Below are 144,179 nucleotides of genomic sequence, written 5' to 3' on the forward strand. Positions count from 1 at the left end.
TACTGAAGGTTAATTCTCCAACCCAACCCCACATACACACATTTTTCAGCATAACATTTTTGAAGGTTGAAGATATATTCCTTCATTTCTTCAAAAGTGTAAGGAAATGGTGGTAAAGACATGAGGTTGCAGACACAATAGAAAGGTAAGTCAAAAATTAGGTGCATGCAATGTCCCTATGTAATTCAGTCACTGAATAAAAAACTTAGATTGACTACTTTACAACTCTTTGTAGACCATACATAAAATACAGATGAATACAGTTGCTACAAGTTCATGAGAAAGTTGTCCTTGGGGTCCACACTAAAGCCCATGCAATGCTGACATTTTAGAAGCTAAATTCTTTTTAGTAGACCCACAAGAGACTCATCTGAGACAGAATTTTCCTATTTATCATGAGGTCTTGTTGTATCATGGTATCAATTATTTTAAATGAACTATTCCTAGAGATACCACCTCACACCAGTCAGAATGGCTAAAATTAACAAGTCAGGAAATGACAGATGCTGGTGAGGATGCGGAGAATGGGGAACCCTCCTACACTGTTGGTGGGAATGCAAGCTGGTGCAGCCACTTGGAAAACAGTATGGAGGTTCCTCAAAAAGTTGAAAATAGAGCTACCCTATGACCCAGCAATCACACTATTGGGTATTTACCCTAAAGATACAAATATAATGATCCAAAGGGGCACGTACACCTAATGTTTATAGCAGCAATGTCCACCATAGCCAAACTATGGAAGGAGCCTAGATGTCTATCGACAGATGAATGGATAAAGAAGATGTGGTATATATATACAATGGAATACTATGCAGTCATCAAAAGAAATGAAATCTTACCATTTGCAATGATGTGGATGGAATGAGAAGGTATTATGCTGAGCAAAATAAGTCAATCAGAGAAAGACAATTATCATATGATCTCCCTGATATGAAGAATTTGAGAGGCAACATGGGGGGTTTGGGGGATAGGGAAGGAAAAAGTGAAACAAGATGGGATCGGGAGGGAGACAAGCCGTAAGAGACTCTTAATCTCACAAAACAAACTGAGGGTTGCTGGGGGGAGGCGGGTAGGGAGAGGGTGGCTGGGTTATGGACATTGGGGAGGGTATGTGCTTTGGTGAGTGCTGTGAAGTGTGTAAACCTGGAGATTCACAGACCTGTACCCCTGGGGCTAATAATATTGTATGTTAATAAAATATTAAAAATAAAAGAAAAAATTAAAAACAAAACAAACTATTCCTGGTCTAGATTTTAAATGAACTTAGTATTTTCCAATGGATTTGCCTTCCATTTGCCTCCTCCTCCCACATTCTCATTTCATTATTTTCTTATGTTTTGAAACCAAATTGTATTTTTTTTAAAGATTTTATTTATTTACTTGAGAGAGAGCAAGCAAGAGAGAGAACACAAGGTGACGGGGGTGGGGCAGAGGGAAAGGGAAAAGCAGACTCCCCGCTGAGCAGAGAGCCCAATGCAGGACTTGATCCCAGGACCCCAAGATCATGTCCTGAGCCAAAGGCAGACTCTTAACCTACTGAGCCATGCAGGTGCCCCTGAAACATAACTGTATTTTAAATAACCAGTAGTGATAGCAAAGTAAATACCAGCTTGATACTAGTACTTTATGAGAGTCTGGTGCCAGTTGAGACATAAGCATCACGCTTCTACACCATCATTTAGCTCCAAAAATAAAGAAAGAAAACCCCACCGACAGCTCTGAGTGGTGTGCAGGGCATTTACAACACTATTTCCTAAGACTGGGCATTCTGGAAAAGCCCAAGATCTCCACTGCGCCAATGGAGAAATTCACGGGGTATCTTAGCTGTACGAGTAAATGTATATGTCTTCCTTCTCTCAGTACCTGAAAAAAAGGAATCTAAATGGATGCGTTTCTGGAAGTCAGTGCGCTAGGGACCACCACAATACCCTCATGATGGAACTCCAGCAGAAGACAGACCATAGAGTTGAAGTTTACCACACTTTTCTGGAGCTGGAGCTCCATGGGGTTCTAGGTTTCTGACCAAAGCACCCTGACCATCCTTCCGTCCACAGCCACATGCTATCTAGAGGAGGAAAGCATGCACCCGCAAGCAGGGCCAATGCCCCTGAGGCACTTTACCTTGTTCTGCTCACATACATACTGTATCCTCAGAGTGTCCATGGCTCGGATCATGGCTTGCATGGCAGTGAATATGTTTTGGTAAACCAGCTTCGTGAACCCCTTTCTATCTTCATCGCTATAACCGGACCCATGGATGATTCTCATTTGCTTGATAAAGGTGCTTTTGCCACTTTCACCAGTTCCTGGTAAGACAACACAAGGGGGAAAACACAGTCAGTGGTCTTTGAAAGGAGCACGCTGAAAAAGAAAGACCCTCCTGGCCATGTTGGTCTATATTATGAAGAATAGGTTGATTGGGTGAACATGAACTTGGAAAGGGCCTGCCAGTAGTATAGTAGTAGTATCCTAGACACCAGGCAGAGGGGTCCCTATCTTCTACTCTGTGCTTTAGAAGGCCTGATGTATCTCTCACTCTCCCTCTCTTACTCTAACACACACACATGCACACACACACACACACACACAATTTACTACAGGTACATGAGTGTCTCTGTGCCTTGGAGTAATTCTAACCATCATCTCTTGTAACTAACACCATCTTAGCCCCAGGGAACTGCTTCCCCACATCCCTTGTCCTGAGCTCCTTCTGACCATAGGCAACTATGTCCAAATGTTTGAGGGTTTCATCACTGCCAGTACAGCAATGGCGGTGATGGAGGCTGCCTCAGAGCTCAGGGAGCATTTGAGCAAGAGGACAGAAGTCTGATTCACCTGCTCATTCCTGTCTTTTGGATACATGAACACAAGTGATCCTTGGCACAGTCAATCACCATCCCCAGTTTTGCCAACTGTCTGTATTCTTGTTCCTTCTCTCATTTCACTTTGTAGTTCAGGAGCAACTCCAAAGTCACAATCCCTGCACATGGCACCTGAGGAACAGTTTACGCATCAAACCATTCCTACTACTCTAAATTGGTAGGGATGTCCAGATATGATGTGTGAAATATGATGCCAGGACTTCATGTTAGTATCAGACCAAGCTATTACATGAAAAGACAATGAGAGTTGTAGTTTAATGAAAGAGATTGATATGATGCAACTGAAGTATTTTCTAACATTTTCTGTGATAATTTATTGTACCTAAAATGAATATAATGTGGGGCGCCTGGGTGGCTCAGTGGGTTAAATCCTCTGCCTTCGGCTCGGGTCATGATCCCACGGTCCTGGGATCGAGCCCCACATTGGGCTCTCTGCCCAGCAGGGAGCCTGCTTCCCTTCCTCTCTATCTGCCTGCCTCTCTGCCTACCTGTGATTTCTGTCAGATAAATAAATAAAATCTTAAAAAAAAATGAATATAATGTTACATGTCAATTATATCTCAATAAAAAAAAGAAAATTTATTGTACGAGATCCCATTACCATGTTTGCTTTCTCGCTCCTCCTGCAAACTCACAACCACAAGTTATGTTCTATTTGGGGTCCATTTTCGAATCTCAATATTGCTTTAAGGATTTTGTAACAATTCAGGTTGGTGTGCCCCAAGCAGGGGCCAATTCCAGATTGAAATTAATGAGAACCTAACTCACAACTAAAATGATCTGAGATAAATTCTAGCTTTGAATAGATGAGTTGTACAATAGCCAATATATTTAACAAAGCTATTGCCAAAAAGTTGTCTCAGTATTTCTGTAAAAAAAAAAAAAAACACAACTTACATGAATATCTTAATTAAAATATACTTGTTGATTTTTCTATAAGGGCAGCAAAAAATTGTGGAATAAAAAATGGTTAATTAGGGACGCCTGGGTGGCTCAGTGGGTTAAGCTGCTGCCTTCGGCTCAGGTCATGATCCCAGGGTCCTGGGATCGAGTCCCACATCGGGCTCCTTGCTCGGCAGGGAACCTGCTTCTCTCGCTGCCTCTGCCTGCCTCTCTGCCTGCTTGTGTGTACTTGCTTGCTCTCTCCCTCTCTCTGGCAAATAAACAAAATCTTTAAAAAAGAAAATGGTTAATTAAAAAATCTTTACTATTCACCCATATCTCATTGACCCCACAGAATACCCAGACAGTGCCATGATAGATAAATTCAATAATCTCTGCTACTTTGCTAACCCTAAGTCACATAAAAACCATAGTTGTACACATCTTTTTTGACATTTTAGTTATGAAGACATGTTCATCATGGTAAGACGATAGAACATATTGATAGCAGTTCGTTAACTTGATTATAATCTGTAACCATCTGGACTTATAGGATGTGGGTCTCTGTGTGGACTCTACAGGGGCCTTGCGAACATCAGGATATAGGGCCTATCACAAGAGCCCTGAGAAGCGCTTAGGAGACTTGCTCAATTTCTCCCCATGGATAGTTGAGATACACCTGTTTGTGTTTGATAAGAATTTTCCTTACAAGAAAAATGTTCTTTTAGATTAACCCTTTCAAAACACAAACCTGCTTTTCTATCTTCCCAACCTCACTCAGAAACCTCAACAGATACCCTCCCAGCCTGCTCAGGAAGAAAGACAAACCTCCTCACTATGGCCACCATAGCTGTGCGGTCTGCCCCCTCTGTCTTCACCGGCCTCCTCTCACATGGGCTTCCTTCCATCCTCTGCTTTCTGGCACACTGGCTTCTTGCAGAGCTTCCCTTCTCACCGCTTTGGCTCATGCTCTGCATGTTCCTGGAATGGTCTTCCTTTGTCCCGCTCACCTTGGCTCTTGGCCTGGCCTCCCTCATGAAGTCAGGTTCCCCAACTGGAAGTTCTCATGGTACCAGTTGTAGGACATGTCCTGGCTGCACTTTTGCCCATTAAAATCATTCTCCACTTGACACACATCTTCCCTGCCAGCCCCCGAGCTCCATAACGGGAGAGGGCGGCCATGTTTGTTTTTACTCACACTGTCTCCCCTTGTGCCAGGATAATGTCTGACAATGGGCACATGCTTAATAAACTTTTAAATTACTTTAAATTGTGGTAAAATAGACATATGATTTACCATCTTCATCATTTTTAAGTGTTCAGATCCTAAGTGTTAGTACATTATAGAGATTATACATTGTATAATCTCCAGAATTCTTCCTCTTGCACATGCATTAAACAACTCCCCCTGACTCCCTGCTCCAGCTCCTGGAGACCACCATTCTACTTTCTCTCTCTATGCATGTGACTACTTTAGATACCTCATAAAAGCAGGGTCATATCAGTATCTGTCTTTTCGTGTCCGGCTTATTTCACTTAGCATAATGTCCTCAAGGTTTGTTCAAGATGTTGCATGTGGCTAGATTTCCTTCCTCTTAATGACCTGAGTAATATAGCAGTATTTTTTGAGTATATAATAGTAATTAAGAATATACCCAATCTCAATTACCTGGATACTACAGGTATGGGCCACAGGGTAGGTTATCCTCTCTCAACCTGAGCTCTGTGAGTGGCATGACTTCAACCACAGCAGGAACCTCCACAAAAAGTGGCCAAGCAGGAGGCTTACCCTGATTCTCTGTGACCCTTTCTGGGTTACTCCTCTTTCCCAATATTAGCAACTATTTGGGTAGTCACTGTGTGGCTGCTATTTTATACAAACGAAGTCTTATCTTCTCGCAACCAGCCTGCGAGGTTTGTACTGTCACCTTTGTTTTACAGATAAAAACAAACAAACAAACAAACAAACAAACCTGGGGCTCACCAGGTTGATTTCCATCGACAGATGAATGGATAAAGAAGATGTGATACACACACACACACACACACACACACACACACACAGGAATATTACTCAGCCATCAAAAAGAATGAAATCTTGCCATTTGCAATGATGTGGATGGAACTAGAAGGTATTATGCTAAGTGAAATAAGAGAAAGACAAATACCATATGATTTCACTTTTATGTGGAATTTAAGAAACAAAACAGATGAACACAGGGGAAGGGAAGGAAAAATAAAATAAGATGAAAATTGAGAGGGAAGCAAACCTTAAAAGATGTCTAACTCTAGGAAACAAACTGAAGGCTGCCAGAAGGGAGGTAGGTGGGTGGGAAGGGCTAACTGGGTGATGGACATTAAGGAGGACACTTGATGTAATGACACTGGGTGTTATATGCAACTGATCAATCACTAAATTCTACCTCTGGAGCTAAAAAAAGGAAGGAAGGAAGGAAGGAAGGAAGGGAGGGAGGGAGAAAGAAGGAGAGGAGAGAGAAAAGGAGAGAAAGAAAGGAAGAAAAAATGAAAGAAAAAGAAAAAGGAAACTTTGGGCTCTAATTGGTTAAGTGGTCTCTGCAAAAGCATACCATTAGCAAGAGAAAGACAGGGCTTTATTTGATCAGACTAATGACAGACTCTTGTCAGGGAAAAAAAGTCAGGGTCATGACCAATACAACTCAGCTCTACTGGTCTAGGGAAGACAACTGTGAGGTTCACAGCCACACACTGAACCCAAGCCCCAGCATAGCCGCCATCTTGCAAACACACGCTGCCAGGCTCAAGGAAGAACCTTCCGATAAGTGAATGTTCTCACAAGCAGCCTCAATGCTACCTCACTTCACCTCCAGAGGCAGAAAAGGTGGGTGCTGTCTTCCTACGTCAGAGATGGGGGAACTGGCTGTGAGTCAGCAAACAAGGTGAGGTTGGGGCCAATGGAGAACTTGGGGCTAGAAGACAGGCTGCTGATGCCTCAGCCTTCAGGTTCACCAAAAGCATCACCTCCCCTGAAGGAACTGTTTTCCCTTCCATCCCCTCAACAGTCAGGCCAGGCTCCTTAGAGCTCTCTAAGCGCATGGGGCACCCCGGTGCCATCCCATAATTTCTTGTTCGCAGATCTCTCACTGCTGAGTCCAGCAAGGGTAAAGCTTGAGAGTCACACATTTGGGTACCATGAATATTGCCTGCGACATAGTTAGCTGCCTGTCAACGGATGGCGAAATGTGAGAAACCAGTTTCTTTTAGAGGTCTTGTATCATGGTCAATCACATAAATACAAAATATGAATTGTCTAGAGGACTGCAGTGACGTCAGATGCCCCTGAAGCTACCATTTCATGACAGCTCTTGGCTACCCAAATCACATACAATAACGTGAGGACCTATGGGGACTGTATACTGGCTAAACTTGGGCCCAAGTCCCAGATTACATTACATCTCTGCTCTTACAGGATCCTGGGGTCCCTGAATCTCCTTTTGTCTATAACGCTGCCATGCATTCTTCTCTTCCATGCCAGCAGGGTTGACCCATGGTCCAGTGCTCCCTTATCCCAAGCAAATACTAATCCTTCTGCATTTTCAGACACCATGAAGCTGACGCCAAAGGAGAGATTATGTAACTATCTCAAGACAAGCTGTGATTTTGGCCCTGAGACCAGAAAGATGACTCAAGACTCAGCCCAAAGTTCTACCAAGGTAGAGAACCTTTTTAGTTATAAAAGACATTCACCTACAAGAGCTTAAAGCCAACCCCATCACCAGTCTCAAACATAGAAACAGTTTTTAAAAGTCATTGATTTTTCCTTTTGGACAGGGAACATTTCAAAAAGAAAATGTTAAAAATGATTTTAAATGTTCATTTTAAAAAGATATAAACTTATGTGATAAATACCAGTATTTTTAAATACCAGGATTTTAAAAAATATTCTTCAGTTCTATATTGCGGTTATTTGGAAAATAAGAAACCAAACATGAAGCAAGAAAGGCCAGGTTAAAGGCAAAAAGAGAGGCTGAAAGACATGTTCCACTGGCAGCTGAGGTCCAGAGAACAGAGTCTCAGGGTGGCAGGTCCACAGCCTCTCACGTAAGCCACAACCCAACCCAGCTAGAACCTTCTTTGTCCAAAAGGGAAAATGAAAATTAGAGAGTTACATCGTTTATTTAATCTTTGCCCAAGGTCGTTCAGCTTGGAAGTGTTGGGTCTTGGGTCTAAATTCAGGTCTGTGTTGGTATGTGTCTTTCCCATGATAACACCATATGCTAGTTTTACACTGAGCGTTTCTCCAAATAAATGGTCAAGTCCCACCTTCATATCGTTTTAAGCACAAGCACAGTCTTGGTCTGGTACTGACACTGCAACACTCGGGGCTTTATCTCGAATCCTTCAGAGCTCTGCTCTAAGTGAGATGTTTCCAGCAGCAGATGAGGGCCACAGAGGGGAGAGAGGTGGGGGGTCTCTGTGACAGCTGGGACTGGGACCAACCAGAGGAACCAAGAACCAAGGAACCAAGAAACTCAAGCCAAGGATCTGAGCTGACTTTCCTCATTTGTTCTCAGCAGAAACTCAACACTTATACACGGAGTGCACCTGTTCGTTCTGTTCAAGTAAACGATCTAAAGGATATGATTTTTAGAATGAAAATTACTGGTGACCGGAGGATTAGGTGACTTAGCTTTTACCTCCCATTTAATCATGTTTTAGGTTTTGGGTCTGAAGCTTTGTTTCTTGTGTCTTTATGAGGACTTTCTCTGGGGTTCCCCCACAAAATCACCATGCTACAGCAGATAGTGAGGACAACGGGAGCCCTCACCCTGAGTGCAGCTTTTTATTTTATAGGGAGGGGGAAAGCCTTCAGTTGGAAGGTGAACTTTGGTGTCGGGCTACCAAGGGATTCAATGGGAAGTGACAAGGGAGAGTGGAAGAGGGGCAGAGGTGGGGGGAGCGGAGGAGACCACGGACTGGAAGGACTTTCACTTCTGGACCCAATGCTGTTAAAACACCAGGTGGGTAAAGGAATAAAACTAATTCCACTTCTAGATTCTGTTCCAAATATTAATAAAGGAAATGGCTCTTTTCCCTATTTAGTTTTTACTTGTTTTCATATTTGGAAGGAAAAAAAAAACCAAAAACAACCAACCATGGTTATAAGTACTTTTAAACTTGCATTATGTTTGAGGTCGCCATCATCCTACTACAAGTGTCCTCTGTAATGAAATCAGCGGATTACGTCTCAGTAAGGCCCTGTGGCCAGTAACAGAATCCCCCCAGAGGTTCCAGGACCCATTCTCTTGTTCTCTGGCTCAAACTGCGCCTCAAGTAAGGCTCACATACTCCCCTGAGTCTCTCACTGTTAAGCTCTGCCTGCGCTCTCTGCCTTTCCCCAGCCCCTTAAATAGGAGTTATTTCCTTTCCCAGAATAGCCACTCAGAGTGGTTAAACTGAACAGACATAGCTTGCTACTGTAGCACGCTTGGCACACACCATATGCGTTCATTCTATTTCATATAATTTATGTTCTATTTCAAGTTAAAACTCACCCCTATAGGCTTTTTGCTTTCTGTGGGTGAGGCTATATGTACCTTCGACCTTGCGGGGCTGCAGGCTATCCTACAAGACCCCTGCCGCTGGCATTTACTTCATCACAATCTCCCAAAAGCCCATCATCTGCATATCCATCTTGTGATTTTTTTTTTACCCATACTCATATACCACCTATATGATTTTTTATTATTTAGAAGAAATTTTTACTCAAATAAGTTTGTTATGAAAGGAAACATGAATATTGTAAGTGAAAAACCAGTGCCATTTGCCATGATTAATCTAATTAAAAGTATTATAACAAAATAAGCCTACAGCAATATTCCAACTAAAAACATCCTGCCTAGCCGTGATCCAGGTATCACATTTTGGTAAATGATACACACCAATTATTATCTTCTTTATATGAAATTTGTTTTACTTAAAGGAAACTCCCCCTCTTTTTCCTCTAGAGACTTCTAGAATCCTACCCATGAACCTCATCCAAATACAAAAACAAAAACAACCCCCACCCCTCCCCGCAAAACACCCGAGGGTTAAAACTCATGTTACTGAAAAGGGGCCAACAAAATGCCTCAGCACTAAATTCTAAACTCTGAGATTTGAGTAAGCAATGTGAGACTCAACTTTCAGCTTAATTTTTAAATACAGAAAAGCTCATGGGGAAAAGAAAAAAAAGTTGCTTTTTAGGAGCCAAGAGGGAACAGAGGCCAAAGCAAAATAAATCCTTTGCAAGTGAAGACCAAGGACATCTGAACAGTAAGCCAATTGTCCTGGAGTTCACCTACAATCTTTTGTAAAGACAGCCTCCCCAGGAGCCAAAGCAAGGAGCTGATAAAGCCTTCTTAGATGGGCAGAGCCGTCTCCAATATTCTGGGATGTTTTCTGAAATCATCTGTGAGAAGCCATTGTTTTTTAGCTCAGCTTTACAGAAGATAAAAACAGAACAAAATAGAAATCAAAACATTTGAATGGAGACACAATTCTGGAGGTTGGTATAAATGGTCTGAGACCTACGGGCAGACGAGGGTGTGGACCTACAGAGGTGATGGGCAGGTGGGCTCTGTAGGGCCTTACTGCCCTTATTTCTCTGCTATCTCTGGAGTCTTAAACACAGCACGCAGTAGGAACCTAAGGAACCCATATTTGTGAAGGGTTATCTGTTGACTAAGACAAACAGGATGATCATGATTTTCAAAAAGCAATAGGAAGTAGGTTTGTCTGGCTAAGAGAAGGTTCAGGACCTGGATGGGTCTGTTGAGTAGACAAAGCCCCCCCTCCCCCCCAAAAGGAGCAGGTGCCCTGCAGCTTGCCCTTCCTGGTGAGGATACCAGGGACCCGGGGCCAGCCAGGCAGGGAGGCTGAGGTTCTATAGCATGGTTTTCTGGTAGTGGGATAGATGAGTTAAAAAATTCTTTACATAAAATTGTTAGGCAGGAGCAGCAAGGAGGGCTGCCCAGGGAGAGTGTCTCAACTTGGGGCTTTCTGGCTCCTATAACTCACAGCTGACCTTGGGAAGCAGCCACCCCACATAGTAGGAGTTTCTGCACCTGTGAGAGTTACAGCCCTGGTGCTTGTTGTTCTCAAGATACCGATGGATGACCACATCTGGCTGACATTGGGGAACATTCCAAAGGATTTCTCACTGTGACATTGGAATGAATGTTTGTGTTCCACCAAAATTCATCTGTTGAAAACCTAATGCCCATGGTGATGGTCTTAAAGGGGCCTTTGGGAGGTGATTAGGTCATGAGGATAAAGCCCTCATGAATGGGATTCATGCCTTAATCAGAGAGACCCCAGAGAGCTCCCTCACCCCTTCCACCATGTGAGGACATAAGGGGAAGTCTGGAAGCTTGAACTGAGTGCTCACCAGAATCAGACCACGAGGATACCCTGATCTCTGACTTGTTGCAAGAACCTAGGAATATCCACTTTAACCACAACTCCAGGAATTTTAACACACCTAGGCCACAAACACTTTAGAAAGCACTTTCCCAGGGCTTTTTCGAAGGCGCCATCCACTAACACAATCTACCTGGGACAGGAATGCTCAAGATTTTATATCCTATTTGATTTACTTGGTGGGTTTTTATACCAAACTGCAATTTAATTTCTGCATAAATAAAATATCCCCCACGGGGAGCTTTGTTTTTCAATTTCTAGAGGGAAAACACTTTTAGCGTGCCATAAAGATGCACTTATTCAAGTCAATCCTGTCTCCTTCTGCCCAGCCCCCATGTCACCATCACAACCATGTCACCTTCTCCAGCTTCTGTGCTTGCAAACAGAGGAGGTGCTAGTTTTCACCATAAAAGGAGAAGTAGCAATGTTCCACGAATAGAGAACTGGAAACAACTAAAGACAGGGTTCATGGCCGCTCTCTCAACAGAAGAGGGGAATACAGGGCTTTTGAAACAAAAAGGGGAAGCTGAAAGAAATTAAGTGAGGAGGTTCAGTAAATAATTTGAGATTTAAAAAAGTGACAATGAAACAATGGGGGAATTCAAAGATGCCTTGTATTTTATAGTCTTTCTGTTTCACATTAACCTGCAAAATCATCTTTATTGACTCAACAAGAAGAGCAGGATTCCTAACAATTCCAATGGCAATTCGTGCCATTTTCCATCATCTTTGATCCTCATTTTGTTGAAGAAGATATTTAAGTTCAAACATGACTTCTGAGTTCTTATATCAAGGCAAAGCCAAAAGTCATGCTAACAATGTTAAGCACAAAGAATTTCTGAGTAATTGTTTTTCTGATTTTTAAAAACCATGTACTTCTCACAGTTGTCATAAGTATATTTCAAAGTTCAAGGAAATGGGACAAGGCTAATTTTTACTCTAAATTGAGTTATTTACCTACACGACCAAATTTCTCTAATTTGTTCTAAATGTGGTATTCTGGGCGCCTGGGTGGCTTAGTCATTAAGCGTCTGCCTTTGACATACAAATGGCTAACAGACACATGAAAAAATGTTCATCATCATTAGCCATCAGGGAAGTTCAAATCAAAACCACATTGAGATACCACCTTACACCAGTCAGAACGGCCAAAATCAACAAGACAGTAAACAACGTGTGCTGGAGAGGATGTGGAGAAAGGGGAACCCTCTTACACTGCTGGTGGGAATGCAAGTTGTTGCAGCCACTTTGGAAAACAGTGTGAGGATTCCTCAAAAAGTTAAAAATAGAGCTTCCCTATGACCCTGCAATTGCACTGAGTATTTACCCCGAAGATATAGATGTAGTGAAAAGAAGGGCCATATGTACCCCAATGTTCATAGCAGCAATGGCCACAGTCACCAAACTGTGGAAAGAGCCAAGATGCCCTTCAACAGACGAATGGATAAAGAAGATATGGCCCATATATACAAAGGAATATCATGCCTCCATCAAAAAGTATGAATACCCAACTTTTGTATCAACATGGACGGGACTGGAAGAGATTATGCTGAGTGAAGTAAGTCAAGCAGAGAGTCAATTATCATAAGGTTTCACTTACTTGTGGAGCATAAGGAATAAAATGGAGGACATGAGGAGATGGAGGGGAGAATTGAGATGGGGGAAATCGGAGGGGGAGACGAACCATGAGAGACTGTGGACTCTAAGAAACAAACAGGATTTTGGAGGGGAGAGGGTGGTGAGTTGGGTGAGCCTGGTGGTGGGTATTAAGGAGAGCACATATTGCATGGAGCACTCGGTGTGGAGCATAAACAATGAATTTTGGAACACTGGAAAAAAAGAAAAAGCATCTGCCTTCGGTTCAGGTCATGATTCCAGGGTCCTGGGATCGAGCCCCACATCGGGCTCTCTGCTCATCGGAAAGCCTGCTTCTCCCTCTCCCACTTCCCCAGCCTGAATACCCTCTTGCTGTCTGCCAAATAAATAAATAAAATCTTTTTTAAGAAATGGTATTCTTTAAAAATGTGATAAAATTTGTTTGCCTTGGTATTAACTGCTTTATGTCAGGAAACAGTTGTCACTGATTACATGTCATTGATCTCTTGTAGGTAGTCCCATGATTCAGAGGTTTTCATTACTTACAAACATTATTACTGACCCTTCCATAAAGACTTACACAATTTCATTCATTCTGTGGCAACAGGTCAAATGTGACACATTACACAGAATCCAGAAAAGTAACAGTTTACAGAAGTAACAGTATACAGAAGCTTAAGAATCAAATGCTCATTAGTGACAAAATTCTCTTTTGGCAAAGGCCCTAAACACCAATTATTTTTCTCTAAAAATGGAAAACTATTCAAATAAACTCTATGGCTGACAGGTAAAATATTAGCAATTTCATTAGAAGTACAACTCATCTCACTTGGAAAGGAGGGTCACGAGATCGCTTTCTGCTCTATGATTCTGACTCATCATTGGTTTCCTTTCCAAAAAGACAAATTGTAAGCAACTTCATAAATAGTTTTAGAGTCTTCTACTGTTCACCACTCCTCCTGAAAAGTAACATTTTCCCCTCTTCTTACAGAAACATTCACCAAGAAGTCATAACACCAGGGCACAGATAAGACTTTGGCCTCTCAACTTTTGAAAGACTTTGGCCTCTCAACTTTTTTCCTTTTTCAAGTTTTTATTTCCATTCCAATTAATTAACATACAGTGTAGTGTTAGTTTCCTGTGTAGAATTTAGTGATTAGACACTTTTTTTTTTTTTTTTTTTTTTTTTACAGTAGGCTCCATGCCCAGGGTGTAACCCAATGCAGGGTTTGGACTCACCACACTGAGATCAAGACTTGACCTGAGATCAAGAGTCAGAGGCATAATTGACTGAGCCATCCATGTGCCCCTGGTTCTTCTATACAATATCCAGTGCCCGGGGTGCCTAGGAGGCTCAGTCAGTTAAACGTCTACCTTGGGCTTAGGTCATGATCTCAGAGTCCTGGGATTGAGATCTTGCATCAGGTTCTCTGCTGGGCGAGAAGCCTGCTTCTCCCTCTCCCACTCCTCCTGCTTGTGTTCCCTTTCTCACTGTGTCTTTCTCTGTTAAATAAATAAATAAGATCTTAAAAAAAAAAAAAAAAAAAACGACAACAACAATACCCAGTGCCCATCACAAGTGCACTCCCGAATCCCCATCACCCAGTGAAACCACCGTCCCACTAGGAGTATCATCAATCTGTTCTCCATGATTAACAATCTGTTTTCTGGTTTGCCTTTCTTCCCCTACTGCAAGTTCATATGTTTGGTTTCTTAAATTCCACTTGTGAGTGAAATCATATACTATTTGTCTATGAGGAATGACTGAACACTCAAACAGCTAACACTACCTTGAGACTCAAGTGAAAACTTGTTCTTGCACAAGTCACCATCGTCTAAAGTCAAACTTTTGCGCATACTGAGAAAGAGGGGAAGGAGCACAGCGAAGACAAAAATTACTTAGAAGAAATAAAGCAGCTCTTAAAAGAGAATGGATTTAAAATCCTTGAGCCCTACTAAGAGCAGGCAAGGAGACAAGGTAACCATTTTGAAACACTAAAGCATCTTGCTAAAACACCAGCAACTCCCTGATCCACTCTTCTTTCCATCCCCTCCCAGCCCAAAGATACATTTAAATGAAAATAAATTGTTATTTAAATGAAAGTGCAGTTACATGTAGGGTCACGTTAAGAATGAAAACTATAGCAGCATTATTTGCAAAAGCCAAGATATGGAAGCAGCCCAGTGTCCATTGATTGGTGAATGGATAAAGATGTGTATGCATGTATACATTTTGTATATATACATATACACATAATGGAATATTACTTAGCTATAAAAATGAATGAAATCTTGCCATTTGCAACAACATGGACGGAGCTAGAGAGTATAATGCTAAGTGAAATAAGTCAGAAAGACAAACATCCTATGATTTCACTCGTGTGGAAGTTAAGAAACAAAACAAATAAGCAAAGGGGAAAAATGCAAGAGAAATAGTCAAAGCAAGAAACAGACTCGAAATTATAGTGAACAAACTGATGGTTACTAGAGGGGTGTGGGGGGGATGGGTTACATAAGTGATGGGGATTCAGGAGTGCACCTGCTGTGATGGGCACAGGCTGTTATTTGGAACTGTTGAACTACTGTATTATACACCTGAATCTAATATAATGCTCTATGTTACCTGAAATTACAAAAGACAACCTTGAGTAAATAAAAAATAAATTAAAAAACACAAGAATTCCAAAACTGTAGGGCTTTAAAAGTATAGTACACTACTACTATGTTGGATGAAAGAAGTTAAAAAATTGTTCTCTTTTAGTCCTTCTCACCATTCTGGCAAAATATGGTATTAGTTTTACTCAGACTTAAGTAGACATGCAAAAAAGTATACAGTAGTGTTCAGCCCACCATGGTGATCAAAATATGTGAATTTACCTATGAAAGGTCTAAGAACAAAAGGGTTAAATCACAGCAGTATATTGGCACACCAATATCATCAACCACTTATAACTCAGGCCATGTCATTTTGCCTTCCTTCCTCTCTCTCCCGCAGCGGTCTGCTCCCATGTCCAACTCCTCCTCATGCTGCACCAGCATCACTTTTTCCATGAATCCCCAGAATTCCCAGGTAGAAATGCTCACTCTTCTTCCTGTTATAACTATCTGTTTACCTTCCACTACTGCTGCATTTATCACAATATGTGTATGTTTACATGTATTCAGTAGTCTGTAATTTCCCTTAGATCAGGAACTCTCCTACCTTTGGAGCCCAGGACCTCAGACAACATCTGCCATAGAGTAGATACTCAATAATGGTCTGAATATTTGCAGTTTTCTAGTATCCTGTTCCTTAACATTCCTCATCTGATCACCACACAGTCTTGGAATCATTCCTACCATTCAATTCAGAAGGACCTCTCCCAACATACATGAAACACCCCATCCTGCTGTAATTCTCCTCTCAACCCCCAAATCAACAAACAAGTTTGTACCCACTCAACTCCCAAGTTCTCATCAAACTATCTTTATTATTGCTTCATTCTCTGAAAAAAAATTTTTTTTCCTCTCTGGTGCACAACTGTGACCCAAGGAAGATCACAGTCCAATTCAGGATGTGCTTAGAGTCATTTTGATCATTATATTTGAGCACGTTGTCAGTATGTAGGCTCAGCACTAGTTCTAGAGCTATGTCTCCATGCAAGCCGGGAAGCCAACTCCTTGGTTACCTTTCCTTTAGGCCAAGATCCCTCTGAGCCTCAGTTTCCCCAAAACTATTAGCTCCCGAATGGTTAAGAGCAAACATTAAGGTAATAATTTTTCAATGTGTGTCTTACTAATACCCAAAAAAGTTACTTAAATATGTATATAATTTCCAAGGGACAATCTAACGATTCATAACTAATAACAATCCCCAGCCCCACTCATCAAGCTCTGCATCGGGAAACAGGTTTTTAAAACTATCTAGACTTCTCTTTCCAGGGTGGATTAAAATGACCAGAATGACCATATCTTCTAGTTACCCAGGACCCATCCCTAGGTCATACTTGTCATCCTGAGGTAATTATTCATAGCATCCTTTTTCATTCTCAAATGTGTCCTGGCTTGGACAATGAAGTATACGATCACCCTTAGCATAACTGTCATACTGAGACACTAGACAGCACCCTCTGCCATTACAACTCTATTTCACTACTTAGCCCAAGGTAAGAAAATCCGTCACCAACCAGCTTTTCCTTTTCATAAACCTCCACTCTAATAGCAACAACAAGAAAACCCAGCTTTCCAGTAAAACAAACTTGTTTCTCATATTGGAAGGATATACTTTTGGCCTTTGCTATAAAATCAGGTCAACAATGTTAACCAACTAGATGTCTTGTTACACAGTGGGAAAATGGATGCAAAAGAGGTCATTTCCACTCAACAAAATCCATATGTGAGATAGTGATTATCTCTATGAATTATATACATTTTTTCTATTAGTTATATCTGTTTCCAGTGACTTACTTATAGAGGAAAAGAAAAAAAAAGCTTTCTACCAAAAGCCAATTTGATATCTCTTCCAAGGCTGTACTTAAACATATGAAAGAAATTGTTACTTTCTTTTCCTGTTCTATCAACACTAAGTTGCCTTTGCTGTGATAATAACAAGGCTTAGTACTCTAAGGTGAGGGGAAGGAATAAAGAATCATTTGGGGATTATTTTCATTTTACCCCAAGGATACAGACAAGCTCTTGAGGTCTTGATTTTGGAATGATGAAGGAGGCACTATGGCAAAATAACTATAACCAGGTGCTCATTTGGGGTTATTTTATTTTTCCCTGGAAATAAAGGTCCTATCTTCCTGAAATCCTAGATTTTTATTTATTTATATTTATTTTATTTATGTATTTATTTTTAAGAATATTTTTAAGCATGGAGCCCAATGCAAGGCTTGAACTCATAACCCTGAGATCAGGACCCAAGCCAAGATCAAGGGTTGGATGCTCAACCAACTGAGCCACCCACGTATCCTGGGAATTCTAAATTTTTAATGTACTAGTCAACTGTGTGACCTTAGACCAATTACTTAAACTGTCTGAACCTCGTTTTGTTCATCGGTTAATGAGGGAGAATAATACCATTTCTGTCATCATTGGTTCTAAGAATTAAAGTCACTTTAATTCTAGAAAACAACTTTCAAATGTTAATTATTATGATATGTGGTGCTAACCCTGGAAGGAGAAAGAGGATATAGATGGTTTAGAAGACTGAATGCGTCTGCAGGACAAATTTAGAAACAAAAATCATACCCTTTCAGACCAGGATGTTGGTGCTATTTCTAATAATGGAGACGTTAGGGAAGTAGTGCCTGTATTCATTTCCTAGGTTGCTATAACCAAGTACCACAGACTGGGTGACTTAGAACTATACAGATTTGTTCTTTCACAAAGGCTTCAGAGGGAAAATCTCTTCCCTGCTTCTCTCCTGGCTTCTGGTGGTTGTTGACAACCCTTGATGCTTCTTGGTCTGTGGCAGCTTAACTCCAATCTACGCCATTATCTTCACTTGGCCATCAGTCCTCTGGGTGTCTGTGTCCAAATTTCACTCATCTTATAAGGACACCAGTCATAATGGATTCAGGGACCACCCTAATCTGGTATGACTACATCTTGACTTGATTGCATCTGCCAAGACAGTATTTCCAAATAAACTCACATTCACAGATTCCAGATTCATCATGAATTGGGGGCACTCAGGGTCAACTCAGCTACCTGGTTGAGAAAGGTCATCACAGACTCAATACCCCAAGAAACTTGATATAATCATTATTGGTAGAGTTTTACTGAAATTTAAAGGATATTAGGGGATTCCTCCACATTTTCTAAACATAGTCAACCTTTTATATTTCCAAGATGAAAGGGAAAAGGGCTTTTCATTGCTTCCACTTGTCTTAATTACCATTTGGACTGTTGCTGGGATACTCAAGAATTTTCTCCTCACAGTTTTGCGCTGACACTTGTATTTTATGTATTTTATGTGAAACAACCTTCTTCACTAAATTTACTTTATTAGGAGTAAATGCGGGTGAGCAATTAAGATTCAGCATCAATGTGGCAACATCACTTTAATTTCATTAGCAATAACCCCAGAAGTTAGATTCAGTGGACCGATCCCCTTATTTGGCCAAACCATTATTCAACTTTTTAACTTTCTATTTCAAAGTCTTTTGATAAGGCATACATTTTCTAGCTGAACACAAACTCTCCCACATTCTATCCCTAGTCCCCACTGTCTTATACCAGGTCCCATCACACATTTATTGTACCTGCTGGAGCCCTGGAAGCCAGAGTTTGCCAGCCCTGAAGTCCATTATCTCTTAGAACCCATGGTCCTGAAAATGGCCCTCCCCACCCCAGCTACACCCTTCACTTTACTCCATTTCACCCCAAATCCCCTCACTTGGCAATTATGGGGCTAACCATTTTTTCTTGTTATTCAGTTGTTTTGTAATTATTCTCAGTCCAGCTTTTTCTCCCCCACAACGAGATTAAAAATAGCTTTGTATTTTGTATCCTCCCACAGCACCTAGCCTAACAATCTGCACAGAACAGACATTCAAATGCATGCTGGCTAAAAACCAAAGGGCCAGCAAGACAACATCCTGCCATTATCCCCATCTTCCAAGGCTTGACAGAGTGCCACCCTTAGAGCTAGACAGAGAAGCTTCCACATGTAGAAGGCCTTGTCCTGAACCTCATCCATCCCTTGCTGCCCAATGGAACACTGAGGCCATAGGACCAAGGGGTCATGCCCACTTAGAGTCCATGTTCTCTCCCCAGCTTCAGAGCCATTCTCCAGGCACTTAAGACCCTGGAATTCCACTGGCCTTGGGCCCACTTCCATGGCCTATGTGGGCCCTTCCTCAATCCAGCCTCTTGTCCATGAGTATGCCACTAGAATGTACATCCCTAGTCTTGAAGGGTAGCCAAGGGACATATGTTTTCAGTGGGTGTGGACAAAGGTTGGATGTGCTGGCATGAGAGCAATGCAAACCTTCTGCACTGTCGGTATGGGTGGTATGTGGTATGTGGTGAGGGGATGCCAGCTTGACATCCAACTTCCATTTGTACCCTTGCCTGGGTCCAGCAAGTGTTAAGTGGTCCAATGGGCACTCAGGGTTAAAGAGGTAAATATTAATGGCAAAACTCTCTTATCTCTCACTTTTACATAGGATGTACTCTCCAGCCTCAGTATTATTTTGATATAGATCTACCCATTAGAGAAATAATGGACTTTTAGTTATTTGCTGAAAGAATGATTGATTTAAAAGAATACTTGTTTTCAACCAGGGCTTCTATGAACTGAAGAAAATTCAAAAGCATGTAAGGATGGTAGATACTATTGGCTAAATAAGATTCTTCTGAGTTAGCCAGTATTTCTGGACCAGCCCCATTACACAAGAAAATTGGGAATGGTGTCACATGGTCACATTCAAATCAATATCCATTCTGAAATAACCATAACTGCAGAGCATATCTAGGTTCCAAACACATGATTATAAAATACATTCCAGTTAGGCACTGCAGTGTGAAATCAATTTGACAGTACTAATGAAAAACGCATCTAAAATATCTTTGAAGTAGCCATTAAATCACACTTTATATATTCCCCTATGATCCAACCATTATCTATACTTTGAAATCCAAACAGAATCTAATAGGAGATGGAAATGAGATGGCCTTTGCAGAATTTCACTGAAGTCAGGTTGTCCACAGGAGAAACGAGATTAGTTATAGGCTACAGTGTGCATATTACAACAGTCATTTCCATATTTTCTCTCATACACTGGAAAATTAGTTACAGCAAGCCTCAAGCTCAGACTTGAGATTTTCCCTTACTGGTCATGACATTGTGAGCTAATTCCTGCTTTAAATCCTCTATGGGAATGAAAACTCAGCTCTGATTTTCCTGATGAAAACAGTATTTTGAAGCCACCTGGTCAGTCTTTGGCTGTCCCTGCCTCCATTCCAACATATATGGATGCCTGTTTCTCCATTATAGACTTACGGGAAAAAATGTCAACCTTTTTGGCAGATTAGCTAAGTATTTTCATTCAACTCTGTGCAGAACTGACTTGCCCACAAACCAACAACAACCCAAACCAAGAATGCTTGGCTAATGCTCTCTCACACAATTTGATGTACATTCTCCAGCTGTTTTTTTTTTCCTTCTTCTCCCTTCTCCTTTCTCAGATTCTGGATCTTCTTGGGTTCTCGGAGGATATAATCTTTCATTTATCCACTAATTTTTTATCATAAAAACATTGTCCTGCAGATAAGCAGGGCTTTTAACATTCTTTATTGTGATTGTGACATCTGGTCGACCACCAGCTGACAAACTCATCCTCTGTCTACCTTATCCTGCCCCTTTCCCGTATGAAGTACATCTCTAACAGATACAACACTAAGAGTCTAGGCATACACATACACTCATCCACCCATCCTTTCACGTGACTTCAAGTCACCGGGCCATCAGATGCTGAAGCTGCCTAAGGACTAAAGCTGAGCCCGCTTTACATGGAAACCCGCCCTGCTCCTGAAGTCTGGTCAGTTTCAGCCCACAGGAGGAAATATAGAGAGAAAAGTACATGAAAGGCACTGTTTTCCTACTAGATCTTTGGGAACCAATCTTTTAAAAGGGGGGTTAGTAGTGTGTCCTTTGTTTTTCTTAGAGGAAAGTCATTTTCATTCTTCTTGGCTTACCTGGTGGAAAATATATGTAGTGGTTTTAGAATGATATTATTTGCAATACAGCCTTAATATAAAAAGTTTCAACATGGGCAGCCAATTATTTCCAAGAACTTTTAAGACAAAATAGAATCTATAATATTCATATTCTGGGGGATTATTATTTATTGTTGTTATTGTTTTGGGGGGGCTTGGTTTGTTTTGGTGGGGAATTAAGGTGAACAGTGAGGAAAAGGTAGAGGCCTTGGCAGACTGAGAGATGAGTAAATCTAAGAAAAAGTTTTAGACATGAAAATAAAGGCAGGAAAGATGCTCTGAGAAGTTTGAGGATTTTAAAGCCTTGGTCTGGGGCATAAACAAAGCATTTGTTGATGAACTTCACTATCTGGAGCTGGAAACTGACAAGGTCTTCTTGGTCCCATACTCTGAGGGATGTTACACGTTTCACCAGCTGATAAATACAATGATCTTTTTCCTTATGGTATACTATTTACAATAATTACTTTCTGTCCCTTTATGAATTCCAACATCACCTCACCAAGCATACGTTCTGATATAATAAAGAAATCAAATGCTACAAAAGATCCAGTTCCTCCAGTAAGCAGAGGTAATCTCTTCAGAATCATCTACCAGTGTAGCCCTGGTTAGCTTTGATAACTCAGAGAAACAGGAGCTAATTTAAAAATCACCACCATTTTACCTAAGTTTTGCATTTTAATATGCCTCAGACATTTTGTGTTTTTATAACCAAATTTAATTAGTCCTGTTAAGCACCAGAATTAAAATGCCTAGAACAATCTGATTCTCACCTACTTTCTATCTAGCATCAAGCAACGAAAAACTTGCCCGACAAGAGAATGCAGTAGTATCAGCTGATGGGTAAAACAAAGGGTAACTCAAGCCAGGGTTTTCTAAAGGTTGCCATCTACTGTGTCAATATGAGAATCCAGAAAGGACCACTGCCATTTACCTAGTGGTGACATGACCTGCTGGAAAAGTATGTCCCATAAGACTTACCAAATCCCCAACTAGCTTTACGGACACCAACAATCCTCATACATCATTCAGAGGAAATTCGTAACTGTTAATTATTAACGAAAGGGTGAAACCTCAATTTATTAGTCTTGTTCTTTGTCTCTCCTCCTCCAACCCAACTCTTGGAAAGGGCAAGGCTCCTTTTCACTGTACCTCTGCTTAAGAATATGCATGAGACAGGGAGAAAGTGAGGAAAGGTTTGTTTACCTACAAACTGTGTGCCAGCCACCACATGCATCATTCTTATAAATGGCATATCAATAAATAGTATTGTGACTAGATCTTAACCATCTGGAAAAAAAAGTCACATCTGCATGGTACATCAAAATAAATCCCAGATGAATTTAAGACGTATGTGCAAAACAATCTCAATGAGCAACATACTTCAAGAAAGTAAAGGTGAATAGGGAAATTCAGTTGCATTGGGGAAATTCAGATTATTTCAATATAAGCAACATGTAAAACACACCATTAAAAAGAAGTTGAAAAAAACAAAGGTCTAGCTAGGAAAATCTGCTCCAACATAACAGAATTCAAATTTTTCATGTACAGAGCTATTTCAAATCAATGTTTAAGAGATGGTATCAATAGGGAAAGTATAAAAAGGCAATTTGCAAAAAGAAAATGAAAGTAGGCATATGAAAAAATATTTCTTCACTATAATAAAAGAGTACAAATTAAAACCACGAGATCCTGTATTTTGTCTATTACAAGGGCTATTCGTCCGTCTATTAGGAATGTCAGAAAGCACACAATTTCAATTCATTTCTGCACCACCTGTGTGCAGCCATGTGATGGACAGGACAGCTTGCATCATCATTCAAAATGTGGTATTATGTCATCCAGAGATTCAAATTATAAATATGTAACCTAAAGAAATTGTGGGACAGGTAGCAAAGATAAAGGTAATAGGACAGTGATTACAATGTTGTACATAATATCCAAAAATTAATCTAAAAAAGCATACAGTGGTAGGAGATGAAATCAATCAGTCACGGTGATGTTACCCAAAGCAACTATCATACAGCCAAAAAAGTCAATGCAGATGCGTACTTACTGACACAGAATGATGTTCCTAGCATGGTAAGTGAGAAAGTAACACATAAAACCTACCTTGCCAGAAGGGAGTATAGTAAAGGTTAGGAGAGCTCCCTGGGCTCAAATTCTAGGTCTGCCACTCACTTGGGGCCTACCCTTGAACCTCATTGCCTCAGGAAAATGGGAATGATAATAATACATGCACTTAGAGCAGTGTTTATTCCATAATTAACACCACCAAGTGTGTTATCTTCATGCAAAAACAATCTGGATTATTTTTATGCTTACATGCATGCACACATACACACACTTTTCAAGTGGAATAATAGTCACCAATAGCAACGGGGGCCATCACTGCGTAGTAGGAATACAATGTTTTTTATCACTCATGCATAAAAAAACAAAATTCCATTCCCGTTTGATTATGAGAGTATCGCCTATGTTAGTTGTCCAAGTGTAAACCTAAGAGTTTTTGCTAAATTTTTTTTTAAGTATAACAGTTTACTGTCCTGAAGGGCAGGGATACAGGGGCCTGGGTGGCTCAGTGGGTTAAGCCTCTGCCTTTTGCTCAGGTCATGATCCTAGGGTCCTGAGATCAAGCCCTGCATTGGGCTCTCTGCTCAGCAGGGAGCCTGAGTCCTCCTCTCCCTCTGCCTGCCTCTCTGCCTACTTGTGATCTCTGTCAAATAAATAAATAAAATCTTAAAAAAAAAAAAATGAAGAGCGGAGATACAGTTGTTTTTTTTCCTCCCTATTCTCAGTGCGAGGGCTTCATATCCTGTAGGCTATTCTAATACTAAAGTTATCCGTTTTATATGAATTTTAAAATGATATTAACTATTAATAAAAATTTCAGATCCCCAAGATAATTGTGTCAAAACATTCTCTGATAAGACTCTGAGCTGCAAGACTTACATTTTTAAAATGAAGACTCGAGCTGCATTAGATTTCTTCCTAAACCTGCAGGAAAATGTGGGCATCCCACTCTAAATTGTTCACAGACGTGGAGCTTATTACCCTGTCCTGGAAGCCAAACTGGGATCTCATTTCTACTTTGACAATTAAAGATAAAATCTTGTACTTGAATTACATGTTTTTGTGGGTGATTTTTCCGCAGAAGTGATGTTTTTTATCCATCTGACTAGCAAAAATTAAAGCCAGATCATAACGAAATGTTGGTGAATGTACACGGGAGTTGAAATTTGCATGCATTGCTGCTCGGAACAGTAAATTAGTACAGATGCTTTCAAGAGACTCTGGAAATAATGATCAAAAATAAAACTATCGAGTCCCGCATCGGGCTCCCGGCTCCACGGGGAATCTGCTTCTCTCTCTGACCTTCTCCTCGTTCATGCTCTCTCTCACTGTCTCTCTCTCTCTCAAATAAATAAATAATCTTTAAAAAAAAATAAAACTATTCCCTAATCTAGATTGTTTTTAAAAATTTTTATTTGAGAGAGTGAGTGAGTGAGCAAGAGAGAGCCCGAGCAGGGGGAGGGGCAGAGAGAGAAGCAGATGTCCTGCCAAGCAGGGCTCAATCCCAGGACTCCGGGAGCATGACCCAAGTTGAAGGCAGATGCTTAACTGACTGAGCCACCCAGGCAACCCTAGACTGCTCTTTGGATACTATGAAATTATTTCATTTTCTTAGATGTGATCATCTTATTGTGGTTACATAAGAGAATGACCTCGTTATTAGAAGATCAATGAGGGAATATTTAAGAACATGTAATCCAAACTTTAAAAGATACAGTTAAAAAAGACCCTTGACACACCCATATATGCATACAGGTATGTGTCTATATGTGGGTCTACATGTTTATCTGTATATAAAAATGCTATCGACTGAATGTTTGTGTCTCCCCGAAAATGCCTAAGTTGAAACCTAATCCCCAGGATGATGGTATTAGGAGATGGGTCCTTTGGGAAATGCTTAGCCCTTGTAAAAGAGATTGCAGGAAAATCTATTTCCCCTTCTGCTATGTGAGGACACAGCAAAAAGACAGCTGTCTATGAACTATCAAGTGGGCTTCTGCCAGACACAGAACCTGCTAGCACTAGATATTGTCCTCCCAGGGGCGCCTGGGTGGCTCAGTTGGTTAAGTGCCTGCCTTCAGCTCAGGTCATGAGCCCAGAGTCCTTGTCCCTCTCCCTCTGCTGCTCCCTCCCCACCCCTGCTTGTGCCCTCTCACTCTTGTGCTCTCAAATAAACAAAATTTTTTTTTAAAAAATCTTAAAAGAAAGATATTGCACTTCCCAGCCTCCAGAACTAAGAGGAATACATTTCTACTATTCTTAAACCATCTAGCCCATGGTATTCTGTTATAGTAGATTGAAAACACACAGACACACACACATAGACACACAGAGGGAGAGGAGGAGTGGGTAGGAGGGAGAGAAAGGGAGATGGGGAAAGGGGGAGGAGAAGGAGAGAAAGCTTCTATGATAAAATTAAATAATTTACGTAAAATGAAAGCAGTTAAGTACTGTATGCTCTTTTGAGTTTTTCACAGATGTGAAATTTTCAGAACCGAAGAGTTGGAGAAAAAAACATGGCCTATCTTCATGTGTACAAGGCAGCATGCACTACTCCACTGTTTGTAATTGTGAAGAACTGAACATTACCCAAATGTCCAACAAATGCATATTTGTTGGATGAAATGCTTTACAGGAATAACAAGGAGTGCACTGAATCTAGCGTATAGCTATAGATAGATCTGATCAGGGCTGAATCAAAGTTAAATAAAAGCAGGTTGCCAAAAGAGACTTACATACTATGTATTTAAAGGTTTTATAATATACACAAAATGTGTTGTCTCGTGGTTGCAAAGATATAAAACTATGAAGAATGGATTCGGAGAAGTCACGGTAGATACATGAAAATGGACTCTAATTTTTATTTATGGGGGATCATGAGGAAAGAGGGGCCATGACAGGGCTTACAGGTAATATTGATGAAAGCAATCCAATTCTGAGCACAACACCTGGGGAAGTATTTTTAGTCCGTCTTTGTTTTGTTTTTGCTTAGTGGACAAAATATTTTAGAAAGGAGTAAAATGGACTCATCATACAACTCAATCATTTCAGGCCACCATCAAGTCATCACAAAGGCATCTCCATTTGTATGTTAACAAATCCTAGAGAACCAAGCCTTCCTCCTCCTGACAACCCAGGCCAGTCACAAGTGTGTGCTCTGAGTTCTCCTGCTTCTCTCTCCTAACGAATTCCAGTTTGGCAAATCAGAAGCTTCCTTAGAAATTAATCTGCCAATAACTAATATGTCACACACATGCCATGCATCGTTCTTCTTTTTCATTATGGTAACCAAGCAGGCTCTTCAGGACAAGGACCCTCTTGAAAGCTTTTCTTTGACGTGGGTTATGGTTAATGTAAAAATAAACCAGTGGGTAGGGATGTCCCTCCACTGCAGCCCTGCTGTGTGCCTGCTGGCAAGGGATCATGCAATAGATACATATACCAAGTAATTGAATGGATAAGTGAATACGAAAGAAAGGAGACAGGAGAGAGAAATAGAGAGAAAATAGAAAGATAAAGAAGCAAATGATTCGGTGGGACCATGGTGAATTAGCAAAGCCAGCCACATTTCCCAAATTTATTAAGCCCAAAAGCAAGTCTGTCCCGCCGAGAAAATAACCAGAACATGGTGCCTATCAACAGAATCACTGAGAAGTCAAAGAAGACCATCATGTTATTCCCAGTGTCTTTATGTTCTAGGGCAAGTGCGGACATTTTGCTCAGTGCTTCTCTCTGTAATTGCTCAAACAATATTTCATTAAGTACAAAATTCTGGTTAACAGAGAATGGGAATGGCCACATTAGGGAATCTTTTTTTTTGCCAGGAGTTGAAATTGCCTTTTCAATGACTGATGAAAATGTGATGGAAAAACAAGAGCTGGCCTGGATAAAAGGCCCAAAGTAGTAAGCAAAGTCTAAAACCATTCCTTCTCCAGTGGTACAAGGGTACAGTAGTTAATGGACGAATTTCATGGGAGAAAATGGCACCCTAAAAGGTTAAGTCATCCTTTAACTTCCATCACTAACCTAGACAATCCCTGATCAAGAACAAAGAGGAAAGAAAACAACAACTACTACAACAACACCACTTTCCAAGAGAGGGTATCATCTGTAAACTTTTTTTATATTTGCAACTCATAATCCAATTTTTGAGGGAGGAATCAGAAGGAACCTTAGGGATTATTTTCCCCAACGCCCACATTTTGCCCATGAGCTCGGAAAGCCAAAAGTCTCCTTACATTTTAGACGCGCAACCCAGAACCCTATCTCTTCATTTCCCATTTTCTGCCTGGTACCACTTCTTTTTTTCCTTCACATTCTCCATCCTTTGAAATCTGCCTCAGTTTCCCAGTGTTCTGAGGCTTCTCTTAGGAAACTAAATTTTAAAAAATTATTAAGACAATAAGGTTATTTGCATACAGATTTGATAGTCTATAATATGTTGTTAATATTCTTAGATGGGATAATGGCATTTCATGTAGAAGAATATTCTTAAGACGTATTAGAGGTCCCATGCCATAAAAGTCTGCAACTTTCAAGTGCTTCAGCAAAACAGAATAGGTAAACAATCATGGCAACATGGGTACAATTACTGAGCTCAGGTGGAAGAGAAAGAGTTCAATATATAATGGCTTCAATTCTTCATTTTTAAAATGTCTCATAATAAAAATGAGGAAATGAAGGTATGTTTTGTTTTTAAAAATCATTGTTTTAAAGCATTTCAAATTTTGAGTCATAGATTCCCTACAGCTATGGGGTTCCTCCAACTACCCTGTAAGCTATAAGATACCTCACTGCAAGAGGGAAGGATAGCCAAGGGTCATTGGTGATCTAGAGAGGGAGGGATTCTTTCTAGTTATGGAGGAGACACGAGGGATCAATGTGCAGACACTCAACAGTGTTGGATGACCATTACGTCTAGTAGGAAGACATGGCGTGGGCAGAGGAAAATGAGATTGGAAAGCTCAGGGAGCTGTTTCATTCAGACTATGGAGATGGGTCTAGACAACAACAGAGTCTGGAGAGGAGAGAGCGAGGCCTCGATAACAGAGACCATTTTCCTTGTTCTTTTCAACATAACTTTTAACCCAAGTAGTACCCTTCTCATTTAGGTACGACATGACAGGCAGAATCTTGGAGTCTGAAACACTCAATATCAAGGTGCATGTACCATATTGGAATGTTACATGGACTTTTTTCCATATCTAAGACTAGGGATTTTTGTATTTCAAACTCAGCCATAGTTTTTTGAGCACGTAGTGATTGTTATTCTGGCAAGAGTTCACTGTGATTCTTTTTTCTTCTAAACATAATACTGTTTAAACTATGTCTTAGTGCTAAAATCTGTCTTCTTTCTCACTTTTGCCACTGTTTTTCCAAATTAAATAGCAAAGTCTTGGTGGGGAATGGTTGTCACAGAACTATTAGACATAGCAATACCTCCAGCTTCCTCACTTCTTGAAATAATATAACATACAAATCCTCTTATTTTCCTCTTCTTCCTATAATAAGTCTTGAGTGGCAGCAAAGTAATCTTTAAAACAAATCTAATCCTAGACACAACATCAGTATACACTATGCGGCAGTAACTGAGAATATGGGATTTTTTTCAGGCATTGTAAAACAGGTTCAGCATTAGGAAATATAATGATCTATTATTATTATTGGATTAACCCCTCAATCAATTTAAACACTGTTTGATAAAATTCAGTACCTGTGCCTGATTTTAGTAAAGTGGGAATAAAAAGCAACTTTATTAACTTTATAAAATATATTAGGTATTATCCCTAATGGAAATACATATTAAAGCATTCCTACCACAGTCAGGAGAGAAATGTATCTGCCATTGCTGCTGACATTCTATGTTGTATTGGAGGTCCTAGCCAAAGAAATAAGACAAGGAAAAGAAATACACGGTATCAATACTGGATAGAAAGAGCTCAAGACTGCTATTTGATTAGAAAATTCTAGAGAGAACTTCCAGCAAAATGGTGGACTGTGTTGATGCACATGGGTGCTTTTCTATTACAAATTCTGGATAGGATATAAGGAGAAAAATTTTAAATCTGAAGTCAAGCTTGGATGACAGAGAAATCATTCAGGACTAGGAGACCCAGAACCCAGAAGTCTTGTATACTACTCCTCCCACAAGACTAGGGTCAGCGGAGGATGTTGGAGGCTAGAGCCTGCCTTCTATACAAAGTCAGAAGCAGCCTATTAAAAAAGACAAACAAACAAACAAACGAACAAAACCAACAACAGAAAATAGATTTTCCATAAAGACACTCATTGCTTTTGTTTATAGTTGTATTTTAAAGAAGCAACTTCAAATCACCCATCTCAGTGTTGACTCTCCCCTAGGAAGTATGACAGTGAAAATAGCAACACAGCCCCTGAACACCTAAGTAGATAAGGCAGAGTATCTCCTCCATCTAATGTTACCTGACTCTGTTCTTACTCCTCCCTTTGAACCTGATTAAAGTTTGTTGCTCTAACCACATCTACATGAATCAGAAGACATATCTTCTCTGGATTCTTAGTTATGATTTCACAAATTTCTCTGAGCCTAAACTCTTATTATGTATGAATAATAAATGCACTTGTTTCTTTATTCCTATCAATTAACCATTTAAAGTCCAATTACTCAGAATGGAATCTATCTGCTCTCGAGAAGCTTACTGTTAACAGAAGAGATGACAAGTCACCAGAAACATAACATGAAATTCAATGCAAAGACTACCAAGAGAGCGAGACAAAGGACTGGTCAGGGCTGGAACAAAGGACAGAGTACCCCTTCTTGGCCAGAGGGCAAAATGAAAAAGGGCAGGGAATCTGAATCCTGACAGATGAGTAGCACTCTGATGAGTGAAAATGGAAGAGTGTGTTCCACAGAACGGTATGGGCTTATTATAAAAATACATTTAAGAAAGTGTATGTCATCTGCAAAGAGAAAGAGTTTGACTTCTTCTTTGCCAATCTGAATACACTTTATTTCTTTTTGTTGTCTGATTGCTGTTGCTAGGACTTTCAGTACTATTTTAAACAACAGTGGTGAGAGTGGGCATCCTTGTTATGTTCCTAATCTTAAGGGAAAGGCTTTCAGCTTTTCCCCATTGAGAATGATATTTGCTGTGGGCTTTTCATAGATGGTTTTTATGAAATTGAGGAATGTTCCTTTTATCCCTACACTCTGAAGAGTTTTAATCAGGAAAGGATGCTGTATTTGGTCAAAGCTTTTTCTCCATCAGTTGAGAGGACCATGTGGTTCTTGCCCCTTCTCTTATTTATGTGTTCTACCACATTGATTGATTTGCAAATGCTGAGCCACCCTTGCATCCCAGGGATAAATCCCACCTAGTTGGGATGGATAATCCTTTTTCTTTTTTAGATTTTATTTATTTACTTGACAGAGAGATCACAAGTAGGCAGAGAGGCAGGCAGAGAGAGAGGGGGGAAGCAGGTTCCCTGCTGAGCAGAGAGCCCGATATGGGGCTTGATCCCAGGACCCTGGGATCATGACCTGAGCCGAAGGCAGAGGCTTTAATCCACTGAGCCACTCAGGCGCCCCATGGATAATCCTTTTAACTTACTGTTGGATCCTATTAACTAGGATCTTGAGAATTTTGGCATCCAAATTCATCAGGGATATTGGTCTGTAATTCTCCTTTTTGATGGGGTCTTTGCCTGGTTTTGGGTTCAAGGTAATGCTGGCCTCATAGGATGAGTTTCGAAGTTTTCCTTCTGTCTCTATTTTTTTAAATAGCTTCAGAAGAAAAGGTATTATTTCTTCTTTGAATGTTTGGTAGAATTCCCCCAGGGACTCCATCAGGCTCCGGACTCTTGTTTTTAGGAGATTTTTTTTTTTAATTATTTATTTATTTGACAGACAGAGATCACAAGTAGGCAGAGAGGCAGGCAGAGAGAGAGGAAGGGAAGCAGGCTCCCTGCTGGGCAGAGAGCCCGATGCGGGGCTCGATCCCAGGACCCTGGAATCATGACCTGAGCTGAAGGCAGAGGCTTTAACCCACTGAGCCACCCAAGTGCCCCTCCACATTGCTTAATTTATTGGCATATAGTTGTTGGTAATAATTTCTAATAATTAGTCCTAGTTCCTTGGTGTTAGTTGTTATCTCTCCCCTTTCATTCATAATTTTATTAATTTGGGTCCTTTCCCTTTTTCTTTTGGATAAGTCTGGCCAGTGGTTTATTGATCTCATTAATTCTTTCAAAGAATCAGCTTCTAGTTTTGTTCATTGCACTACTGAGTATTTACCCCCAAAGATATGGCTGTAGTGGAAAGAAGGGCCATATGAACCCCAATGTTCATAGCAGCAATGTCCACAATAGCCAGACTGTGGAAGAAGCTGAGATGCCCTTCAACAGATGAATGGATAAATATGTGGTCCATATATACAAGGGAATATTACTCAGCCATCAGAAAGGATGAATACCCATCTTTTACATCAACATGGATGGAACTGGAGGGCATTATGCTGAGTGAAATAAGTCAATTAGAGAAAGACAATTATCATATGGTTTCACTTATTTGTGGAACATATGGAATAGCATGGAGGACATTAGGAGAAAGAAGGGAAAAATGAAGGGGGGGATCAGAAGGGGAGACGAGTCATGAAAGACTATAGACACTGGGAATCAAACTGAAGGTTCTAGAGGGGTGGGGGGTGTGGGGATGGGCAAACCCAGTGATGGGTGTTAAGGAGGGGATGTATTGCATGGAGCATTGGGTGTTATATGCAAACGATGAATCATGGAACACTACATCAAAAACTGATGATGTACTGTATGGTGACTAATATAACATAATAAAAAAAATTTGTTTAAAAAATTTATGTCATGGAGTGATGGTGACCATGTATGTGCAGGCCTATGTGCATGCTTGTGTTGACTGTAGAAATTCTTTTAGCAAGCTTTGAGCCTGCTAAAGTGCATAAAGATTGATTCAACAAAAACAATTTCCTTGGCCATTTTTCTCTATCAGATTTTACCAAAAAAAAAAAAAATAGAGATAAAGAGAGAGAGAGAGAGAGACAATAAAGAAACAACCTTGTATATGCAAATTTCCTCTCAAATTACTAAATATTATAGTGTAGTATAAATGGCCCTTCCATCTCTTTTCTTTGGGGATCAGTCATGGATTGATAAATTCACATTTTCAATCTCAGATTTTAACTGCTGAACTAAAACTGCAAATAGAAAACACTTCAATCAGGTGGTTGTAAGTATAGCTTTGTTATGTGACATACACCACTGGGGTTTAGACCAGACAATGATTCTCAAAACATATTAGATCAGTGATCCTTACACTCATGGTTGGGAATTTTTTTTTTTGAAGATTTTATTTATTTATTTGACAGAGAGAGATCACAAGTAGACAGAGAGGCAGGCAGAGAGAGAGAGGGAAGCAGGCTCCCTGCTAAGCAGAGAGCCCGATGCGGGACTCGATCCCAGGACCCTGAGATCATGACCTGAGCCGAAGGCAGTGGCTTAACCCACTGAGTCACCCAGGCGCCCCATGGTTGGGAATTTTTAAATTATATGATGCTAGGGCTCACCCTTAGAAATTCCCAAGGTGGGGGCGCCTGGGTGGCTCAGTGGGTTAAAGCCTCTGCCTTCGGCTTAGGTCATGATCCCAGGATCCTGGGATCGAGTCCCGCATCGGGCTCTCTGCTCAGCATGGGAGCCTGCTTCCTCCTCTTTCTCTCTCTCTCTCTGACTGCCTCTCTGCCTGCTTGTGATCTCTGTCAGATAAATAAATAAAATTAAAAAAAAAAAAGAAATTCCCAACGTGATTCTACTATGTCATTATGGTATAGAATTCCTGGGCTAGAGCTACAAACATTTTGTACCTTAGTTTTTTGTCTAACTTCCAGAAAATAAGTAACAATAAACTACATTACATTTAAGGAATATACATATGGGGGCGCCTGAGTGGCTCAGTGGGTTAATCCTCTGCCTTCAGCTCAGGTCATGATACCAGGATCCTGGGATCGAGCCCCGCATCGGGCTCTCTGCTCAGCGGGAAGCCTGCTTCCTCCTCTCTCTCTGCCTGCCTCTCTGCCTACTTGTGATCTCTCTGTCAAATAAATAAATAAAATCTTAAAAAAAAAAAAAAGGAATATACATATGAACCAAACGGAGATAAACCATTTAGACAGAAACAGGTGCTTAAAAGTCTCACCAACTTAATGCAGGGTCCTAGCATGTTACCCTGGTTCTGACAGCTACTCCAGGAGTGGGTCCTTCTCTACCTGGAGTAGTGCAAGCATCTCCAGAATGAGGTCTGCAGAGAGACACATACCTCCTTTCAACAAGGACTTACTATGTTCCCAATGTTCCTTACATAAGGGGCTGGAGGAGTGGGGGGACTGGAAGAATAAAGAAAAAAAATCATCCAAACAAAAATTTTGTTAACTTTCCGGAAAAGAACAAACCCATCGCTTCTGACTTCCTGAGCTTAACTGTTCTAGCTGCCACACAGCTAACTGAAAATGTTAGCCACATGAAGCTCCCTTAGCCAGGATGGTAATTCTCAAGTGTCTGGTCTTCCTTTCCAGAGCTTTCACTCCAAACACAAACTTAAAGTAGAATTTTTAAGTGGTGTTTTAATGCAGAGATTTAAATAAACTTCATGTGTTACCTTGTACCTGTTTAAATATGGCATGGTCCCCTCTAGGCCTCTAAGGGCACCTCAATGGAGGAGGAGAATCAGGAGGAGCTATTAAGCTCATCACACCTGGTCTCATCCATCCCACTCTGTTAAGTCAAAATATCTTCCCAGACCAAATGAATTTGTTAAATTCTTCTGTAAAGGCCCAATAGTGGATAAGGGGTCCTAAAGAAGGGAGAACAGTAAGATAGTGTATCAGAAAAAAAAACACTATAAAATGCCAAGCAAGTGGTGTCATAATTCCATGGTTTAAACATTGTTTATCCACCAACAGATGAATAGATACACAAAATGCGGTGTGTACATACAATGGAATATTAATCAGTCTTAAAAAGGAAGGAAATTTGGGTATACGCTGCAACATGGATGACCCTTGGAAACCGTATCATCAGTGAAATAAGCCTGGGCAAATATCATGATTCCTCTTACACAAGGTACCTAGCTAGCATAGGCAAATTCATAGAAACAGAAAGCAGAATAAAGGTTCCCAGGGCCTGGAAGGCAAGGGAACAAAGAGTTGTTGTTTCATGGGTACACAGTTTCTCTTAGGGATGATGAAAACTTCAGGAAATGGAGAGTAGTGATGCAGGTACAATATTCTGAGTGTACTTCATGACTGGATTTTACGCTTAAAAATGAGTAAGACAGTCAATTTTGTTATGCATATTTCACCACAGTAAAAAAGCATGTTTAATAAGAAGTATCTTCTATGTCTTAGGCCCACGCTTAGCACAAAACCAAGGAAGCTATAATCTGATTATATTTCCCTTAAGCTGGCTAATTTACTACTATACTAAAAGACTATCAAATATAGATCTTATTTTCCTATCGCCTAGTTTCTACCAATCAAATGGGGCCTTAGAGAGAGCCCTTCTTTCTTAGGAGACCTCCCTTCTTTTGCACTGCTTCATCTTTCTTTTAGGATGAAGCCCAAACAATGTATTACTGACTTTCTTTGGAGGATCTCAAAGCCTGATGAACTACAAAGTTTCCAAATCACAGTCAAGTTTTTACCCACATGAATTACCCGTATACATATGTAAAACTGGTTCCCTCTAATAATCTTATGAGTCTGTAGAAGTTTCTGGAATATCTGTCTATGGAATTTCATTAGAAAACTGAGGAGCTATTTAAAAAAAAAAGCAGAATCATAGGTTAACATGATATATTCAGAAAACTCAGATACCACTTGGTTGAAAATCAGCAGTAGGATCTTGAATTCCATTAACACAAATGACGTTATGTTAGAGTCCTGGACACACACTGTCTCTTCTCTCATGGATACCATATAAGCTCACAAAACATAACAATACCTCACTTATATGAAGTTGGGAAGTACTGTGCTATCAAGTGCCACAGTGAGTAGAGCAGATAAGTGCTATGGAGAAAGGGTGGAGTCTCCATATAGCTATCAAAGATGGAGCACCCATGGGAAAATTGGCCAGCTATGGAGAGAAGAATGAAACTCGACCACTCTCTTCCACCATACAGAAAGATAAACTCAAAACGGATGAAAGACCTCAACATGAGACAGGAATCTATCAAAATCCTAGAGGAGAACATAGGCAGTAACCTCTTCGACATAGGCCACAGCAACTTCTTTCAAGACACATCTCCAAAGGCAAAGGAAACAAAAATGAAAATGAACTTTTCGGACTTCATCAAGATAAAAAGCTTCTGCACAGCAAAGGAAACAGCCAACAAAGGGAAGAGACAAACCACGGAATGGGAGAAGACATTTGCAAATGACACTACAGAAAAAGGGCTGAAATCCAAGATCTATAAACACCCAAAAAACAGATAATCATGTCAAAAAATGGGCAGAAGACATGAACAGACACTTCTCCAAAGAAGACATACAAATGGCTAACAGGCACATGAAAAAATGTTCATCATCATTCGCCATCAGGGAAATTCAAGTCAAAACCACATTGAGATACCACCTTACACCAGTTAGAATGGCAAAGATTAACAAGACAGGAAACAAGTGTTGGAGAGGATGTGGAAAAAGGGGAACCCTCTTACACCGTTGGTGGGAATGTAAGTTGTTGCAGCCACTTTGGAAAACAGTGTGAAGATTCCTCAAAAAGTTAAAAATAGAGCTACCCTATGACCCAGTAATTGTACTACTGGGTATTTACCCCAAAGATACAGATGTAGTGAAAAGAAGGGCCATATGTACCCTAATGTTCATAGAAGCAATGGCCACAGTCGCCAAACTGTGGAAAGACCCAAGATGCCCTTCAACAGACAAATGGATAAAGAAGATATGGCCCATATATACAATGGAGTACCATGCCTCCATCAGAAAGAATGAATACCCAACTTTTGTATCAACATGGACAGGACTAGAAGAAATTATGCTGAGTGAAATAAGTCAAGCAGAGAGAGTCAATTATCACATGATTTCACTTACTTGTGGAACATAAAGAATAACATGGAGTATATTAGGAGAAGGAAAGGAAAAGTGAATTGGGGGAAATCGGAGGGGGAGATGAACCATGAGAGACTGTGGACTCTGAGAAACAAACTGAGGATTTTAGAGGGAAGGGGGGTGGGGGGATGGGTGAGCCTGGTAGTGGGTATTAAAGAGGGCATGTATTGCATGGAGCACTGGGTGTGGTGCATAAACAATGAATCTTGGAACACTGAAAAAATAAAATTATTTTTTAAAAAAGGTGGAGCACCTAGAGTGAATAAGGAATGAGGACTAAGGGCAAGGAGGGTGTTTGAAAAACACAGAGACAGAGAATACAAAAGGACTATCACATACAAGGTAGAGGGAGGGCACTGAAGAGCAGTCACCAAGCTCAACCAGGGGATTTATTCTAAGAGGTAGAAAATCACATAAAGGGTGGGGGGTGAGGGGGCTGAAACCAAATGGAATGAAGAGGGAGTGGTTTCAACTACTGAGAAGAATAGTTGTGTGTGGCAAAGGTCCCATGTGCTGGAAAGTACCCATTACCTATTAAATTCTCCTGGAAAAATCTATGACAAAAAAAAAAAGCAATACTTGTTTCATGCCTGATTCAACTTATATTTTCAACTATTCTGGATATTAACACCTAAAATTTTTTCAATGTAAGATCAAGTAACTTTATGCTCATCATTTTTTTTTTAAGATTTTATTTGAGAGAGAGAGAAAAAGAGGGAAAGAGAGCTAATGAGCTGGGGGAGAGGCAGACTCCCTGCTGAGTAGGCAGTTCAGTGCAATGCAGGGCTTGGTCCCAGGACTCTGGGGATCATGACCTGAGCCAAAGGCAGACACTTAACCAACTGAACCACCCAGGTGCCCATAGTTTTTGTTTTTCAAAATGAAATTCTAATTAAGTCACTCCCACCCCCAGTGTTTACTATGTAATGCTGGGCCCCATTGTAAATGGGCTCAATTAAAGTGGTCTTTTCCCTCATTTAATCATGTTCTCATCAGGGGGCCTTCTGTAGGTCTTAACTAGCCCAGCTCAGAGTTAGATGCCAGTATCAGATTTCTGGACCTCTGGGGACAAACACTGGACCTGTTATTAAATATCCAACAACTTCAGCATCTGTATGAAACCAGTGCAATATTCTGGTTATTTACACCAATTCAGTAATTCAGTGGCAAAGGATTATACTATCAAACCTCTCACCATGTACCATAGCCCAGTGATTGTAAACACCCCTAAAACCAAATGAAGAGGAGATTCATGGAACTAGGGAACACCATAATCTTGATAATGGAACTTAATATAGATTCCTTTTTCTCTTCAGAGCTTACCCTATATATTATCATTAGGAGGAAGGTACTGAATCCATTTCCTTAGGATGTGAGTCTGTTCCATGGTAACAAGAGTGTGTGCCTTTAAACTTCAGGACAAATGAATGGAGCATTCAGTACATTAGATAATTTCTGGGTATTTTCAAAGCCGAGGAAAAAACAGATAATGGCTGTAAGTCTTGCCAAACACTGATCTGCTTCATTTCTAAGTGCAGAGGAGGCCAATGATTGAGAAATGTAAGAGAACTGCATTCCAAATCAATACTGGCCCTGGATTGAGGGTAAAATATGCCTGATTCTAAGAGGGCTTATCTCATCAAATGAAATTATGTTGGCTTCGCCCAGAGGGCATTGACATCGTGTAACTGTCATGCATTCAGGGAGAATACAGCAGTAAGAAAAACTTTTTAAATGAGATTTTTTCCCTATCAATCTAATTGTAGTGGTGCTTTCTAAATACTAAGGATGGTTTATCTTGTGTTTTCAAATGGGGACAGTGAGCTCATGAATGTAAGTGAACAATTTTTTTTTTTTTTTGAGTTCTTTTTCTTAATGAGTCTGGCTGAAGGTTGGTCAATTTTTTTTTTTTTTAAAGATTTTATTTATTTATTTGCCAGAGAGAGAGAGGGAGAGAGAGCGAGCACAGGCAGACAGAATGGCAGGCAGAGGCAGAGGGAGAAGCAGGCTCCCTGCCGAGCAAGGAGCCCGATGTGGGACTCGATCCCAGGATGCTGGGATCATGACCTGAGCCGAAGGCAGCTGCTTAACCAACTGAGCCACCCAGGCGTCCCAAGGTTGGTCAATTTTGTTCATCTTTTCAAAGAACCAGCTCCTGGTTTCATTGACTTGCTCTATTGGTGTGTTTTATTTTATTTTATTTTATTTTTTTAAGACTGTTTCATTTAATTCTGTTCCAATCTATTATTTCTTTCCTTCTACTGGCTTTGGGCTTTGGTTGTTCTTCTCTTTCTAGCTCCTTTAGATGTAAGCTTAGGTTGAGATTTTTCTTGTTTCTTGAGGGAGGCCTATACTGCTATAATCTTCCCTCTTAGAACAGCTTTTGCTGCATCCCAAAGATGCTGGATGGTTGTGTATTCATTTTCATTTGTCTCCATCGAGTTTTTGATTTATTCTTTGATTTCTTGGTTGACCCATTCATTATTTAGTAGCATGGTATGCATCCTCCATTTATTTGTGTTCTTTCCAGAATTTTTCTTGTAATTTCTAGGTTCATATCATTGTGGTCTAGAAAAGCTGCATGATAAGATTTTTTTTTTAATTCATTGAGACTTGTTAGTGGCTTAACATGTGATCTATCCTGGAGAATGTTCCATGACCATGTGAAAAGAATGTGTACATTCTGTTGTTTTGGGATGGAATGTTCTGCATACATCTGTTAGGTCCAACCAGTCTAATGTGTCATTCAAAGCTACTGTTTCCTTGTTGATTTTCTGTCTGGATGATCAATCTATTGATGTAAGTGGGGTGTTAAAGTCCCCTACTCTTACTGTATTGTTGTCAGTTTCTTCCTTTATATCCATTAATAGTTGCATTATGCATTTAGGCGCTCCCCTGTTGGGGGCATAGATACAATTATTATATCCTCTCACTGGGTTTTTCCTTTATCATTACATGTTGTCCTTCTTTTTTCTTGCTGCAGGCTTTGTTTTAAAGTCTATTTTGACTCAATTAATTATTGCTCCCCCAGCTTTCTTTTTGTTTCCATTTGCATGGCAAGTAGTTTTCCATGCCTTCACATTCAGTCTGCTGTATCTTTAGGTCCAAAGTGAGTCTCCCATGGTCAGTATATAATGAGTCTTTGTTTTTTCTTTAATCCATTCCGTCACCTTATATTTTTTGATTAGAGCATTTACTCTACTGCAAAATAGTGTACTAAAAGTACTATTCAAAGTAATTATTGATAAATATGTACATATTGCCATTTTATTACTTGTTTTACAACTGTTCTTGTAGTTCTCTGTTTCTTTTTTCTTCTCTTGCTCTCTTTATTTCTGGTTTGATAACTGTCGTTAATATTATGTTTGGATTCTTTTTTTTTTTTTTCAATAGGTTTTGGACTTACGGTTATCTTAGGTTCATATATAACATCTGCATATGTTAAGTCCATGTTAAGTTGGTCACTTAAGTTGAACCCATTCTAAAAGTACTAAATTTTTACTCCCCCCTCCACATTTTACATATATGTTGTCATACTTTGCATATCATTTTGAATTGGAATCCTTTGAATTTCTGTAAATGTAATTGATTTTACTGCTTTTGTGATGTAACCTCCACACTGATCTTATAAGTGATTACTATTTTTATTATATGTTTTCATTTACTTGTCAAATTTTTTCCTTTCCTGATTTTCCTACTTTTAATTACGGCCTTTTATTTCCACTCAGAGAATTCCCTCTGACCTTCTTGTAAGGCTAGCTTTGCAGTGATAAGCTACTTTACCTTTTGTTTGGGAAACAAGCTCTTCTTCTATGTTGAATAGCAACCCTGATGATAGAGGAATCTTGGTGGCAAGTTTTTTTTCCTTTCAATGCTTTAAAATACCATGTCATTTTCTTTGGCCTGCCAAGTTTCTGCTGAAAAATCAGCTGATAATCTTATAGGGTTTCCTCTTGTACGTAATGGTTTGCTCTTGTTGCCTTTAAAATTCCTTATTATGGGGCACCTGGGTGGCTCAGTGGGTTAAAGCCTCTGCCTTCGGCTCAGGTCATGATCCCAGGGTCCTGGGATCAAGCGCCACATTGGGCTCTCTGCTCAGCAGGGAGCCTGCTTCCTTTCCTTCCCTTTCTCTCTGCCTGCCTCTCTGCCTGCTTGTGATCTCTGTCTGTCAAATAAATAAATAAAATCTTTAAAAAAATAAAATTCCTTATTATTACTTTTTGCCATTTTAATTATTATGTATCTTGACATGAACCTCCTTGAGTTATTTTTACTGGGGGCTCTCTGCACTTGCCAGACCTAGATGTCTGCTTCCTTCACCAGATTAAGGAAGTTTTCAGTTATTTTTCAAATAAATTTTCTGCCCCCTTCTCTCGCCAACTCTATAATCCCTATAATATGCATATTATTACACTGATGCTATTTGAGTTCCCTTAACCTAATTTTTTATTACTTTTGTTTTTCAACTTGGTTGCTTTTTATTACCCTGTCTTCCTGATTGCCAATCCATTCTTCCCCCTCCTTTAGTCTACTTTTGATTCCCAACTAGTATATTTTTAATTTTAGTTACTGAGTTCTTCATCTCTGGTTGGTTCTTTTTTATATTTTCTCTTTGTTGAAGATTCTCCACTCTTCTCAAGTCCAGTAAGTACTTTTATGACCATTATTTGAATTCTGTATCAGGCATATGGCTTATCTCCATCTCAGTTAACTCTTTTTCATGGTTCTGTCTTGTTCTTTCATTTAGGCCATATTCCACTGTCTCCTCAGTTTGTCTAACTCTGTGTTTGTTTCTATGTATTAGGAAAGTCAGCTATGTTGCCTGAACAGTAGTGGCATAATGAAGAAGAGGTCCTGTGGTGCCCTGTGGTGTAACGGCCCCTGTTCTCCAGAACCAGGCACTTCAGGGGTATCTCCTAAATGGGTTGTGTGGCCCCTACTGTTGTGACTGAGCAGCATTTGCCTTTACTCTAGTTGGCTGTCATGCCCACTTTACCCATTATAGGCACACTAGCCAGGGTTTGGTGCCTGTACTGTTAAGGGGTAAGTCCAGGGTTTCTGTGGTCTTGTAACTGGGTAGTGTCAGCAGTCAGATCAGATGCCTGTCCTCAGTCAATCTACCAGGGTTGCTCTCACACCAAACTGCAGGACACCATCCCTGTGTTGAGACCTGAGAGGCTTCCATTGGTACTTTCTAAACACTAAGAAAAATAGTTAATGTCATATTTTCAAATGTGACAATGAGCTCATGAGTGTCAGTGAACATTTGGGGGGGCAGGCATCAGTAAACAGTTTAGGTCTATAACCTTTTTTTGGGAGGGAACTACCTAATTGACAATTTCCTATGGAGTGCAACTTGGGATCTTGCTGTCCAATATTCTCCTTTGTTAAAGTTTATCTACAGTTGTTTTAACAAAAGACAAGCAGTACTTTTACAGACTCTTTTGGTCAAACTTACCTAAAATTGGATGGCTGTGAATTAAAAGTCTTGTCAGGCATTGCAATTTTCACAGAATGGTATCAAAACCATCCCTCTGCTCATTTGAACTATTTTATCTTGAAAATATGGATCTACCCTTATTCAACAACAGAAAACCCTGACCTGAAAATGTGCCTTAAAGAATCTTTCACTGGGGGGGGGGGGGGGGTGGCGCCTGGGTGGCTCAGTGGGTTAAGCCTCTGCCTTCGGCTCAGGTCATGATCCCAGGGTCCTGGGATCAAGCCCTGCATCGGGCTCTCTGCTCAGCAGGGAGCCTGCTTCCCTTCCTCTCTCTCTGCCTGCCTCTCTGCCTACTTGTGATCTCTGTCTGTCAAATAAATAAATAAAATCTTAAAAAAAATGTTCACAGATAATGTTTTAAGGATACAAAATTTACCCCTTTTTCCATATTTGTGGTTCTCAATCCTGTCTACATCATCTGAAGAGCTTTAGAAGCCTGATCTTTGGGGATTTTTATTTAATTGGTTCAAAGTGGATGCAGGCAGGGTATTTTTATAAAGCTCCCCTGGTGATTCTAAAGTATAGCCCAAGCTGGAAACACTGGCACCCACAGGCTGTGGGGATGATGAGACCTGGTGAGCTCATTTTTTTCAAAGCACATATTACACAAGCTATACAGGAATACATCCCTCATTTAAAAAGATAAAATATTACAGTTAAATCCTGCCTTGGCCACATCCATTGTCCCTCCTCCCCTTGCTCCAGTCCCCTCTCAGTGATGGGCACCCTTCCACAACCTTTCCTACTTGTTTACATACAAATATATTTTCACTATACATATACGTTTCATTTTTCAAAATAATTTTTAACATGTGTCATAACACACATTGTTCTGCTGCTGTTTTCACTTAACACTATGCCTCTGAGCTCTTTTTCATGCAGTACTTCTCTGCCTCATTATTTTAAACTGCTGCATAATAATGAACATATCAGTTATTTCTAAAATCCATGCCAACCATTAGGGTGGCCACTAGCTCTGTACGCCTACTGAATGTTTCAGTGAGGCTTGTATGAACACAGATGTGCTGTCACAGTATAAACCACACACCAGATTTTGAATACTTCCTACATGGAAGAATATATATAAGATACCTTAATTTTTATGTTGATAACATGTGAAAATATGTTGGATACTTTGGATCCAATAAAATATTACATTAAGATCAATTTCATTTATTTCTTTTTACTTTTATTAACACAAAAATTAGAAAATATGAAATTATGTTTGTCACTCACATTGTGCCTCCATTGAATGTTCCAAATGATGGGTGTTTAGGATGTCTGTAGTTCATGTAACATTATAAAGTGTCCTAGTGGACATTCTTATTTATCAGTGGTCTCAATGCGGGGGTGGGGGGGAGATGGGCATGGTACGGGGGACCTCGTCCCAAGAGCATTTGGCAATGTCTGGATGCATTTTTGGTTGTCACAACTGGAGGTGCTACTGACCTCTAGTGAGTAGAGGCCAGGGATGCTGCTCAACATTTCACAATATACAGAGTAGCTCATCTAGCAAGAATTGCCCAGTCCAATGTATCCAAGGTGCTCAGTATGAGAAACCCCATTACGTAGGAATCCTTGCCCACCCATGACAGTGCTTCTCAATGCAATCTCAAGTCATGGGATAGCCTGGGCTTTTGAAATGTTTATAGACACACTAAACTGTTCTCCAGAATGAAAATGCCAGCTTCCTCTCACAGTAGGACATTAAGATATTCTAATCAGTCATTGGCTTCAAAATGTCCACTGAATATTCTGAGTCCTTCATATTAACAGGACTGACAATAGGGGCGCCTGGGTGGCTCAGTGGGTTAAAGCCTCTGCCTTCGGCTCAGGTCATGATCCCAGCATCCAGGGATCGAGCCCCACATCGGGCTCTCTGCTCTGTGGAGAGTCTGCTTCCTCCTCTCTCTGCCTGCCTCCCTGCCTGCTTGTGATCTCTCTCTCTGTCAAATAAATAATAAAATCTTTAAAAAAAAAAACAAAAAACAGGACTGACAATACAACTCTAAAGCCTAGACTTTTCAATACTTTAAAAACTGTCTTTTTTGATTTCAGAACACAAATCATTTGGGGTCTGTGCATTGCTAATATATAACTAACTAACCTAACTAATTAGTAGCTCTCTTTGCTTTTCAACTGTGGCCAAAATCAGAATCTTGGGAGAGCAAGCTGCATGTCTTAAATACTGTGCCAATTTTTAAAGAATTGCATATATTTATCTTACACTCAGGCCCTAAAGCACTGTTTTCCCAGCAAATGCTGCCCTTGGGATGACCTTCATGTGCAGTAACTGATAAGAGAAGTCATGTGCCAGGGCCAGGTGGTTGTTCTCAAACACACAGTATTTATTAGCTAGAGATGATCCTGACCCATCCGCAAGTAGCATTAGAGATTTAAATCTGTTATGCAAATCCAGAGGCAAAATTTATAGGAAAAGCAATGCTCCTATATTTGCATTTTACCTCATCTTTTTTTTTTTTTTTTTTAGGAAGCAAGATTATTTACGTGCTCCAGTTTTCAATTTCCATATTTACAAAAATGTAAATTACAGCTAACATGGTTCATGCTCCAAGTTTTTTCCATGACAAGTCAAATGTAAGGTACTCAGCAGCAGTAAACCTTTTTAGCATTGTGACTCTTATAAGCTTCCTCTGCTACGAACTCCTCATAAAGAACTAATTTTAACTTTCTTCCTGGAGTGAAGGTGAATCATGAATTCACTCTCAGGAAAGCATGCAAAAGGGGTCCTAGAAACAATTAGTTCTGACAAGTCTACCATTACCCCCCACCCCAACAATGTTTTTTAAAATATATGTTTTGGGGTGCCTGGGTGGCTCAGTGGTTAAGCCTCTGCCTTCGGCTCAGGTCATGATCTCAGGGTCCTGGGATCGAGCCCCGCATCAGGCTCTCTGTTCAGCAGGGAGCCTGCTTCCCCCTCTCTCTGCCTGCCTCTCTGCCTACTGGTGATCTCTCCCTCTGTCAAATAAATAAATAAAATCTTTTTAAAAAAATAAAATATATGTTTTGTGGGGTAGTTTAGAGAGTGAAAGCTTTCAAACTATGGCCACCAAGAGCTGTGATGACCTTCACCATGTCTTGGTCTAAACTGCTATTTATTGACTTTTATATTTGGGGCTTAAAAGATTCTAGATAGGGACGCCTGGGTGGCTCAATCAGTTAAGCTGCTGTCTTCGGCTCAGGTCATGATCCTGGGGTCTTGGGATCGAGTTCTGCATCGGGATCCTTGCTCAGCAGGGAGCCTGCTTCTCTCTCTGCCTCTGCCCGCTTGTACTCACTCTCTCTCTCTCTCTCTCTCTGACAAATAAATAAATAATAAATAAAATCTCTCAAAAATTTTTTTCTAGATAAAGAAGAGGGAAGGGAGGAGAAGAAAAGAGAAATAAAGAAGAAAGACCGTACTGTGAACCCCTCAAGGAAAAGGAATGGCCTCTCTTGCTCATCATCCTATCTACAGTTCCTAGCACATGTCCTACCATTATCTAGTATAACTTAAATACTTGATTAACGAATGTGAGATGGAAAAAAAATAGTTGATTCAGAAGCAAGAATGAGGACCTGGCGAGGCTGTGCACACTGGATGGCCTGGTGGGAGGTGCCAAACCCCTCTCAACTGTCATCCTGAGGAGGAGATGCTGGCTGTGTCTTACTATGGCTCACAAGGCTGGGTAGGGGTGCTCGAGTCTCTCCGTCTGTTGGAGGTCCCTCCCACGTTCTGTGCCCACTGGTCTCTCTCAGCAGACTCCAATGCAAACATGGCTGCCCACTGCAAACCCACCATGGCAGGCCTGGTGGATGTAGCAAAGACACAATTTACGCAAATTTATCTTTCAGAAAACTCTCAGATATGAGAGTATCATACCACCTCTGAAATCAGCAGGGGTCTCTGCTACTTGAAATTTTCAGTTCAAACTCCAAATTAGACAAGTTTGCCAAAGCCCAAGCAGAAAGGGCTTCAATTTAGCCTTGATGAGAAACAGAAAACCCATAGGTTCACTCTTAGTCTATTAAAGGGCTCTCCTTTAAAGTGGTGCCTGGGTGGCTCAGTTGTTTAGCATCTGCCTTTGGCTCAGGTCATGATCCCAGGGTCCTGGGATCGAGGCCCACATCAGGCTCCCTGCTCAGCGGGGAGCCTGCTTCTCTCTCTCCCACTTCCCCTGCTTGTGTTCCCTCTCTCACGGTGTCTCTCTCTGTCAAATGAATTTAAAAAAAAGTTTAAAGGGCTCTCCTTAGAGATGAATATTAATCACAAATGAATGTTAAGCTGAATATCTAGCCTCCTGTATCTCTGTGCCTCTTTTTATAAAATGGAATAGAAAAACCTGCTTCTTCCTTGCAGAAGGTGGTTTAAACTTGCTCTTGCCATTAACATCTTCTGAAACATATTTCAGACATGGCCTTTTCTTGATTGTGGCAGTGAGGCTGAACGTAACAGGACAGAACCAGAGGACTGTGCTCCTGTTAGCACAATGGCATAGAGGTTAGTGGCACTTGGGCTTTAAGATGGCACAAGTCACAAAGGGAGTACCCATGTAGAAAGGCAGAAGGTGCTGGTGCCTTGGCCACTCCTCTGCGGGGCTGGAGGGGCCAGAATTGCTCTAGCTACCAGGTTTCCTGAGAACCTACTGTATTTCAGGTCCTGTGAAATGACTGCGAACAGAATAACAAAGTCTGGGGCGCCTGGGTGGCTCAGTGGGTTAAGCCTCTGCCTTCGGCTCGGGTCATGGTCTCAGGGTCCTGGGATCGAGCCCTGCATCGGGCTCTCTGCTCAGCAGGAAGCCTGCTTTCCCCTCTCTGCCTGCCTCTCTACCTACCTGTGATCTCTCTCTCTCTGTTTCAAATAAATAAATAAAATCTTTAAAAAAAAATAAAAGAATAACAAAGTCTGTGCTCCCCAGGAGCTCAGTGAATGGTGAGGCAAGGACAGCTCAGGAGGAGACCACTTCAGTGTGTAGAGGGAGGCAGGGCATCAATCCAATGAGAAATTAAGGGTCAAGGCCACCTTCGGGCTTTGGTTTCTCCCCTGGGTCCAGCGGATTTGAAGGTCTCCATGTCTGGCAACCTAAACCGAGAGAAGTGTTGCCTTCCAGGGAGATATCTACATTTACCTTCACATATATCGCATGGAGAAGAATGTCCATAAACTTTAGGACTGAGAGCTTTATTTTGATGAACTTTTGTTTTGTTGCTGTTTGCTTATTTGGGGGCACTTGTTCATCTCTATATAAAGTAAACAAATATATATGCCCTTAATTTGAAACCAATTTCCTCCCAAATTTTTAATAGACTTATTGAGATCTCATTTACACACTGTAAAGTTCACCCATTTGATAGATATAATTTAATGTTTTTTTAATATATTTACTACAGTGTGAGTTATACAATCACCATAATCTCATTTTAGAACATTGTCACAACACCTCCCCCCCCCACATAAAACCTTGTACCTATTAGCAGGGATTCCCTATATCCAACACCCCAGCCCAGGTAACCACCAATAGACATTGTCTATAGAGATTTGCCCATTCTGAACATTTCACTATGACATCATGTTATATATGGTCATTTACAAATGGATTTTTTTCACTTAGCATCTTGTGTTTTGAGGTTCATCCATGCTGTACCATGTATCAGAATTCCATTCCTTTTTACTGCCACATAATGTTCTGAGGCACCTGGGTGGCTCAGTCAATTAAGCCTCTGACTCTTGATTTTGCTGGAGGTTGTGATCTTCCACCTTTTGTGGAACTCTCAAGTGTTTTCTAAAGTGGATGCCTCCTTTCACCTTCCCACAGCAATAACAATGTATGAGCCCTCCAACATCGGTGTTACTAAAATAAGTGTGTAATTTGTAATCCATGTGCATATTTAATATAGAGGATCAACTCTTTGTAGTCTTTGATAGCTGATTTTTTAAAAAGATTTTATTTATTTATTTGACAGAGATCACAAGAAGGCAGAGAGGCAGGCAGAGAGAGAGAGGGAAGCAGGCTCGATAGAGAGCCCGATGTGGGGCTCAATCCCAGGACCCCAGGATCATGACTGCGCCAAAGGCAGAGGCTTTAACCCCCTGAGCCACCCAGGCTCCCCTGATAGCTGATTATTAAATTAATGGTGTACCTTAAACTAGTGACATCCTAGAATGACAGAACTACAGTAATAACTAATTTGCTGAGCCCCAACTAAGTACGAGGCACAACTTATTTAATGTTCATTGACTCCTTGAGAGTTATTACCTTTATTTATAGATGAGGAAACGGAGGTTTAAAAAGTAGGCTCTAACCGTAGTGCCGCCACCACCATTTCAAGGTGGAGCATTAGCGTTTGAATTTGGGTGGGTTTTCAGCCAAAGTCAAATTTTCTTCTCTATTTTCACGGTATTTTTCTAAGATGAATAAGGGGTAATAGGCACCTTTCTATGAGTTCACAGTCTTAAAAAGTACACTGGAGGAGGCAGAGATTAATTTTGACGGAGGTAATTTGAGACAAGTATCTTGGGATAAATGGGATTGAGAGTGGGCCTTGTTTGGCAGATGTGAGTAGAACATCTTAAATCAACAGTCTAAGACTGTGTCCTTCCCTGCAGTAGCCACAGCCACATGGGGCTCTCAAGCACTTGAAAAATGGCTACTTCAAACTGGGAAGTGCTATTAATATACACTGGAATTCAATGACTTAGTACAAAAAAAAAGTGTAATATCTCTGGGCACCTGGGTGGCTCAGTCGGTTAAGCATCTACTTTCAGCTCAAGTCATGATCTCAGGGTCCTGGGATCGAGCGCTGCATCCTCCCTGCTCAGTGGGGAGCCTGCTTCTCCCTCTCCACCTGCCTCTCCTACTGGCTTGTGCTCTCTCTCTCTCTCAAATCAATAAAGTCATCTTTTAAAAAAGTATAATAGCTCAATAATGTTTATATTGAGTACATATTACAATATTTTTATGTACTGACTTAAGTAAAATGTGTTATTAAAATTAAAGATCAAGAACCACCCCCCCAAAATTCTTAAAAATGCTGGATCAAATATAATATCCTGTTCACTGTCTTGCATATGAGAGGATGAGAAATTGACTCATATGTATAAAATGGACACTAAAAAACTCCTCCCAATGAAGGCAAGAAGAGAAGGTTGGAAAAGAGAAGTCAGTAAAAAGTTAAAGGAGCCAATGCAGGGTCTTGTAAAGGAAGAACACCAGAAAAGTGGGAGATGGGACTGTCTAGTGAGTTAAGTAAAGATGGTGTCAAGGTGGCCAGTGGTGCCACATGCTGAACAGAAGCAGAAAAAGGAAGAGGATATAGCACTTCTGATTTGGCCATTAGGAGGTTACCCAGGCCTCACAGAGTACAGTATCAACACAGTAGCTGGAGCAGAAGAAAGCAAGAGGGAGCCAACAGTGACTTCTCTGAACATTATAGAAATGAATCAGAGAGAGAAGCTATTGATCACCTCAACAGAGAAGGTCAAAGGATGTTTTTTTTTTTAACAACACGAGCCATTCAGAAAAGGTGAGAAGTGATTCAAGATCAAGGCAGGAAGAAGAAATCAAAGCAGAAGATTAGGGGATGATGACAATCTCAGATGGCACCTTCAAAAGGAAAGGACACTGATGTCTACCAGAGGTGCAGAATGATACTCATTTAGGCGATGGAGCTATTTTGGAGTGTGGACACTGGTGGCTGAGGACATGTAAGAAGGTCTGGTGCTACAGCTACTGGAATGAGAGAAAGGAGTCCCTGTGAAGGGGGCTGAGTGTCAGAGAAGGCTGCGCTGAAGTGAACCCCTGCTAAGAATACAGAATGGGGACAAGTAAAGGCAAACCTAGATGGACAGGCTAGTAAACTAGTCAGACACTGAAAAATAGAGATCAGGCCCCTCAAAATGCAGCATAGGGCCAAGGCTAGCCTTTCCTGCTTACCTATTATGAGCAGTGAATAGTCAAATGAAAAAACATACTAATTTTACTACCTATATTTACTCTCAACAGTGTAGTCATTTGCCTGAGTGGTAAGCATATGTCAATTTATAAGTGGGAAAAACACAGAAATATTACAAGTAAAGACAGCAATTGTTGTCTTTCAACCCATTTGCATTTCAGTTCTATTGGTCTTCTTTGTGTTCTTCTAATATGCCAGGTTCTGGAGGTTGAGACTATAGAGAGAGAACATGTAAGAGAAAGAGAATCCAGAATGCATTGTTTTTATTTAGCCTGAAACTAAACTTTTATCCTGGGAATTCAAATTCTATGAGCGGAGACTTGTGTTTATAGACAAGCCAAAAAAAAAATAGTTATTGGTTTTTCCCTTCTGGGCCTGGACAAAGGACACGGATGAAAGTCAGGAGTCCGACTTGAATGCAAGCGTGTTACGTTATTGGAAAATCTGTGAAAATGTTGGTCTTCTAGCAATACGGAGGAGCAATCAAGAGAATGGTGGAGAGACAAGAGGACTGAGGGGAAGCTCTGGGCAGTGTGAGCTGGAAGGCCCATGAAAATGATCTAAGTTAAAGCAGAAATTCAGGTCATTTGAAAAACTACAGTTGGTCTTCCTTGGCAGTGGGTAATCTTTTGGCCAACAGGTGATAAGGAATTGGAAAAGGGACAATCACTGTGATAAGAATGTTTCACAAGAAAAGTAGTATCAGGGGAAGAGACTCGACTCAGAGGGAAAAAAGATTATAAAATGTGTCTGTGAAGCTATTTAGACTGGAATATAATATCCAAAATAAATACAGACTAATTTTACATCTTACCCTTATCTTAGATCAGTCTCACCTTTTGACATTTTTTTCTTTCCACCTCTTTCTTTCATAAAATGAAAAGAAACATATAGGTAGATCTATATATAAGTTCTACAGAGTACATAACTAGACTTGAAGTCCAAGGACACTTCAAAAGATATCTTAGAAGAGGCAGCTTTGTTTCAATATACAATTAATTGATATGTAATTTGTGATCCACAGCTTTTAAAAATACTTATATCAAAATCACAGTAATTAGAAACTGAAATTAACTAGCTACAAATAAAAAATTAATCTGAATGAGCCAAGATAATTGAGTCTATCAAAGAAATTAGAAAATTTAAAGCAATAATTAGCCCTTTAAAAGGTATACTGTGACTTGAAAATCTTGCAAGAACTTGGTAGGTTGTCTTCTGGGGATTCTACACGATTTAAACCAGGTCAAGCCAAATCCAACTGGAAAAGTGAAAAGGGGATGCTTCTGAATGCTTTGGGGTCATAGTATAGTGAGCTATGGCAACAATTTGCTAAATGTTCCATTGGTGGCTTCGTAGAAGTAATACTGCAGGTAAACAGTACAGGTCTATAGAACTAAGTGATCAGGAATTGCCGTGAACACACTGTTAATGCTCAATAAATAGTGATGTTATCTCATCTAAAATTAGATTATAGGTTACTTTAATAGTCTGCATGAAAACTACTTTTCTCAAACTCTGAAAATTTCCAGAGAATACCTTAGTTGACTAAGTGTAAAGGATGCTGAGTTTGCAGGAGAGGAAAGCATTAATAGTGAAGATCTAGGTTTTAGCTCCCATTGGGATATAATCGACCTATGCCCAAGGAAGTAAGTATTAATAAGCTGGTTCCATTTATTGGGCCATCAGCAGGCTCTGTAATGGAGTGATCAAGAAATGGGGGAAGGCAAAGAATGAGCAACACAATGAGGAAGATCTTTCATCAAAACCTCCAAGTGAATAGGATACTTGACAACAGAACCAGCACTTAACCAGGTTAAGAACCAGCACAATTCAAAGATCATCAGTGCCCAAAAGCACCTGGATGACTTGTGCCACTTTTCCAAGCAACCAGGCTGCCACAAATCTGGAAAGGTGGTTAAATCTACAGAGCAGTATAGCTAATAATAACTACTGGGGGAAAAAGTATACAATCTGCAATCCATATATCACATATACCATGTCTTAATTTGAATAGATGGAAACACAGGGATTCTCATTAGCTCTAACTCTGAGGAATATTCATTAACCATTGAGAATCTCATTATATATAATTAACAGCAGTCTTCCCATCGGCCAAGCTCTGACACTTAATCTTGGTAGTTTTTCAGTCTACTCTCAATTGCATGTAGGCGGGCAACCCTGAGCCATGCTGAAGTCATGTGTGCACCATGTGATCCATCCAGTGTTGGCCCAGCAAAAAAAAAAAAAAAAGAAAAAGAGGTTGGTATGGGAGTTCTTGGGACTCCATGCTCAAGATCACATGGCTCCAATGTAAATGCACAGAATACTGAAAACACAGGGAGCATGCCATTTGAGAGCGTGTACACTCTAACTGATGTCTGCCACACACTCTCAACTTACTAGAGTGAATAAACCAGAGAGATATCCTATTGGTGAGGGGAGGTAAATGAAGCTGCTAAGGTAAATTTTAACTTCTCAGAATATAATTTGAAATCTCTAGTGATAGCTGGAGATAAAAGATGATATCTGTGGGCAAGTTATGATTTCATACTTCATGTTCTTATCTAACATCTAGCGTTGGGGCTTTGGTGTAGGCAAGGAGCAGAAGGTAGCTCCCAGAGTCCCCTTTACTGCACATTTGGCTAGAGCCAGAGTTTTTCAATTTCAAGTCCAATGTCCTGAAAACAGATACTGCTTCCTTCTAGAATGTGGGACTTCTATTGAGATGTCAAACTTACGTAAACATCCCACATGAAAAAAAAATGTTACTTTTTGGTCTTGCTCTCCAGTAGTATTTAATCAACCCTTAAATACTAGAATCACCTGGAGATATATTTAAAACTATGAGGTCTGTGCCCCAACTTAGGCCAACTTAGCTACAATGTCTAGGGATGAGAGTAGACAACAATTTTTGTTTTTAAGCTACCTGGACAATTCTAAGATGCAATTAAATTTGAGAACCTCTATTTGAGAAAGAAACTTCAATGATTGCTTAGAAATTACCACTTTAGTGGTTGTAAGTCTGAGAAGCTTTAAGAATTAATGCCGGGGACCCACTGCAGATATTCTGATTTAATTGCTCAGGGTGGTGAAGGCCGGAATTTGGGATAAAGTTCTTCAGGTGATTTTAACGTGAAGCAAAGTATAAGAATTGCCATTCTACGGCAACACAGCTATCTCTAACCTTGTCAGACCAAGGCTAGCATGACTACAATTGGGGAAGGGGGATGTAGCTCTGAGTGGTGCTATCCACGGTGCTGAAATGTCAATGAATTTTTATTGTCTTTAGGGATGAGGAGCATTTACTAAGATGATAAAACATAATCTTTCACTGTTGTGTATTTTTAATTGGAGAGATATAAAATTTATGCTAAGAAAAGGACTGTTCTGTGGGTTTTCAGTTCTGTAATTTGGCTTATCAAGGGAGACAGATTGAGGGATATAGCAAGCTGCAGGTGGGGAAAACAGAATTATATTGAAAGACGATTCTTTGCTATCTGTCCAGAGGTTACACAGGGCAAAGATTAAAATAGGTATGACTGATGCTCTTGGAAAGTTCATATATTTCTTTAGTTGATAATAGTATTTGTCCTGAATATTGTTTTTACAGTGTAAATTATCAGAATTTTTTAAAAATGAGACACTTTACTTCCCATCTACAATTGGAATACATCAGTTTTTATAGTTTATTTATTTATTTTTTGCTTATGAAGATGGGAGTTACATTTTTAAAGAAATAACCCATTTTCACAGATTAACATCTTCATCTCATGCTATTTAATCATACTACCACTGATTTCCAGGGCATGCATTTGGATAGTTTTATTTAAAAATGAGGTAACATGGGGTTAAAAACCCAGTAATTATATATGTCCTAGCAGTTAATGATGTAAAGAATGTGGAAGGAAAGGTGGGGAGCATTAACATAATCAAGTTGTCCATTCAGTAATTTCTATCCTCCATGGTTTAAAAATTTACACTCATTCCCTCAAACTTCAATGTATTCCATGACTTCAAAATTCCCTCAAACATGCAATGTATTCCATGACTCCATCCAATAACAACTAAGTAATAAAAGGTTTGGATTAATGTTTTAAATGTTCCTGAATTTATGACAATTCTCAGAAACAGAGAAAATGTCTTCCAGAGTAAATGACATGAAAAATATGAGCCTGAGCTGCTAATCTAAACATGTCAAACATCTGAACCCTACTTCATCAGCAAATAGGTCACAAACTTTTGCCTCTTCTTTTCTAAAACTCTAGCATTTCCCACAAGGCAGTAGTATAGCATGCACAGAAACCTAATAATGCACAAGTATCCTTTGTAACAATTATGTTCCTAGTCTTCTACAAGCAATTGGGAAATACGAGCTTTATGCTAGACACCAAGGCACTTGCTAATATGTAGATTCACGGTATGTTTGAATAGTTAATGGGGGTAGAATAGAAAAGTAATCAAGAACTCAATTTACTTCTTACCAGACTATATGAACTTTGACACCAGCATTTACTGCTTCCTTCAGTCAGAGGGAATAACTGCCCCTTACTTTCTTCAACACTCTGCACTTCCAATGAATCCAATAAACCCATTTCCCCATCAGGGAAATCAGCTTTACCAATCTGGTTAGTTTAAGAATAAAACAGACCACAGCTTACCATTCATCTATCCAGACATTAAATGAGTAGGTCTGGTAGCCACAAGCCTTTAAGTTGACTCTAGTCAAGGTGCTTTAAAAAAAAAATTGCCCAACTCCAACCATCTTCCAATGATGGGGCACCCTCCCACCTAGACTGCCATCTGCCAGGTAAGACTTCTCTTTGCCAAATGGGATCTCAGGAGGGAGCTAGTTTACCATCAACACAATAAGAATCATTTTAGCATGGCCTCCTTAAACTTCTGATTTTTCCTATCCACTAAACTCTCTGGGACCTGCCTATTTATTGACCACTTCCAAAGAGGGCTCTATAGAACCTAGAAGCAGAAAGAAAAAGATTTTGAAGAGTATTGTGGAATTGATGGTAGTACTATCAGGGCTCCTGGGGACTGTTTTGATGGTGAACTCATTATCTCCTCGGGTTCTCATAAGTCCCAGCACCCCAGGGACTGGCTCTGCTCCTTACAAAGCTCTGAGTAAACTCATTTTTTTCCCCTAAATGATCTCACACCACTTGTTCTCTGAGGAGTTATGTCTTTTATGGAAGTAAAGGAAGAAATCATAAATAATCCCCTCTCACCATTAAGAGTTCTTATCACTGCAGTGTGAGGACACTCATCATCAGAACCTACAAACAGGAGGCCAAGGGTGATGGAGTGAAATGATGAATGATCACAGTAACAAGATTAAGCCTTGTCTCGCTTTTATCTGAGACCTTTGGGACTGTCCTGCATCAGTGGCTCTGTGGTTTCACTCTCTCACATAATTCTAGAAAACTGTGTTATTATGTTTAGGGTCTAAGACAGTTTCATATCACTTGAAAAACTTGTTTAGAACTTGTTCTACACTGTGCATCCAATGTTGGAGTAGTAACCATGATGAAACATAGCAATCTATAAAGTGAAAAGAACAGGTTTGTTCGCATGCTGCTACCATCTCAAGACACGGATTAGCAGGGCTGCCTTAAGACTCATGAAATCTGGGGCACCTACGTGGTTCAGTCAGTTAAGCATCGGACTTTGGCTCAGGTCAGGATTCGGGGTCCTGGGATGGAGCCCCATGTTGCGTCAGGTTCCCTGCTCAATGAGGAGTCTACGTGTCCCCCCACCCCAACCCCGGGCTCATGCTCTCTCTCTCTCAAATAAATAAAATCTCAAAAATTTTTTCATGAAATTTAAGAAATTGAATGGAGGTGAAAAAAAATATCTTCACTGCAAGTATATCCAGATCCTCAGCTTAAACAGCGATCACTGTTCCTCCAACACTAATCTTACCTAAACCTCATCCTCATACAATGTTTCCCATATTGTACTTTAGTTGAAACCCACAAACACCTTATTTCTGAACAAATTCTCATCGTTAGAAAGAAAGGGTCTTCGAACACAATAACACCAAGAGGATTTATTACCTGGAAAAGGAAGGAATCAGTTGGGAGAGAGAGGTAGGAATGGGAAGTCCACCAAAAATACTCCAATAAAACTGGAGATCCATCATTTTCATAAATAAATTCTTCCAAGCTGACTCATCCAAAACATAGCCTCACTGGCCTAGACAGTGATATGGCTCTTATCTCAGATTATAAGAGGACGCTGGCTATAATGTTTAGGGAACCTGCAGAGTCACTGTCCCTCCCCCATCCTCTGGGTCATCCAGCCCTGGGAGATGCAGGAGATGGGGTGGGGAGGTCTCTACCAGGGAACTCTGAGATGTGGGGCATTAGTCCCACCCTAATGCCATTCCTTCAAACTGGGAAACCAGGCCATGTGGCTGGCCCTCAGACACCCTGAACGAATTAAGGTCTTCACCCCAAGTCTGCTACAACTGAATGCAAAGAATACAGCAGGCGTAGCTGACAGTTGTCTTCAGGGGGAAATGCCTGGTGACAGCGCAAACTCCTCATGCAAACACCTCACTGTCTCCCAAATTCAAATGCTACTTAGGTTTCAGTAAGGGAGGAGGTACCCCCAGTCCTGTCTCCCCCCAGTAAGAAAGAGAATGACAAAAATCTAGAACCAGAGACCAGCTGCTTGTCCAAACTGGTACTGATTCTGGTTTCCTGACGGCTCAGGTACAGAATCAAGTTTCTCCAGTTTGGTAAAGTGATGTCAGCTTTGCAAATTCAAAGGAGAGATTGATGCTGGTAGACCCTGGTCCTGAGATTTTCAAAGACCTATTAATCCTCTTTTGGCCATTTGATGTTGCTTTCCATGGCAGGAAATGCTGAGGAGACCCCAAGTTCTCTTCTGCTGACAAATTTCTTAAAGTCAATGGCAAGTACTAGCTCGTTCAGTGAGAAGGGCTTGGACAGAAGTTATTGCTAAGAGGGGCCTGCTTGCATGTCCAGCTATCTCCCTCCCCAATTATCTCTCTCCTTCTCCACATACCTCTTTGGGACATAGTGAAACCCAGTCATTTTTTTTACTCATAATCTATTGAGCACATGTTATGAATCAGACCTTTTGAAATTAAGGATCTGGATGGAATTTTGTCTTCTTTGGGCAGATTGGAAATATTAAAGGCCCACTCAGAGCTTCTTTCAATTCTCACTAAACACAGAACATACAAGTAGTGACCATCCGTCCTGGTTTATCCCAGAGTCCTCGTGTGTGCCTGGTGTGCTGACATGGTTATTAATAGAGCCCACTTCTACTCTCAGACTGTCCCTGTTTGAATGACAACTTACATTGTCACCCCATAGGTGACCTGTAGTTCTCACAAGGCTTGTGTACCATGTAGGGATATGAAGGTGCGTGGGAGGAGAAAGACCCATGTTTACAGGGACCACATGAAAACTTAGTTGTTCTCTAGTCTGTGACAGGCTAAGGGAAGAAACCATGAAGCCCGCTGCCACTGCAAGAAACAGGTTTGGAATCATGTACACATGGGCAAGTCATGTAACCTCGGTGCTTGTTTCTTCACATGTTAAAAAATAATGGTAGTATCTAGTTATGACCTAGTGACCTTAGTTGTGAAGCTAACATAAATCCATATGCCCGTGCAAACTATCTGCTATCCAGGGTTTTCTACCATGGATGGTGGCTGTGGATCTAGACACTAGTCCTATCTACACAGCTGTATTGGCCAGACAAGAGGGAGGTCCTCTTGAAGAGGAAATTTGGGGCAGGCAACTTTGGTTTGAGTCAAACCAACCAAATCAGATTCTCTTTTAGGAAATAAATGCTTGATGAAGAAGACAGGTCACTGCAGCTGAATCTCAAGTGACAGGAAGCTCCTCCTCCCCCAGTTTGGGCTACTCATGGACTCCTTAGGGCCCAGGGTCCCAGAACACCTAGAAGAAACAGCTGAGATCCCATGTTCCTATGGACGCTTGTTATAATCTCCTATGACCCAACTTTACCTGTTGGTGGACCTCCCCTACCACCTTCAGTAAATCCAGGGAAACAAGCCAAGCTCAGTTAACAGAGGAAGAAGTACAGGGGAAATCTGAGACCCCAGCTTTGACACCAGCTGGAAGGTTCCACTTGTGAAATATTAAATTTTATCATTTTACTCTCTGGCCACAACTTCAGATCAGATCAGCTCTCTTGAGCTCCTAAGTATCTTGACTTCCTCAAACCCCCCCCCCCCACTGCTTCTTAAATTATTTTTCCTTGTGGCTTCATTTTCTGCTCTGCAAAGCTCAGATCAGGTGTTGTACCATTTCAACACCCTTTCCCTGGCCCTTGACCATCATCTCCCTGTGTTTGTCCACCCAAGGCACCCAAAGCATCCAACCCTGCACTGATCCTACCCCATACTTACAACATCACTAAGAAATTACAGAATATTCAGAATGTGTGTGGATAGTCAATGATAGCTCACAATTTCAGTAGGCCCTCGGAGCCATGCTTTCCCTCAGTTTCGATCAGTTCTCCCACCTTCATCACTCTCCACCTACAATTTTACCAACCTTTCCCTACCCTCTTCAGATTTGCATCCCAGGGTTTAAGAGACACTGTCCACCAGACAAAATCCGGTCTCTGTCTGCCATCTGCTGCTCCTGACATCCTGCCCATCACCCTGGCCTTGCAGCTAGCCAACACTCAAGGCCAATTTGCACATCAATCTTCTATCTAACTTGGACAGTCTGCTGGACAAAGTTCATCCAACCTTTCAAAGCCCCCACCCCCTTTGTCCCATCCTCCCAGCTGCCACCAAATGTGATCATTCACTCAACTCTTAACATTTGACACCTACACATTCTGATTGTTGTGCAACTTATCTATGGCTGCCACAGTGTCTATCTATGTATCTGTATTTGCCATATGACCTTGGGCCCCATAGGGTCAGAGGCCCGGTCATGCTCACCTTTGAATTCTCAGGGCCCTGAGCAAAAATCCCTGTCTGGTTGGGTTCTCGCCTCTCCACCTGGCCATGCCACATCAGGCTCCCCACTCATTTCTGCACTGTCATTTTCATTTGTTTTGGTCACACTGCATACGGAACAATGTGCAATGATTTCCCACTTGCCAGTGCAAGGTCTAGTTGTCTCAGCATAGGCAAAAGCTTCACCCCATCTCTAACTGGCTTAATTCCCAAACAAATTGAGGGATGGCAAAGCCTTTGGTTTGTGAATCGCCTAGGAAATGGAGGCAAGGTCTTCAAGACCAAGCTCAGGTTTGAGAGGATGGAAAAGAAAGAAAACAATCAAGGGAGTCAGGAAAGCATTAAATTTATGCCTGAGGTCATTAGCACTTCAGCTATGAAGAATGATAAACCGCAGGCAGTTGGGAAATGTGGAGAGGCTCTGGCAGACAGAAAACCCCACCAGGGGAATCCGGACTCCTCGGACTTCAGATTCCAAAACAAAGGCTTTCTCTGTATGTTCCTGAAACTCCAGTAAACATTTATGCAGGATTTTAATTGTTTTTGTTTTATCTTCTTGTTGGTGGAAGGGTTGGGGAGTTTTAAAAAATATCTTTTCAGATTAGTTCTATTTGGCTCCAACTGACCCAATTCTGAGCATGCTTAACTCCCTAACTACTGTGTCCAGGGTTATGATCAGATCCCATCAACTCTTCTCCATGCCTCAGGCCCTCCACCATCCCATCCCCACCCCGCCAAATCCTTGGCTGGCCCCTGAAGTGTTTCTAAATCTTTTCTGTGCATATACATTGCCCGTGACTCTTATTAAAAGGCAGATTCTGACTCAGTAGGTCTGAGGTGTGGTTTAAGAGTTGGCATCTCTAGAACATTCCCAAGCAAAGGCTATGCTGCTTTAGGGACCACTGCTTGGGTAGTATGGCTCTTCCCCTCCACGAGTGGACTCAAAGGGGGTCAGAGGCCAAACAAGCAAGATGTTCCACTGATGCCTGGGAGGAGAGTATTAGGATTCACTCATGTTAACTTTATCTTAAACATTTTAAGTCTTGAACACTGGTACCTTCACCTGTCCGATGAGCTCCCATCAGGTTGTGTGAAAGGAATCCTGAGAAAAGGACAGAAATAAAATTCTGCAGCTCAGAGGGGCTGAAAGAGGTGGACCTGGTTGTTCATTCCCATTCAGTTTCTTGCCATATGCTGAACGGTCTAGCTCGTAGGGCTTAAGGAATACATTATCCAGTTGCAATAAAACTAACCCTCACAAAATGTAGATGAGGCCTACATAAGGCCAAGAAATTGCTAATTGAAGAGAACATTAAGCATCTGTATCTGCCAACTGAAAAGGTGGTCCAGAGATCCAAATTTATAATGAAGATTATTTGGAATAGGAATGTATGGTCATCTCTAACTATGACCTCAGGAGTATCCCGCATCTGACGCTGAATTGTATGCATGTAATTTTTAAGTAACAGTTCCTACTTTGAGGGGTACATATGCCGATATGAGGTGCACAGTCAAGGCTTAGAGGCCACTGCTCTATACTGCCCGCTGTCCTCCATTCCACATGGAATAAATACCTTCGTGTCCTTTGGTCTTGGTGTCCTCCCTCCACCCACCTTATCTCTGGTGCTGTGATCTCCCCTATCTTCCACTCTGACCCATGTTTCAGCTGAAGGGGTGGTAGGAAAAGCCAACAATCCCAAATTTACGTGACAGCAATCATCAGGGAAGGATCATAAAATCTTGAGGGAACAGTATAAAACAAATGACCGCATAAATGTGCCCAGCAAAGACTGATGCTAGTTCTCAGACTGCACGGATAAGGGGCAGTCATAGAGACTGTGGCAGCTTGGGGAACACTTGCTTTCCATTCTTTGCCCATGTGGACAGGCAGACTCAGTTGCTTGATCTTCTATTTCGAGGAAAAGTTACATCTGGAATTTTACTGGATGCGCAACTGTTAAACATGGCACGCGCACACGCACACACACATACACACACCTTGACCTTGCCAAGACCTCAAGCCACATTTGGACCATGAGCTGTCAGTGTGGCCCATCCACTGTATGTGCAGAATAATTTCACTGCAGTCACATACTCATAATTAAGACAGAGCGGGAAAGGAAGGGCAAGGTTCCGAAGTTATGAGATCAGAGTTAATCTAAAGCAAAGTCCTGTGATGGGGAAGGGAGAGACAAATCAGTGCAAGGGAAAAGGAAGATGAAGAGGCCAGGCTAATGCTAACAAAAGAGCAAAGGGAGGGATTCCTATTCCCTTCCTCCCTTTCTCCTCCTGGGATCAATAATTAATCTCACTTTCCCAAGGCTGGGGGCCCACTGTGTGTGGTCTCAGAAAATCAACGGGTGCTCACTGAAGTCCATGTCACTTTTTTTTTTTTTTTTTTTTTGAGCAGCAAGACCACATTTCCAAGCATTCTTTCCAGTGGTGTGGTCACATGCATCAGTTTTAGCACAGGGAAGGTGAGAAGTGATATACAGAATGGCCAGGCTTAGTCTATGAACACACATACCACACGCAAACAGAAGCCTTTTTTCCCCTCTTCCTTAACTGCATGAGGAGGCAAACATCTGGACAAAGGTGGAGCCCTAGGATCCAAGAAGCTGAACTCAGCTCTCATTATCGCAGGCCCACCTGGGCTGTCAAATTTACAAAACTTGTCTATTTCTTGATTCACTACTGAGATTTTGGTCTTAATGCTGCCTGCTTTGAATACATTGATCATTGTCTACTTTCTCTTGCCCAGAATCATGCTGATTTCTCTATTACACCAGTGGCATGATGCCAGTCTCCTGGCCTCTCATCTCTGACAATGCTTAGCCTATATGACTCCCAAAGTAGAAAGCCCGAAATGGAATGTGAACTAGGATGCGATCAGTGCAGAAAAGAATGGGATTATCACCTCCCTTTTTCTCGGATGGCATGCCTCTATTGATAGAGCTGTGATGTCTATCCACTAAACCTTCTATGTTTTTTTAACTGATGCTTGTCTTGTGCCCATCTTCCCCACTTTATAATTCCAGATTTATCTCCTGGACTGCCAAAGCTTTTGAAGTCTTCATATTAGGATTATTTTGCTATTCTGTAGTATTACCTTCTTTGTATACCAATGTACATTCCCTTTATTTTTGCCTTTCCAGCTTCCATTTGCCCTTCTTCTGGTAATAACACTTTTATTTCAATTAATGCAGTCTCAGTAGTACTATCAATCAAGGAAATCTACTTTCTCCTGACCTAGCAATGGAACATTATTCAAACTATACAGCCACTCCCCTCTTAAATCAGGGACACAAGAATTAAAGGCAATTAGAATAGACAGTCCTTAAAAAGAAAGTCTCAAACGGATCACCCATTATATCCTGCTACTAGAATCCCAGAACATCTTTTCCACAACTTAGTTGTTCATTTTTTCCTTCAACCCAGTAAGTCCTTCTGAATTAGTTTCTTTTTTTATTGCTGCTGTAACAAAGTACCACAAACTTAGTGGCTTAAGATAACACAAATTGAGGGCCTAGCATTCAAAATATCTAAACAAATAAACAACTCTTACAACTCAAGAAAAAGCCCCAAAAAACTCAATTAAAAAATAGGCAAAGGACTTAAGTATACATTTCCACAAATAAGACGTGCATATAAAAATTGACATTTATCATCATTAGGGGAATGCAAATTAAAACCACACTGAGAACCCCACTAGGATAGGTATAATTTCTTTAAGTAGGCTCCATGCCCGATGTAGGTCTTGAACTCATGACCCTGAGATCAAGAGTTGCATGCTCTACTGAGCTAGACAGGCACCCCACTCTATTTTTTTAAAAAAGGAAAAAATTTAGTATTGACAAGGATGTGGAAAAATTGAAACCCTTGTGTATTACAGGCAGGAGTATAAAATGGTTTCACATACTAAGAAACTGAGGAAAACATTTGGCAATTGATCAAGGAGTTATAACAGGGTATCAAAAGATCCAGCAATTTCCCTCCTGAGTGTATGCTCAAGAGAATTAAAACCAAGTGTTCAAATAAGTACGTGCACATACATAGCAGCACTAGTCACAACAGCCAAAGGGTCCAAAAGCCCACATGCCCACCGGGGGATGTGGATAAGCAAGTTGTAATGTGGTCGTACAATGGAGTATTACTCAGCTGTAAAAAGGAGTGAAGTAGCGATATATTCTACAAACAGAAGAACCTCAAAAACGTAGGGGCTGAAAGAAGCCAGACACAAAATGTTACATAGTATATGACTGCATTTATATACAATGTGCAGAAAAGGTATATTCATTGAGACAGAACACAAATTGGTGGTTCCTAGGGGAAAGGGGATTAAGGGATGGAGAGCAAATGCTACCTAACCACAAAGTTTCCTTTTAGGGGTGAGGAAAATGTTTTGGAAGTACAGGGAGGGGTGGCTGCAGGACTCTGTGGATATACAGAGTGTCACTGATCACATTAAAATGGTTAATCTTAGGTTATGTCAATTTCCCCTCAAACACTCATGGGTGTGCATTCACAGGCACACTTTTTAGCTCAGAATTCTAGCGGCCCAAAGTCCTACAAATCAAGGGGTTGACAGGTCTGCATTTCTTCTGGAGGCTCTAGAGATTAAGCCATAAAAAGCTTGATTTTTCCACCTTCTAGGAGGCAACTTGCATTCTCTGACTTGTGGTCTGCTCTGGCCGTAGCATCCCGCTGACCTCTGTGCCTGACCTTCTAGCCTCCCTCTTATAAAGACCCTGTTATTGGGGCACCTGGGCAGCTCAGTCAGTTAAGTGTCTGCCTTTAGCTCTGATCATGATCTCAGGGTCCTGAGATTAAGCCCCTCCTCAGTCTCTCTGCTCTTTGCGGAGTCTGCTTCACTGTTCCTCTCCTTCTGCCCCCTCCCCAGCTTGTGTTCTCGGTCTCAAATAAATGAAATTAAAAAAAGAAAAGAAAAGAAAAGAAAAAACCCTGCTATTACACTGGACTCACTTGGATAATGCAGGATACTCTCCCCATTTCAAGATCCATAACCCATCTGCAAAGTCCCTTTTGCCATGTCAGGTAACATTCATAGGTTTTAGGGATTGGGACATGGACATTTTGGGGAGGCCCTTAATCCATCTACCATACCACTGTCCCATCAATGAATTTTTTTTTTTTTCTTAAGTTAGTGTCTGTTGCTTGTGACCACAGAACCCCAACTGATAAAATTTTTTTTTTTTTTTCCGGCATTTGTTGTTGAATGAATGGGGAAACCCAAAGCAGCCAGCAGGGTCTGGTGACGTCTTGACCATTGACCATCAAGCAAAATCTATAGGGATCTTGTGTTTGGCACAGTGCTTTCCCCAGCAACAAGGAAGCCAGCTGAGCAGATGCTTAATAAGCGGCTAAGGGCCAAATGAATACGAGGAAGAGAATAAAATATGGCAAGTTTAACAAACACATTTAATCAGAGGCCACAGAAGCAAGGATCAGATTGCACAGCAAGCAGTCCAGAAACAGGACAATGTGTTCAATATAAAATCCAAGTTACAGCACATACAGCATGTAAGCTTCCCCCCACCGTGCTTTACGGGGTGACACCCCCAGCCCAAGAAGTCCTTCTGCTGTCCTCAGACAGAATTAATGGCTTTCCCTGCTCAATATGTCCATACGGAGCACTTACTGTGTGGCTCTGAACTCTCATTGTCATGGCCAATTCTTCAAAGGAGGGAACACATTTCAGTCCTCTGAGCTACTGCCCCATAGTGCCTGGGGACACAGTGCAGGGCAGGGGGAGGGATGGGGGGGATGTTTCACATGCTAACCACAGTCAAGAAAGCAAAGGTCCCAGCAGAGCGGAAGAGGAAAGCTGTTCTGTTTTAGATAGCACTCAAAGCCATCTTCCCTTCTCTTTTATTTTCTACAGATTGCAATACATCTTTTAAAAATCAAGTCTGAAACCACAGAACCTTCAGATGCCCCAGGAATCTTCCATTAACTTTTAAGACCCATTTACCAAACCCTGGCACTGGTATTCATAGACTTAGATCCCTGGCGTGGCTCCGGGAGCAGATCATCCGTGGTGGGGAGAGGGCACCTTTGTGATAGGTCAGGCCACTTTATATCTCTGAGACTTCTAACAGCCCATCTATTTAACTGCCTCTGCCTTAAACAAACTGTTAGTATTGCCCATTCATTTGACTTTGACCTAGAAATTTTATTCATGCAAAACGGAGTGAGCTAGGTTTTTATTAGGAAGCCAGGGTTCCTGGAAGAGCAAAGAACACTCTTTGTTCAAGGTACCTTCTTGGGGTTCAGACATCACTTAATTTCATTTTCAGAAGCCATAGCATGAGTCAGCTCTGCCTTTACAGATATGTGTTTGTCGAAAGGGGAGGGGGTGTTTGTACATCCAGGGTGGGGAAAGCATGGAGGGTGGCTGGATATTGCCTTTTTCCTCTCCCCTTGGTTATAGCCCTGAGTTGGTAAACACTAGGTAACCTCTGGGTTTACCTAAACCAACACTGATAGTTGGAATTAATTAAGTACGCCTCTCAGAGTTACTGCCTCCCATACCGAGAACTCCCTAAGATAATGCTCTACAAAGTATATCCTTTACAGGCAGGAACACATTAAGAGTAAAATCATGTCCCTTCTCCCCGGACAGGATAAGGAGACAAACACTAAAAATACAGAAACCAGTACAGAGTCCATTCCAAACTCAGCCAAACTCCCCATCATTTTCCTCTCCCTCGATAGTACATTTCTAAGTGATTTCTCCCTGTAAAATAAAGTCTCCGGGCTCAAGCTTGGCACTGCAGGAGACTGCTGTGTCCACATTGTTGGAGGAGGGCAGGGAAGATACCCAACAAAAGCAACGTGACCTGAAGACATAGGCGGTAAGCACATTTCCCAGAACTGCCCGTCCTGTGTGTGTGTCTGCTGTCGAGAAGTCACGGCATGGTGGCCAGATGCCCTGCCTTTTCCATGGCGGCCCTAACTTCACATGACCTGTCCTGCCATCCTCCAACTCTGCTGACAGTTGTCTCAAAATGGGAGCCGGTTTCTCCCTCACAATGAGAGGCAGACTTAACCTGGCACAAAATCATTCAGAAGATACTGTTACTTATTGATACAAACCTCCTCCACAATCCGCTCATTTTCAAACAAATTCTATAATGTTAGTGGATTTTAGACCTTATCTTACTGACTCTTCTGTTTAGGAAACCACATGCTAAGCATACACAGAAGAGTGACAGGATGCCCACATTAAACATTTTTAAACACCTAAAATCACTACCGACACAGATCCAGTGCACAGACAATGTGCCAGAGCAGACTTTGGGGAGACGGAATCCACATCCTCCCTTCCACAGAGGGACACTTGGGTCACAACCTTGAAAGAATCAGTCAACTTAATCGTCTATCTAGTGACAGGCGATGAACAACAATGTTACTCTGCTCTAAGAGATGAGCCTCACCCTCCAGGAAAGCAGGCGTCCCCTTTCCAGGACCGGCTCCCCTGACCCCCACTGAGAAGTGTGCCGCTCACACCCCTCCCACTGCCAGGGCTCCACCTCCGACCTCAGATCTCTCCGTAGTATCAGCCCTCCTGGTGGAAATGAATGCTTCAACCTTGCTTTGGGATCTTTGAAGATCGAGTGACATTTACAGGAAGACAGTTACTAAATTAAAAGAACTAATATAGGGGCGTCTGGGTGGCTCAGTCAGTAAAGCATCTGCCGGCTCAGGTCATGATCTCAGGGTCCTGGGATGGAGCCCCATGTCATGTCGGGCTCCCTGATCAGCAGGGAGTCTGCTTCTCCCTCTCCCCCCGTCCCTGCCCCCTGCATATGTGCATGTACGTGTACACACATTCTCTCTCCCTCTCTCAAAAAAATCTTTTACAAAGAAGAAATAATGTATTTCTCCTTTTTTTTAATCTGGGTATATCAGAGAGGCTAACTAAGCTTTATTTTTAAAAAAGATTTTATTTATTTATTTGTCAGAGAGAAAGAGAGAGAGCACACAAGCAGACAGAGAGGCAGGTGAGGCAGAGAGAGAAGCAGGCACCCTGCTGAGCAAGGGGCCTGATGCGGGACTTGATCCCACGACCCTGGGATCATGACCTGAGCCAAAGGCAGCAGCTTAACCCACTGAGCCACCCAGGTGGCCCCTAACTAAGCTTTATAATCAAACATCCCTGGATTCAAACCCTGGGCCCTCCCTCCTAGCGCTAAGATTTTAGGGGACCCCCAGAAGTTTCCATTTCTCAAGTGTTTAAAAAAAAAAACAAAAAACCTAAGTAGCACCTACTTCTACCTTACTTTGTTAGGGTAAGAGGCTATAATTTGTCTAAGACATGTGGCACAGAGGTATGGATAAAGTAGGATAGTAACTCACTCTGATTGAATGCATCTCTTGGAGTGGATCAAATTAGTCTTCCATCAGGTAAATACACACCCACACTCAAACACCTTCCTTGGCTCCCTATTTTGAGAGAGGATACAAACTTATTATTTGGCATTCGAGGTCCTCTGACCTGCCTTCCACACAGCTTTCCCACAAAGCTCTTCATGTACCCAATGCTCCTGGTTTTGATGAAGCGCCCAAGTTTCAGGTGCACACCCACAACTCCGCTCTCTGTGTTGGGGGTGCCCAATTCCATCCTCTGAACAGTTAATGCGGAGGTCGTAACCTAATAACCAGTGGTCGTGCTCACCTGCGTGCATGTTGACTCCCGTGGGATCTTGGCCTGTTCGTACTAGTTGTCGACAACGGGAACATTTCTCCTCTAAGACTGGATTGCCACATGCTCATGAAACAGCATCTGGGGACTTTGGGCCTTTATTTCCAGGCGGAAACCACTGGTGTGGCCTGAGTGGTGGCCATCTCTGTAAGAGAGACCAACCTTTCCCATGTCGTCCCAGTCACCACGGCCGCTCCCCACACCCTTACACCAGCCTGACTGACTTGTGAGCTCACCTGCTCAGCTCTCTGAAGACATTTGAGCATACCATCCCTCATCTACCTCTTATCCATTGCAAGCCCTTCATGACTTCTTTCTTGATTCTTCTGTATTCAAAACCATTTGTCTCATTTTCAGATGCCATAGCTGTGTTTGCTAAGGCACGTGTCACAGCAGTAGCTAACTGCAGGAGATGGGAGCTAATACTTTCTAGTTTTGCTTTATTCCCCTTCCTGAAGGACAAGCCCCTTGAAATGGAACCCAGGACTGGACTCTGTCTGGCTCAGCAGCAAAGACGAGCGCGTATCTGAGTCATCATCTTAACTGAGCAAAAACCAAATCAATTTAATCATAGGAAAGTCCCATCTCACAAGGCATGCAGACTTCCTTTTTTCCCCTGGGCTGGGGTATGTCTCCATCAGTTCGTCCTAGGAAAAATTAATAGGAATCTGGGTGGAGGAAGGAGACGGCAGTTCTGCTGGGAAAGGAGGAGAAGGTAGGAGTCACACTTACAGGCCTGGTGTGTAATTTCAAATTTTGTCCTGGATCCATTTGCAGGAAACAATTCTGTAAACTAGTCTTTTTTTTTTTTTTTAATGATTTGTCTTCCCTTCTGATTTCCCCCAGTTCACTTTTCCTCTCCTTCTCCTAATGTCCTCCATGTTATTCCATATACTCCACAAGTAAGTGAAACCGGATGATAATTGACTCTCTCTGCTTGACTTACTTCACTCAGCATAATCTCCTCCAGTCCCGTCCATGTTGATACAAAAGTTCTAAATAGTTCAAACTAGTTCTTAACAGATGTGTAGCTTCCCTGTATCTGGTTAGCACTTTATTCTGTTCTGTGTGTTGTCACAGATACTGTCCCTTTAGAATCCCACAAAAACCCAGAGCTATCGATTTGACATTATTCCCTCCAGTTAGAGATAGAAGCCAAAGCTGCACTTTGCATGAGTGAAATACCCTCCCTCACATCTCCTGCCTTTTTAAGGGCAGAAATGCTGCTCAGACACGTGTGGGGCCAGGCAGAGCACCGAGCACCCCAACATCAGGGGCCAGAGCTGAAGGCCATGTCGGGCTTTGTTCTGATCAAGGCTGTCCCAGCACATCCTGCAAAGAATCACAACCACTCTTTTTTATGGATTCTCATTTTCAACCACATCTTGGCAAAGCAGAGACAGGCTAAAAGAAAAACACACCCGGGTCAAGTATGTACACAATTTTTAAAGCATGCTTTGAAGTTTCTGTTTGTTTTTTGTTGTTGTTGTTTTGTTTTTCCACTCCTCCCTCCTAGTGAGCAAATGAGGAGGTTTGAAAATGCCAAAACCACTTTGTATTGTACCGTTGTTCACTTTAGAAAGTTCTTTGTAGAACCATTTTCCATTTGCCTAATACAGCAGCCTCTAGAAAAACTACTTGGAGCAGGGCCTCATGGGTTGGAGTCTTCCGAGAAGGAGATGTGGGGTGGGGGACAGAACGCATCACGGCACAGATGAAGTTAAACCAGTTATAGGGACAAGGAAATAATTCAGCAGGAACATGGAACAACGGGACTCAAGAAGGCTCAGGGTACAGAAACTGAATTTAGACACTGGCGGAGGCCCAGTCCTCGAATCGGGATTTATATTTTTTTCAAATATTCAGTTCTTCTAGGCCCAGACAAAGATTACATCTTCTCTGGTTCAAGAGTCAGGATCAGACTTTCACAAGTAGATCCACACTCCCCAACCTCCTCGACCTCAGCTCAGAGAACTGGAAGGAAAAGGTAAGTTTCCATGGGTCATTCTGGTGCTCTGGTCTCTAGCTGGCCCTAACCAGGCTAACAGCTAAAATCACAACGATTTGAGCCCTCAAGATTCAGGTGTCTGTGGGTAGGCTGCTAAATCCTGAAGAAACTTCAAGAACCAAAAAGCCAGAGAGCCTCTGGCAGTCCTGGTGAAATGTCTTGCTTCCCTATTCTCTCCATTTTGGAAAGAGCCCCATGCACATGTTGAAAACTTACAACTTTGGGGTGTATAAAAGGTGAAAGAAATTTAGAGGACTCGTCAACGGTCCTGAGAAACCCTCTCCCGAGTTGTAACTGAACTTGCAACTAGCAGCCCTTCTTAGAAAGAAAGACACTGGGGGCACCTGGGTGGCTCAGTCGGTTAAGCGACCAGCTCTTGACTTCAGCTCAGGGCATGATCTCAGGGTCATGAGATCGAGTCCCACGTGAGGCTCCGCACTGGGTACAGAGTCCTCTCGGGATTCTCTCTCTCCTTTTCTGTCTGCTCCGCCCCTTCCCTGCTCATGCCATCTCTTTCTCTTAAAGACAGATAAACAGACACTGGACTTGACCCTGCCAAGTCTGATCAAATATCAATGTCTTCCCTGTGTATGTGGGAGAGAGGACGGTGCACTTAGCAAGTCCCTGCCCACGGCAAACAACTTTATTTTTGTTTAAAGCAAGGAGACACTATTAGGAAAAACCCCAAAGGGCCCTGGAAGCCAAGGGACAGACCAGCATTGTGTGTGTCATTGTGGGGAGGGAAACTCCCCTGTACTGTTGCCTCTCGGCCCAAAGGCCATTCCTCAGAACATCCCCCATTCTTCAACGCCCAGCTCAAATGCCACCTTTGCCAAGACATCTCCTCTGCCAAGTTCCCAGCTGCCACACACCTCTTCCCCCACCCCCGGGGGGACACAGGTACTCCCGGGGGGTGCAGCTGCTGGCGGGCCTCGGCAGGCCCCGCCCCCCCAAGGGCGGTTTGCCACCGTTTCCCCAGCTTTCATATTTGCATTCTCCGCCTGCTTGGCACGAGCCCCAAGTACACAGCTGATGCTTGATGAATATTTGTCCAATTAATGTCTGGATTTACTCCCTGGCTTCGCTCAGCAAGGATCTGAGGAGCTAAATGAATGAATTACGGATGGGAACGTGCCTGCTCTACCCCAAATGGGCTATCACAGCTTCGTGAGCGCAGAGCAGGACTAATGCCTGCCTTTGACAAATGCCTTTGCTGTTCCTTCCTATTGATATTAATGGTAACCGCAGCACAGTGAGGTCTTTTCAGGGACAGCGTGCGGAGGGCAGTACACCCTTGCCCCCTGGCGCCCCATCTGGCAGAAGGTACACCCAGAGGCTCGAACTTCTCTGGGCCTGCAAGCTCACAGTGAGGAAGGGGCAGGGGTGGGAGTTAGCCTCCAAGCCCCGGCTTTTCTCCAGCCCATCATACACCTCCCTTCCGAACCATTGTTCCCAAAGCAAAATGCTGCTGCTGTGATCTGAGAACGCCGCGCTTCTCGTTTCCGTTTCCCTTGCTGCTGCTCTCCACTAACCCACGCTGCCCCTTGACAGGCATGGGAGGGCGATAAAGTCAATCTGGACAGCGCCACGGCAGGAAATGAATTTCACTGTGGCAAAATTCACACTGCAACCACTCTGACAAGAGGAAGATAGGAAAGGAGCACTCAAAGCTTTTAGGGATGTTTTCAAAAGACAAGTACCTCTTCACAGACCAGGCTGATTTTTTTTTTTTTTTTTTTTAAACAAAGACAAGATAGGAGTCCGCTGGAAGACTGCCCGAGCCCAGGGCTAGGTTTATCTCCCAGGACAGGGAGAGAGGAAATGGTATGTTGGGGCTCCCGCACACCTGCAGGGAGGTAACAGTTCCCGCTGATCCAGGGACACATTGCTAAGGGCACTGCCTGAAAATGTGCTTCTCAACGGAAAAATGCAAACCCACTTGATGTTTTTCTACACTAGCACATGCTTCTCCCCTGACCAAATACAAACATAAAGGTCAGGATGGATTAAAAAAAGAAAATGATATTTCTTGCAAGAGAATTGGGGTAGAGGGAGAATGAATCTTAAGCAGACTCCATGCCCAGCACAGAGACCGACGTGGGACTCAGTCTCACGACCCTGAAATCATGACTCGAGTCAAGACCAAGAGTCAGAAACTTAACCAACTGAGCCACCCAGCCACTCCTAAAATATATCATTTTCTTAATGATTGGAATTAAATCATGTTCATAAAACTGATGGTAAAAACCTCCCAAGAACGATGGTGTTTTACAATCATTTCTTTGTTTCTGCCGAAGGGACCGGTTGTACATACCGCAGTATTGCACAATTGATATTTTTTGACTGGTTTTATCTAGGATTAGAAATGGAAACCTGACCGAGAAGTCATAAAGGTTCCCTTTTAACCAAGGTTCTTGCTCCCCTCTTCGTGTACCTCCCCTGCCCCGCCCAAGCATCCCGTAATCAGTGTTTCGGACACTGCTGTGGGGTATCATAGATTAAATGCTCCTTGGCCTATAACTCAGGTGGTCATGTCAGGGGAAAGAAACAGGAGTACGAGATAAAGCAGACTCCCCAAATATTCACACTGGAGAAGAGAAAAATTTGGCCATTTTATTATCTTATTTCCTGCCTTGAAATTCAAGCCTGGTTGAATTTGTTCAAAGGTGATTTTATAGCTATCGGCTGTACTCCAAACAAACAATAATTCTTCAGGACTTACACCTGGACAGATCAGAACTGCCCTGACAAACCACACTTCTTGCCCACATTTAGGTCCCTTCTCAAGATGTGGCATTTGTAGCACATGGAACCCTATTGGCCTCACAGCCTGAACCCCTCAGGAGGAGGCTCATTTAGCAGAAATGGCGGTACACAGTGGACTTGAATGGTCACAGCATAACTTTAAAGGGGAAGCTGAGTTTTGTGCACAAAACCAACAGCGTCACGCCCCACCTTGCTGATGAACTTGACCAATAGTCTCTGCCTCAACTCATGATTCGCTTTCTGACCCACCTTTTTCAGCCAGTTTTAAAATACTCATCTTGCATGGTGTTTATCCTCAGTGCTGTTAGAAGCTCTTCTACATATACAGAAAAGGGAGATTTGATAGAAATCTCCCTTTAAACTTTCTCCAACACATTTTTCTAAATTTTTTAAATTTTTATTTTTTTAAAGATTTTATTCATTTATTTGACAGAGATCACAAGTAGGCAGAGAGGCAGGCAGAAGAGAGGAGGAAGCAGGCTCCCCGCTGAGCAGAAAGCACAATGTGGGGCTCAATCCCAGAACCCTGGGATCACGACCCGAGCTGAAGGCAGAGGCTTTCACCCACTGAACAACCCAGGTGCCCCTAAATTTTTTTTTTTTTTTTTTTAAAGACAGGGAACCACTTTCTTTTTGTTTGCACTAAAACCTGGCTGGTATGTTACTTAGCACATTTAGTTGCTTGTGTTCATGTGGTGGTATTTTGAGGAGTTGAGCACAGAACTCTATTACTTTGAGGGGCTCTACCACCTCAAAAGTTTGGAACGGATAAAAATACACTCCTGACTGAGCCATCTTTGTATCCTCATATCCGAGGACATTAGATACGTGTTTTGACACTGAATGAACAAATTGAAATCCTGCTCATCATTCAAGACACAGCTCAAAATCCACGCCATCAAGTCTTCTCTCGTCACCAAAGGTCACGGTGACCCTGACCTCTTGTGTAACTTATCACTATGTATTTATGTCCCCAGCCAGGGTCTACATTACCCTGCACGCAGCGCTTCCTGCTCAATGACATTAGTAAGTGAACTTGGACTATAAACTGGCCTCAAATCCAGGAAGCCAAAGGACTTCCTGGTGTATATTTGGAGGTTCCACTGGTCCTGAGACTCAAGCAAAAAGCAAGGTATGGGGATAAAACCACGTTTTATAGAGTGCTTACTAATTCCTGATGCAAAACCAGCGAGGCTCCAGGCCAAGAACCAGGAGGGCTCAATCCTTGGGGCTGTTTACGCTTGGATCAGCTGCTTTAAGAACTAAGTCTGACCAGTTCATTCAACGCCAGGATTTATTACTTGTTGAGAACCTATATTCACCTCTAAATAGTAAGCCAGGAGCTGAGGATATAAAAGTGACACTCTCTGACTCAAGGCGATCATCTCCCATAGTGGAGACTGCTGTGCAAAGATGGACAACACAACAGAAGAAACATGCAAATAGATTCACACTCCAAGCTCTAACAAGCAGTCAGAGAAGGAGATAAGTTCGTTGAGAACATCAGGAATTTTCAGAGTAACTGACATCAGAGTGAAGCATTGCAAAATGAGTAATTTTTTTTTTTTTTTAACCAGATGTAAAGTCAGGAAATAGTATTTTGAACAATGAAAACAGCCCTGGCAGTGTAACAGCATGCCTGGGAAAAACACTGCTACTGACATTTGGGTTAGAGGTTATGCATTGTCTGATAAGGTCATGCAGTAAAATGAAGGCCCTAGAAGCAAAAGGCACACAACAGGGAAGGTGTTGAGTAGGGGGAGGAGGAAAGCTAAACCCTGGAGCACTACGGAGCATCCCTGTAAAGGACGGTGCGCGGTGCACACTTCTCCTCAGGGGCGGTAAGGGAGGGCTGACTCTGGCCCCGTGCATTGGCTCCGAGAGGCAACCTTGTCCTATTTCCCCCATGGACCCATTATATAGGCTAAATGCAGTTGGTCAGCTTTGGTCACCACGCAGGAATCAGTTGAGTGGGGGCAAATGACGCCACTTTTGTAATTTAGATATGCCTAGCCCTGAGAGCACTGCATTTGCGGAACCCCTGGGAAGCCTGCTGAGGTGTATTTCCAGTGAAGGTCAAGGACAGATATACTAACCACGTGTCCAGTTAGATCAGGAGCTGACAGCTGCCGCTACGCCTCTTTCAATCTGTGGCATTCCTCCTGGTGAGACATGCTTTTCCCCTGCCTTTGTAACAAGTAACATCCAAGTTTAAGATTACAGGTATCTCTTTCCCAGGACATGGTGGCTAGAGACAGGACTGAAGAAAACTAAATCTAAAAAAACTAGCAGAACAAAAAATTGTAACTGTACAGTGTATCTTTGCATCATGAACGACTGGCATTTTGTAAGTGAAATAACACGTCTCTCCTTGCTTTTAATTAAGATCCAGCTAGAACTAGACATGAATGTCCTTGTTTGGGGGCCTTTTCACAGCTCTCCAGTTGAAGAAGATACTGGAGGTCCAGAGTAGATGATGTCCAACTGTTGTATCTACCTGATGAGTAAATTAGAAGAAAACGGAAGCATACCCCTTTCCATCTTTGCAATTCAAACCAGGTAAATTAATGACTGCCAAATCCCAATCCTGGCCATGGAGCTCAAGCATTTGTCGGAGATTTTGTCTGTAAAGCTGGTTTCATCGTTTTTCGTTTTAAACATGATTTTCTTAGGACAGTTTGAGAGCAGTTTATCTCCACACTACTCCCTGGGGTACACAGCTATGTGTGAGGGTTCCCCAATTGGGAAACTTGTGGCCTCCAATTTCTCCTTCTAGTATCCCAATTGTGCAAACACTCCACTGCTTTTCATGTGACACCCAGAGGTGCTAAAATGTTCTCAAGTAGTTCCCCTTGGGAGACGTGGTGTGGTCCGGAGGAGTCAGAGACTGGAGAAGTATGAGCGAGGAAGAGATCTGGGGATCTTCGGCCAAAGGAAAACAAGTCAAAGAAGAATCTTTTTTTACTCAAGATTAACCCAGAACCTTTATTTATTCTGATAGGATAAACATCATTTGAATAAATCTCTCCTGGTCCCACACACTGTTTTAGGAACTAAGGCTTCCAATATTTTCAAAGAGGGAAAACATGTAACCATGGGGTTTTATTCTACATAGAAAAATTCATCACTCTTAAGAGTAGCTAGCTCTGCACGGAGAGGAAGTGGGATGAAAATCAAGTGAGTTTGCACAGAGCAATAAAAGAACTTCCTGGAGTACTGCATGGCTCAGTTGGTTAAGTGTCTGCATTCAGCTCAGGTCATGGTCCTTGGGTCCTGGGATGGAGACCCACATCGGGGTCCCTGCTCAGAGGAGAGGTTGCTTCTCCCTCTCCCTCTGCCTGCCACTCTGCCTGCTTGCATTATCTGTCAAATAAATAAAATCTTAAAAAAACAAAGAAAGAAGTAGTAGAACTTCCTGAGTATTCATTAAAACCTACCAGATCATGAAAATAGCCTATGTGACTTCTATGGGCAAAGGAATGCAAAAGCCATCTTATGGACAGGGCACAACCCAGGTGCTGAGCAGGAGAGGGCAGATGTATGCACACCTGGTACCTCCTCTTGGTTGGAAGCGTTATGCTCACTAGAGGATATTAATTGACTCTTAACCTCTCCACCATTGGGAACAAGGCTTCACTTTAATACTTTCCAGGGCCACTGATGGGTCTGCTTTTTCCCTAAAACTTTGTCTCTCAGGGGGTGTACATTGATGGCCAAGCAAGGAAACTACCTATGGAAGGATCTGGCTCTGTGTTCTAGAATTATTTGATTCTAAGCATCTTTCAACAGGCTCCATGTGCTCTGGCTTGCCACAATCACCACTGCTCCTCACTGTCCTCACACACCTACCTTCCCTGCCCAGCCTTGTTTGTCTTTGAGTTTGGCCTCTCATCCCATTAATGATATTGACTGAACAATAAATGATGCTGTATTTCATTACCATCTGCCATAAAGCTTACCTCATGCTCACAGCCTTTATACCTAACAGTGCCTATCTTTCGAAAGACACTGAAATCCCCATCCATGCCAATTTCCTGCATCTCACCCCACTCTCGACTAAATAGTTTTCCAAGGTGGATACAACCAAGAGTAACAACTCGTTCACAATTCTCTGACTTCAGAGCAAATGCAACTAAATGCCACTGAGTTTTCATGAATGGTGTAAAAGAACATCTGGCAGTCAATAAACCAACCAATACTGTGCCTTGTGTGTTGTTCTATCCACTAGGATGTAACCAGAAGCCCTAACAGACAACCCCTGGGAGAGACCTGGTTGGGAATAAATCTAAATACCGGCGTTCCATCCGTTTTCATTCCCACCAGCCTGCAACATTCTCCTTTCCTCTTCAGCATGTCCTACGTGGACCACAGCCTTTACGCACTCCATCTACAAGAAAACTTTGTGCCCCTTGTGATTCTCCTCCCCTTTTTCCTCTCCTAACCTACAAATCTGTGGTTTCTTCCTTCACACTGTAGTCATACACAGAACTTATCCAACTTAAGAAATTTTATCAGGCTGATCATTGGACAGGGCTTCATGCCAAGGAGGGCCCTCTGCTTCGTTTAATCTACTCTGCTGCCGCCATCTTGAAATCTCTAATTCTTGCACAGGGGAGCCTACATTTTTATTTTATACTGGACCATACATTATGTAGCCAGTGCGGAGTATTATTGAACCTATCACCCAACTCATAAACGCCCTACACGTAGTGGATTAGATTTCTTCACTGCCAGTCCTTGATGGCCTTCTTTAAAGTAGGCAAACATCTGGTCACACCAGGCTCCAGATAAATCTGTGGTCGTCAAAGTCTGGCCCACAGGGCTCTTCACACAGTCAGCAGGCTCATACTGAAATAACACAGGCACCGTAAGATTCTTCTCCCACAAACAGTTACATTTCTATTAAAACTAGACATCGCCTCCTACTGTTACGAAAGCAATGTCCTTCCTCCTAGCTATAGCACTGTGATGGTCCGTGTGCGGAAAATGAAGAGCTGGTGTAGCATCTAACATTTCAGTCTAGTGACTGTAAATATCTAAGAGCCACTGATGCAGACCTGAAACCACATCTATTTGCTTATCAGGAATGACCGCGGATCCCTAAAGTCCTGGAGGAGGCAGGAGGAACTGGAGTACCAGCCCAGGTCTGTGCTTCTGTAATTGGATTCGAGAAGCTGAAGAGTAGCCAGCTGTGTGCTAGGTACACAAAGTCATGGACAACAGGTCACCATCGCTCACTGAAATTCATCTGGAACATCATCTTTAAGATGAGAATACATATTCCAGAGCATCATGTAAAATTCCCATTAATTTTTGTCAACCGAAGACTTCAGAGATACTTCCTGCTGAGTTACAGTTGCCTGAGCTTCTGCCCAGGAGCCCAGGGTTCCTCCTGCTGCTATTAAGGTTACTTAGAGGAAAAGGAGATGCTCAGTTCTGCTACGCCCAAAATTATAGCCATGACAAAGTGTCACAGGACGACAGTTCTGCAATTGTATTTAGAAGCACATATCTGATAGACAAAGATGTTCCTAAAACCAATGGAGGTGACAAAACTTTAGAAGTTCAAATTGAGCCATTCCCATTTTGGTAAAGCCTTAGGAAGAGGTCCCAAGTCAGCAGAGAAGGGGGGATGATTCTTTACACATATCATCACTGAAGTCAATCAAGCCACGTGGGCAACGGGACCAGCTGATCAGTCTGTCAAGTCCACGTTACCATGGATCGTCTGAACGCATGGCATGATCAACTCCTCCTGGCTTCTCTCATCACTAACCATCTGCCAATCCTGCTGGCCTACCTCTCAGCTCTTACCAAGGAGTCAAGGACAGGAAGCCAAAACACATAATCCAGAGCCCTGAAGTACAGAACAAGTCATGGTTCCACCATTATTTAAATAACGTCTGATTTTCTGCAAAAGTAAGAAGCAAACAATAGCCGACTACCTATCGGGTCATTTTAAGGATCAAATTAAATAGAGGAAATCACTACATGAACTACAAAGTGCTAATAACTATCACTCTTTCTACCCTCCTTGGTTTCAGTGTTACCCAACAGTCCAGCCTTATAAAAACTGTTACGTAACCCTACCAAAAATACCTAAATACTTCACCATTAGTTTTCTAATTTAAATATGAAAATCCAACTGGACTACAGTGACTAAGGGAACCATCACTCTTAATTGTCCATAAATTTGTCAAAACTTCTACAGTAAAGAGTCCTTCTGCATCTCTGGCTATGCTGACTGGAGAGAGAACCAATCCTTGGATGAAAACATGGCCACGAGGGACTCCTTACTTCTACCCTAAGAGCTTAGAATAAGATGCTGACATACAGATGACTTCACAACCACTTCAGACTTTTAAGGCTCCTTCCCCTTCCATCAAAAAAGTTTTCCTTCTACAAATTCTGAAGGTTAGGCTTAAAAAATAAACAGCCCTAGTAAACAAGAATGGTTGGCCTAAATTCTAAGCTGCAAATGCACAGCAATGGAGTCTTCCGTGCATGCAGGTATGGGCAAACAACAGTGTGTGGGAGAGTATGTTCCAGGGCTCTGGTAAGGCAAAGAATGAGCAGAAGGTGAAAAGGTCATGGAAGAAGGGGCTTGAAACCCCAGAGCAACTTCCTCTGGGCTAACTCAAAGAGGAAGTGTGCTTAAACACGTAGCTTAAAACTCACTTGTGTTTCAGGTGTTGGATCTCTGCACTCTGAGGCATAGTAAGTCCCTATCATTTCCTCATTGGACTAGCGGAGACCTTCATGGACCAGAGTCACTGTCAGGATTTTCTTTCTTCCCTCCACCCTACCAAGCAAAGACTAAGCAAGAATGTTCACTTGGCATGATTGTCCAAGACTGCTGTGGGACCTATATGGTGTATGGCACATAGAAATGCTCAATAAATGTTTGTGGAGTTTTCCAGAGGCCAACATCCCTGTTTTCTGGTGACATATCGCATACATCTTTGAGTCCTGGAGAAGTCCTGAAGAAGAATCATTGCATCAACATTACCATGAGATCTGCCCCTTGTTTCTGTCATTTGCCATGGATGAGGATGAAATATGGATGACAAAGACCCATTCAATGAGAGAAGAGGCCAGTATCATGGGTCAGAAACCACAGTGTGCTGGAAGCCAAAGAATCTTGGTTCTAGCTCTGATTCCTCATTAATCAATTAAGTTTCTTTGGGTGCCAGTGACACCCATAGCTTGACATAGTGAAGCTGAACTGTGTGATTTCTAAATGCCTCCCATGTTCTCAGATCCTACTACAAGTGGTATTTCTCCATTCCAGAAGCACAACGAGATAAAAGACGATCCACAGGCAAAGAGCAATTCTTGACAATTGTAATAGAAAGGAGAGGGGTCTCTCCCTTTCCCTCTATTGGAGGGGTTAGCAGAAAGTCCCGATGAACTAGATTCTTCTAGCAAGATGAACTAGATTCTTAGGGAGGCAGCCATGAAATCAAACAGAAACATTGTAAGTGCTTTATTTTCCTCCCAAAAGGAGGAAAATTATTCTCCTCTTTTAAGATCTTGACCCAGGTAAAGGCATTTAATGGACCTTTAAAAAAATTACCATCTATTTCTTTTTTCTAAAAAAGAAAAAAGAACTATCTCCTACCCTAAAGAAAATTCTAAGAAGACAATTTTCCAGGTACTATGATTTAAAAGAAAAACAAAAACAAAACAAAACTCCTTTTTACTAAATCCTTTTAGTGCAAGTATGTACAAATCTCTTTCAAGTCAAGCAACACTTCTCCATCCAAGCCCATTAAGCTGGTTGTTATTTTTAGGACAACTAGTTAATGAATATTGTTCTGTGCTAATACAAAACCAGAATCTCAATTTCTGAGTTGAGATTCCTTCATTAACACGTATAGCTTCCTTCTTAGGAGGTGAGCGGCCAATATCATTAAAACAAGTATAATGAATATCAAAACTAAGATCTGTTTTCAGATGCTGTGTCTCCTGCATATTGGTATACACACTGTGCCTTAGCAAAGGCTGAGAGAATTGCTGCATGAATGCTGCCACGAAATGGGCTATAAAGGGCTTCATTAGTTGTAGTTCAGGAGGAGTTGTTTTCTGGGTAGATGCCGTGAAAGTAAAAATGCTGTATGGCTCAACAACTTCAACCCCAGCCTTTCGTTTTCCTATGAATAGGAGTCCATGCAAAATTCTTATGTTAAATCTCTCAATATGATAATATTAGGAGGTGGGGCCTTTAAGAGGTAATTTGGTTTATTTGAGGGCGGTCACGGGGATAGAGAGCACCCATGATGGGTTAGTGCTCTTCTAACAAGATGGACAGACAGCCAAGTTTCCTCCCTCCACCACACCACCATACATCAAGAAGGTGGCTAAGTGAGATGGCCAGTGAGATGGGCCTCACCGGAACTCAGCCATGCTGGCACCATAATCTTGGATTTCCCACTCCAAAACCATGAAAACTAAATGTCTGCTGTTTTAAGCTACTCAGTCTATGGGTTTTTTTATATAAATTTTTTTATAGATTTTATTTATTTATCTGCCAGAGAGAAAGAAAGAGGGAGAGCATACAAGCAGGGGGAGTGGCGGGCAGAGAGAGAAGCAGGCTCTCCACTGAGCAAGAAGCCAGATGTGGAACTCGATCCCAGGACCAGATCATGACCCGAGCCAAAGGCAGACACTTAACCGATGGAACAACGCAGGCATCCCCAGTCTGTGATATTTTGTCATAGCAGCTCAAGCTAAGGCACTCCCTTTCCTTATCTGGAAAATAATGGATTTGCATGGAATGACCCGAGAGTCTTAGGAGCTTCAACAATCCATCATAATGAAAGAAACACCAATTACCAAAGAAGTAGAGTAAAAGAATTTCAAACTATTCACTCACTCATACACACCAGAGATGTCAAGTGACGTACTGAAAAGGCACAAATAAGAAATCAGAGTAAGTGCAATCCTGAAAAGTGAAGCCACCATAAGTCAACGAACAGGGAAAATGGCTTCAGGAAACCACTCTTTGAGGCCAATGATGCAAGTAAGCATGCATGGGAGTTGGGACGGCTTAGTCAAAGTTCCAGAGGAAGTGAGGCTGGGTCCAACGATTCAGATGGGTCTTAGGCAGTTAAACATCATCTGTGCCTCATCAAGAATGGTTATAGAACCAGAAGGTAGTTCCTTAAGGAGACCAACTCCAAAGACCCTCAGGAATTTTTCGGACTGCCAGATATCTCTTCAGTGACTGCACGCTGCTCTGATTTAGTTTCCTAGGGCTGCCCTAACAAAATGCCACAGACTGGGCAGCTTAACCAAAAGAAATGTCTCCTGTTTCTAGAGGCTGTGAAGTCCCAGATCAAGGTGCCAACCATCTCCTTTCCTGTTAAGAGCTTTCTTCCCAAAGGTTCATCTTCAAAAACATCACCTTGAGGAGTAAGGCTCCCTCAAATGAAGTGAGGAGGGACACCATCATTCAGGCCATAACATGCCACAAACTAAAGCTAAATAAGCCATTTATTCATTAATGCCAACATCTATACAACTTTGATTAACTGCAGGCAACTAAAACTACTTCTGTTACATATTTTTGTTAAAGAAACACATGTTTGTTAGACTAGGGCAGAGAAAAACAAGCATCATCTATTAAAAGTGTTTGAGATAGAAGATTGGACTCTTGCTCGTGAAGGGGCAGAGTAAATTTCATAGATGAGTGCCACCAATTTTCCCCCTCTCACTTGTGTCAAAAGGGATTCTCGTTTCAATCAAGGTTGTCCCCACCTCCTGCCTTCAAGAATGGTTTTGCCTTTGTCCAACTGGGGTTTTCACAATGCAGTATCAGAATAAAAAAGTAGAAGTAAGACACACTCAGACTATAGCACATAGCTTCTGGCTTTAATCCAGTAACATTTCTTGTAGCCAGTCTTACTCTCAAGTACTTTTAAGGCAGCTAGAAAATAGTAACTAAGCTTGTGGTTGTCAAGAACAAGAAAGATCTGAGATTTGACTCTACTTGAAAGCTAACAAGCTAGGTACCAGTTTTCATGGATGATGGCAGAAGACAGGAGACTCCAGGGTCCAAGACAATGGACTTTATTGTTTGAAGCGTAGAAAGAAGCATGAGCACTGGCAAATTTTTATCAGTTCTCCTGCCACCAAGGTCCCAAGGAGCCCATGTGAACAGGTCCGGATGTATGCCTAAAAGCTCTGTGGCTGCATTAGAAAAGAGGAACTCTGAGCTTAGGAAACTTGAATCCTATATAGCGGGCAGAAAGAATGCCTGCTTTTTATCTAGAGAAAGAAATTTTGTCTTTCAAGGCTGTTTTATTATACCAACATCCTTGAAACTAAAGTCCTGGAAAGGGCAGTTAGTAGCTCGCTTACAAGATATGCAGAATCATGAGAAGTCCATGGGAAATTGCCTCCCAACACTGGCCATGGAGGTGCAAAGCAGCAATTGCAAACAATGAATATCCCTTGACTTTAACTGTCCTCCTTTTGCACTGTACTCTTTCTAGCCTTTGCTTACATGTCATCTCCAAACAAAAAGAGAGAGGCAAAGCCAACACAATGAGAGTGAGAATTCATTTTTCTGCTGGTGGTGAATTTGAGTAATTTATCTTTCTTCTTATACCCGATATAGTTGGATGTTTAAGTTAAAAATGAGGAAAGATTATTCTGGGTGACCCAAACAGCATTCAGTGTTTGGATTTCTACACCAAGCTGCCATTATGTTCACAAATCTACTCAGAATGCTCTCATGATCTAGAAGTTTCTGAATTTCAAGTGCCCCCAAATGCAAAGTATTAAGACATGATTTAAAAAAAACACACACAAAAAAAAAGAAAGAGGAAACAACAGATAATATTGTCATTGAAAATAATATAAAAAGAAGAGTTCCTGGATGGCTATTTAAACTCAGGAGCTATGCTAAAGACCTAAATATTACCTTACTTGATTTTACAAATAAGGAAATAATACAGTCCTCAAAGAAATTAAGTTACTCTGGGCTACCTGGGTGGCTCAGTTGGTGAAGCATCTGCCTTTAGCTCTGGTCATCATCTCCAGGTCCTGGGATCAAGCCTTATGTCAAGCTCCCAGCTCAGTGCGGAGCCTGCTTCTCCCTCTCCTTCTGCCTCTCCCCTACTTGTGCTCTCTCTCTTTTTCTCAAATGAATAAATAAAATATTTTTTAAAAAGAAATTAAGTTACTCATCAAAGGTTCTCTGGATAATAGTAACAAATGGAATATAGAAAACCTGAGCTCCTAACACAATCCACCATTTTGCGTCTGACAGAGGAAAAAAATAAGATCACACCCACCCACAGAAACGAAAACAAAATCCTCACCAAGATCATGACTAGCAGGTAGCCATGGTGACACAGCTATGGAAAATGTTTTCCCCCAGGATCCTATTCCAGATCCTATTTCAGATTTCTACCAACCTGAAAAGATAGGCAACTCAAAACTCAATCTGTATCTAGCAAAGCAAAAACCCTCCCAGAAAAATCTCATGCTATTTGAGTCTAAAACAGGCAAAATATGTAGTAAATAAAAACACAAAACCCTCCAAATAACCAAAACCTTAAATGCAAGCAAATACAAAGACACACAGGCGAAAGAAAGGAAGACAAAGACTCGCTTATTCATGAGCTTGTAGAACATGAACTGGCTTCAGGAAAATTCCATTATAATTTGGTATGTGCTGCTCTTTTGCTACTAAATTGTTCCCAATGCTCCCCGCGTGCCCACCACCAATGGCTTCTCCTTGAACAAAACAGCATCATTAAGAATTTTAATCCAGTTGGAAAACATGCTGGAGATGAGAGCAACATACTCATTAAAGATTAGCAGCTGTTCCTCCCACAGCATAAGGGAAGAAACAGCAGCTAACAGTGTAGTGAGTGAGAGGAGCAGAGCTGTTATTGTGCCCTATTTAGAAATACTATTAGTCAGAGTAGGCTAGGCTCTATTGCAGTAACAAATGAAACCCAAGATCTTGGTGACTTAGCACAGTGAAAACTTAATTTTCACTCCTGTATCAAGTCCGATGTACATGTTCATAGCTGATTTCCTCTAAGTGGTGACTCAAACCACAGGGCCCTGTTCATCCTGTAGTTCCACTCTCTGTAGCTAATGACCTCAAGAACTACAGAAAAAGATAAAAAGGATTGTGAATGCGAGATTTTTTTGTGGGCTACATTCTTTATTTCCAAATAGGTCATAGTTCCTGAAGCAGAAACAGAAGATTGTCAATTTCCTTAAGAGAGGACTTCCTTTTAATGGCTAAAAACCTGATGTCCCAATTAATAAATGGAAATGGTATGCATCTTTTCCACTCACATCCCCATGACCAACACTAGACACTTGTCCCCTCCACCTGTAGTTGTCCCACAAGGTCAGCCAAACTGCCCTGCGTCCTCTATTCTTGGGGCACCTGGGTCCACGTCTCCTATCTTAGTGTTTTCAGTATATTTCCTCAAACCCTGATGCTCCATGCAGCTCAATTTTGACAGTGTGTCACATTCAAATAACCAAAATGAGGCAACATGAATTCTCCAATTCTATCTCAATGTCTACAAAATACCAATAGGATGGTAAATTCTTTTTTTTTTTTGGTATTTATTTTATTTTATTTTATTTTTTATAAATATATAATATATTTTTATCCCCAGGGTTACAGGTCTGTGAATCGCCAGGTTTACACACTTCACTAGGATGGTAAATTCTTAATCTTCAGAATGTATCCTCAACATGTTCTCTCCTTATCTCTGTTCCTCTTTGTATCTTCCTTACAGAGAGAAAACATTCCTTGAAGGTTTCCTAGTCTCAACATTCCATCCAGAAAAGCCCTCCTGATGGTGGCTTTTCTCTTTCTTCTCTCTACACTTCAGTTCTGTACTGTCAATCAACTTGGCCTTCCTCACTTCCTTAGCCTTCTCTCTCAAACATCTGCTACCTAGATTCTTTCCATTTAGAGACTACCAGCTGAGCTAGTCAAAAAGAATATTGTCTTTTTGACTAGAAGATGGGGGTGGTAGATTGCAAATACTCCCATAATCATAATTACTATAAATGCTGAAAGTATGTAAGGCAGTAGAAGCCAGTCTGCCTCCTCAAGAGTTATGAACTTGGAAAGACCAGAGGGTCACAAAGGCCCACTTAACCAGAATCAACTTATATTTGTCAATCTTTTCTCTGTATGTACAGTTCTTGGCACAGAGGGAGTTCTCAATTGTCTATGGAATAAAGTTCTCAAGCTGCTGAAACAAATGTGACAGGACCACTATCCTAGAACCTTTACACAGTAAGAAATGTGACCGGCCACTAGATTCCATCAGTCCCCAAATTAACCATCAAACTTTTTAAACTCCCCCAGTGCCTCTAATGCTCCCAAATCGGGATGTCAAGAGAAAATGCTTCTTAAACCAGTAAAGAGAAATCAGTCTTAAGGGGCATTTTTTTTTTAATAGTCTAGATTATCAGAAGCACCTCCTTTCCTTTTCTACGCAAGTACCACAGATTTGTCAAGATTTTGATTAGTTCTTCCCACCTCCAGGAACACTTGGTCAAACCCAAAGCCTTGGGAAATAGCACATTCTGCTCTTCCCTCGTCAGACAGTCTGCGGCAGTTCACCTTGCTATAGAGAACTATTCCATGTTTGTGCTTCTTTTCCAAGAAGATGGGACCCTCCATTAGAGCAGGATGAGCAAGCAGGAGCTGAATCCACTCTCCCCACCCCATTTCACGCATTGTTTGTCCCTTCATCAACCTACTTATCATCACAGACGGCCTATGCTTACCATCTCCCAACTCAATGTTGGTGGTTGAAAATGAAGTACATAGCATCACACAGATTATTGCCTATTTTATTTAGGTTACATATACACCTAAGTGTATTTATTTAAATAATGAGTGAAGAATTTTACCATACTCAAGGCTTCACTCTGAACACAAGCCTTCAAAGTAGTACAGAATCATCAGTTCTTTTGGTGTTATTTTCATTTTTTTATCAGAGAAAGCCCAAAGTACAAGAGATAACAGAGTCAAAGGGAGCAAGCCAGATCTTTTGTTTCGTTATAGTAACTCAAATATTTCCTATCTCAGTCTTGGAGCCACATTTTATGGTATAAATGTGCAATGAAAGAATAAAGGTTCTGTCTGGAAATACACAGTTCTGAGATTAAGATTAATCTCAGGAAACAAACTGAGGGTTGCTGGAGGGGATGGGGCGGCTGGGTGATGGGACACTGGGAAGGGTATGTGCTATGATGAGCGCTGTGGATTGTGTAAGACTGATGATTCACAGACCTGTACCCCTGAAAAAATAATACATTCTATGTTAATTTTTAAAAAAGTGAAAATTCATACTTCTTAGTCATGGAGTAATGTGGAGAATGTTCAATCTGTAATATTTATGCCAGGATGCACATAATTTAAGTACGTAAGACCTTGTCAACCTCACCAGTGGCTACTATAAAAGGTGTAGCATTCACAGAACAATACGGTAAATGGAAACATAATTCACCGGAGAGATCAAGGATATCACCATTCTGGATTTTTTTTTTTTTTTTTGGCAAGTGACTATCCAAGAAGGTGTCTCTTCCACATCAGTGTTTAATACCTAGGACATGTGTGCTCATGCTTACCAGCTGATTACTAGCACTGGTTACAGCTCTTTCTCAAGCACAGAACCAAGATCCTATAGCACTAGAGGGAAAACAGTTCTTTAAGTCAGGATTCCTGGTCCTGTCATTTATATCACCATCAGAATCATAAAGGCTTCATCTTTATCCCGAAAGAAACAAAGTCAGTGTCCAGATGAAACCATAGCCCTACCTATAGGTTTGTTTTGTACTGTTTTTGTTTTTTATTTTTAAGCGAGAAAGAGAGAGAGTAAGCACAAGTGAGGGCCCATGAGGAGGTTGGAGGAGTAGAGGGAGAAGGAGAATCTTTTTTTTTTTTTTTAAGGGTTTTATTTATTTATTTGACAGAGAGAAATCACAAGTAGGCAGAAAGACAGGGAGGAGGAAGCAGGCTCCCTGTCAAGCAGAGAGCCCGATGCGGGACTCGATCCCAGGACCCTGAGATCATGACCTGAGCCAAAGGCAGAGGCCCAACCCACTGAGCCACCCAGGCACCCGGGAGAAGGAGAATCTTAAGCGGGCATAACATTCAGCACAGAGCCCGACTTGGGGCTCATTCTCATGACCCTGAGATCATGACCTGAGCCTGCATCAAGAATCAATCAGATGCTTAATCTCTACTACTTCCTGCTCTGTGTCACAGCTAAAGTCCTCTGAATACCTAAGATGACAATAAATCTTGTCCCCAATTTCAAGCCTATTATCTACATTTACATAAACCTATCAGTCTGAAAGTCTGAAAACAGAATAGTTGGTTCCCTGCCTCCCATACCTCTTTGTTGCTGTTAAACTCATTTTCCCTCACTCTCACTCGTCTGCATAGATGAAACCACTACTGACCCAGTCGCTCAAGCCAAAAACCCAGGGGTCATTTTGATTCTGTTCTTGCATACTCCTGGGCCATTTACCAATACATCCAATCAAGTCTACTTTCAACACCTATAGGAGAATCTAACCAACTCCATCGAGCTCCATAATTCCTATGTTAGTCCAAGTCACCACGACAGGTCACGTAGACCATCTCACAGCATCTATGATTGGTCTTCCTGCTTCCATTCGGACTAAATTCAGTCTGTTCTCTGTCTAGCAGGAACAGTTTTTCTTCATAAAAACAATTAAATCACCTCCCTCTGCCAACCTTTGTTCTCCCTCGGCCTTCCACTGCACTTACAATGAAATCCAAATTCCTACTTTCCCAGCCATGCTTCCTGTCACTTCCTTTCCCTCAACTCAATGCAATGCCTTTAGCTCTTACTCAACACTATAGAGCGCACTTTCACCTCAGGTGGTCTTCCAGGTTAAACTGCTGTGTCGTCCCTGGTACACTGTTTCCCAGGTCTTTAGGTAGCTTCTCCCTTCTCTCAACCCCATCTCCCTTCAATAGTCACCTCCCCAGAAAAGCCTTCCTATTAAAACTAGACCCACCAACCCCTGGGGTCTTTAGTCTCTACTCTCCAACCTCTTGCCCCCCTTTATTTTTCTTCATGGGACTTAGTGAACCTAAAATCATCCACACATCTATTTATTGTTACGTTTCAGTATAGGCACCATGAAGGCAGAGGCTATGAATTCTTCTCTTCTGAATCCCACATGTCTACAACAGCACCTGGCCCATAGTAAGCTCTTGGAGATTTGTAGAAGGAATCTTTTTTTTTTTTTTTTAACCTGTTAGAGCCTGTTCACTTGCTGAAATTTCTTGATATGCACACATTATTTTGATATTACATTGCCCTTCTGATGCTTTAATTCTTAGAATGCATTCCCCATGCTATTTAAGCAGAGGAGAAATATATGATCTCATCGTAAATCAATAAAGGGGTACAGGTACTTCTCATCGTTGATTTCTAGAATTTCAGAGCTGACATTTTAGAGATCATCTATCACCCTAGACTCATTTTATGGTAGCTCTCAAGAGTTCAGAGCTGTGCAATCCAATCCAGTAGCCACTAACTAAATGGGGCACTGAACACTTAAAATGCGGGTCATCTGAATTCAGATATGCTTGAATGTAAAAATATACATCAGATTTCATAGATATAATATGAAAAAAATAGATCTCATTTCTAAATATTATTGAGTACATATTAAGTAATCATATGGATATTGAGTTAAATAGACTATATTATTAAAATCAATTTTGCCAGGTTTTTTTTTTTTTATTGTGACTACTTCAAAGTTTTAAATTGCATGTGTGGCTCATACTTCCAGCTAACATTCTATTTCCATTGGATAGCGCTGGATCAGTGAGATTAAAGGACTAATCCAAAGACACACTGCACTGTGATGGAAGGCACAGGAACACACACACACACACACACACACACATACACGCACACACACACACCAGGCCACTGCCTCCATTTAGACTTATTTCCAGTGCCCAATGCAGCCATGGATGCTCTACGGTGAATTCTTTCCCAAGGGCAGTAGGAAAGAGTGGTAAGAGTAAGAAATTCCTAGAACCAAACTGCCTGGGTCAATCAAACCCCAGCCTCACACTTAGGGACTCTCAACAACTCATTTAATCTTTCTTTACCGCAGTTTCCTCATCAGGATGACGGAAAAAAGTTCATCGCATAGCTCACTAACTTGCAGGGATGAAATCAACAAATAGATATGTAATACTGACTATATGCCAGATATCATTCTAAGGGGTTTGTAAGTTTACTGCTATTATTATTAAAATGTTCTCCTACTCTAAAATAAATCGAAGGCTGAAAGGCCTCTCGCTTATGACAAACAGTGTTAGTTTAGGAGTTATTTTTATGTCAAAAGATATTGCTAACATCAGAAGTTCTGGTCAGATTACCAATGCAATACATTTCTGTTCCTGACAAACCTGTTCTAATACCCTGAGATTATCGCACACATAAAATCTCATGTTACATGAAAATTCAAACACAGAGAACAAAGGAATACGAAGAACTTTCTGCCACTTATCACCAAGGCAAACAGCAACCAGATACTTCCGTCAGTTGTGCTGGAGTTGCATGCAACAAACACAACACACACACACACACACACACACACACACACACACACAGTGTTTACCCTAAGTGATCGAGGTAACTAACACTTCCTCTATGATTGTAGAGTTACCATAGCAACTCAGACCTAGAAGAATTTATAGACTGCTCAATCCAGGCTTCGCATTTTATGGATGAGGAGCTGCCATAATTTTGTGATTTGCCCAAGGTCACACTACAAATGAAAAGTCAAACTGGGATTCATAGCAAAGATTTTTGGCAACTCGTCTACAAGGCTTTGACAACATCCAGCTTCTTCAGGTACTTAAAAGTATTGGGCGCCTGGGTGGCTCAGTGGGTTAAGCCGCTACCTTCGGCTCAGGTCATGATCTCAGGGTCCTGGGATCGAGTCCCGCATCGGGCTCTCTGCTCAGCAGGGAGCCTGCTCCCCCCACACCCCCGCCCTTCCTCTCTCTCTGCCTGCCTCTCTGCCTACTTGTGATCTCTCTCTGTCAAATAAATAAATAAAAATCTTAAAAAAAAAAAAAAGTTTAAAAGTATTAAGGGTGAAAGCAATTCATTAAACAGGCCATGCAGCAAGTCTAATAAAGTTTTCAAATTCTGGAAAAAACACAAATTAGAAATATTTCTAATTATAGCCTGAGGAGATATAAGATACTGAGTCTTCATCATCACCATAAGCACAAAACCCTTTGTGTCAGCCAACACGATTCTCCTTAAAGAGGAAGAGGACTTCAAACAGAAATTCAAATGCTCAAGAAGAACACTATTTTTTTTAAAAGTTTTTTAAAGATTTATTTATTTATTTGACACAGTCAGAGAGGGAACACCAGCAGAGGGAGTGGGAGAGGGAGAAGCAGGCTTCCCGCCGAGCAGGGAGCCTAATGTGGGGCTCGAACCCAGGACCCCAGATCATGACCTGAGCCAAAGGCAGACACCTAACTGACTGAGCCACCCAGCTGCCCCAAGAAGAACACTTTAAACAAATGAACATATTTTTCCGGGGTAACAACTTTTCTGGCCATTTTCTGGTTTGTACCAAGATAAAACTCCCTTGTAGACAGAAGTGGTTTAATTCTAACAGCAAATTCAAATAGTTTTGTAAGTGTTAATTGATTTCAAATTATCTGGTAGCGGTGATGGCATGTGTGCATGTCTATCTCCACACACCCACATGCACAGGATGAATTCGTTCCATTGGGGCCATTCCTCATTGATAGAGGTTACCTTTACTGCCTTTTCCTGAAGAGCTTATGTCAAGTAAACCTGAGCTTCCTCCTCATTTTCTCCACCTCTCCATCCCCTAATTCTGACACAAATGAGTAAGCCAGGAAGAAAAACTTCCTCATTACCTTAAATGAACGGTAATTTGAAAATGGTCAGGGAAAGTTCAAGCAGTTTTCTCATGCATGAGCTACGGCTACATAGTCCACAATTCCATAGCAACAAAGACAAAGAGAAGATATTAAAAGGAGTGATTCAATCAACCTTTAGACATTTTGGAAGCAGCAGCATTTAAACCCAAATACTTTCTGTGAAGGTTGGTATGGAGTTTGGGGTAGATCACGCTTTGTGATTAGGACTTTGTATTTAATTCACTTCATTTCATCTTGTTTTTTCTTTATCTGTGTATTTATTTTTCAGAAAGAGAGCATGTGCATGAGCAAGGGAGGGCTGGGGGAAGGGGAGGGGAGGGGAGGAGCAGAGGGAGAGGGAGAATCCTAATGAGGCTCCATGCCCACTGTACAGTCTGACTCAGGGCTCGATCTCATGATCCCAAAATCACGACCTGAGCGGGAAAACAAGAGTCAGGCCCTTAAACCAACAAAGCCACCCAGGTATCCCCATCTTGTTTTTAAAAATCACTCTTAAATGGCTTAATGTTTCCATAGAAAGGGAAAAAACTGGGTAAACAGTATTGGACTCAGGCGTTCAAACTCAGCAAATCCAAAAGCAGAATACAGACAAGGCACGGAGAAATGACCTCATCTGTCTCATCGCCTAAGTCTGTGATCTGAATTTTTCCTCTTTAAAGTTCAGGGACAGTGAAAGAAATGATACTCTCAAGACAGAAGAGCTTAAAAAGTATAGAATCTCTTTAACACAAATTAGGTAGAGAAGAAACTAGTCTCCACTGCAGGTGGGAGGGCACACAGAATCCAGCGAGTTAAAAATTAGGTAAGATTTTTTTTTAATCGTAAAAAATGGAATAAAGGAGTAAGTGATGCTTTGGTTTGCAAACAAATAAATAAATAAAATAGTCTTTATATGGGGGTCCATGTACCCAGATAAAACTTCTAGTATTACAGATGGAGGAAGATCAGATGTTCAGGAGGGTGTGAACAGTGTCTGCTACAAATACGCCACTTTTCAAGTTATTCACAAAAATTCAGCACAGTAAATTTTAAAGATCTAGTTGGTTTTATTAACTGATCCATGAAGTAAACAGCATCATATTTAGTAAATAAAAGGGAGCTCCAAAGGGCTATGTCAAAGAAAAGGCTGTTGTTGTTGTTGTTTTTTTTAAGATTTTATTTATTTATTTGACAGACAGAGATCACAAGTAGGCAGAGAGGCAGGCAGGGGGGCGGGGAAGCAGGTTCCCCGCTGAGTAGAGAGCCTGGTGCGGGGCTCGATCCCAGGACCCTGAAACCATAACCTGAGTGGTAGGCGGAGGCTTGAACCCACTGAGCCACCCAGGCGCCCCCAAAGAAAAGGTTTTTAACGGTAGAAAGGAAGTGGGGAAAAGGAAATTATTAGCAAAGAATCTGTTGTTTTAGGCAAGGTTGCCCTCTTATGAGGAACGAAAGGGGTCTATCAGTGAATTTCTTAATGCTAACCAGGAAATTCCCGTGTTAACCAACATGGACTGGATAAAGGTTACATTTCTAGAGGGACTGAAACTGCAATTAAGTTAGGTATTAAGTCTTGATTTACTGACTCAGGGCCTTAACCTAAGTGACGTCATTTTGGGCCTGTGGTTTTCTTTTTAACAAAGTAAAAATAGTTTTAATATCGCAAGTGTTTACTTCTGTGCATAAATCTGAAAGCTTAGAAAACAAGTAAGACACATGCAATAAATCACTGGTTCCAGAACATCAACCCACAGTTCAATGTCAATCCATAATGAAGTTCAGTTGTCTTAAAGTAGAAGTTTAAGAAGGACAAATAGTCTGATATGTATTCAATTAAAATGCTATATTCTATTAAGAATAAGCCTTTGACACTTCTTGAGATTAAAATATCACTTCTTGGGGCGCCTGTGTGGCTCAGTGGGTTAAAGCCTCTGCCTTCAGCTCAGGTCATGATCCCAGGGTCCTGGGATCAAGCCCCGCATTGGGCCCTCTGCTCAGCGGGAAGCCTGCTTCCCCCATTCTCTCTGCCTGCCTCTCTGCCTACTTGTGATCTCTCTCTCTGTCAAATAAGTAAATAAAATCTTTAAAAAAATAAAATATCACTTCCTTTAGGTGATCATGTTGGTACTACATGGCAATATATCTGTTTATTCATCAAATGTTTCTGGAACACTCAGGCACTATACAAAATGCTAAGGAGCCCTGGATTCCAATAGTCCCTACACTCAGCAAATAGAGAAACTAGAAGGGAAGACAGTAAATACAAAGGGATAAATAGAGTTTCAAACTAGGAGGAGCTCTGTTTAAAAAAGACACGTAGGGGAGGTCGGGAAGATGGCAGAGTAGGAGCACGCCGAGCATACCTCGTCCCACAGACACACTGAGGTAACAGCACCGCAGGCACAGCTAACTCTGAAAACAGCCTGAAGCCTGGCAGACCAGACCCAGTTAATGGGAGAGGGGAGGCCACCCTGAAAAGGTAAGAGGCAGAGACCCTGTGGAAAATGGAACCCTGCTCAGACTGATTATAAATGGGAGGGAGTCTGCAAGAAGGGAGACGTGAGAGGGTCAGGCCTACCCCAAGCACTCCATGCACAGGGGACACTGGGAACACGGGTCCCCATAACATGCGGCTCTGAGAAATCAGTGGGGCTTCACTTTGTAAGCTTTTAAAAAATCAGTGGGGCTTCACTTCAGGTACTTTAAAAGTCAGTGGGTTCAGGTCCGGGAGAGCCAGAAGGCGTAGAAACTAGGTTCCTGCCCTTCAAGAGCCAGCATAACAAATCACCCCACAGGGATGCATCATGGAAGCAGAAGGAGATTTATTCATTAAGCTAAGAATGTGCCCTCGAGAGGCAGGGATCTTCAGAAGAACCCTTTCTCTTCCCCTCCCCCAGCCCACCTAGCTAGAAACCTGCAGAGACCAGTGCCAACACTCCCCACCTCTCTTGCTAGGGCCATGTGCTGGGCCCCTGAATTCCCCTGCAGACCCACCTTCCCACCCGTCCCACTTGGCAGGCATTCCTCCAAAGCAGCTCCTGCCCCCACACGTCCAGCAAACAGCCCTATTCTGGGACTAGCACCACTCCAAACTGCCCCCCACCCTGCCCTCAAGAGAAGGGCAGATAAACACACACACCAGCACACCCACAGTTCCAGCAGCCCAGCCTTTTAGCTGACAGCCCAGGAAGTGCCCCCCTGTCTGGCGCTACTCCAGCCCAGGGGAGTACCTGGTATGACGGCCATGCTACCACCAAGGAAAGCCTCTGGTGGGGTGGGGAGGTACATACACAGAGTGTCCTACCATTCAGTGTGCACACAAGTATGACAGATTGAGGGCTGATACGTAGCCCAACTGCTGATACCCTCCCCACCTCCCCACCTTCAAGCCTCGAGTCACCTCAGACATGCTCCTCAATAGCACAGGGACCCAAACTGCCCCGTGCATACAGAGTAGGCAAAGAAAGTCACTGCAGCTGACTGAAGACAAACACTGCTTGGCCACAACAGCAGAGCACATACAACCCACACAGCACACACCCCTGGTGCCCTGGTTCTGGGGACTAGGGGACTGTGCTACAGGGCACCACAGGACCTCATTCTCATAAGGCCACTACTTTCAAGATCAGGAGATGTTGCTGGCCTTCCTAACACACAAAAACAGAGACCCAAAATGAGGAGCCAGATGAATAGGTCCTGAATTAAAGAAGAGGACAGAAGAAACCTACTTAAAGAGCTAAATTAAACAGAGATAAACAATATGACTGACCCCCCCCCCCAAAAAAAAAACCAAACCAAAATCAAAATCATGCTTATAAAGATACTTACTGGACTTAAGTGTGAAGGATCTCAGTAAGGTCTTCAACGGAAAGTTTAAAAATATAAGAAAGAACCAGTCAGAGATGAACACACTAGAGAAAATTAAGAGCACTTTATAGGATATAGAAGAATGAATTGCCAATCTAGAAGACAAGGTAATGGAAAGCAACCAAGCAGAACAGCCAAAAAATAAATGAGAGGTTGCTGAGGTTAACTCGGCAACATCAGGAAGCATAGGAACATATGCATTACAGGGATCCCAGAAAGAGAGAGAACTTATTTGAAGAAATAACAGCTGAAAACATCCTTAGTTTTAGAGAACAAAACAGACATCCAGATCCAGGAAACATGGAAAGCCCCTAAAAAAGTAACACAAGTAGATGCACACCAATACATATAATAACTAAAATGGCAAAAAGTAACAATAAAGAGAATTTGAAAAGCAGCCAAAGAAAATAGTTACATACATGGGAAACCCCTTAAGGCTCTCAGCTGATTGATCAGCAGAAACTTTGAATATATCCTGTCACTCCCTTCTGGCCTGCAAAGTGCTCATAGGGAAAGAAAAAAGAAAAAAAAAAAAAAGCAACCAAGAATAATCTGCCTCAGAAGGCTATCATTCAGACTAGAAGGAGACAAAGAGTCTCCCAGCCAAACAAAAGTTAAAGTAGTTCATTACCACCAAACCAGACTTACAAGAAATTTTAGAGGGAACCCTTTAAGTGGAAAGGCAAGGCCATAACTGAAAGTAGGAAAATTATGAAAACAAAAAATTTTACAGGTAAATGCAAATATATAATAAAGGTAGTAGTTTAATTGCTTATAAAACCAGTATGGAGTTTAAAACACAGAAGCATTAAAAATCAATTATATCCACAAAAATTAGTCAAGAGACTCACAAAATAAAAGGATGGAAAATAGGATAAACGTTTAAAATTGGGGGAGGGAATAAAGATTTCAGTGCTTTTAGAATGGCTTCAAATTCAAGTGACCATCCACTTAATACAGACTGCTGTACGTGAAAATGTTGTATATGTACCTAATGGTAACTACAAGTCAAAGATCTGTGATAGATACAAAAGAATAAAGAGAAAGGAATCCAAACTTAACAGTAAGGTCACCATCAAAAAACAAAGGAAGAGAGCAAGAAAAGAAAAAAGGAATAGAACTGCAAAAACAACCACAAAACAAGTAACAAAAAAGTAATAAGTACGGGTTTATCAATAATGAATTTGAATGTAAATAGACTAAATGCTCTAATCAAAACATACAAGGTGAATGAATGGATAAAAAAAAACACAACTTATTTAAAGGCTGCCTATAGGAAACTCACTTTCAGACCTAAAGATATGCAGATTCAAAGTGAAGAGATGGAAAAACATTTACCATGCAAATGAAAACAAGAAAGCTCGTAGCAATACTTGTATCAACTTTAAAACAAAAACTGTAGCGAGAAGCAGAGAAGGAGACTACATAATGATAAAAGGAAAAACCCAACAAGAGGATATAACAATTTTAAATATCTACGCACCCAACATGGAAGCACTTAAATACATAAAACAACTATTAACAGACATAAAGGAAGCAATCAACAGTAATACAGTAGTAGTAGGGGATTTTTAATACCCAGCACGTCAGTGATCATCCAGACAGAAAAATCAACAAGGAAACAGTAGTCTTGAATGACACATTGGACCAGATGGACATACCAGATCTACACACAACACTCCCTCCAAAAATAAGAGAATACACATTCTTTTAAAGTGCACATGGCACATTCTCCAGGGTAAATCAGGTTACACCCCAAAACAAATATCAACAATTTCAAGAAGACTGAAATCCTATCATGCATCTTTTCTAACCACAAAGGTATGAAACTAGAAGTCCATTACAAGGAAATCTGGAAAGAACACAAATACTTGGAGGCTACCTACCATGTTACCAAACAATGAAAGAGTCAACTGAGAAATCAAAGAGGAAATTTTTAAAAAGACCCCGACACTAATGAACATGAAAACACAACAATCCAAAATCTTTGGGATGTAGCAAAAGCAGTTCTCAGAGTGAAGTTGATAGCAGTACAGGTCTACCTCAAGAAACAAGAAATATCTCAGGTAAGAAATACAGAATGGGCTATGGAAGAATATTTTCGGGGAGTTAATTTGGATCACAGTCAGTGAAGGCTTCCAGGAGGAAGGAATATTTAAGAAGCATTCTGAAAAGAAGTAGCAGTTAGCTAGAAGACTATTAAGAGCTCATGCTGGAGGTGGAGAGATGAGCGTGTGCAGAAGCCTAAGGAGGACGGCCCACTGAAGTTCCTAAAAGAAAGCCCTACAGGCAGGAGGGAGTGATCACAGGGCATAATGGCACAGAATGTGGCAGGGCACAGATACAGTCTCTCACATACCACGCACAGATTTTAGATTTGCACCCAAGGGCAATCAGAACACGGAAAGACTTTGAGCAGGAAAACAATAATCCAATTTCCATTTCTACAAGGTCACTCTGGCTGCCGTGTGGAAAACAGACTCAGGGCGAGGGAGAGGTTGGGGATTTCAAACGAGATAGTGCGAAGAGAATCCCAAGAAAGAGGCACAGTAGAGATCTGGCCTCTTGGAGTAGATTTTGGTGGGGTGTTGGCTCTGGAAGAAAGGAGCAGGACTATGATTAAGAACCAGGGCTCTGGAATCTGACTGTCTGGATTCAAACCCTGGCTCTGCCTTCACTGGTGAACGAACCTTGCTTTAGGGCCCAAGTTTCCCCATCTGCAGAATGGAAAGGATAGTATTAATTATGATGCAAAGCTTGGTGAGGAATAAACCAGAACACTCATTTCAAGTGCCTAGAAGGAGGATTGGATGTATAAATGTTCTCTTTATTATTAGAATTCCCATTTCTAGTATTAGGTGTAGCAGAAAATCGAGGAAGACTCTTAGGATTCTGTCTTGAGTAACAGAGTGGTCAGTGGTACCGTTTACTGAGACACAGATAGGTAGAATTGATGAATCCAGGAAGGAAGAAGGGAAGACCATTCAGTTATGCTCAAGGACTTCCATTTTTGATATGTGAAAAAAATGAATTAACAATGTCTAATGGCACTTTTTCAATGGCTTTTTAGATAAATATGCTACAATATTTTTAGCATTCTTACTTGGCCAGTTTTTTAAGTAGATAGTCCTATTTTGTTAACTCTCTTGATTTTTTTTTTTAAACAAACTCAAAATCCTACAATCTTCAAGCCAGTGATTTAAATGATAACACCAATTACAAAGATTTATATCAACAAAAGCAACATGTTTATATGTGGAACACATCAATCTTGCCACTTCCAACATCCCCACTTAGGGCAATATCAGAGGATTATTTCTCTTAGCTGCACAGAAAGAGGTCCATTTCCTCTGAATTTGCTCAGGCTAAGATAGGGCTCCTAAGACACCAAACTAGGTCCTAAACTTCAGAGGATTTAAGTCCTTGGAATGACAGATTCTCTTTTCAGAGCCTCGAAATTTCTTATTCATAAAATTAAGTGTGAAAGGAGCCTCTAAAATCATGAGGCCTATATAAAATCCTTCATTTTTATATAGGCAGACCTACCACATATTTAGAAAAGTTACATGAAAACTATGAAGAGTTTGATTTTTTTCAAACTATTTCAGACCAAAGCAATAAAGAATAACAAATTTCTCAACTATAGCTCCAGTTATAGATCGAAATCTTATGTACAGTTACTAGGAAAGAATCCTTCTGGAACTATAAGTAATTTATTTTACCAATATCATTTTTTATTATATTCAGTTAGCCAATGCATTATAGTACATCATTCGTTTTTGACGTAGTGTTCAACAATCCATTAGTTGGTATAACACCCAGTGCTCACCACAACATGTGCTCTCTTTAATCATTTTATTCCAGGACACAGGCTCAATTTCATATTTTGACACCCTTATTCTAGGCATAAACATTCAACCTGAGGAGGTAGCTAAGACAGTGGACATATAAAAAACCAAACCAAACCAAACAAAACATAAATAGTTCTGGAATTTTCTACTATGCTTTTCTTCAAAATCCAACCAATGCCAGGCTTCCTTTTCTGAATATTCCTAAAGTACCTCAAACAATAGAGACCCCCAGCTACTATAAGTAAAATTCTTCACTACCCATCGGCTAGTTCATGGAAAGAGACATATATATTTTTTCAACCAATATTCAAGCTAAGGTCCCTGCTCAGCACGGGGGCAAGGATAGGGGCAGGCAGTTGGGTCAGTGATGAACAGAACATTCATGGAGTTCAAGGTCTCATTAAGGCTCTTCCCAGACTGAATCACTTGCTTGGATAACTCCAACATCGCTTAGTCACTGGAGCTCTCAGAACATTTGGTGCCTCTCATTTTTTTCATTAACCTTCTTTACATCTAATAGCCCCCAATCCAGGAAACAACGTTTTTCGAATTTTACTTGAAATAGAACCAGGAGGAGTGATGGCAATACACAGAGGTTTCTCTTTACTTTTAGCACTTAAACTGGTTTCCTGAATTCAGTTCTATTTCAGCAATTGGAAGACTTTTGCTTTCTTTTAAATTTGTACTATCTGATTAAGGAAAAAACTCAATAGCCTTTAAATCCTTGATTCCAAGACTTATTGGCACACAAAAACATTTTTATTTATTTTTTTAAAGATTTGATTTATTTATTTGACAGAGAGATCACAAGTAGGTAGAGAGGCAGGGCAGGGGAGGGGGAGGAAGCAGGCTCCCCGCTGAGCAGAGAGCCCGATGTGGGGCTTGATCCCAGGACCCTGAGATCATGACCTGATCTGAAGGCAGAGGCTTAACCCACTGAGCCACCCAGGCGCTCCACAAATGAACATTTTTAAAGCCAAGATGCCTTTGCACCTATGTGTGCATTTATTATGGGGTTTGCTTTCCTGAAAATCTGTTTTCAAATCAATGGCAGGTCTTATAATCGATGTGGTCTTAGAAACTAAGAAATTCAATGAGAGGACTCAGATTGACTTAATGAAAAAAAAAAAAAAAGTTGGCAAGAAGACTGGACTCCTAGCCTTGGCTTACTGCCATTTAGTTACTAGTCACCGAGCCCTGTGACATCTGCCGAATCCCTCCATGCCTCTGGATGTTTTCTTCTCCATTCATAAAATACAAGTTTACACTTCTGTTTCTCAAACTCTGTGGTAAGAGAGGAGCTTAAGTTTTTCCAGTCAGTTGCAGACATGCATTTATGAAATACAACACTATGTAGATTACACAAGGATTCTGCCCATGACTGATCACCTTCATTTATTTGATATTCCTTAGGAATACAATTAGCTTGTATTTCCCAATTACATTGGGCTGAGCACCAGAAACAAAAATTCAGGGAATGAGTCACGCAGAATGAAGGAGTTTGTCATTCATGCAGATTCAAGAGAGAAGCAGCATGGTGAATCCACCTGTGGGTCACTGAAAATAGGCCAACAATCCAGAAGACACCTTCCAGGCAAAATAATAAAAGATACACGTTCTCTTTTCCTAATATTCATTTCTTAAAAATACAAAACATGAGAACTCATCAGTTACTTTGAAAAGTGTTTAAGCAACTACAATATTACCCTTAGGGTTGGCAATACAAGCCAATGTTCCATGTGACTTTTCAAAGAGAAGACAGAGCCACAGCAGCTCTTACTAGAACATACTTCCTCTACACCACTTAGTCCATGATAGGAAGTCAGTAGTTAATGGCTCTTAGCCCTAAGGCCACTGTGGTTTATAGAAGCATGGCTTTTTGAGTAGTACATCAAAGTATAAGGGTGCAAACAAATGCGAGCTCTTGTTTTTAGAAGGACGCTTTGAAAAAAAAAAAAAAAGATTTGAGAGAGAAAGAGAGGGCATGAGGTTCGAGAAGCTCAGAGGGAGAAGCAGACTCCCCATGGAGCTGGGAGCCCAATGTGGGACTCCATCCCAGGACTCCGGGACCATGACCTGAGCCGAAGGCAGTCGTCCAACCAAGTGAGCCACCAGGCGCCCTAGAAGGACTCTTAAGTGAGGTAAACATACGTATATGCTTGCTCTTTGCCCACCCACCTGGCAGGTGGGGACAAATGCTAAATAACCATACAAATTACCTAGCTCAGACTCTGAGCACCCTTTATCAAGTTGATGAGAGCCATTTTTCCATCCCCTAGGCCAGTCAGTCTCGGGGTCCTCCTGGATATTTGCTGAAAAATCAGGGTATCTGCCTTAGAGCCTGGAGGTATAGACAATCAGAGGCTAGCCAGCCCTGGGTGCCAGACCAATGCTCGAAGAGAGGTTCTCACACCTGAACGTCCATCAGGACCATCTGGAGGGCTTAGTAACAGATTGCTGGCCCCACTCCTGAACTTGATCCAGAGGGCCATGATCAAGACTGAGAGTTTGCATTTCTAACAAGGTTTCAGGAGGTGCTGATGCTCCTGGAAACAGACCTTGAGAACCACTGGTAGAAGATATTCTATGACGGAATTAGAAAGGTATCAGAGGTCACCTGAAATAAACCTTTCATCGTCCTAGTGAGGACCTAGGGTTGAGAGAAGAATGTCTTGTTCATGGTTATATATCTAATACTCAGAGCTTTCTCCACCAAAAAAAAAAAAGCAACTCAGGTGTCTGAAGTCTTAATAGGCTGCTTATTTCATGGTTTTAAGTTATGGCCATATATCAGGACCCTGCTCCAAGAGGCACGAGCAGCGCCTTCATGCTTTTGACCCTCCTACCCATGTGTCCTTCTGAGAATAGGCTAGTCTATCAGTGACCTCAGAATGGTAGGCAAGTGGCCTTAGACCACACAGGGTGTTGGCAGTCCAATGGGACCTACTTGCCTAGATTCTAAACCCAGAGAACAAGTCCCTACCATTACGCCATGCTGCCTGTCCCCCAGCTCCCCGGCAGCTGAGCACAAACAGATTGCCTGAGGTTTTGCAAAGTGACACATAATATAGGAGATGGTCACAGATGACTTACAGCACTGCTGTGGACCTAAGTGTCCAGGGCAGTCTCAAGTGCTGTGGGAGTGGAGTCCCTGGCTGTAGGCTTGGCAGTGTAGACGGATACCTGGGTCAAAACTCTGTGGGATCATGCCCTTTTGGCTGAGACTGCTCTTCAACTCCCACCGGTTCTGTGAACTTCCTGCTTCCCCACCAATAAACTAGTCCTCTGCTTACAGGGTTTGCAACGGAGAACCCTGGCTGACAGGACAACCCATTAATTTACCCAGTAGCAGAGAACCAGTGGATCCTAACCAAAATTATGGCTCCCACAAAGACCCCCACAGTGCCCTCCACCTTTAGAGCTCTTGCATTTCTGTTGGTACATTTTGGTGTTTGCAGCAAGGGCTGCTTGACTCCCAGGGAGCCCCACCCCAGGCCATCTGTGTTCCGATGACAGAGAAGGTCTTGATTTATGCCCCGTGGTGAGAATTGATGGATCCATGGACCCTGGGATCATGACCTGAGACAAAGGCAGACACTTAATGACTGAGCCACCCAGGCACCCCACAAGAAAACGTATTAAATTCAGGTATCACTGGAAAAGAAAAAGGGTTTTATAAACCACAAGGCATATTTGGTGAGGGAAAAAAAAAAACAAAAACCTTTGAGGGTTAAGGGGTTTTTTCCCCATTGTTTTTGTCTAATTCTACTGTCTGATTTTCCCCTCATCTGCTCACAGCGTTACAAGCTCAAGATGTTTATCTTCGAACGCCATGCCTTAAAGAATGTGGTTCCTTTAGGTACATCGATACTGGTGAGGGATTCGAATTGGGTACCTGCTCTCTTTGTTTCAAGGGCCCTAAACATCTTAGAAGGCACTGTTTGCCACTGAAAGTCACCAAGGCCCTGTAAAGAAATGGCTGATTCCCCAACTGGGAAGGGCAGTCTGCTGGAGTTTAAGGCTCATCCTTATACCAGAGAGTAAGAAAGGGTTCAAAAAAATGATGGGCCACGTTGTTATGATGCAAGCATGAAGGGGATTTCATTACACAAACTGAGTACGATGCAAGTGCCCCAATGATTAAGTACAGGGATGAAGAAAAAACCAATGAGGGATTCATTAACATGTACTGATAATAAATAGGCCAGAAAAGACATAAGCCACAAACTTAAAAAAAAAAAAAATTCACACAGTCCCCCATTCTGAAGCACATTATGGTACAAAAAAATGAAGCATTTTTACATGAACATCTATTTTGTAGTAATCACAATATTCACATAAAGGACTAAGACAAAACATAAAAACTCAAAGAAATCTTGCCTCCAAATACCCCTTCTAGCATTCCAGAGCCTCAGAACACCACTTACTGTCCTCAAAAGCTTCTCTTGGTAGATGGGGAGAAGTTGGTGTGTCTCCTACATGAGCGCACATATGGACAGCCATCAACACCCTAACCTCCCCATTTCTTAAGGGTCTACTCAAACGATTCCTTCTCCAGAGGACTCCCCTTCATGCACTGCCTGTATGAAGTTTGATTCTGTATTAAGCACTTATGACCATCCTCCTCCTAAGTTACTTGTGAACACACACCTCCAATTTAGTACTTCACTTACAAATGATCCCAGGCACTGAGCAGTGCTTGGCAATTGGGAAAATGTTGGACTGAACCCAGTGAAGAGTAAAGGAACATGGACATACTTAACCATTTCACTCCTTTTCCTCTTCACAGAGCTAGAAAATTCTGTCACTTTCTATGGAGAAAACCACCCTCCCTATGCAATTTCCTCTAAGAGACTTTCAGCCTAGGAGCATGATGATTAGTTTCCAACGGAGATTCTGTTACAACCAATGGGATAATATTTTAAGGAACTCAGATTTTCACCTATTCTGGTGTAAATAGGGAGACTGAAATCAGCTTATGGCTCAGAAAATATAGGAAACTGAAAGTAAAACATTAATGTTGGTGCATTACCAGGACATTTTAGACAAACTGCTATGCAACCCGTAACTGATCAACTAAAATAGAAAGTAACACCTCATTGGTGGTTCAAAATGCTCAAAAATGGAGTGAAGATAGCGGACACTTATCACTACCAGACAAACCCAAGAGAAACTACTCTGTGGTTTTAAAAAAAAAAAAAAAAAAAAAAGATACAGCTAGGGTTTCAGAGTTTGAACCCAGTCTAGCCTCAGAGCCTACATTTTTAACCCTTATGCCAGTGTAAGTTAAATACCAATTCCCCATTATATACTCCTTCCAGACAGTTCCAACATGAGAGTCTGCATTCAAAATTAAGCCATCAGTTTCTGGAAACACTCAACTCTATTAACAACACTTCACTAAACCTCACTTAATATTAAAAATAAAAGGTTCCATTTCTCCCTGCTGCCACCACCGTTTAATTGCTTTTATCCACTTTCTTCCTGCACTGAATAGTACTCATCAGGGCTCTTTGCAGAACTACTCTCATCCTGCTCTTATCTGAGGAACTGATAAGGTATTTCTTTCTATCAAATTCAATCATCTTCATTATTCCCCACCCCCCGCCCACAGCTGAAAGCATCACGTTGACATCTTGCAATTGCTAGCCCAAACCAGATAGCAGCTTTTATCTTTCCCTGCGGACACTGACCTATGCTTTTATTAAGTGTAAGCAGGATACTGCTCTACTGAATGCACTTCGGAAACTTACATCATTTTGTTGCAAAAGCATGCTTCCTTGTGAAAGAGCTGGTGGCTTTCCGGGTCATTCCACCTTCCACGCACGACCCTCAACACCCATTCACAAAGTGCCATTTTCACCGGAGGCATCTGAGCAGTGGGTTATCTAATTCTGCCATTATAGACTCAGGTGAATTCTGCACTCACACTGCATCACTGGGGACAAAACAGCATCTGCCACATCCTCCTGATCCTTTATCTTTGAAGTCACTGCCTCCTCCTTCATCTTGGGGAGAAATGGAAGGGTGCCCTGCTCCCTTTAAAGAGGGAAGGAAACCCAAGTTTTTAAGTCCTTCTTTGGGGTTCCTGACAGCTCTAAGTGACTGGGTAACTGTTTCTATTGGTTCTTAAGTAACTAACCCTGAGCCAGTATGCTACTGAATGAAAAGGAGGATCTTGGGAGAGGAGACAGTGCCTGGAGGGTGCAGGAAGAGGGTTGGGGTAAAGGCCTGGGGGAGGCCAAGAAGATATTCTAGTCACCAGTATTAAACGAGCTCCAGGGCAAACATTTCTCCCCTACTTAGAGTGTAAATGCAAGCATTTTACCCCCCCCCATTTTCCCCCCACCAAAAAACAGGCCAGTTCACCAGTGTCAGCCAGCGTTTGTAAGCTCCTGGGGTATTCCTGACTCTGTACTTCATACACTGGCACAAATTAACAGCTTCACAACGAAAGAAGGTACAGGCTTCCCTTGAAAAGAACAATTATGCCACCAAAGCCAGGCCTGCCCCTATCATTTGTGGGGCCTGGGGCAAGGCTACAAATGAAGGCCCCAACACTTTAAGGTCATCAAGCTAGCCAACTGTCACAGAATCCTTCCCCTTGACAAACGCAGCTTTCTATCCACCTGGAAGGCCAGGTACAATTTAGAGTTCGCAGGCCCCTGGGAGTTCTGGGCCAGACACAGGTTGTTTCAACATCCCTGCTAGATGGACACAGTCTCTTCCCTCCCCCACCCCTCCCCCACCCAGGCTCCAGCTCTCCCCAGGAAGGCCTCAGGGGCACACCTGTAGACCTTCAGTCTGTTATTTCCAAGCTCTTCCAACACCCCAGCACAGCTGCCCTTCGCCCATTCCTCAGGGAGGAGGTCTGCCTCCTCCCCACTGGCAGAGGCCATGGAAGCAGGCTTGGGGGCCTTTGGGAAGGGAATCCCATGGGAATCTGGGGTGCAATATGTATTCTGGGTGGGCAGCCCACTCCACCTGCAGACACCTGTCCCAGTAGGGAGGTGAAGGCCATATACCCTCACATACACCTTTTAAACCCCAGGAGGTGGGGGGGGGATTAAAAAAAAAAGGTTCCTTGGCTCAGGCCTGAAGCCAATATGAACTAAAAGCTTTCTCCATTTTATCCTAACTAGATCAACTTTTCTTAACTTGAAGCATTCTGGAAGGGTGAGTCCTTATATTCAACATTAATAAACTGTTGTAAGAGGATTCCTGTCTGGAACTGATCAAAGAGTTGAAACACTTCTAGCTATCTGCAAAGATTAACAGCTAATATCCTGGTGTGAACAAACGCAAAGGTAAATATTTCTCAAACAGCAAATGGATTCAACAGGGTTCCAGAAAGTCAGAAAAGGTGGGATCCTTGCCCTAGGCCATAAGGTGGGGAAACCTTAACATTTGCTATCTCTTTTGGAAACTTAAGAGCCAGATAATAAGTAGTCAAGGCAGCTGGGGCAGCCAAGTCCAAAGGCTAGGCAGTAGCACACGCGGAGTGGAGCAGAGTGAGGAGGGGAGGTTTGGGCCTGCTGGCCAAAGGGAGACGATTGGGGTCACAGTGGGGTGAGCGGCTAGGGCTTGGACCTCAGCCCCACTAATGACCTAGTATCGGTTTTGTTTTTTCCCAAAGCAAGTTAACCAATTTTCCAGACCTCCATTTTCAATTCTCCAAAATGGAGAGGTTACAATATTTGCTTGTTACAGCCCAGCGATGCGGTCCGGACTAAGCACAGTCCACACTTGGTGAGCGCTCACTCAACCACACTTCTTAAAAACTGAGAGCACAGCGATCAGAGCTAGAGCTGCACCCAAAGATTTTCATCAGGCAGCTCCCCGCCACCTACCCCAACATCCAAGGCAGAGCTCTGCAGAAACTGGGGACAGAAGGATGGGGTTAAGGTTTTAGGGAGCAGAGCAAACAAAGCAGACACTGATCAAATGCTACGTGTCAGCCTGGTTTTGGGTAGGGAAGGGGTGCCTTCGAAAGTCGACCAACTGGAGGGTGCAAAGGACACGTGCGTAAGGCCCCCAAGTTGCCGGCCTCGGAGCCCACACCCCTCCCCACCCCGGGGAAAGGAAGAAGCCGCGCCTACAGCCCACGGGCTCCAGGCCTAGAAGGGATCTGAGCGAGGGAAGCGGCCGGGACCGCGGAAAACGCGTGGCGAGCAGGGTCCGGGGGCGTCACAGTCACTCACCCAGCAGCAGCAGCTTGAACTCGCGGCGCGCGTCCTTCTTGTCCCGGCGCAGCTGCCGCTCGATCTCCGCGCTGATGCGCTGCGACTCCTTCTCCTCCGCCGACAAGCAGCAGCAGCCGGCCATGGTGCGCGCTGTACCCGACGGCGCGACGCGGTCCCGGGGCGCCCGGATTCTCCGCGGGCCGCTCGCCCGGCCGATCTGCGACAGGCACCCGCGTTCGGGAAAAAAACAGACAAGGCCGCCTTGACTTTTAGAGTAAGAAGCCTGGCGTCCTGAGGCTCAGTCCCGTCCTCGAGGATGGACTCGGAGGCGGGGGCGAGTTCGGCGCGCTAGGACAGCCGAGCGCCCTGCAGATCCGGGCTGACCAGCCCCACAGCGGGTCCTGGGGAGGAGGAGGGCCAGCCGAGAGGATGGGAGCGCTGCCGGCGCCCGGAAGATGCACACGCCCCTTAGCACGGGAGCCGGACACCCAGTCGCGGGGCGCAGACCACGTGTAAAAAGTTGGGGTGCCGGGGGTGGGAGGTGGTGGCGTGGAGAGCGGGATCTCCCGGTCCTGGAGGTGTCCCAGGCGGGCGACGGGCTCGGCGTGGGTTGGAGGCAGAGGGCCTAGCTAGTCCTTGCCTGGAAAGTTCCGAAAGTGACCGCGGATTAAGACTGACCGTAAGGGTTCCAGCGGGCGCTAGTGGCTTTCAGTGGCAGAAGGAGGCGGAGCGTCTCAGACCTGCAGCCCTGGCGTCTGCTCCGGTTGGCCTTCGGGGCGCGCCAGCCTGAGGGTGCCCGGGTGCGAAAGGGACCAGCCAGGAGCTGGGGCGCGGAGACCCTGGGGGCAGCCCCCACACGTGCCTCTCTGGCCGCGTAGTCCTTGCACCCGGAGGGCTGCGTGCCGAGGTGGCGCGCTCTGGCCCGGGGGCCCCGCTTCCTGCCCAGATACGGGTTCTGACAGGTGAGTGAGTTTTGCCAACTTCACCCTCAACTCCTCCCAGCTGCGAGGAGATTGGGACGGAGCCCAGCGTCCGCCCCAGGCCGCGTCGCACCAGGGGCGAGGTGGACCTCTCCACCCCCGCCAAAGTGGAGGCTTGCACACCGGCGACACGACCACACACTCCTGGTTTCCTAGACGGCCTCCTTCCGCTTCCCGGCCGCTTCGGCCCAGTCCAGCCCCGGTTTGGCCTGAGACCTTGGCCCGCTGGGCAGCCTGCCTGCAAGGTGCGGCTGAACTTGACCCTGCAGGCAGCTGCCACGGGGTTCAATTAAATAGGAGAACGCCAGAGCGGAGAGTAAATACCCTCCCGGCCCCTTCCCCGGGCACCTGGTGAGGAGGGCTGGGCTTGGGGAAAATGGAAGATGGCTGGTTACTTTGCATTTTATGAGGGGAAAGACTCCCGCTCTGTAGAGAGGGCTGACAAGCTCGTGGCCCAGCCCCGAATCCTGACAGTCGCCGCCTTTGCAAAGGTGCGCCCGCACCTCCACGTTGACCACCGCCCCCCTCCTGGAACGTCGGGAGCCTGTTTGAGCCGCGTTATTAAAACTTAAAACTTAAAAAGCAACTCTTCGTACTCAAATGGTACAGTAGAATGCATATGACAACTTCTGATTTTTGTCGCCCGTGGAAATAGGTTTTGAATCAGAGCACGCAGAATGCGGAAGGTGGAGGGAGGGGATCCCATCGTCCACAGCAATGAATGTTTTTTCCTTCTCCTTCTCAAGTTACTGGATGCCGGTAAACACTTTATGGCGTTAGGCAATTAGCTAATGCCTCCTCTGTTAAGAGAAGGCGTTAAGTGCCTTTCATGAGTGACATATACTCCATCAGTTCAAACTGAGGAGCCTATTGAGTGGAAAGGGTGGTATTTGTCATTATATAAGAAACCTGGCATTGTGATGCTATCTGGCTTCAAGCTTTTATGATTTATTTTACCGTTTCGAGAATGGGAACGAATCGGGCATTAAAAATGAATGTGCTTACATTCTTCAGCGCAGGCATAGACTGACACTAACAGTGACCCCTGCAGGAAACCTGGACATTTCTCATCTGATCCTTGCCCAATTAATCACACTCGTCTCCCTTAGCTCTTACAGATAAATTTACAACTTGAGAATAAGACCTCTTAAGCCAGGAGCATCACCATTATTGATATTTTTAAATGATTACAATCATATGTGTTTTAAATGATTAAAATGATGACGTGATTTAAGTGATGTAAAAGGGCTAATTTGAAGTCCAGGTTAGCTGGAGCGACTGACCTGTTGCGCCCAGTGTTGCTAAGATTCCAAAAAAGATATGAGACCTGTCGCTTCTAGCAAATCTGAAAAACGTCCCTGAGCCGGTCAGCTTGGCAGTATGCGTCAGAAGTCTTAAATGTGTCCACCTGCTTTGACCAGTTAGTAATTCTTTTCTTGAGAAATAATCAGAGGGAAGTCATAATTTACGTACAAAAGTTTGCTTCCAATAACAATAACCCAACACAACCAGAATGCCCAACAACAGGGCATGATACATACATACATACATACATAAGAGATGATACATGCATACCATGAGATATTAAAACAATCATTAAATATTTGAATAGGTAACATATATGAATACCAAGTAAAGATTTGGAGGGAAACCTTATAATATATTGAGTGACAAAGTCAAGATACAAAAATGTAAACAGTATGATACAAATTTGATTATGTAACAAATTTGTTATGGAAATAGGCATACACACTTTTAAGAGACCAAAGCGGCATCTACCAACAAGGTAAGTTGCTCCAAGTCATGGCTTTTTGGTTGATTAATAATTCTCTGGTGTAATATTGTTTTGGGGTAGCTCATATAAAGTTATCAAGCCCCCCCCTTTCTTCAACTGCGAAATGAGAGGGATATACCAGAATAAGCTCAAAGGGCTCTCCCAACTCTGACATTCAATTACTTCTTCAGTGATTTTCACACTTAGAAGATAGTATGAAAAATAATAATAAACTGAAATTTGTTATTGAGCAATAGTAACTAGTAAGAACTATAAAATGAGAATATCACAAGACAATTATTTTTATGTCTATTTTTTATTAATGTCTCTATTTTCTTGATCTTTAGGATCTGGGGGCCGGATGAGAATAAGTTACTGAATCATTTGCGACATCTTTCCAGGAAGGGGTAATTTGGGAAAGAGGCTTTAGTAAAAGAGGATATTTGTTTTCCTGCATTATTCCCAACGTACTGCAATTCCATTCCATCCCTGTTGAAGATGAGAGCGCAGCGTGGACATGAGTTTCAGCTATCTGGCAAGTGCTGGGTACATAGATGAGCTCTGTGTCTGGGAGGCCTCTGAATGTCTGCTGATTCCACGCCAGACCCTGGACCTAGGCCATTTCAGGTACAATTCCAGACTTCAGTTAGGTTATAAGTCTAGTAGAAGGGAGTTAAGACTGAGCCCCTGAAATCTGAACCCATCCCTCCTGGGTCCCTCCCGGAGAGTGGACAGTGAAAGCATGGAGTCATTGGGGTGGCTGTCTGCGGCCCACAGATGTGCAGAGTGGGCTCCTCAGCTAACCTCCCACTTCAGCTAAGCCTCATTCACCTCCCGTTACTCCAGACAAATGGAACTACGTGTTCTCCCCACCTCCATGCCCTGACGTCTGCAGTTTCCTCTTCCGGGAAGGCCAGCTCTCTTTCCAGGAAAAGTTTGGGACTTTCTCTCCTAAACACATCGACTTGGAGAACCCATCTCCACCCCTTGTCAGGTGGACCCTTCTTTCTCTCCTGCCTGAGAAACCTTCTATGTTCTTCTCTCCCAACTTCTCCCTCTATTACACCTGTTCGATTTTTCTCCCAATGAGTTACTCTGTGGGTAGAGAAGTTTTCTTGTTCACCCTCTTATTTCTAAATGAATAAGATTAGTCAGTTGAATAAAGTTGAAATTAAAAAGAATTTGCCTGATATAAGAAAAAGAAACTAGAAGAGAGAAAAGGAGGCTCTTGTAGTCAAAGACAGTGAAAAACCAATCAACAAACTCCGTAAGAATCCATGTATCATTTAGGAAACACTTGTGTATTAGTAAAGTGACTCCAGCTTGCCTGCTTAGAGGAAATGACTGCCTGGTATCTAATTCAGAACTTCAAGGAACTGTGCTAATAGAAGGCTGGAAAGGTGCCGTTCTCTTTGACAAATGCAGCAGCTTAGAATTTTAACAAGTAACCTAAAGTAAAAATAGGACCTTGAAGTTCACAAAGCTAAAATAGCACTAATTCTAATGGACATATGCTGCTTACTACTCTTTGGCAGTGTTTTTCAAACTTCAGTTGTGACCCATCCCTGGTTTATGACCCACATTTTATTTTAAAAGAAAATACAATAGAAATAGAAAATATCAAAATATGTTGCTGCGTGTTATTGCATGAAATTTTTGTTTCAGTTGTAAAAAGTTAATACTTTTTAAAAAGATTTTATTGATTTATTTATTTATGAGAGAGAGAGAGAGGAGGGAGGAAGGGGCAGAGGGAGAGGGACAGAGTCTCGAGAAGATTCCACACTGAGTGCAGAGCCCAACGTGGGGCTCTCAATCTCAGGACCCTGAGATCATGACCTGAGCTTAACCAACTGTGTTATCCAGGTGCCCCTACATGAGTATTAACTCTCAAGCAGACCAGGTATCAGTGGGGTTTGTCTCTAACCGAGAAGGGTGGTCTAAATGAATCCCAATTTTCTGATTCATTTTTCAAAGTTTCTAATTTTTCATTCAATTTGCTGAGCCCATTGTGTTCTCTGTAATGTTTTAAGTCTTTCTCCCCACTCTCTACTTTTCCCCTACCCCCGACCCAACCACCTGTTCTTTCAAATGAGTGGGATAGCTAAGAGTCAATGGAGTCATGATGATTACTTGGATGAATGGGTGATAATTATAGTGGGTGGATGGGTGTATTCAATATCTATGTTTCTAAGGCAGCCAACGTGTCCACACGTTACTCCAAAATAATCTCTGCCTGAAAACCAGAGACTGTTTATTATATGACTTCTCTTTTTTAAGATTTTTAGTTTATTCATTAGAGAGAGAAAGTGAGCGTGAGCTGGCGGGGAGGGGCAGAGGGAGAAGCAGACTCCCCACTAAGTAGGCAGCCCAACATGGCGCTAGGGCTCAGGACCCTGGGATCATGACGTGAGCCAAAGGCAGATGCTTAAATATCTGAGCCACTCAAGTGCCCCGTTTATTATACAACTTCTATGGAAAGGCTAGAATCAGTAACAAGGAAACCTGCCTTCAAACACCGAGAGTAGGTAGCAATCACTACTGTTTGTTTTTGAACCTGACTTTTGGTATGGCAGTTGGGTGTCTCAAAAATTTAAGGAGTAAAAAAAATCTTTAAAATGAGAAGTTCAGAGATTTAGATTTTGCTTGTTTTCCTCTTTGCATAAATGCCTCTCTCCCCTTATATCACTCTTCTCCTGAATAAACCAATGTTAACCTAGTATGCTTTCTTCACTATTTTTTTATACTCTTGTACTCTTACATAAGGATAAACACACTCATAAACATATATAAACTTTCACAGGAGTTTGGCATCATTAGTTTAAACATGAGGCTATGGACTCTATATTTTGCTTTTCTCATCCATCATTACCTTGTTGGGAATCTGAGTCAACTGCTTACCCCTGACTCAGTCATTCATACATTCATATATTGTATTCCATCATGTGAAAGGACCATATTTTATTCAGCTTTTCCCCTCTGAAGGGCACTGGTTTTTATGTCTGATCTTTGGCTACTAAAAAAGAATACTGTAATAGCATCTTTGTATATAAATCCTCATGCACTGGGGCTTTTATTTCCCTGGGATAGATTCCCAAGGAAAAGACTGCCGAATTGAAGGGTATATGTATTTTTCATTTTTGATAGATGTAGCCGGATTCCTTTCCAGAAAGACTAAAACAATTCACATGTCCGCCAAAAATAAGAATATCCGTGTCTCTACTAGCACTAAATATTATCACTCACTAGTTTTTGGCAGCTTGAAGGGATTCAAATAATAATGGAATGTTGCTTTCTTTGTGTTTCCCTGGCTACTCATAAGTCTGTACATTTCTTCATAGTCTGTTACCATTTATATTTGGTACCCCGTGAGTTTTCTGTTTATGTCTTTTGCTCATTTTTTAAAATTGGGTCATTTGTCTTTTTCTTGACAATCTGGAAGATGATATATCTTCAATATTGCCTATCGACTTTTTGTCATCTGAATTACAAATTTTCAAATGTATTATTTGCCCTTTATCATTTTAAATGGAATCTTTTGCCATAGAAAAGATTTTATTTTTACATATCCAAATATTTCTTCTCTTGCATAGCTTCTGGAATTCCAGTCTTTGTAAAAAGTTCTCCTTATTTCTTTTTAAAAAATTTTTTAAAGATTTTTAAAAATTTATTTGAAAGAGAGGAGAGAGTACATGCAGGGAGGGGAGAGGCATAGGGAGAAGCAGACTCCCTGCTGAGCAGGGAGCCTGACAGGGGGCTCGATCTGGGGACCCCCAGATCATGACCTGAGTAGAAGGCAGTTGCTTAACAGACTGAGCCATCCAGGTGCCCCTCCCTATTTCTAGAATGTACATGCACTATCTTAGAATTTTTTAAAAGCACTTTTCATTTTTTTTATTTTTAACACTTAAATATTTAATCCATCTGGTGTTAATTTTTATAAAATGTGTAAGATAGGAGACTAATTCTGTTTTCTTTGAGATGGATAGCCAGTTGTACGAACGTCATTTACTGGACATTTCATCCTTTTCCCAATGAACTGAACTTCATTCTTTGTATGATAGTCTCATAGTGACTGAAATTCATTTCTCTGAGTCTCTACTCCTCCAGTAAACTATTTGTTCCTATACTGAGGCCATCTTGATATGATTACAGGTGCTCTGAGGAGTATCTTGGTATCCGATAGGACATAACACCCCAGCATTATCAAACTCCTCTGAGTTGTAGTCAAACATTTGTTTTTCTCTAAGAAGTTTAATATCATTTGCCACTGGCTTCTCCCCTGAACTTCCTAGCTTAACCTTAACCTTCCTCTGCCTTCCTGATGCATTGGCATGGCTATCTAATAGACATCTCAAAATACTAAGTCCGAAACTAAATCCTGAATTTGTTTTCCAAAACTTATCTCCCTGCTATCTCAGCATTACCAAATATCCAACTGACTGCCTCTTTGCCCCACCTCCCATACCTTCATCTTAGCCATTATAGACTCCTCCTTTAAACCACATTTCAAATTTATTTTGGAGCTGTTGTATGCAACCACCAGCTTTCACGCTGAGCAGCTCCTGGGATGTCACACACACTAAATCTTGGTGAATGAGGCTCCCTGTTATGTCACATGTGGCCCCCTGGGTATGTTCATTTCTATCTTTGCTGCTACCCCTTCTGTCCAAGCCAACAGGACCTTTCATGAACTAAAACAAGAGCTTTGCCATTGGTCTTCTTACTTCCATTCTTGACTCTGATATCCACTTATCAAAGGATAAGACAGCCAGGATGAGTTTTTAGAATCCCAAAACGTATCCCTTCATTCCCTAGATTAAAATCCTCCAATAGATTCTCACCAGAGTTTAAACTAAAATCTTGTTCTAGACCATGAGGACCTACACAGTAGGGTCACTGCCGACCTCTCTAACTTTATATCCTAATATTCTCCCTCTTTTCAAATATACTCCAGTCACACCTGTACCTCAGGGCCTTTGCACTATCTGCTCTTTGCTGGATCATTCACTTGATATCATCATACTCTTGTACTCTTCCATGGTAGTGGCATTTGTCACTACCTGATTTTTCCTGTTTCCTTCCTTCTTTATTTGTTTATCATTTTCTCCCAGAAAAATGAAAGTAAGCTCCCTGAGAATAGGGATAGTGATTGTGTTCTCCATCACTGTATCCCAGGGCCTAGATTAGGGGAAGATTTATAATCTTAAAATTGTACCAAAAAAAAAAAAAGTGTACCACTGAACTCCATTCAGATCCGATCACAAGATTAAAGTTAAGGCTTGGAAAAGTCAGCAATATGGGACTTGGGATTTCTTTTGTTTTTTAATAGAGAGGAAGGTGGGGAGGGGCAGAGGGAGAGGAGAGAATCTTAAGCAGGCTCTACACCCAATGCAGAGCCTGACACAGGCTGGATCTCACAACCCTGCGATCATGACTTAAGCCAAAATCAAGAGTCAGATGTTTCACCAACTGAACCACCTAGGCACCCTGGGATTTGTGATTTTTGATTTACCTGTTTTATACTACATTACCTAATACCAGCTCAAACAAAATACCCCCGAGGACGCTTGATTGGTGGACATAGGATTCTGCTTGTGTTTTCAAGGTTAATTGCAAGTCACAGAGACCTGATGTAAGTGGATAAGTTAAAACAGAATTTATTGGCTTTTAGGGTTGAGAAGTTCAGGGATGATCTTGATTTTAAGCTCTGAGAAATGTCAGTGCTAAAGTGAAGTCCTATGGAAGCCATGTAGTGCTTCATAAGTATTTGTTGAATGAATTAATGACACCTACCTCACTGGATTGTTGTGAAGATTAGAAGAGATAATACATCCAAAGCCTTTGACTCCTCACCTGAAACTAGTAAGAACTCATCAGGAGTATGTAGTATTAGTTTTTTTATTAATATCATCATCATCAAAGACTTCGTTTTCAACACAATAGATGCATTCATGATTACTCTTGTACTATGGGGAAAAGGAAGAGTTTGCACTTGGCACAGTCATTGGGAATGACTCGGACTGTCTAGTAGGAGCGCCAGCAGACGGGAATCAGGTTACAAGGCTTCCCAGCAGAGGCAGAGAAGTGGATTAACCCTGCAGGGCTTCTCTGGTCCAGATGGGAATTCAGCGTTGAGTGCTCTTGAAAATACGTGTTGATTTTATTTTTTATTTTTTTAAATGTATTTATTTGACAGACAGATCACAAGTAGGCAGAGAGGTAGGCAGAAAGAGAGAGGAGGAAGCAGGCTCCCTGCTGAGCAGAGAGCCTGATACGGGGCTGGATCCTAGGACCATCGATCCCAGGATCAGGACCTGAGCTGAAGGCAGAGGTTTTTACCCACTGAGCCACCCAGGCATTGATTTTAAATATCTGAATCAAATATGCAGTTTTTTAAAGGCCATCATGAATGGAACAAACATCAGAAGGGGCTCCAAGTTCTTCTCTCCTAAATGTTATATGCATGTAGTATTTTTCTTCCTGATTTTAAGCTCTATAAACTTGGCCAAATCAGTTAGAAATATAGACTTGCAGAAAAGAAATATATAGTTGCCTTCTCTCTTCTTAAGTACCTGAGTCACTCCTTGATAAATGGAAAATAAATGGAAGTCCATCCACTCCCTTTTTAATGTCACTGTGGTGGGTTAAACATGGCCAGGAATTTGGGGAAGCACCTTCCTTCAAGAAGTGAGACATTAATTCCCTCCTCTTAAAGCCAGACAAGCTATGTATGTGGCTGTTTGGACTGGTGCATTGTTGTAGAAATGACACTGTATCATTTTGTAAACCCAGGCCATTAAGAGACTAGCAAATTCCATTTCCCATCTTGAATCACATTCTCTAAGCTGCCTCATAAAAATCTGGAGAGATCACCTGGAGAGACCCTGAGACTACATGGCTGAGCTCCTCCCTCCCGCCAAGGTGCTAGGGTAGGAGTCAAGCTGTCGAGGCTCTCCAGCCCAGCCCAGCTGGATACCCCAACTTGACCCCTGTCCGTACCATGTAGAGCAGAAGAGCCAATAGCCAAGCCCGCCCTAAATGCTAGTCTGCAGAGCTTGATAAAAAATAAAAAGGTGGTTGTTTCAAATGGTTAAGTTTTGAGGTAGTTTAGTCAGCAGCCATAGGTAACCTGAACCCTCTAGCAATATTTGTATAGAGCAACAGTTAGTAACCTGATAAATCCGAGCTGATAAATGGCCAAGAGAGCTTCACACAACTAGCCACAGGAAGCTCCTTGAAGCGGGTTGGACATCACAGATAGAGTGGTTTGGTGGCCAGGAAAAGCTGAATGACAACAGTTTCCACTTTGGGGAGAGTTTGTCTCTTTCTTCTGAGTAGATAGCATATGTAGGAGCTACTGTGTTAGTGAGGGTGTGGAGGACCCAGCATGCACAAGCAATCCAAAGACATTTGACACTCAGGCTCTTACACCGGCCTTCTGAGCCCCTGCTGTGTATGAAGCCCTGGAATAATGATAACTGGGAGAAGCAAGACTTATCCTCATGGAGCTCATCATCTACCGGGAAAATATTCAGAATTATTTGCTAATGATACAGGAGGGCAGAGATGCAGTAGGAAGGAAAGACTACCTCATCCTAAAATTGTGCTCCTGAACTCTGTCCAATCCCATTTCCATGATCAAGTGAAGTCTTCGAAAAATGAGCACATTGGAGTGCCTGGTATGTAAATATAGATATAGCTATATAAGGTTTGTGATTCGGTATTTGTTTGTCCATACTACATTATAGAATACCAAGGAAAACAAAATGCCCCTGAGGACCTCTGATTTGTGGAGACCGGACCCACCTGAGTCTGCCAGGACATGGTGATTGTAAGCAGCGGAGGGCTGGTATGAGCTGACAAGGTGAACATGGAACTGACCCACACTTAAGACTCAGATGTTCAGGGATCGTCTTGATTTTAGCCTTTGCTCAAGCCAGATGCTCAAGTGTGCCAAGAAAGCTGTCTCCTTCCATGTTTTGGCTAGATTTTCTTCTACATTCTACTCCTACCACGGTGGCAAGATGACTGCTAGAAACTCCATGCTTACCCATATTTCCTGGCAACCCCAGTAGAAAGAAAACTCCCCCTTCCTGATATTCCAGCAAAAATTCCAAGCTTGAGTGTGATTAACTGAGCTTGAATCCATTGCTCCTCCCTGAACTGATTCAGTATGTCTCAGGGAAAAGAACATTCTCTCTGACCAGGTCAAGATCGTGTATCCAACCTTTCAAGGGTAAAGTTAGTCACACATTTTATTTAGCCCAGTATATTCAAAATATTATCATTTGTTCAATATTAAAATTAATGAATTTTCTATTCATATTAAACTAGAGTTTGCAGAATGTATTTTATGCTTACAGCTATCTCCATTTGGATTAGCCACATTTCAAGGGTTCCTCAAGTATTGGGCTGGGCAATACTAAAGACTTATTTTTTATTTTTAAAAAATTTTATTTATTTATTGTGAGAGAAAGTGAGAGCAGGAGCAGGGGGGAGGGGCGAGGAGAGGGAGAAGCAGACCCTCCTCTGAGCAGGGAGCCCAACGCAGGACTCAGTCCCAGGACCCTGGGATCATGACCTGAGCTGAAGGCAGATAGATGCTTAACCAATTGAGCCACCCAGGCGCCCCAATTCTAAAGATTTATTGTGGTGTAAGAGGAATGGAATGGAATAGGATGGAATGGAATGGAACAGAAAAGAATAGGGGAAAAGGCAACTTGGAACGAGTAAGGGAAGAAAGATCTGTCTTCCTGTGGTTCTGGAGCCCAGTAGAAAAATATCTGCAAGTTGGTGTGTCTTCTTAGGAGATGTACAGCATGTCTAATGGAGTAGGAGTGGCCTTGAGGCAGGGCTGAGGGGATCTAGCAGGGGACACCAGCATGAAACACAGGACTTCCAATCAGAGAAAGGAATCTGGGCATCTCCGTGAATGCTGAGACGAGACATCTTGTCCCGGGACTGGTTGAGAGGAAGACACCAGGACAGAAGCTGACTTGGACAAATGACAAGCTCAGACCAGACCACACTGTGACCACCACCCTGTTCCTTCCTTTGGCAGTTAGGGGAAATGAAAGACGGCTGATCATGAACTGACTGAGAAAGATCTGATTTGATGAAGCTTAGATCTAAAAAACAAAAGTTGTATACCTTGCATATCCAAGATTATTGGCCAGGAAATATTCCTGAAGCAGTCTCCAAAACCCTGTGTGCCTGGCAGTAGAGCCACAGCCCTTTGTCCCTTCAAGCAGGGGACTTTGGTGACCATTCTTTACTCGCCAGTGGATTTTGCACTCACACACCCCAAGGGGATATTTGGCCATATGGGAAGACGGTATTGGGTGCCACAACCAGGGAGGAGACGGCTATTGTGGGCGGAGGCCAGGAATGCCACTAAACGTCCTACAATGGCCAGGTCAGCCCCCACAACAAAGGTTCACCCAGCCCCGACTGCCAGTAGTGACTACACCCACGATGAGCGTTGAGTAACGTAAGAAATTGTCAAATCGATATGTTGTACCCCGGAAACTAATACAATATTGTATGTCAACGATACCTCCATAATAATAGTAATACTAATAGTAACAAAATGCCAATAGTGCCAAGGTTGAGGAACCCTGGATTCAGCCAGTTTAAGATACTTGAGTAGCACAAAGAGAGAGGAAAAGGAAGTTCTTTTCTTCTGTGTTGGGGTGACCCCGTCATAAAAGAGAAGGCAGTCCTGAGGCTGCGCATAATGTAGTTTCTGTAACATGGAGGAAACGGAATCTTCTGTCAGGGTAGCGAGTCTGAGGACAAGCCACAGGGTGAGCCAGGCCCAGAGGCTGAGGCCCCAAAATGTCTTCCATTTTTCTTCTCCCCTCCCCCTCCTCCCTCTTCTCTCCCTCAACAGTCCCCTCAGAGGAAGGTTCCCCCTGGCTGAGGTGGGGCTGAGGCAGGACCCTGTCGTCCGAGTGTCCTCCCGGCGCAGGCGGAGGCAGAGGCCTGCTCTCCGGGGCCCCAGCTGTCTGGTTTCATTTCCATGCAGCAGTGGGCGCCCGGGAGGTGGCTGTGGGGAATGAGCCAGGCAGGACAATTTTCTCACTCTGCACCTTTGCTCACACTTCACTCTCCTCTGGAACAGAGCCTCCCCAGGGTTGTTGAAGAATCACCTGGAGAGCCGGTTAAAGCACAGACTTCTGGGCTAGCTGCCAGGGTTGGAATCAGCAGGGCTGAGGGCCGAGGTGTCCAACATGTCCCAGTGTGCCTGGGATTTTCCACATTAGCACTGGAAGCCCTGCCTCCTTGGCAAACCCGGATGGCTGGCCACCCCTAGGTGGGGCCCAAGATTTTGTCTTTCTACCAGTCTCCCAAGTGATGCCAATGCCGCCCTCAGGGGACCCCACTCTGGGCTGCCATGCAGTCCAGCGCACCAGGCCTGTGACTCTTCTGTGTGCTCCCAGGCCTAGAGCAAATGAAACCAGCTTTGGAAAGGGTTACCTATAGTGCCTGCTCTCTCCCCACCCCAGACCCCCCGACCCTGAGGCAATCATGGTCACACCTGCCGTTGTAAGGTGACAAGGATGTACCTGGGGTATTTTTCCCACTGACATACTTCGCATTTCCCACAGGGAAGGAATCATAGTCTCGTAGCCTACCTATTGCCATGGGAATAAATCCAGAGGGATACCAAACATGGAAGATAATAAACCAATTTATTGAGCAGAAAAAGCTAAACATTTATTGAGTGCTTACCAGGCACCAAGGACAGTGCTAACCATTTTATAGGGTTTAACTCATGTCATTCAGTGCGCAGCTGCTACTGCCCCCATTTTACAGTTAAGGAAAGAAAGGCTCGGAAAATTAATAGGACATGTTCACAGAACCAGAAAGCCATAGAGCTGGAATTCTAGCTCCGCTGTGATATCAGAGCCCATCCTCTTTTCCAGTATGCTCTGCTACCTACAGTGAACCAATAAATACATATGTCTTTGTATAATCAGGTGTAGCGATATTTAGTATTTATTTAGAATATTTTTCAGTTTTTCATGGGAGTCCACGTGCCTGAACCGTTTGTGTGTTCGACATAGATTCACATCGTCTTTCTGGGAATAATGCAGGGCTGTTTAATTTTAACTTTGAATCTGCACTGAACACTGATTCACCATTTGCGGTGATTTTTCAGTCCAAGAAAGAATGGGAGATATTCTGAGTGAAAGACCTGTTTGCTTAGCACCCATCCACCATTCTGTGAAAATCCAGGGCCATCCGTGTGGATTACGAGGGACTAATTCTGCTCTGGATCCATGGATGTGCACAGGACCCAGGACTGGTGCATCAGAGCATTCCATCTCCTTACCCACGGGGACTAGGGGAGAGGTGGGCACATGAGCCAAGCCTGGACACTGAGAACACTCCATCCTTTGACTATAGAGACTGGTTCCTGGGATGCTAAACCAAACCATTCCTGAAACTTCTCTAAGCCATCTGAAAGTCTGTGTTCCCCTTCCTCTGAGATAACAAGTTGGAAAATGTGAAATAACCTTGGGGCTTCTGGTAACCATCTTTGGAAAGATATGGAACATCTTTATATGGGTATAACACCACTATAGATAGAAAATGAGCCATGAGATGAAGAAAAAGAGAGCTCCCTCATGATTAGAACCCTCAATCCAGATTCCCAGTTACTTGAGCCAGTAAATTTCCTTGTTTGTTTAAGGTAGTGTAGATTGGGTTTCCATCACTTGCAACCAAAAGAATCATGGCTAATACACCTGACCCATGAGAAATGAACAGACAGGTCTTAGTGGGTGGGAAAAACCAAATACCTTGGTTTCCAACAATGATTATTTTAAAATGCCCTAACATTTTAATACCTACCTACCTTGTTACCTTCTGTAAAAAAGATTAATGGTAAATGGCCTTTAGATTTGGCCTGGGGAAGGTGATTTGGTTTGACTCTTTGCCTAACTTTCTTTTCTGATTGTGTCTTTAGTTACTAATTAAGGATCTGTGGTCAGATAGGTTTTTAAAAAATGCATTCCTTAGTTAACTTTTTACAGGCTGTGAATTTATAAAATTTTCTGAATACGTAGAAGCATATTTATCTGTTAAACTTTCTCTGAACCAGTTCTTAGAACAAACTTTCTCTCATATGTTGTCAGTTGATTTTTAAAAGCCAACTTCTCAGCACAGTACGTGTATCAGGACCACAGAGTCGAATCTGAAGAAATAAAAGAAATAAGGGTATTGCTCATAAAGCCGATCATTCCAGCACAGGCACAGTCGAATTCAGAGAGTAAAAGAATCTGGGTAAATGATTATATAATCAAACTAAAAGACTTCTCTTCAATCTGAGTGTGTTTGTTTCTGTTTGGATGATTATTTAAGAGTGACATGGTTTCCCTCTGGCCACTGTCTTTATTTTCTTTGGATCTTTATTCATTGTGTGTGACATGTACTGCCTAGGACTCTGAAGTTGCTGAATGTCTAACAAGGAACCAGCTCCAAAGGACCCACTTGCCAGTGCAAACACGTCCGACAGGTTTAGTGACCCTGCTGTGCATATAAGTAGCTGAACCGGCCACGCCCGGGCTCTTCCTTGGTATACACAACCAAGCCCAGGGTTATTTCTGGTTATTTCGTCCTGAATTTTGCTTCCAGGTTCTTTTCCAAACTCCCCTATCCAAAACTATCAGTCAATTTATGCCTTCTTTCCTTCTTTCACAAATGTTTATTGGGGTCTATGCCTGGGGTTCTAGGAATGAGTAAGTCTCTGTTTCTTTCTTGATGGAGTTTCTGGTCCTTTCAGGAAGATGGGTGTATCAGTGAATTTATAATGTCCCCTGAAGGTGTACTGTGGGCTCTGAGATCATGGAGGAGGGGAGTTCTTTGAGATAGACATTTTCTCTCTTACGTATATTTTCTTGATGAGTATGCTAGTGTGCAACTCCCTCCCTTGGAAATGGTCCTTTCTCAAAATGCTTCTAAATAAAAGAAAATATCAGTACCTAGCTCTATGTGCTGAATAACTATAATGCAACTACCAGTTTCCTTACTTTTGATTTGGAAATTTTTCAAATGTCCAGAAAATTCAGAAGAACATTATAATGAAAGTCTAGTAACTCTTTACCTGGATTCTCTGTTAACATTTCCCCCATATTTGTTTTACCTTCTCTCTTAGTCTCTCTGTAGTTTGCTGAACTATTTGAAAGCTGCAGATATCAGAGTACTTCTGTCATAAAAAAATTCAAAAATATTTGCCTAAGAATAAGGACATCCTCTTATAACAACCCAATATGACAATCACATCTAAGAAATTTAACAATTCCGTAACATAATGTACAATCCACATTCAGATCTACCCAGTTGTCTCAAAAGTATCTTTTGTAGCTGTTCATTTTTTAAAAATCCAGTATATAATTGAGGTTTTTATCTTCTTAGTCTCTAATCTGGAATAGTCCTCACCTTTTGCTGTTTTTCATGTTACTGTGTGTTGGACAGGTTCAGTCCACTTGTAGAATATCCCAAAGATTCAATTTATTTGATGGTTTCTTCATTATTCATTTCCAGTTTAAAAATATTGGCAAGAGGGGGCCCTTGACTGACTTAATCAGTAGACCATGTGGCTCTTGATCTTGGGGTCATGAGTTCAAGCCCCACGTTGGGTGTAAAGATTAAATAAAAATATTGGCAAAAGAACCATGGGTCATTTGAATAGGTTTTTTTTTGTTTGTTTGTTTAAGATTTATTTATTTGAGAGAGAGAGAAAGAGAGACAAAGGTGAGGGGGCAGAGGGAGAGGGAGAGAGTGTCTCAAGCAGACACTCTCTCTCTGCACTGAGCGCAGAACCCCACGGAGCCCATCGCAGGGATCGATCTCAGGACCCTGGGATGGCAACCTGAGCCAAAACCAAGAGTTGCTCCCCCAACCAACTGTGCCACCCTGGCGCCACTCATTTCTGTCTTTCTTACTTCATCATCTTAGTAGGCATGTAGTGAAAATATGATTAAAATTTTAAACTCATACATTAAAACAAATCCAAAACCAGAAAATAGTTGATTTTTTTTAATATTTTATTTATAAGTAATCTCTACACTCAACGTGGGGCTCAAACTCACAGCCCAGAGATCAAGGGTCACACGTTCTACCCCCCAAACCAGTGAAATGAGTTGATTTCTAATCGACCGGAAGATCTGCAGATTGGAGACCTTACTATTCGAAGTATGCTCAGCAGACCTTCTAAAAAATTCAAAATCCCAGACCCCTCTGTAGATTTGTTGAATCACAATCTGTAGTTTAACAATACCCCCAGGTGATTCATATGCACCTTAAGTTTTGGGAAGTACATGTTGGAGACACTGACTAGAGGACAGGCTTCTGTCATATTGGTCTTTCCAAATCAAAGGGCTAGTTGTGGATGATGCCCTTAGGACATAGTAACGATGTCCTCTTTTTTGTGACCAACAGAACATTTTTTTACCTGGCTAAGAACTGCATTTTCTATCTCTCTTGAAGTTAGGAGTTGCTATATGACACAGCTCTGGCCAAGGTGGGGTGGGCAGAGATTTCAGAAAAGGGCACGGGTTCACCCAGCACACACATTTTGCCCTTTCCCTTTTCCTTCCCGATATGTGAGCATGAAGGTGGTGGTGGTGATGCTGTTTGTAACAATGAGCCATCAAACCACATGCTGAGGGCGGCTGCCTGGAAAGAGCCCAGAGAGCTCTCTCTGAACTGCCTATCTCCACACCTCTTTGATGCAGATCAAATCAAGCCTCTGGTTTAAATCGCGGTTTCATTAGGTTTCCTGTGATCTGTTGTCAAACTCGCTCCCTGATACACACCATTCAAAGGACCTCATGACAGAGATTTGGGGGAACCACTGGTGTAGAGCCTTACCTAGGGAGGGAGGCAAACGCTTTCTTGGTGTTTTGTATCATTTAGGATTTTGCCCATTAAGAGAGAGTGAAATGTGAAATGTATTCCTTTCCCACTTAGGAATGGGGATGGCTGGACCTCCTCCAGACAATTGTCATAAGGGAGACAGATTCCTGCTGTAAGAGCATTTTCATTTAAATTCTCGGATCTGCAGAAGGCAGTAATGCACACATTATGCCTCATGCAAAGACTAGCTCCTGTTAATGAAAAAGGGTGAACAAAGACTCGCCCTATGTTGCAAATGTTTTTTTCTTCTCACATGACAGCAATTCTAGTCTCCTTTGGTAGCTCGCTATCTCTGTTAATTTCTTTACACTTCACCAACAAGAGGAAATGTGTGTGTGTGTGTGTGTGTGTGTGTGTGTGTGTGAGCATTAGGGCACATAGCTTTCCAAATTATTATGCATCTGGTTCTTAAAACAATTTGAGATACTTCTTATATCTTAGATTTCATCACATTCAGGACTTACCTTTGCACAGAAGAATTTTGGATCTCCAGCACTTGGCTTTTTCTCAGCTGGGCGTAATTTATTCTTGCTCTGATGTAATGAGTTCTCACTCATCTGTGAAACCCCTTGCTTACCCCATCATATATTGGTAAGTGCTTCATACTCACTAGAAGACATACATATTTATTGAATAAATCTATCTGTTAAACTCCTATTAAGCACTCTTTTTATATACCGCACGTGACAGAGGGGTTGGCAAACTTTTCTGGAAAGGGCCAAATAGTAATTATTCTGGGTGTTATGAGCCAAGAGGCAAAAATGGGTGTATTATGTGGACACTTATTTAGCCATTAAAAATGCAACCGTTTAAAAAAATGTACCAACTACCCTTACCTCACACCATATGCAAAAGTGAAGCCAAAATGAACCAAAGACTTAAATGTAAGAGCTAAAACCATGAAACTTTTAGAAGAAAACCTGGAAGTACCACTTCATGACCTTGGATTAGGTGATGGCCTCTTACATATAACACCAAAAGCAAGTGCAACAAAAGAAAAAATAAGTGAATGGGGTGGGGAGGGAGAAAAGGAAAGGAAAAAAAATAAATTAGATTTCACCAAATTGAAAACTTTAATGCATCAGAGGAAACTATTATGAAAGTAAAATGGTGACCTACAGAATGGAAGAAAATATTTGCGCATCCTGTGTCTGATAAGGGTTTAATAGCTAGAATAAAGACCTCCTGTGAGTCAACAACCAAAGGACAAATAATCCAAGTAGAATTTTGAAATGGGTAAGGACTTGATTAAACTTTCTCTAAAGATACACATGTGGCCAATAAGTACATGGAAAGATGTCATCAGGGAACTGTAAATTAAAACCGCCCTATCACTTCACATCTACAAAGACAGGTATAAATAAAAAAAAGGGGGGGGAATGGGTTTCAGTGAGGCTATGGAGAAAATAGAACCCTCGTGCATTGCTGGTGGGAATGTACAATGGTGCAACCGGCGTGGAACCCAGGCTGCCAGTTCCTCCAAAAGTTAAACATAGAATTACCTTAAGACACAGCAATTCCACCCCTGTAGCCCAGGAGGCATGACTGGCAGTGACCATGGTTCAAAGTACTTGCAGTTTCAAATCTCCTTTGATTCTCACCGCACGTGAGGTTGGTGGCGGAGTGAGGACTGGAACCAGATCTCCTGCATCTCTCCTGGGCACCCTCTGGTCGTGGTGCCCAGCCTCATGGAAATGGCTGCTTCCCGCAGCCCCAGGCTCTGCTGTAGGAACACACATGTCAGTCCTTGGCCAAAGTCAAGGACATTCTCAATGCTGGAAGGAGTTTCTTCATGATGCAGCCAAATGCTGAGGCCTGAATCCAGAGAAAATAAATGAACAAGGAAGGCTGTTATGCATTAATGTGATCAAACTGCATGATTTATTTGCTTAATGGTTGCAGCAAAAGAATGTGGCATTTAACCATTCCGTTCTTCTCAAATCTTGTGTCGATCCTTTTAAAATCAACCAGTGAGATAATCTAACAGAGAATCTTTTTGATTTCCATTTGTTGCAATTCATGTAAAATAAATTGGGAACAAGCCATGACACCAGTCACAAAAGACCACATACTGTATGATTCCATTTGTATGAAAGGCCCAGAATAGGCAAATCCAGAAAGACAAAGTAGCTTAGTACTTGCCAGGGACTAGAGAGAGGGAGAATGGGGAGTGAAAGCGAACAGGTACAGGTCTCTTTTGGAGATTATAGAATGTTCTAAAATGAGATTATGGTAATGATTGCACAACTGTGGAAGTATACTAAAACCCAGTGAATTGTGTATTTAAAACAATTGATTTTGTGCCTTGTAAATTATATCTCAATAAAGCTGTTTAAAAAATCTCACAAGTACCATTACTGTTCTGTCTCATAACTTCTGTACAGTTAATGGAAAACACAAATAACTTTTATTTACTATCGATAATGTGTCAGTCACTGTGTTTTTTAATGATCTCAACAACTCTATTAGCTAAGCATTATTATTATCCTACAGTAGAGATAAAGAACCCAAGGCTTCAAGAAACAGTGTCTTGGGTGCCTGGGTGACTCAGTCGGCTAAGCACCCAACTCTTGGTTTCAACTCAGGTCATGATCTTCGGGTCGTGAGATGGAGTCCCCCATTGGGCTCCACACTTGGGGCAGAGTCTGTTTGAGATTCTCACTTCCTCTGCCCTTCCCCACCCTGATCTCTCTCTCTCTCTCTCTCTCTCTCTCTCAAATAAATAAATAAATAAATAAATCTTTAAAAAAAAAAAAAAGACGGTGTCATTTGTTCAGTGTTGCCTAGCTACCTGGGAGGCTCCCCAGCTGGGAACCCAACCCATATGTAGGTGATTGCAAAGCTCTGGGCTTAAGGCTTTGGTTTACTCTTTGATTATGTGTTTTGTTGGTGTTGTTGTGGTACATAGGGTACAAATTATCAACTGACAACAGACAGAGCCTTCCTGATTTCTGAAATATCCTGCAACACATCTTGATGAAATAGTTATCCACCACGTCTCCTTTATCAAAGGCTCTCTGCGGTGGCGAGATAGCTGGATCATTTCATTAGAGGCTAAGAGGGATGAAATGACCCAACCTTCCCTGCGTCCACCAGTTTTTTTAAACAGTGAGTGCGGGTGTCATGGGTTATTACCAGAAAGCCCGCCTGTGGCCTTGCGGGTCTGTCTGCGCGTAGCTCTGGGCACCCGGTTTGGATAACATCATGTTCTCAAGGTCTTTTTGACCCGAACACTTTGTCCAGCCTCTGTTCAGACTGAAAACCCGCAAGATCTTCCTGTGTTTCCAAAGATTGGCTGCTGTGGAAATCACCAGAGAGTTTCTCTTACGGTGTACATTCAAATGTACTCGTTCTCTTTTTCTCTCCGCAAAATACAACTTGGATTTATAGGATGTAAGAGGTTCTACTTGGTGGAATGTAAAATCTGTCTTAAATCTCCCCATACTTGGCAAAGCGCGTTCTCTCTCTCTCTTTCCGCTTCAGCACATTTCCAATTGTACTTCAGAGACGGATTTCAGCTGGTCCTTTCCCCCTGTTTTATAGACTTGAGAATGGTTATTTGGACTATATTTCTTTTTTTTTTTAATTTTTAAAGGATTTTTTATTTATTTGACAGACAGAGATCACAAATAGGCAGAGAGGCAGGCAGAGAGAGTAGGGGAAGCAGGCTTCCTGCTGAGCAGAGAGCCCGATGCGGGGCTCGATCCCAGGACCCTGAGACCATGACCTGAGCCGAAGGCAGAGGCTTTAATCCACTGATTCACCCAGGTGCCCCTGGACTATATTTCAAACCATTCTTCCTTGAACTTCAACCACCAAACACCGCTAAATGCACTGGAAACCCTACCTACCCATAATTCTTTGCCAGAGTTTAGAAATACCCCTTGACACTTTCCAGCACCAGCTGTTCCTCGCCCGACCCCCCACCCCCGTCTACAGATTTCTCAGATATTGAGAAGGTTCTTCTTCCTGTCTATGCTTGCATCTCTTTCACTGCCCCACTGCGGGCCAGTGATCTAGCTTGTCCTCTCACTGAGAGAGGGAGAAGGAGAGAGCAGGGGAGCAGGGGGGAAATGGCTTTGAACCTGGAAACTCAGGAGTTTGTTAAATTTTTTAAAAAGATTTATTTAGTTAGTTAGTTATTTGAGAGAGAGAGAGAGAGACCGCGCACACGAGCAGGGGGAGGGGCAGAGGGAGAGAGAAAATCTACAGCAGACTCCCTGCCGAGCGTGGAGCCCTATATGGGGTTCCATCTCAGGACTCTGAGATCATGATCTGAGCAGAAATCAAAAGTTGGAGTTATCCAGGTACCCCTCAGGAGCTTGGTTAAAAAAGAAATTTCACCCTAGTGACTGGGTCTCAGCTGGAGACAGCTGGTGTCCACCGACAGAGAAGCTTTTTTATTTCGCTCTCTCTTTTTGTTTTGTATTTGAGAGAGCACAAAGAAAGAGGGACAGGGAGAAGCAGGCTCCCCCATGAGCGGAGAGCCAGATGTGGGACTCGATCTCAGGCCCCTGGAATTACTACCTAAGTCTAAGGCAGACGCTTAACCAACTGAGCCACCCAGGCGCCCAAGGGAGAAGCTTTTTAAGTGGACGCCATCCAGTAGCTTCTGAATGAAGAATGCACATTCCAGTACAAGCTGCTAAGCCACAGATGTGAGGGGCGGGGTGTGTTTGGGGGCTAAGACGGGTTTGATATATTCATCACTGATGAGTAGGAGTGCCTCCCTCCACTATTGACAATCACCATCTATTATACCAAATGAATTTTCCAGAGAGACCCATTCATGCTTCTACTTGCTGTCCCTTATTCCCTTGCGTGTTTCCGTGTGAGCATGACTTCTTAAAAACAGGGCAAGAGTAGGGTGCCTGGGTGGCTCAGCGGGTTAAGCCTCTGCCTTCGGCTCAGGTCATGATCTCAGGGTCCTGGGATTGAGTCCCACATCAGGCTCTCTGCTCAGCAGGGACCCTGCTTCCTTCTCTCTCTCTGCCTGCCTCTCTGCCTACTTGTGATCTCTCTCTTAAAAAAAAAAAAAAAAAACAAAGAAAAAAAACACAGGGCGAGAGGTTTAACAGGCATTGTGCTATTTAACCCCTGGGATTACATTTTGCTGCCTTAAATGCAGGCTGTTTTTGATGTATATAAACAGGTAGAAGAGCACAGACCCCTTTTACTTCAGGGAGCAGAAGTCATTTGCGAGCTGACAGTGGAGAGATTCTGAGAACAGAGTGTTTCAAACAGACTTCCCACACAGTTGCTATGCCATGTATCTTCTCCTGGCACTGAGTAAACATTTTAAATTGCCGGTTATTCGCTGAGGTTGGCAAGAAATTCGAGCAGGAATATATTTAATATCCCTATAGAATTTTGGTGAAAGTGACTTTTGCTTCTCTGCTCTTCCTACAAAGCCAAGCAAAGCAACATTATTTTAATGTTATTTCCTTTCCAATCATAGAAACCAAAGTAATTGCCAAATGAAAGAGACCGGGGAAGAAGGTATAGGGAAGTAATGGAATAGTACACAAAAAGGCAGAGCATTTTTATTTTAGAGATGAGGAAACAGAAGCCAAGAGAGATAAAGTGACTTGACCAAGATCACACAGAATAAGCCCGTCCATGGAGGGGACATCAGAGTCATTGGCCTGGGTAACTGATCACCGGATTCTCATACGGAGGCAACTTGTTCTCTCACGCCTTCTGAAGAAGGAGACTCAAACCAACAGATGCATGTGTCCGTGCAGGCCTCAGCTAATGAGGAGAGGAAGATGTGTTAAATGCTCACAGGGAGAAGGGGAGAAGTGAGGAAGGAGGCCTGGCAGTCCCCCCAGAGTGACAGAGAAGGAATAGGGAGCAAGCCAGGTACACGGCAGCAAGGTCTCCTGGACCCCACGCCCCATATCAGCCATCACTCAAAAGACAGGATGAGAGAAAATGTCAAACAAAGAAGCCTTCATGTCAACGGCTTTCCACCTTGACTGCCCTTTAGGAAGACCCGGGGAGCTGTTCAAAACCGGAGACCCAGGCTGCACCCGAAACCAACTTAATGAGTGTTTTCAAGGTGGTCCCAGTTACAGGCCAATTTGAGATCAGCTGCTCTAGAGAAATCTAGCTGAGGCCCTTTAGACGAATGACAGAACTCACTGAGCGCCAAAGCCTTGAGGCGGACACCCCGCTTTCCTTTCTCAGGCTCCTCGGTGCTGCTGACAAAAACATGTGTTATCCCCTTACGCTGCTCTTGGAGTCTAGAGATCTGTTGGGCATGTGCTGAGTTTGAGTTACCCACGTTTTGACTACCTTTATTTGTGTTCCAATTACCTCCTGCTATCTAAGAAATCACCCCAAAGCTTAATGGTTTAGAACAGCAATGCTTATTATTTCACAAAATTCTTTGGGGTTGGCAGGGTTCTCTCGCACAACTCCATTCACCCCGAGGACTGAGTGGACTGACAGACATAAGACAGAGAGCCTTGCGTCTGCAGCTGGTGTTGGCTGGGGCACTTCAGCTCCTGACGTGGCTGTCCAGGTCAGCATTCTGAGAGAATGAAGGTGGAATGACAAGGTCTCTCCAGGACAAGCCTTGGAAATCCCATCACTTCACTTGCATTTTATTATTATTTTTTAAGTAAACTCAACACCCAACATAGGACTCGAACTCACAGCCCCGAGATCAAGAGTTGCCTCCTCTATCGACTAGCCAGCCAGGCGCCCCATTTCTCCTGCATTTTATGGCGAGAGCATGTATAGTGGCCGAGAGAATGCACCTCACAGACTTCCCGTGACAGGCAATGGAACCGAATGAGGGCCACAGCTAAATGTGCTTTGAAATCCATTGCTAAGGACGCCTAGAAACCACAGACTGAATATTCAGTCAGGCCTGTACCTGGGAGACAAGAGACTCTTTCTGGCCAACTTTGCCTCAAACATTCCCCAATGGCTTTGCAGAAACATCCTTAAACCCTTCTACCCAATCTTCTCTCCCCTTTCTTCTTCACTCAGGATCAGACTTGCATCAAGGTCATTCTCTCCCTAAGAAGGTCAACTTTCTCTCCCTAACTTCTTTAACAGAGGGGCTTCGCTTCCCCTAATAAGGTCCTTGCGCATTAATTTTGCCATGTCTTCCTCTTCTCAGAGGACCTGGATTAACCCAGAAACTTCAATACCAGCCCAGACTCAAGGGGAGGGGGGGAAGAGCCTCCACCCCTTGAAGACAGAAGCTGCAAAGTCACAGCCAAGGAAAGGAGTTGTCCCCACCATCCCTGAAGAACAATCTACCATCATTTCCCCATGAGCACTGCCTGCTCCCTCTCTCTCTGCACAGGCGCTTGGGGAGGACTTGGTTTTGCTCCCAGCTCCGATGTGGCCACGTGGTACCAATGAGAGGGTATTAGCAGGTGAGGCCTTTAGGAGGTAACTAGGTTCAGGTAAGTCACGAGGGTGGCGCCCCCACCATACGATTGGTGTCTTTATAAGGAAAGAAACTAGAGCTCCCTCCCCCCACCCCACCCCCTGCCAGGGTAAAAACAGTGAGACGCTAGCTTTCGCGGGATACCAGTTTGCAGATCTACCCGCACCTTGATCTTGGTCTTCCAAGCCTCCAGAACGGTGAGAAGTAAATTGTTGTTGTGTAAGTGCCCCCCACCCCGCCCCGGCCCCCGAGCTTTCTCCGGTCCATGGCATTTTTGCTGTTTTGCCTGAGCTGCTGGAAACAGAAAGTAAAATCTCTCTAAGTATTTGCATTTTGATTACATGTTGAGATAGTTTGGATATATTGGTTTAAGAAAAAAGCACAGTTATAAATTAACATCACCTATTTTAGTTTGCTTTGCTAAGTAGAAAATACAAGGGTTCACAGTTGTGACCTGCTTGGTATTTCTACTAGAGAGCACAAAGTTTCTAAGAAACTGAATCACTATTTTGAAATCATTGTAGGTTCACGTGCAGTTGTCAGATTTAAAACAAGAGCTCTCTTGTACCCTTTACTCCGTTTCCCCCAGTGGTAACTTCTTATAAATTTGTGGTATAATATTAGAAGCGGGATGTTGACAATGATACGGTGAAGACACAAAACATTTGTGTCACCAAGATCCTTTGTGTTGCTTTTCTATAACTGTACCCACTCCCCGGCACCTGCCTCGCTTGATAATCCTTGGCAACCACAATACAGTTCACTTGTATAAATTAGTCATTTCAAAATGAGACCATTATATAAAGACCATTATATAAAGCGATTTCTAGTGTATTATAACGTTTTGGGATTGGCTTTTTTTCACTTAACGTAATTCCTCATGGTTCGTCCAGCATGTTGAGTGTATCAACAATTGTGTCATGTTCACTGCTGAGTAGTTGTGGGGTGCCTGTCTCGGCGTGTCCACAGTGATGGTATCGGATTGGCTAGAAACACCTGGTAGCTCTCATGTGGGCTCTTGACCTTCCCACAGACGTTTCCACTTTCCAAACCAACCTTAGGACTGGACAGACCTTCTGGTTGCTCTTATAACTACAAGACCCCCTTTAGCAATAACCATTAAGAGACTTTGAAGAGAGAAAGAATATATTACGTACAAGCCCTCGCCCAGGCCAGGCCCACCAAGATGAACACCTGGAAGCTACTGGGAGAGAAAGTGTGCATGGACCTGGAGATCTGCGTTGATCTAGGTCCAGGGTAGGGACCCAGGGCTTCCCCAGTTCAGTCTTCATTGATGAATGTAAAACACAAGAGTGACAATTTGAAGCCTGCACAGAAAGAAATCAAGTCGACCAAATGGTCCATTATGGAAATCAACCAAGATCTCAAAAACAAAGGAGCCTCCATGGGGGGATGGTAGCCCGGTGTTTTTGAACTGGTTCAGCAACTGGCAATACTTTGGTTCAAGATAGCAGGTCTTGCAAAGGACACCTTAGCTGGGCACTTGGATTCCAAAACCAAAAGCCAGCTGTCTGGGTTGGGACTACGGTGGTATGTCATGGCACCATAGCTCTGACCATTCTAGGTTGTTTCCAGTTTGGGGCTATTAAAATAAAGCTGCTAGAAACATTCACGCCCTGGTTTTTGTGTGAATCTAAGTTTTCACGTCTCTGGGCTAAATGTCCAGCAGTGCGATTTCTGGGTCGTTTGGTTGTGACACGTGAAGTTTCTAAAACTACCAAACTGTCTTCCACGGGGGCTGTACTGTTTAATGTTCTCATCAACAATGTCGGGGTGTTCCAGTTCCTCCATATTTGTCCCGGCACCTTGTGTTATTACTGTGTTCTATTGTAGCCATTCTGACAGGGGTCGAGTGACCTCTCTTTGTGGTTTTGCTTGTCATTTCCCTCATGGCTAATGATACTGAACACCTTTTCATGTGTTTATTTTCCACCTCTCTTTTTGGTGAGCTATCTCTTCATGACTTTTACCTGTTTCTCTAATTGGAGTGTTTGCTCTTTTACTGTCCTGTTTTTAATTCTATATGTTCTAGATACTAGTGTTTCATCAGGTATGTGATTTGCGAATAGTTTCTCCTAGTCTGTTCATCCTCATAACAGGGTCTTTAAGAAAGCCAAAGTTTAAAATTGTTTGACATTATTCAGTGTTTGGTTTTTGGTTGGTTTTTTTAGTAAAGTACAGTTGACACACAAGGTTGCCTTTTCCCAGGTGTACAACGTAGTGATTCCACAACTTTTCGATGTTAGGCTCACCACAAGTGTGGCTACCAGGGGTCACTGTTCAACTGTATGACCGTACCATTGACTGTGTTCCCAACACTATACCTGTCCTCCCTGTGACTTACTCCATGACTGGAAACCTGTACCTCTCACTCGTCTTCAGTTTTGCCCACCCCCCCTCTGGCAATCATTACTATATATGGGTTTGTTTTTGCTTTTGTTTGTTTGTTGTTAGATTCCATATGTAAGTGAAAGTCCATGGTAGTTGCCATTTTCTGACTTACTTCATTTAGCATAACCTCTGGGGTCCATCCACGTTATTGAATATGGCAGGATTTCCTCCCTTCTTATAGCTGAAGCATATGCCATAGTGTCTATACCACAGCTTTTTTATCCATTTGTTTATAGATGGACCCTTCATTAGCTGTTGTAAATGATGCTGCAATAAACATTGAGGTAAATATATACTTTTGACTTGGTGTTTTTGGTTTGGGGAGGCAAATAACCAGTAGTGAAATTACTGGATAATATGGTATTTCCATTTTTAAGATTTTTTGGAAATTCCATACTATTTTCCACAGTGGCTGCACCAATGTAGATTCCTCACCAACACTTATTTCTTGTCTTTTGTAGCCATTTTGAAAGGTATAAGTAAGGTGATACTGTTGTTTGATTTGCCTTTTTTTTATTATTAATAGTGGTGTTGAGCACCTTTTCATGTATCTGCCGGCCATCTGTATGTCTTCTTTGGAAAAAATTTCTATTCAGGTCCTCTGCCCATTTTTAATTAGATTATCTGCTCTTTGTGCATTTATTATGGAGATTAATCACTTATGGATATAATATTTACAAATATGTACGCCTATTCAGTAGGTTGCCTTTTCATTTTGTTGATGGTTTACTTTGCAAAAGTGTAGTCCTTTTGGTAGTCCAAAAAGTTATTTTGGTATAGTCCTAGTAGGTTACTTTTGCTTTTGTTTCCCTTGCCAGAGGAGACCGATCTAGAAAAATGTTGCCATGGTCAATGTCAAAGGAATTATTGCCTGTGTTTCTTTCTAGACTTTTTATGGCTTCCGGTCTCACACTTAGTTCTTGTTTCCCCAGAGTAAATGCCACTGGATCATGCTGCATGATAGTTTTTATATATTACTGAATTCTGTGCTATTTTATATATTGCTGAATTGCATTTTGTCAAGGAATTTTGCACCAGTGTCCTTATGATTTAATAATGTTTGGGTTACCTCTCTTCAAAATCCTCTGTTGAAACCCTAACCTCCATTGAGGTACTATTGGGAGATGGGACTTTGGGGGAGTAGGTAGAGTTAGACTAGGTCACGTGAGTGGGGATTTTGTGATGGCATTAGTGGCCTTAAAAGAAGGGGAGAACCCTTCTCTCTACTTTCCTCTCTTTTTCCACATGCATACACACAGAAAAAGCCATATAAGGACGTAGCAAAAAAAAAAAAAAAATCCTTATCTGTAAGCCAGGAAGAGTGCGTTTTCACTAGACACCAAATTGGCTGACACTTTAATTTTGGACTTCTCAGTCTTCAGAACTATGAGAAATACATCTGTTGTTTAAACCACCCAGTCTATCGTATTTTGTTATGATGGCCTGATCAGGTTGAAACCTACATTCGTGAGGGATTTGGTCTATAGTTTTCTATTTTGTGCTGTCTTTGATTTTAATTTCGAGGTAACATCCTTTCATCAAATGAATTGGGAAGTCTTCCTTTGTCTTCTGATTTCTTAAAGAGACTGTGTAGAATTGGGATAATTCTTTGGACATATAAAATTGTCCAGTAAACACAACCTGCGCCTGGAAATTTCTTTTCAGGGTTCTTAAGATAAAATTTCAATTTCCTTAATAGTTAAAGAGCTATTAAAATTATCTATTTAGGGCTGCCTGGGTGGCTCAGTGGGTTAAGCCTCTGCCTTCAGTTCAGGTCATGATTTCAGGGTCCTGGGATCGAGTCGGGCAGGGAGCCTGCTTCCTCCTCTCTCTCTCTCTACTTGTGATCTCTCTCTGCCAAATAAATAAAAAATAAAATCTTTTAAAAAATTATCTATTTAATCTTCGGTGAGTTGTGGTAGTATGTGTTTTCTGAGAAAGTGATCCATTTTGTCTAAAAGGTCGATTTGATGTGCATAGCACTGTTAATAGATTTCCCTTAGTATATTTTGATATCGGTAATGAGAGCCCTGCTTCTTTCCTGATCCTGGTAATATGTATCTTCCCTCTTTTTTCTTTTTTGGTCTTGCAAGAAGTTTGTTGATGTTACTGGTGTTTTCAAAAAACACCAAAATATAGTTTGTTCAAAAAATTCAAAAAACAGTTTGTTTTACTGATTTTTTTTTGTTTGTTTTATTTGATTTTTCAAAAAAATTGTTTTAAAAAAACACCAAAATATGTTAGAATTCCACAATAAATTCAATTAATCATGTCCAAAAACCCTCAAAAAAACAAAAAAAAAACACCCAAAATATAGTTTGTTCAAAAAATTCAAACAATAGTTTGTTTTATTTGATTTTTCTCCATTGGTTTTTTTCGGTTTGTTCCTAGTTTAATTTACTTCTGTGCTTATTTCCTTCCTTCTGCTTCCTTTGTTTATTTTGACACTTTCCCCCTTAGTTCTCGAGGTGAAGCTTAACTTCGTGACTTGAAACTTTAACTGTTTTCTAATGTATACACTTCGTGTTAAGAATTTTGTTCCCTGAATCCAGTTTGATAGATTATAGTCTCATTTTCACTCTGTTTCATGTATTTTGAAATTTTGAGATTTTCTGTTTGACCTATGGGTCATTTAGAATGAAGCTGATTCATTTCCAAGTATGGGGTGAATTTTCTGTTTTCTTTCTGTTATTAATGGTTTAGTTTATGGTCAGAGAATGTGCTCTGTATGATTTCATTCTTTCGAATTTGTTCAGATTCATTTTTTGGCCCATAGGGTGTGTGTGTGTGTGTGTGTGTGTGTGTGTGCATGTACACATACATATATGGGAAGCACATGAAAATCATGCATATTCTGGGGCTGTTGGGTGGAGTGTTCAATCGATGTGAAGATGCTGTTGTTTGATGGTATTGAGTTCTTCTATATTCTTGTTAGTCTTCTACCTAGTTTTTCTTTTAATTATGAGAGAGGTGTTGATGTCCCCAACTATAGCAGACTTGCCCCTTCTCCTCTCTCCAGTTTTTGCTTTGCATATTTTGCAGCTCTGTTTGGTGCATACGAATTGAGGACTGCTCTGTCATCTTGGCAGATTGACCCTTCTATCATTATGTGATGTGTTCAGTAATTCTCTTAGCTTCAAAGTTTACTTTATCTCCTATTAGTATAGTTACTGCTCCCTTCCTGTGACTGAGTCCTCATGATCTATCATTTTCCATCACTTGACTTTGAAGTTGTCTGTATGATGTTGCAAATGAGTATCTAGTTGTGATGCCAGCAGGCCAGGTCCCAGGACCCAGAGGGGGTCCCACGGCACCACCCAAGAGGGTCCCTGGCTGCGCATGGGATAGAAATCAAATGCAAACCAGCCGGGGGTGAAAGCGGAGCTTATCGACAGTCAAGGATGTGCAGTTTCAGAGAGAATATCTGGGAGACTCAGAAAGGAAAGGAGAGAATCTCATCTTTGCTCAGGGTCTAGAGTTTTTACTGATGATTGTGGTTTTGTGTTCGTGTCTTCTCAGACATCCAGGAACAGACAAAGACATGGACCTAGGTGTTACTCCTTAGAATCAAGGGGTCTTTTATCCAGATGTCTAGCTGGTCTGGAATATGCCCCAGATGGCTTCAGCTGGTCATTCTCACCTAGTTCTTCCTTAGACATTATCTATTCAGAAGAAATCATCCACTCCTTGTCACTTACAAGGAAGACCTAGACTGTTGGCATTCTGAGGCCCGTGTAAAGTGTGGATACAGTCCTCGCAAGAATAGAAGAATGAAAAGGAGAAAAAAGCAGATTTTTTATGGGGTCCTTTAGTTTCCCTATCTTAACTGGGGCGTGGTCTTAACCCATTCTGCTAATCTCTATATTTTTAATTGGTTTATTTAGACCACTTATATTTAAATGTAATTATTATGTTAGGGTATAAGTAGGCCATCATATTTTTTTTTCTTTTATTTCTCTGGGTTTTTCTTTTCCTTTACATTTTTGTGGGTCACTGGAATATGTTTCAGAATTCCATTTTGATCTATCTGTAGTGGTTTGGGATGTATCCCTCTGAATAGCTTTGTTAATGACTAGTCTAGGTGGTACACGATGTATGTACATAATACTCTCAGGCTTCTCAGGCTTAAGATATTCTCTCTCTCTCTCTCTCCTCCTGCCCCCCCCCAGTTCCTGCTCTTTCTCTCTCTCAAAAAATAAATGTATAAATATATAATAAATTTCTAAAAAAAAAACTTGAAGTATAAAGGAAAAGCTGTTGCGTTTATTCATGCTTGTGACTACTACGTTCTTTCTTCCTTCTTGATGGTGCAAGTCTTCCTTTAAACTTTGTGTTTAACCTCCTTTCTGTTTAGAAAACTTCCTCTGTACATTCTTCTTTTTTTAAATACATTCTTTTAAGGATTTGCTCGTGACAGTTTTCTTAGTTTTCCTTCATGCAACAATTTCTTTCTTTCTTTCTTTTTTTTTTTTAAGTGGGCTCCACACTAGAGCCCAACACAGGGCTTCAACTCATGACCCTGCGATCCAAATCCGAGCTGAGATCCAGAGTCAGAACTTAACTGAGCCACCTAGGCACCCTCATGTGACAGTGTCTTGATTTCACCTTCATTTTCAAAGGATATTGTCACTGGATACAAGGTTCTAAATTGGCATTTACTTCAACTATTAAAAAATACTGTGCCCATTATTTTTTGTCTCTATGGTTTCCGATGAGAAATCTAGTGTCAGCTTAATTGTTGCTGTCCTATAGGTCAAGTGCTATTTTTCTTGGGTTGCTTTTATGATTTTCTCTTTAGTTCTCAGAAATTTAATTATGTGTCTTGGCTAGCATTTCCTTGGGTTTATCATAGTTGGGGTTTGCTGAACTTCTTGAATCTGTGCATTTGTTATATATGCTGAGCTTTTTGAATCTGTAGGCTTCCAAATTGAGGAACTTACTTTTTTTAAAGATTTATTTATTTTAGAGAGAAGAGTGTGAGAACATGGCAGGGAGGGGCAGAGGCGGAGGGAGAGCTAGTCTCAAGCAGACTCCGGCTGAGCTCAGAGTCCGAGATCGTGACCTGAACCAAAACCAAGAGTTAAATGCTAAACCGACGGAGCCACCCAGGTGCCAAATTGGGAAACTTCCAATCCATAGTCCTTGGAGACTTTTTTAGTCCCACCCTCTTTTTTTTTTAATCTCTCCTCTGGAATTTCAGTGACATGAATGTTAGATCTTTTGTTACATTCCCATAAATCTCTCAGGCTCTTCCCCCCCCCCCAGTTTACTTACTTTTTGTTACAGAATTTTGTTATTGTCCTATCCTTCAGTTGATTGATTCCCCACCCACCCCCACTGTCCCCTTGATTTTGCTGTTGAGCCCATCCATTGAGATTTTGTTTTTAACTAGTTTTTTTTTTTTAAGCTTTTTATGGTAATCTCTACATCCAATGTAGGGTTTAAGCTCACAACGCTGAGATTGAGTCACATGCTTCTCCAACTAAACCAACCATAAACTTCAAGATTTTTAAATCAATTTTAGTTTTCAGTTGTAAATTTTTACTTCTTTATATTTTATATTTCTTCACCGTAGCTTTTTATTTTTTTGAACCCTTATTCATCTTTTTCAAGCAAGTTTATAATGCTAATAAGAGCATTTCTCTTTTGGCTGCTTTAACATTTTTGTCAGATAATTCTAATACCTTTTTCATCCTGATGTTGATATCTATTGATTGAGATCTTCTTAGTTAGCATGATGAGTGATTTTCAACCAAAACCTGGATGTTTTATATTACATTATGAAACTTAGGCTCAGCTAGAAGAGGTTTAAATAAGAGTCAGACACGATTCCTATATGGTAAGATGTAGGTGGAAGTTCAGGTTCTCCACGAGTCCTACATTAACGCCAAAAGATGGAGGGTCCTCCTCACTTTGGTGCAAAGATAGACACTGTGGCTCCCTGCATGGTTGTTACTGATACCTGGATGGTTGTAGCATCATTACTGCTAGGCAAAAATGAGAGTCCGAACTCTCCAGTATGCTTCCTCTGACACCATCTTAGCAGGGACAGGGAGGATAATTTTCCTATTGCTGAATGGATGTGGAAGTCCAGGCCCTCCATGTGCTTTCCACTAGAACCATCGGGGTTGGAGGGAGCTTATTATCAGCCAGTGGGGATGCTGTCCTGCTGTCCTACTTGGGCTCTCTGACACCACATTTACAGGGATGTTGGGGTGCTTCATCACAGTTTCATGAGACTGGGTATCCAGATTCCTCACCTGACATTGGCTGGATCAGATGGGAGCAAGCCCATAGTTTGTCTGGGATGTTTGGTTGCAAGAGAGCAGTGATTATCTGAAAGTTTTCTGTCTTGTAGGCTGCCCCTGTGCTGGCTAGAAATAGTAGACTGTTGGGGTAGAGTGTGCTGCTTTTTTTTTTTTTTCCTCCCTTTGGTCTGCACCTATTTGTGTTTCTGGGTTAACACTTTCTTCACCTCCAGATTTAGGATATATAAGGCAAAAAGAAAGCCAGGGAACTCAGCATTGTGCCATTCTTCAAGTCCTGAAGTGTAGTCAACCTGCCTTTTTCCTCTCTGCCTTTCAAATTCTTCATTATTTTATAATGTAATGGTTTTCCAGTTGTACTTAACAAGAAGAGTGAAAATGTTGATTCCAACTTTCCAAGACCAAACCCCAATAAAACCAATTTTGATCAAATTTCAAGTATGCTTTTTAAATTCTAGTTGTGTTTATTTGTTGATGACAGAAGTTTTGTCAATTTAGTCTTAACTTTTCTGTTATTGTCAAACGATATCATGAAGGTCACTTAAGTTCTTTTTGAATACTCCTGATTCTTCTGATTATGGATTACTTTGACCATGAGGTTGATTGGTTTTGCTCCAATATATCAATTATAATTGATATTCTAGAGCCCTTAAGCATAGTATAATCATAACAAAGCCCTGTTCAGATTTTTATATATAAAGTCAAAGAGATTGAGAAGTCTAAGAATTCTTTAAAGAAAGCTTTATTTCCTTTGTGACTTCTTTTTTGGCTTCAGAGAGATCTTTCTCTTTCAAATTGAAGACTACACTGAGTTTGCCAGAGATGGGACTTTTGCCTGTACATTGTGATGTGTGTCACAAGATTTGGACCAGCTTGGATGGCAGAGAAGAGTTGATACATGCCATAAGATCCCTGCCCCCAAAAAAGAGCCCAAAGGGTCTGTTTTGCTTTGTGTGGACTGATGGGATCACTGTGCTCCCTAAAGTTCTCTAAATGCAGCAGAATTGGTTATAAAAAGAAATTTTAACCACAGGTTCACTTAATCACCTTAAATTTTGCATTCACAGCAGAGAGGCTTATAACCTTGAAGATACAATCTATGTGAAACAAATACGGGAAAGGATTGGTTTGGGACAGGAAACTTAAATCTTCATCCAGTTGCCAAAGTCTCCATTAGTCTTTGTGCTCACAGCACTAAAAATCCTCTGGGCCACGGGGTCCTTTGTCCGTGGTGGCTGAATTCCATCAGAAAGAGAAGTTGGAAGGAAGAGTGGCCCCTTGCCATCATCCTATATATTTCTATATTCCTGACTCCTCGTTTGTTCCAGTCTCCATATGCCCCCAGGATTATGCTCAGTTTGGGAAGTTGATATTTAAGTTGCATATGTTGAACACATGTTCAGTACAAAATTTACAATAATAAAAGTCTGACTTCCTACTCAGTAGGAGGCTAACAGAAATATGAAGAAAGTTGGTTGATGAGGCTAAGATTTCTCAAAGAGCCAAATTGTTGGCTGTGTCAGCTGGGGGAATGTTCTAAGAAGAATATTTTAATATTTTGTGTTCAAGATAATGAATTTCAAGAGACGAAACAGAATAGAAGCAATGTGCCCAAGAGAGAAAGGTATTAATCGTTACTCACTTGAGTTTTACTTTTTAAAACTAATATGAGGAAGGAAGGACTTGCAAGAGCAGCTTAAAGGTTTAGCCAAGATCAAGCCTCCATCACAGTGGGGCAGTGAGCCAATAAGTCTGTGTGCACTTAGTCTGGTTGGTATTACATCATTTCTCAAATGCACTAATGCTTAAAGAATGTGCTTCACATAGTTTGCTTTCCATATCCTTTTATTTTCTAAAAACCTATCTCTTGGAGAGTCCGTGGCTTCCAGCTTTTACTTTTAGAAAGTCTTGACCTGTTTACCAACTACAACTCCATCTGCAGAAGATTCAGGCTAAGGCACAATTCCTGCTCCCAAATGTCCTGACTGACACTGCACCACACATGACCTCAAGCACAGCGGTCCCTCTGGAGCCAGCCATCCCGTTGCACACTCATCTAGCCGGCCCAGGAGTAGGGAGGAGGATTCTCAGTACAGAGCTTGGAATGTATCTCAAGGTCCTGTTGCTTGTGAGCCTTTTTCTTGAAAGAACATCTGGCTGAAAAATATCAAGGTCAGGCAAGGTGAGCGGAGAAAAGTGTGCTGATATCTCTGAACCTGGATGTTTTCTTAAACAGTCACATCCTGGGGCACCTGGGTGGCTCAGTGGGCTAAGCCTCTGCTTTCTGCTTGGGTCACGATCCCAGGGTCCTGGGATTGAGCCCTGCGTCAGGCTCTTTGCTCAGCAGGGAGCCTGCTTCCCCGTCTCTCTCTGCCTGCCTCTCTGCCTACTTGTGATCTCTCTCTCAAATAAAAAATAAATAAAAATATATAAAAAAAAAAAACCCAGTCAAATCCTGACTGACTCTCTTGCAGTAAACTCATCTAGAAGGCTCTAAGAGATGCTTGCCATGTGCTACAACTTTCTGACCGATTGGTGCCATCTCTCTTCTGAGTGGTGTCTCATGAGCTGTTATTTTGATCCTGTAGCCAACAATGCTAATTGGAAAAGGTGTTTTGATCCTGTGTTAGTTTCCAGTTGGTGCTGTAACAAATTAGCACAAATTTAGTGGCTTTCAACTATGCATAGTTATTACCTTGTAGTTCTGGAGATCAGAAGTCTGCCACATGTCCCCCTGGGTTAAAATGTAAGCAGGGCTGCATTCTTTTCTGAAGGCTCTAGGGAAATCTGTGTTTTTGCCATTTCTAGATTCTAGAGTTAACTGTATTCTTTGGCTTAGGGTCCCTTCCCACTTTCAAAGACTGTAAGGATCAGTCAAGTTCTTCTTAAATCATTGCAACAACTGACTTTC

General features: G+C 42.0%; 1 protein-coding gene across 1 annotated transcript; it reads right to left on the reverse strand.

The window, feature by feature from the left end:
• Positions 1-2,061: 2,061 nt before the first annotated feature.
• On the reverse strand, positions 2,062-108,475 carry LOC116873077 (guanine nucleotide-binding protein subunit alpha-14-like). Its single transcript, XM_032866724.1, has 2 exons — positions 107,522-108,475; positions 2,062-2,306 (listed from the first exon to the last, which is right to left on the reverse strand). Exons 1-2 carry the CDS (start codon positions 107,643-107,645, stop codon positions 2,062-2,064), a joined length of 369 nt encoding a protein of 122 aa, XP_032722615.1. The 5' UTR covers positions 107,646-108,475.
• Positions 108,476-144,179: the final 35,704 nt, after the last annotated feature.

This window comes from Lontra canadensis, unplaced genomic scaffold, assembly GCF_010015895.1.
Source record: "Lontra canadensis isolate GAN:19392208 unplaced genomic scaffold, GSC_riverotter_1.0 scaffold31, whole genome shotgun sequence".
NCBI lineage: Eukaryota > Metazoa > Chordata > Mammalia > Carnivora > Mustelidae > Lontra > Lontra canadensis.

Bases quoted from the DNA above. Each gene is read 5' to 3' on its own strand.
- LOC116873077 (XM_032866724.1), bottom strand. From the start codon at position 107,645: ATGGCCGGCTGCTGCTGCTTGTCGGCGGAGGAGAAGGAGTCGCAGCGC. The intron at 2,307-107,521 runs GTGAGTGACTGT...TTGTCTTACCAG, and splicing joins GTTCAAGCTGCTGCTGCTGG to GAACTGGTGAAAGTGGCAAA.